Consider the following 144,179-nt stretch of genomic DNA (forward strand, 5'->3'; position numbering starts at 1 on the left):
CCTGTTTAACTCGACAAGGTTGCTTCTAATGCCCTACCATCTACGGAAATGATGTAATGTGCTCAGCGTCAAAAATCTAAGTTGAGAACAGCCTTTGTTACCAGAAAGCAAGAACTGCATTCGTGAAACGGTTGTGCAACATTCCTTAATCAAGTAATTAATCCCTTGGATAAAATAATTTCTTTCATTCTCAATTTTGAGGAGTCCACTGATCTCACAGATTGCCTCCTGTTGGGTTCCAGTTAAACTTGCGCACAGTGGAGGTGTAAGCCCAACGCCCGTTTGAGTGGCTGCTTTCCAATGGAGCCTTACAGCAGAATGGCTGAATGCTGGGGGTTCCAGAAGACCTGGATTCGAAACTTAGTTCTAGTCAGTTATTTGCTGGGTGAACCCAGGTGGGCTGCCTAACCTCCTAGATGCTGAATTCAACAAAAGGAATGCCCATCGTTTTATTATTATTACCCCCTTGCTTAGGGAACCGTGGCAAAATAAAACCTTGCTACAATTGCAGAATTTGCAAATATTTTTGCAAATATGCACTTGGCAATGAAATCAGATCAGGACCCCCAGAATGTGAGAAGTTCTACAGGACCGGGCAGTGTGTCACGTTTTGTGCTCTGGCAACATAAGTGCAAAAAGAACATAGCAAGCTTAGATGGGGTTGGGGCAAGGATCAATGTCAGGGGCCTCCGAGTTTGTATGTGAGGCACAGCAACATGTAAGATCCTGGCAATCTACAAAGACAAGTATTTAAGTGGCCTTAGAATCGTCCACTGGCTTCCAACCACCACTGTAACAATTCAGTTATATTGGAGATCCGAGCCCAAGAAGGAGGCGGGGTTACCGCTCACACAAGAATTCCACATACATCCAGCTTACAACTTTCCTATATATCATCTGATTACATATGTATATGAGAACGTTCCCCAATATGTGTTTTCCAAGCGCAGTGGGTTGAATAGTGGTCCCCAACATACGTATCCACCTAAACCTTGTGGATGTGACCTTATCTGAAATTAAGAGTCTTTGCAGATGTAGTTAAAGGTCTCAAGATGGAATCATGCTGATCAAACAGGTGGGCCCGAAATCCAGTGACAGTGTTGTTGTCACAGACGGAAAAGAAGACATAAACATGGTGCGGGAGGCCATGTAACAAGAGGCACAGTCACAGGGCCCCAGAAGATCAGTCGGGTTTGAAGCATGACTCAAGTCTTAGAAGGGAATCAAAGTGCTCCTTCATTCAGCAGCTATTTTATGGAGGGGCACATTTGATGGGCATGGTCCAATAATTTAAGATAAGCTGGGGAACAGAGAGGTGTTTCTGGGATTTGCCAACCACCTGAATACCTGGGACTTACCTTAATCTCTGGACAGCTCTCCTAACTCCAGGTCTTACCAAGCAATTGATCTGGAACTGTTAGCATCTCACCTTGTTCAGGACAGTGTCAGGAACCACAGAAGCACAGAGTCATTAGGAGAACAGCAGGGTCTTTGACTGGGAGAGTCCAGGCCCGGAGCAACCAGGCAATACTTCTTCCCTCTTGAGTTTCTTCCCCTGTAGACGGGTGCCTCTCATGCTTCCCTGGCACTTTTCCATGGCCTACGACACGCAATAAAAATAAAGTCAGATTCCAGCGTTTCTGACTTAAAGGGTCATCATGTCATTAACTCAGTAGCTCCCTTCTAGAAGGTGACAAGGACAGGGAGGGCCTGCCCTCTGTGACAGAGAAAGCTGGGAGCAGCCACAGGATTCTGCAGATCTCCGGCATTACAGAGAGGTCAACAGATGAGGAAGTGACATCAACAACTCCTTATTTGCAAAGGTGAGGTGTAGGGGTGTGACAGAACACGTGAGAATGCCTATAGCCCTCTGACAACCAACTGTGGTGAGGGAGATGGAGGTAAGTAAGGAAAACGTGACATACTGGAAGAAAAATCTACCTGATGGAGGACCGTCACCAGTTCCTGGTGAGACGAGACGTACCCACGAAATCAGGACACAAGAAATCCATGGCATGGGAATTTTCAGTATGACCCCTAGAGAAGGTCTACCAGATAATGGCAGAATCCAACCCACAAGGGGTGACGGTCTTTCATCTGTAAGATCTACAATGACAATTAGTTAAGCCAGCTTACTCCAGGGGCCCTTCCACTACACTTTATCTTCAAAGAAATAGATGGCCCACTAAAAAAATGGAGTTCCCAGCCTTTTCTATTCATCACTGACTGTATTTTGCGGCTGTCTGCTCTATTCTTTGCAGCGTCTAATGTTGTCTTGATTTCTCTTAGGGTTTTATTTTTCTCTCCCACTTCTTTTTGAGCTCTCCCAGCTCTTTCTGCCGTTTTATCATTTCGCCTTTAGGCTTTCTCATCACTTCTCAATGCTCCTTTTCAAAGGGCTCGAACTCTTTTATTTTGCCAAGCCACTCAGTTTTCCCCTCTCCTTTTTTTTTTTTTTCAAAAGCCTTAATTCTAAGATAATTACTACACAGAAGCCAACATGAACTATGTAAAGAGATATGCCAAGAAAAAATGCTAAAATATATTTGAAAACATTTCAAGAAGAAAATTTAAAAGACAGCCAGGGGCTATACCAGAAACACTATATCACAAAGCATATATATGCCATGGTACCAAATATCACACACACACACACACACACACACACACACACACACACACACAAAACAAACAGTTGAAGGTGGTAGGGAGCTTTTATATATAATGAATGAAATAGGGGCCCCTGGGTGGCTCAGTCAGTTGTGCACACAACTCTTGAGTTTGGCTCAGGTCGTGGGATCGAGCCCCACATTGGGCTCCATGTTGGGTGTGGAACATGCTTAAGATTCTCTCTCCCTCTCCCTCTCCCTCTGCCCCTTTCCCCACCTTGCATCTCTCTCTCTCTCTCTATTATAATGTAATATAATATATTAATATAATATAATATAATATAATACAAATTTTAAAAATTAATGCAATAAATAGGAAAATAAAATTGTAATTTAAATGTATGAAACACAAGAAGCATCAATAAAGAGCACTGACACTAATGAAAAGTCATGAACAAGACGAGTCATGCTGATAACACCGAACGAAATCAAACGAGGGGCACCAGGGTGGCTCAGTCGTGACCTCACGGTTTGTGGGTTTGAGCCCCACGTCGGCCTCTGTGCTGCCAGCTCAGAGCCTGGAGCCTGCTTTGGATTCTGTGTCTCCCTCTCTCTCTGCCCCTCCCCCGTTCACGTTGTGTGTGTGTGTGTGTGTGTGTGTGTGTGTGTGTGTGTGTGTCTCAAAAATAAACACTTAAAAAAAATCAAGTGAAAAAGAGAAAACACTGCACAAATAGTAAAGAGAAAGTGAAAAAATATAACAGACAAAAGAGTTCCAAAACAAGAATAAACAATGTTGCTGAAAAAGGAAACAAAACAAATAAGACAAGTTTGCTAAAAAATAACAATAGGGGAGGAGTGCCTGGGTGGCTCAGTTGGGTAAGTTCCAACTTTGGCTCAGGTCATGATCTCACCTTTGGTGGGTTTGGACCCAGTCTCTGGCTCGGTGCTGACAGCTCAGAGCCTGGAGCCTGCTTTGGACTCTGTGTCTCCCTCTCTCTCTGGCCCTCCCCTGCTTGCGCTCTGTCTCTCTCTGTCTCTTGAAAATAAATAGACATTAAAAAAATAAAAAAAGAAAAAGAAAGAAAAAGAAAAAGGAGAAGATAACAATAGGGGGTAAAAAACTTTCCTGAAATATAAAGTTTGAAAAGGTGTATTTTGTTCCTCCAAAGCTGATAAAAAACAATCAACCCCAAGGTTTTAATTTTTTTTTTTTTAATGTTTATTTTTAAGAGAGAGAAAGAGAGCATGAGTGGGGGAGGGGCAGGGAGAGAGGGAGACACAGAGTCCAAAGCAGGCTCCAGGCTCTGAGCTGGCAGCACAGAGCGCAACGGAGGGCTCGAACTCTTGAACTATGAGATCATGACCTGAGCAGAAGTCAGGCGCCCAACCAAATGAGCCTCCCAGGTGCCCCTCAACCCCAAGATTTTAAAGAGGAACTCAAAAGATACCATGAGCACCAGGTTAAAAAAAAATCCCCCAAGTTATCTCAGAGAGAAGTGAGTTCACTTTCCACGGAGCTCCCACTGACAGAAGACAGTGAGGCAGGGCCATAAGGCCCAAGGGCAAAAGGCTGATGGAGAAATTGTCCTCCCCACCAAGCTATTTTGCACAAATAAAGGCAAATAACATAAATTTGGGACTTGAGAATAATCGGGAAAATGACAGCTGGAGGACTGGCACAGTAAATTGATGCTACTCGAATTTAAAAAACTGTGGAAATGGTGGTGAACGAAGAGGGATATAAATGCTACACATGATGAACACGTTGAAAAAAATCTAACAAACACGGAGAGGAAGAAGCAAGGAAAGAATAAGGTATAAGGAATATAATAAACACACTGATTTTTCTAGTTTTCCGAAATGAGCATGAGAAATTGTTTGGAGCTGATTAAGTGAGCAATGGAGATAAGTATATTTTAGAATATAAAGGGAAACGCTTTAAAGACGATGCCAAAAGTGACACAACCAGGGAAACTGGGTGCCTGGGTGGTGCAGGTGGTTAAACATCTGATTCTCGGTTTTGGCTCAGGTCACGATCACACAGTTCCTGAGTTCAAGCCCCGCATCAGATCAGGCTCTGCACGGACAGTGTGGAGCCTGCTTGCGATTCTGTCTCCCTCTCTTTCTGCCCCTCCTGTGTGCTCGCTCTCTCCCTCACTCTCGCTCTCTGTCTCTCTCTCTCTCTCCCCCTCTCAGAAAACAATAAATAAAAAAATAATAATACAACCAAGTAAATTAATATAATATGCATACTCTGTTATTACATAAGACGACTCTTCATTGATTTTAAATCCCCATAAAGCAATCCATAGATTAAGTGTGAGTCCAAAAAAACACTTCATAAAGGAGTATTTTTTTTACCCTGAAAAAAAGAAAACGAATTTTAAGGTCAAAAGGTAAACACGTAAGGGTGAATAGCATGGCGATGAACGGTAATTAGACTTCTTGCATTAAACACATTGTAGTGTATACAAATATTGAATTATTTAAACATTTTTTAACACGTATTTATTTTTGAGAGAGAGAGAGAGACAGAGCGCAAGCAGGTAGGGGCAGAGAGAGAGGGAGACACAGAACCCAAAACTGAGAACCCAAAACTGAGCTGTCAGCACAGAGCCCGATGTGGCACCCAAACTCACCAACCGCGAGATCAGGACCTGGGCCAAATTGAGACCCTGAACCAACTGAGCCACCCAGGTGCCCCATACAAATATTGAATTATTATGTTGAATACCCAAAACTAGCACAATGTTATACACCTCAATAAATTTTACCTCAATAAAAACTACTCAGTCATTAAAAAAAATAAGCATGAAAATGTGGGTAACTTACCTAATTTGACATTAAAATATATTACAGGGGTGCCTGGGTAGCTCAGCTGGTTAAACGTTCCATTCTTGATTTCAGCTCAGGTCATGATCTCGCGGTTCGTAAGCTCAAGCCCCGTGTCGGGCTCTGTGCTGACAGCTCAGAGCCTGGAGCCTGCTTCGGATTCTGTGTCTCCCTCTCTCTCTGCCCCTCCCCAACTCATACGCTTGCTCTCTCGTTCACTCTCTCTCTCTCTCTCAAAAATAAGTACACATTAAAAAAATTTTTAATGAGATATTAATTTCCAAGGCACAAGTTAAGATGGCTTAGAGTGTTATCTCATGAGATGCTGGGAGGAGCATATTTGACTTGTGAAAGCAAGTTTTAAACTGAACGAGGATAAAGGCCAAAAGAGCAGCTGAAAACCACGCGAGGGGCTGTTATGTACATTACCAGGCTCGAGATGGCCCAGTAATTCACTCAAGCAGAGCATTCAGCAGCAACTCTGAAAACAGTAACGCACAGACAGGAGCTACGAACAGGAAGACTCAGGTAGAAGCGGAACGCGATGAGTATGACCGAGAGGTCACTGCCAGTGAGTGCAAGGCTTCCGATTGGAACACTCGCATAAGAAGGGAGATGCTGGGGAAGGTTCTCGGATGATAGACACCGGCACTGAAGTTGAGGACACCCAAGATGAAAGGCACTGTGGAAAATATCCAGGCCAAGAAGAGAGGGAAAACAGGGATACGGTTATGAACATTCATTGCAGAGTGCCAGGACAGAGAAAGGAAATCAGACAGGGTGCTAAGTGTGAAAAAAAAAAAAAAAAAAGATTGAATACATAAACTTTAATTAAAAGAACACGAAATAGGGAGGGGGGCCTGGGTGGCTCAGTCGGTTAAGCGTCTGACTCTCAGTCTCTGCTCAGATCACGATCTCGCAGTTGGTGAGTTCAAGTCCCGCATCTGGCTTCACAATGACAGCACACAGCCTGCTTGGGATTCTCTGTCTCTCCCTGTCTCTCTGGCCCCCTTTCCCACTCACGCTGTCTCTGCCTCTCTCAAAAGTAAATAAATAAACTTTAAACAAATAAAAGAACACAGAACAGGGACACGTAACCTTTAGCAGTGACAGAGAATACCAAAAGTCCAAACAATATCTTTTTTGTCCCCTAAAACCAGAGCATCTGACCACTTCCTTATATGCCAAAAACCTAATCTCCCAGCAAGGAGAGAGAGCAAAAATCGAAGCAACTACTCTAGGCCACAAAAATGACCAGCAAGAAGGAACTGAATGATAAAGGAGAAGTGTCGAGCACCTGGAGAGAATGTGAGCATCTCATGTTAAGACGTGTGTTAAGATGTGTGATACCTCGTGAAGGGAGCTCAAGGCTGTGATTCCAGTTCTGCTATTAAAAATGGTCCTGATAAGGAAAGAAAAGGAATAAGCTCGCCAAAAAAAAAAAAAAAAAAAAAAAAAAGTGTCTCTTCTGACAAGCTCAGCCTTTAGAAGAATCCGTACCAGTGATGAAATAGCGTGCATAGCAAATGAATATGAGAAAAGGTAACGTCTCAGTTGGGGTTTTCGAAATTAGTTGAGGATTTGTAAAGAAACAAAAAATAAAGACTAAAGCCAACAACAAAAAAGGGTTTTGGAAACTGTGTGTTGAGCTGGATGAAGAAAAAGGACCACAGGAGGACGACAAAGAGAATGTAAGCCTAGCTTATTACATTTTTTTCTACAACCCTTACTTTTGTTTTTTTTTTTAAGCATCAAGAATAACCTTCAGCCAGGAAAGTTAAGGGGGCAGATATGGCAAGAAGGAAATGAAGGCCATCACAGGTACAGATGCTTAAAAAGGAGAACTAAGTCTTCAGACCTGGAGAGGGTTCATACTGAGAGACCATGCAGGTGGTAAATAGAGCAAGACAGAATAGAGACGGGAAATGAAATTTTTATTAAAAAAAAAAAAAAAAAGAAAGAAAGAAAAAGGTGCATTATACAGCTACAGACTGATACTGTTGATCCTAAATAAGATTCAGAGTGTATTATTTAAAAAGACAATTTATAATATTAGAAATAGAGGGGAGCCTGGGTGGCTCAGTCGGTTAAGCATCTGACTTTGACTCAGGTCATGATCTCGCGGTTCGTGGGATGGAGCCCCACATCGGGCTCTGTGCTGACAGCTCAGAGCCTGGAGCCTGCTCCGGATTCTGGGTCTCCCTCCCTCTCTGCCCCTCTCCTGCTCACACTCTGTCTCTCTCTCTCTCAAAAATAAACATTAAAAGAAATTATAACAGTAGAAACAGAAATGGTGATTGGCAGTACACGTGGATTGACCAGGAAAAGTCCTAACAGAGTAAATGCAGTTCCTATTTTTTTTTTTTTTTGATGGGACAAAAGAAATAAACTAAACTCTTCCCGTGGATTCCTGCAAAGCATGGGTAAGAAGCTGGTGGAGGAGTATCATACATTGGCATGCTTAGAGATTGTGTTATTGGTTCAGTGAACGGATACTGACCTTAAGCGATGATGACAGTCACGTGACACGGCTTTGTGTCCTGGCTCTCTGCAGCCTGACATTTTTATCAACAAAGGCATAGCATAGACGGTTTTGAATTTACCAATGCCATTAAGTGAGGCAAGAGAGCTGTGTGATGTGACAGGATGAGGTGGCAAGTCTTTTTAAAGAGATAGGAATGAGGGCTTCCATCCAAGACAAAATTTGATAAACACCAGACCTTACTCCCGTCTTACAGACCAGACGCACATTCCCTGCATGAGAAATCAAGGTGTTGCTCAGTTTTAAACTGTTATAAGGGGGATGGTGAAAGGTACCTTGCGTTAAGAGCTATTATAAATATTACCGCTGAGCCTCAGAGCCGTGCTGGAAGAAGGCATTATCTCCAGTTGGAGGTGAGGACACCGAAGCAAAGAATTCAAATAACTTGCCACCGTTCTGAGAAGTTCAGTGAAGACGTGAGAATCCTATTAAATGTGTCTGATCTCAAAATTCATGCTCCTTCCTGCTTCAACATCTAACTTCATATGTGAGCCAGATATGTCACTGGCATTGTTTCCAACTCCCATATGCACTGTGGTGCCTCTTAGCATCATCATAATTCTTGACGCTATTTCCAAATGGCCCTTCCTTTTACAAAGGGAAGATAGGTTCTCTTTTGGTAAGTAGGGACATTCAATTAGATAACAAAATAAGGGGCCAAATCTGTCCAATGTGGACGAGAACAGAGGTTGGCAAACTATGGTCTGCAAGTCAAATCCAGCCCACCTCCTACTTTGATTTGGTCCACGAGCTAACAGTGGTATTTGGTTTTACAAGAGGTTGAAGAAAATCCAAAGAATATTTCGTGACACGTTAAGAATTATATGAAATTCAAATTTCAGTGTCCACAAATAAAGTTTTATTGGAACACAGCCATGCTCATTCATTTACATATTGTCTATGGCTGCTTTCATGTTACAAAGGCAGAGGTGAATAGTTGTGACAGAGACCATATGTGGTATTCTCATGGCTTCACACTGCTGTTCAACACACTACAAATCTCAAAGATGCAGTTATTAATTCAACAGCAGCTCAAGTGCCACACATATTGTCACATAGACATTGTCCTATTTTTTATTACTAATGCATATTAATCATGTAAAAAAAAAGTAGAGTGAACTTTAAGTGTAGCACTTGTAAGGCACAGTGAAATGTGGATTACCTGTTATACAATTATATGGCAACACATCGTGTTTATTATGCAATGACACTTTAGCTGTGCGAAAGGAATACAACTTAGTGTGACATTATCAGACTGAGCACTCATCGCAATATCCCCCGGCTCACAGGAGAGCCACGGTCAGAAAAGTTAGAAGACTTAAAACAGAATAGCTCATCACAGTAGAATTCCTTCACAGACACAAAAAATGAGGACAAGGGGTGCAACCAAGCAAAGTTACTTCCCAGGGGCTCACTGTTAGCCAAACAGAGCTGTTTATTGATGGTGGGCTAAGCTTTGTTTGCAGCAGCTGGAAAATATGTCCAGAGAAAATAAATGTGTTCAACGCTAGCTTTCCAGCAAGAACAGGTGCTCAGAAGCCTCGAAGTCACGGACAGTCAACCAGAAACCAAGGCCAATGATTTCAAGCAGTTGTCCTTAGCTTTGATGAGTCAACAGACATTCTCAACACTGCCCAGTTTTTGTTTACTAGAGAAGTCAATGCTAAGCGTGCAGTGACTCAAGAACTAGCCTTTATGAACAGCCTCTGTGAAGCAACTGTATCAACGAATATTTTTAAGGAACTTGAGAAAACACCCATTCGGTGCAAAATGAAACGGAATCTGCTAAGATGTGTGGCCGCAAACGTTTGGCGGTAAAAACGTGTGGAGTGGAAAAGGTATCCTGCACACATTTACAAAGCTTGTAAAACTGTAAAATGTTTAAGGTCCATGTATGTATTTTATATTACTCGTGAGCAGGTGGTCTGTGGAAAATATGTGCGTTTGTCGTGTTATTGAACTAGTATAGACAAGAGTGAATTCAGCCTTGTGGTCTCAACCATCATCACTTCCATTAAGTTCTGTCCGAAATACAAACGGAGTATCCTGACTTGCCCAGCGACGCAGCACTGTGATGGCCGTGGTCAAGTTTTACGGTGATGTTCTCCGCTCAGGACCAGGACAAAATTTTCTGAGTGAGCGCCACCTTTGCCTATTAGACACGAACCCTGAATTTTGCTTGTGCTGCAGATGTGATCATGTTTCTTAAGAAACTCAACTGAAAGTGACAAGGCAGAATAGCACTTCCATGACACGGACACCGCACGCAGCCAAGTCAATGTGGGGACGCCTAACGTGTAAATGACAAGTGGTGTCAACCTGCTTGACCCAACTTCCCACACGCTGTCACAAGTTCAAAGGGAGCCAAAGGTCCATTCCCACACAAATTTGCAGTGTATCTATTTTCCAAAATCAGCTACAGTTCCAGCCGGACTTTTGGGTCTCAATGTGAGTTCAAAGGGTATTCCCGTCTTCAAAAGCCATCTAATTGTAGCACTGAAGAACATTTACTTAGGCTTTAATAGGAGGTGATTATACGTGCAAAGGAATGATACACCAAAAGGCAAATGTCAAAAGTGGAATCTAATGGAATGCTATAGATACCTTCCAAATGATAAATCCGCTCAATTCAAATCATACATGTGAGGACTGATAACATTACTTGGTACTATCTACCTGCGTGAAGCCATTTTCAAAGAGGAAATAGGTAAAATCCCATTATGAATCGGTGTCACAGATGAACATTTGCCACGACTTCAAACCCCAATTAAGTGAAATATTATCCCCTCAAAATAACCCAGCTCTTATCATTAGTAAACTTGTATCACAAAGAAAAAAAGTGTTCTCAGGTATTAATATATAGTTTGGATTTCATCAATAGAAAAATTAGTGGAAATTTGTTTTCTTTCCAGTTACAGGAGTATAGGAGATCCTTTTTTGTCTCTTGGCCCACAAAGCCTGAACTTGACAAAAATGTGCCAACCCTCAGTCTAGAGCAGCGCGGGGGGTGTTTTTACATTTAAATACAATTGTGATATGGTGAACATCCCCGTGAACAACTGCTCTTTGTAGCAAAAGCAGTTTAATATCCCAGCAACACTACTGGATAATACTTCTACACGTAAGTAAGTATATATGTGGTTACGACCCATGTATTCTCACGAAGTAAATTTCCTAAGAAAGTAACAGGCGGCTCTGCCTGAGACGCAGGCAGAGAAGAAACTAGTTCTCCTGAATGTCCGCAGAACTTTATAATTCCACTTATTTGTACTCTTCGTAGAAAAATCAGCTTTTTACTCTATGAATCCAGCTCTAGCACAAACCCTCAAACACGAGGCAAGAACAGAAACATCCCATTTAAGGTACTTACGACCTCTGTTTTTACCTGAGTCTAGAACATTTTTCAAATGCACTCACTCACTACGTGTAACTTCTAGGAACACATTCAGAGTAATAAAAATGTTTTTCTAACTTAAAATCACGAGGGGTGCCTTCCGGCTGCAGTTTTCTTTTTCTCACCAAAACGGTGACGATCTGTGGGTTTTGCCTGAGCGGCTTCCGATCACCCTAAACTTCTGGCAACAATGCCCTCAATTCCCTTCGGGTAACACCTCCTTGGACCTCACTTCTCAGTCCAAAGTGTCCTCTGACGGTGGGAAAACAGCATTCCCTTGGCCATAGGACTTGGCTCAGGGGTGGGCCTGCGAACCAATCAAGCAATAAAGGTCAGTCTTAGGATCCTGTCGCAACCGCTCAGAGATGTTGCCCTTTGTGTTGGCTGAGGTTACCAAGAAAGCGCGAGTCCGAAGCTGCTGGGGGGTCGCTTCACTATCACTCACGGAGAGTCTCCCCGGCGATGAAAACAGCAGAGCAGAGAGCAAACCAAAGAGAGACGGAGAAGGACCGATTCCTGACTCTCTGCCGGGATCAAGTACGTCTGAGGCCAGGGCTCGCACTGGTCTTTTCAGTTACGTGTGAGAACGTCCACCCCCCTGCGTAAGCCACGGGCAATTCACAGGTGCCGGCAGATTCAGCTCACGGGATCATTCAGACTGAACCCCCATCTGAAATCGGGTTTTTCTACACACCGCCTTCTGACCACCGGCTCTCTTCTCCAGCTCCTTCTACTGCCTCCGAATGCTGGTGCTTCGTGTGTGCTGCTCTGCCTTATCTTACCTGCAGCATCTTTCGATCAGCCCGGCACCACGAATACCGTTTGGGGAGACTCCTTAAAGCACCAGGCACAAGACAAAACTGTGAGACACTGTCACAGGTCTGTGCTTTCCCTCTGCAGTGACAAAGTCATCCACTTAAAATTGGACGGATGAGGTTTCATTTCTGTGAACACCCGAGTATGACTTCATTTTTAAAAGGGAATAAAACGATTCTGTCTCTTTTCCTTGGTTTATTAGCGGCATTAGTTTTAATTAAGTGCTCTATCAAGTGGCTCAGGGAAGTGTAGAAGGATTTTTCTTGAACTCTCATTAAACAAAGCTCAGATGCTCCCTGGTATGTACTTCTTAGGATGGGGCTCCAACAAGGCAAAATCCTAACAGAGACGCAAACCCCTAGAGCCTATCCCTCCCTTCGGCTCTATATCTCACACAGGCGAAACTAAGTGGAAATCGGGAGATTTTCAATTCCTACCTTACATTCGTACGAGTAGCATCACTATGCCCACGATTAGAGGAAGGGGGGGAAAAAGCAAGTTTAAAAAAACTACCTTTATTTTTTATTTCTTTTTCAGTTACATACTTTTAAACAGGGATGTGTTTCATTATTCAGACATTCAGGCAATGTTGACTTCATTAGTGTTGACAGAAAAGAAGCATAAAAATGCAAAACATTGTTGGCTTAACCTGAACATACCTGCATCACCTATTACCGACCAGTTTGTGTCGCCAGAAGACTCTCTCCTTGGCGTTAAAATGGAGCACTTAAAAATATTGCTAGAAAGCAAATGTCTGCACACTGGTCTTTGCAGCAAATAAGGGTATTTATACTTTTAAAATATTTTAAGTCCATAATTGGATTAATATACACACCTTCTTATGTATAAGGAGTTCAGATCATATAAACACTGTACAGTCCAAAAACCCTACTGAGAATAAAACTAAATAGGCTTATGATAAGAAATACAGGTATCGCATGTATTTACAAATATCATAGACACACAAATTTGGTCAAATACTGTAAAGAAAGAAGTGGTTTCACATTATAACGGCCAAAACATCCATCTAGGTTGCTCAAGGCAAAACGAAAAGAAAACCTCAGTATGGAACTCCTGTCGTTTGAGACATCATGACAGTATACAGACAGACAGAATGGAAAACTGTTGACCAAACTATACAGCAAATGCCTTCTAGGCTGAGCGTGGGCCTTTCAAATCAAGAACTTGAAACGATCGCAGGATTCAGAGCAACGATGATAAACAATGTCCTGATTTGCGGTATCTGTGTGGGCACCTAATTCAGCAAAAACGATACACGGAACTTGTGGCTACTAAGAAAAATAAATTACGGATACAATCAAATCCCTGTAAATGCAATAAGGAAGTCAAAAAGGTAATTTATTTACTTTCATTACACATTTTAAATGTTACCTTGCGACGAGAAAAATAAATAAGCACGCCTGAAGGCATGCTGCCTGAAGACAAAGGAAGGGCTGCGTGGGAAGAGTAAGTAACAATTTCATAAATGAAAGGTGAGTGTGCGATCTGAAAAACATGATTCTTTTTCTGGCCAGTCGTTTTGTTTTAACTCTGCTTGAAACTTCTGGCTGGCAGAATGTGACCAAATACACCTGTATCTTTATGGCTTCAAACAAAGCACACTTAAAAGAGCAGACTGGGCTTCCTGTTTGTGCAGAACGATTAACTTTGTTCATATGCAGGCACTTCAACAGACTGTGGAGGCAAAGCACCTGACCCATCCTTTCCAAAATAGTTCTCACTCATCAAAATTATACTAAAAGGTAGGAAAATTCCAGAGAACCAGCAAAGTTGAATACAAGAGGCTAATGTGCACAGAGGGCAAGAGAGTGACCCAGTCTTTATTGCTGGGGGTCCTTTCTTTTTTTTTTTTTTTTTTTTTTAATCAAAGAGCAAATAATTAACAAACAGACACCACTGCATGGCACATCGAAGTTTTCTGCTTAAGGGAGAGTGTAATCATTCAGCAGGAGGCTTCCGTGGGATCTCCTCAGACTTCAACCTTACACATCGCGATGAGATTCACATTTATTTCTTCTCCTTAGTGTATTTTAAAAAAAACAAAAACAAAAACAAAACTCCAACATATTTCATTTCTCAAAGTATTCGCTTCTTGCTGTCTAACATACATTATTATCTGGAAGCATAAAGTTACATTATACAAATATTTTGCTTTTTTTTTTCTTCTTTTAAAAAAAGCGCTTTTGCCACTTCAGCAACACTGAACTTCACAAAGTGGTGCAACAAAAGCAGAGCTCGTATTTACCACGCGACTCGTGATTCCATTTTACCACCTACCATCGGCCGCACCCCGACAGCGTTTTTCCTCAGTACCTCTGGGCAGTGACTGTACCATGATTTCACAGAGAGAATGTTAATATGACTCACGCACAGCCGTACCGTCAGTAATACTGAAATCGATGCAGATGCCACACAAGAAAGGAACGTCCCGTAAAATAACTTCTTTTACATTTTGGGGCAACGGTGTCTTCTCTGTTGCACTATCCACCGGGCGGGGGGGGCGGGGGGGGGCGGTGGGGGAGGAGGGACATTCCTGTTTGATTATGCTCTTACAGAAGTTATCAAAAACCAGATCAGGTATATAACTGGCTGACACTGAAGATACTGTACTGCTTTTTCTACAACAGGAGGAGAGCTTCTGAAAAATGTCCTTAGAACGGTATTCATCGACACCACCTCATTGGTCCATTCCGTTCATCGACGGGCAAAGCACTCATGTTTCGACAAAACTTTAAAGCTTCCATAAAAGTTAAATTAGAAAAAAATATGAATGTAAGACAACCACAAAATGAAGTATGAAAGTATGTATGACATTTTTGTTTCTACGAGTGAGTCCTCGAAAATGTATGTGGTCACTACGGAGATGATTTTTAATCACAAGACAGCAGATGAACATGTAAGTAACTCCCCATGATCTGTCTGTGTCCAGAGTCATTTGTGGCGCTGTATGGTTTTCCTTTTCCTTCGTTTGAAAAAACAGCAGCACCTGCGGGCGGAGGGAAACACTTCTTTTATTATGAAAGCACTAAAAGGTCGCCAAGGAAAGGCAGAATTTAGCCTATTAATTTCAATGGTCATAGAAAGCAACACGCTAATGCAAGATACACAGTGAACATGCCAAGGAAGCAAACAGATTAGTGAGACTACGGCAGAGTTATCACTAGTTTGTCATCAACGTGCCTTTTAGGAACATAGCAAGACACTCTATGCAACATTAAAAGGAGCCACTAAATTGAAAAGGCTTTGCACCAAGCCTAACGGAGAAGCCACGGGACTGTGAATCCTCGCTGACCCCACTGTATTCTATTCTGAATACTCATTAACCTCTGGCAATGGCGTGCTTTTCTAAAATTCACCTTATGCACTCTCTCCCTTTCTTCCTGATATTTATATCTGATTGTTAAGACCAGGAAGAAAGAGACGGAATGCATAAGGGGAGTCAGAACTAGAGTTAGAATTAGAAAAGGAATAAAAAGGGTTGGCGGGCATTGAGGAGGGCACTTGTGGGGATGAGCACTGGGGGTCGTATGTGAGCGATGAATCACAGAAATCTACCCCCAAAACCAGGAGCACACGGTATGCACTGTAGCCAATCTGACAATAAATTATATTAAATAAATAAATAATGAATAAATAATGAATAAACAGAAAAGGAAAAAAAAAAAGAAAACCAATAATGATCCTAAGAGTGAGGATTTTATTTCCAGCAAGAATTAGTTTAGATTCCAAAAGGAAGAAGAGGAATCCCAAATACACTCTTCAACAAACATTTTCCACCACACTTACAAACTGGAAGTGAGAAAATAAAATATGTCAAGACTTGCCTCCTTTAATTCTGTAAGGGTTAAGGTCAAGCTCATCGTAGGCAAATTAAGGTAAAAATTACGCTGAACATTTAAAATAGCACAATTGAGGTGACTCAGTTTTGTAGACTATGAGGGAACAGCATGCTGATTTTTATTCCTAGGTAAAAAACAACTCTAGAGATGACCCCTCACAGGCCTAGTTTTTCCCACAGTAAGTTCTCCTCGTCATGAGAAGACAGCACATGTAACACGTGAAGAACAATGGCGAGGGTGGTACAAAGTCAAAGTTAAACGAGAAACACCGAGTAGCAACTAACAACAACAAAATACATGCATATGTGTACTCGAAAAGCCTGGCATTCCTTCAAATAAAGGTCTGGCTGTTTTCCTCTGCCACACGGAACACAAAGTCCACCTATCAGAATACCAAGGGGACAGGCAACGCATATAGAGGCTTCCATTTTTCCACTGAAGTCCAATGTGTGTGCGTAGACAAATATGTCAGTCCTATTTTGTAATTAAAGAAATATTTATATGCATGGTGATTCAATTAACACAATATTGCCAATTCAAAGCCGGAACACAATGTGACCTTATAAAGATGTTCCTGTAATCCTTAGCAGCCCGCCTGCATAAAAGGAATAGTCCATGAATGGCTTCAAGCTAAGCATAACGGAGACCATATAACTTCAAGTGTACTATCCAGCAAAATATGGTGGAAGATGAAATAATTCCCGGATATCTTTTCTATCTTTCTGCGAAAGAAATGTAAACAGGAACCCATACTGTCCGGCTAAATTACATAATTGCTCCACCCACATTATCGTTGGTCAAAAATAATTTCAGACCATTTATCGAGATTTACGGCGTGACTATGAAATCACTATGGGGCATTCAAAACCAAATTACACGATTGTGTTTTTTTAACCCCACTCAAACCGCACATAATGATTAGACCGTGGAGCGTGAATAATTCAAAACTGTATATATCAGTGGGTAAAGATTCAACTAGAAATATGTGCAGCTATCAATCTTTATGAATTTTACTCTGAGGTGACCACCAGAGGAACCAGAGAGAAATTACCCCATCAAGGGTCTTGAAAAGAGCTACCTCTAGAAAAGAAGGCTCTAGGTACAATGGATTTTTCCTGGATTTATAAAAATGTCTTGTAACTATCAGCTACCTAAATACTTTCTCAAATGGGTGTTATACATATACATTTTCTCAAATAAAAAAGTGAAAAAAAAGTTATTTAAGTCAAAGTGTTAGAGATGAAAACCATTAGTCAAAAAAAAAGATATTTTAATAAAGGACTTAGAAAAGAGTCATAAAATGTTCATCTTGTAAAAAAAAATTTTTTTAATTGATAGTGAGAAGAGACCAAAGACTTAGAATATTAAATTTAAGAACATGATCACATTTCAATAGATATTTATTATTTAGTATAAAGTTCTGATAATGTTCACTGTTCTTAAATACTGTCATTTGTCTTTTCAAATGCCAAACTACAATCTTTTAAAAGTTTTCTGCTGAAAAGGTGTTCTAAGAAGTGTTTACGAGCCTTTTGGTGCAGGGAATTTAAAGCAATACATATTTTGACCAACAAGTTCCATATTTCTCACACTTCTGTTATTAGCAATTCACCATGTCTGACTTGTTTTCCTAGTGACATTAATCTTCTTTCTAATTCACCAGACAGCTAAGTTCTTCCTATTTCTTAGGTAATCTTTCCTTCAATTATGTATTATTTAACACAGAAAACCAGAACAAGCATTCACTTGAGCCTAAATAAAATTTTCAAATGAATCATAACTGTAGAGACCTTTTAAATTAAAAAGCAATCTTAAAAAGACATCTATTTTTAAAAAATAAATCCCACCAGTAAAGAGCACACCGTTGAAACAAGACTTGCCAGGGAAGCTGGCATGCTATTTAACTCACTACCACCAGAGGGCAGCATTGCTGCATGCAATATGAATGCATCCACATAGACCAGATGCTCTAGAAGTAGAATTACAGTTGTAGAAGTTGAGAAGAAAAGTGATGCTTAACCTGTGGCTGGTTTCTTAAAGCTCATTACCAAAACGGATGATTTACAGTCTTAGTGATTAAGAAAGTGGGTCTCGTGTCAATTCCCTTCAATCTAAAACAGCGCTGCTCCCACGTGGCCACTCTGTCACGTGACCATTTTACGTTGCTCCCCCCCCCCCCCCGCCCCCTCCCCCGCCCTCAGGACTCATCTGAATTTATCTTATTTATTTTCTTATTATCTTACACTGAATGTAAGCTTCTTAAGGGGTTACTCACAGATACGCCCCACAAATGGGCACAAAAATCCCCCCAAAATCTTTATCGAATAAAAAGTGGAGGACTTGCCTCAGAGATGCAACTCCTAGCCTAAGAACCGAGTCAAAATTCCAAAGCATGTTCTAAAGCGAGAGTTCTTACCTGGGGCCCACAAGCCCTAGTGAAATCTCACTGAATGCAGACTCTGGTGCCTGTGGAAGCTTTTCTGGGGAAAAGCGGTTTGCGCCAGATTCTTCAAGGAGACTAATCCCAAGTGGCACCCCAAGTGGCACCACTCTGTCTACATGGCACCTGCCAGGTCCCCCCTCCAGCTTCTCCACCTCCAGTGAGTCCTTGGACCAGAATCTATGAGCTGAGGGCTGGAGACACTGAGTGGCCACCAAGGCATCAATTTATATGAGTGCAGGCAAATGTGTAAAAAGAGGCCATGTGATTTTAACCCTTGGTACAGCTGAAAGAGGAAAAAAGTTATTGCTAACAGTAACTGCAAATAACAGCCAATACTGCAGGAATGTGCACATACACAAGTTCTCACAGATGCGGGGAGTGAGCTCTTTTGGTCACTAAATTCAAGTAGCTGGCCTTAGAAAATTAGCCACACCCTTACATTTTTTAAGTCCATTTTTTGTCCAGGCTGCTCAGGGGCTCTATTTTCTTATGTTATTAGTCTACACCTCATTTGCAGTCTCTTCAGATCTCCACTCTTGACAACCCTGGGGAAATGGATTAAGCTTACCAGACATTTAAATCATGTTCTTGTCAATGCTTCTTTTTTTCTTGGCTCTTTCTTGGTTATGCCTATGTGGTTCCAGCAAGCTAATATGCTCTCCCAGGTCAGGCTCATGCTTCTCACATGATTCCATAGCTAGCCTAAAAGCGTTGAAGCCACACCTCTACTCTTAAATTCTTTGGAAATAAATGGTAAATGCTGCTTCCGATGAACTTGAGGGTTGTCGCTATAAATACTGTTTAGGTAGTAAACGGGAAATCATAATGGATCAAAGTCCTCAACTATGAGGAAAACACAAGGGACAAGGCATTGCTTGGGACATTATACCGCCAATTCCCCTTTATTCAATGCCTTTTTGCTTCCTCTAGGATGTGACTGTCTTCCGAGATTCACATCATATCCTTTCTTCTTACATCTACCCAGAAAATGACCCATGTTGCTCTGTCTGGATCTGAAGTTCCTACCTGTCCCTTCAGCAGTAACTCACTGTCTCCACCTTCGGTTGCGAGACTGTGTTGTACCTGCTGGACCCATCCCACTTAGGACTCTGGAGCCTAGGCTCTCCTTATCGGGGTCGATGAGTATACACGTATCTTTAATTCCTTGACAAAGGATTTTCTCCCTTCAGATCTATAAATGAAACGTACTTTCATATATCTGGATCCCTTATGGAAAACATGCGAACTGACCAGTTAAGCAAGAAGAGTTTAGACAGAAGCCCATGTCCATCCACAAAACCACACTAACTGGGAACCACGGATCTATCCTCAGTTTCAACTTCTTCCTCTCCATCCAGGGGCAATCGGTCCCTCAAGTCTGAAATGACTTTCAAAGTTGGGCCATCCTCTCGTGCCAGCTTACTCCAGAACCTGTGGCCTCCACCACTGCTAAGAGCTTCTTAACACACGTCCAGGCTAAGTCTCTTCTTCTCCCCAGTGTATCATCCAAACTTGTCTCCTAGAGATGACCTTGCCCTTTGCCTTTACTATCTCACCCATGGTTCTCCACGGTCTAGATGTTAAGCCCACACGGCTCTTACAATGGGGTTCCAATCTATTTCCACTCCCCTCTTGGTCTCACCTTGCATCAAGCTTCCTGTCCAGGCAGCCCATACGATACAAGGGAGGGAGGAGGGAGGGCGGATGGATTTTATAGAATGTAATGAGCCCCAGGAAATGACATAAGCCTCAAAAGTGCTGCCCAACTAAATGCCTCAAGGCTCGATCTGATGGTACCATTTCTTGGCTTAAAACCCACAGCTTGCTCGTCTGTCTTGAGAACCGATCACGTCTTTTTTTTTTTTTTTTTTTACTTGCCTACAAAAGTCCTTTGCGATGAGGCACTTAGACGACTTCCCACTGTGATGCGTTCACACACTCTGTACATGCCTGGGTTACTCCTCTCACCTGCCTCATTCTTTCCTCGCTCCCGTGCTGCTCGGCCACTTCTCCCTGTCTCCTGCATCCAACTCCTTTGCCAAACCTACTCATCTTCGAAAACCGGGACCCATGTGCCCTTACCCAGGAAGATGTCTCTGATCTCTCAGCTGGAAGTGCACACTCCAGTCTCTTCAATCCAGTAACACCATATCCTAGAGGCCAATCCTGGAATACCTTGTATTAGGCCAATGATTCTCAATCCTGGTTGCTCCTTAGAATCAGCTTCCAAGCATTGTAAAAGTACTGCCAACCGGACCCCCACCACAGACCAATGAAATCGGAAACTGATAGCACAGCCTGAGGGCTGGCCTATTCTGCAAACTCCCCAGATGCTTGTGATTCGAAGCCAGGACTGAGGACTACCACCTGACAGTTACTGGGTACTTGCTCTCTTTTCTAAGGGAACAGCAGGGCCTTGACTTCTCCTCCTCATCATGACATTACCAGATATGCAGTAACTGTTCGGCAAATGTTGCAAAAGGGAAAGACAGCAAAGGAGATGAAAAAATACATTGGCATAATACTTAAAAAGTCAGTAACTAAACCAGAAGAAGCCTTGTGTTCCTAAATTCCTGGAGGGAAAGATAAGGGTGCTACCATTTGTATCACCGAACTTGAAAAAGAAACAAAAAACTCTCTGATGCAGAGAAGAAAGTGAAATCTCATCACTAACGAAGGAGCCATTTAATGTGCTGGACAACAGTGTAATTTCCATCATTGGGAAATCACGTATCGAACCTCGAGACTCGAAAATGTCCAGAGGCACCGGGTGGCTCAGTCGGTTGAGCGTCTGACTCCTGATTTCGGCTCAGGTCATGATCTCACCGTTTGTGAGTTCGAGCCCCAAGTTGGCTTCCACACTAACGGTGCAGAACCCGCTTGAGATTCTCTCTCTGCCCCTCCCCTGTTCTCTCTCTCTCTCTCTCTCTCTCTCAAAATAAATACTCAAAAATAAATAAAATGCCCAATGTAAAATAAATTATAATCAATAGGGTGGGGTGAGGGCGATCTCTGTCAGTCACAGAGAAGAAGAAAGAGGGAAGCTGGAAACGCAGTGTGGAAGAGAATTCTCGACAGGTGATGCAATTTAGGAAAAAACACACTCACGTGTCTTCACTACAGACTAAGAAGGTATGAATGTAACAGTCACCCTGATTAAAGGGAAACCAATGCGAGGTGTTGAAAGAGTTTTTAGCCAGTGAAGAGGCAGGGAAGTTCAGAGGATTTCTGTGGCCCGTCTGCAGGAAGGCTTTACTGAAATCATGGGTTGCTATCCATTTTTTTTTTTTTAAATAACTGCTTTATTAAGATACAACTCAAATCTCATACAGCTCACCCTTTTAAAGCGTACAATTCAGTGGTTTCTAATATATTCAAAGAGCCCTGCGTCTGTCACCACAATCAAACCTGAAAACATTTTCACTGCCTTCAAAAGAAACCGCACAGCCTCACCTATCAGCAGTCACTCCCGCCCCCTCTCCCCTGCCCTGGGCAATGACTGGATTCCTCTCTTGATTGACCTATCTGGACATTTCACAAAAATGGAATCCTGGGGTATTTTTTGTGCCTGGCTTCTTTCACTTAGCATCACGTGCCTGATTTCGGTGTTGTACGTGGCCAGCAAACAATGGTCAGTCCATTGTATGGATACACCACATTATGTAATTGCAATTATCTAGTAACAACTCATCATCCTGTCTTAGGCACTGGGGATCTGAAGATGAAAAAGGTCTTGCTTTCAAGAAATTCAAGAAGTTTCAAGAAGCTGGAGAGAGGTCAAGAGAACAATATACCGACAGCAGACTGAAAGAACCCACAGAATAGTGTTCAAAATGGAGAATGGGGCTGGCCAGGATGAGCAGAGGCCAGACTAGGAGGGGGATGAAGGGCCTGGGGCCAACCATGCCAAGGAACCTGGACTCAAATCTCCAGGCAACGGAGGACCCTTCCTTCAGGAAGAACCTTCCCACAACACTTGCTTTTTTTCTCATCTTCTAACACCTACAGATAGAAACGCAAACCTACAACATATACACCCACACCCATCCCAGTGAAATAAATCACCATGCCATTCTTCCAAGCCACCTCCAGAAAGAGTGCTCTGATCACCCTGGCAGTAAGTAAGCCTTTTCTTTGTAAGCCCTTACAGGTTTTTTATACCTTTTCATGGTAGTTATCATGTACAAATTACATATGCATGCGGATACACTGCAATCCTCCCTGCTGGTGTGCAATCGACTTAAGGGCAAGGAGTTTCAGATATTCTAAAATCCAAGCAGTGTAACTGGTGATTAAATAAACCGGGAAAAGGTCATCGATTTGGCTAAAAGCAGGTGTCTGGCACGACGTGTGCACAGAACGGCCAGTCTCAGCGAAGAGGGTGGGTATGGAAGTGAAAATATGAGACACTGATGGAAGAAGCACACAGCTGAGAACACAGAGATGGGGAAGGTCACTGGCAGCCGGAAGCGGAGGAATAAATAGGGTGGGGATAGTTACGGAGCCCCCTCCACGCACCAGACAAACAAGCGGTGCTTTATCCCCATTCGTTTCCTCAACAGCCTACGAAGGAGGTATTCATAGGCTCGTTCTGCAGAACAAGAAGTACACTTCAAGAAGGTAACTGTGACACAAGCAGGGTTCTACAGCCTGTGCTTGCCTGCACAGGACACGTGCTCCCCACCGTGACACATTGCCACCCTACTTTTGTAAGTGAGCTTACGTCTGCACAAACATCAACTGCGGTTTTTATTCTTGAGGTAAAAGTGCCCAAGTATGTAGCTAATTATACCCTCAAATCCACTAAAATAAGTCAGACTGTCAATAAGGGCCATAGTCACAAGTGATAAAAATGGATACTTGATCACTACGGCTCTTGAAAAAGAAATATTCACAAAAGAAGTTTCCTGATCTTGCAGCCAGCAAATAAGCATTGTTCTGAAATTTATGTAAGGTTCCTCTCGGATATGAAAAGAATGTTCCAAAATTTACTAATCTAAGGAACTTTCTTTATTTACCCCCAGGTGGACTCAAAATTTGTCCTGAAAACTAAGAGGAACATATTTAAAAATTTCTTTTTAATGTTTAATATTTTTGTGTGAGAGAGAGACAGCGTGCACACACGTAAGCAACGGAGGGGCAGAGAGAGCGGGAGACACAGAACTTGAAGCAGGCTCCAGGCTCCGAGCTGTCAGCACAGAGCCCAAGGCGAGGTTCAAACTCACAAAACTTGAGATCATGATCTGAGCCAAAGTCGGACACTTAACCGACTGAGCCACTCAGGTGCCCCAAGATCTTTTTTTTTTTTTTTCAATTTATTTATCTATTTTGAGAGAGACAGACACGGCGTGAGTGGGGGGAGGGACAGAGACAGGGGGAGAGAGGGAGAATCCCAAGCAGTCTCCCCGCTGCCAGCGCAGAGTCCAACGTGGGGCTTGAACCCATAAAGCCGTGATATCTTGACCTGGGCAGAAACCAAGAGTCAAAGAGTTAACCGAATAAGCCACCCAGGTGCCCTAAGAGGAGCATTCTATTTACTTTAAAAAATTTTTTTTTTTAATGCTTTTATTTATTTTTGAGAGAGGGAGAGAGGGAGAGAGAGTGAGTATAAGCAGGGGAGGGGCAGAGAATCCGAAGCAGGCTCCAGGCTCTGAGCTGTCAGCACAGAGCCCGACATGGGGCTCGAACCCATGAACCATGAGACTATGACCTGAGCCAAAACCAAGAGTCGGATGCTTAATGGACTAAGCCACACAGGTGCCCTAAGAGGAACATTTTAAACATGGCATTAGGACTAGAAAAAAGAAAAAAGCAGAGGATAGTTTAAATTCAACATTAATTCAACTAACAGAATTTTTTTTTCATAATATCTGCATGTAGCAGGAAGTATTTAGATGAGGACTTCCCTAACACTCTCTCTCTAGAGTTAATCATGAAATGTATCAGTGTATTCCATGTATACTCAATGGCAACACAATTAGTAAATGACATATGGTTTTAGTGACACTACAGGGGTGAGGGTGGGTGATCTGCTACGGGAATTAAAAATTACAAACAGGAAAAGAGAGAGCTTAAAACTCAAACTTCCTTCTGTTTAAACAGCAAATAAAGCCTCTGTGTTACAAAACAAATGCACAAGCACAAGCAGAGTGGGTGTTATCAACTACTCAATTAAAAAGTGCCCCCAAGTCTATGTCACTTAAAGCAAAAAAAAAAAAAAAAAAAAAAGTTGCAGCAGGCAAAAGAGCTCCTCAAACAATTATTTCTTGCTTTTCAGACCTCAAATAAATGACACCAAATGTTTTTGAACAACTTTTACCAATTATAATTTCTATGTTGAAAGGTATGTTTTTTAAAAAAGCAAAAATCTTTGAAATGACAGTCAAGGGAGCTATTTCTGCCTGCCTACACTTGCAAACTCACCACATGTTCAACACTTTCTGGCAGCTATACACAAAAAAAAAAAAAAAAAGAAAAGAAAGAAAGAAAGAAAAAGAAAAAGAAAAAGAAAAAAAATACAAGGAAAAAAGAGAGAGAAAGGGAGGGAGAGGGAGTGGGGGGGGAGGGAGAGAGAGAGAGAGAGAAAGAGATCATCAGAAGTAGCCCACATTGAAAACATCACATTGTTTTTCATGCTTAATTTTTTTCCAAGCAGCTTTATCATTTACATTCATAGAAGAACTACTGTGAAACTAACATGAACACATGCAGCATACTATAAAATTAATATTCTTATGCTTACAGAAAAAAACAAGCATCTATCCTATGGAAATAATTTTCATGCATCAACGCTCCTAAAAATAAAATGCTAAAAACAGGCTGTTAATTCTAAGTAAGAAATTGAGCACAGTTCCTAAATAATTATTTTTGTATTGTAAAACTTATTTACTGAAATAGCACTAGTTTCAACTTAGTGGTTAAAATAACTACAAATATCACTTGTTTTGCATGCACCTATTCCCTTAAAAAAAGTCTCCAGGAATACTTGTATATGACTATAATTCTCAAACATGCATAGTTTAAGAACAAAGAAGGAAAACAAATCCGTACTTGGTTTCATCCATCACTTCTACTTCCGTAGGGGCTGTGATGGGTGCATTTGAACGTCCTGCGGTGGGGTCATCTGTGTTTAACTCTCCATTTGTCGAACTTACAACCTGCCGAAAAGAAAAAAAAAATTACATATACACAAAGTAACAGATTATACAATGATAAAAATTAAGATTAAAGTATGCAAATTAGAAAGTTAATACGAAGAACACAAAACAATTAGTATGTAGTTGAGTTGTTCATAACTGAATAAAGTAACAGGTCTAATACTGTATGAAAAATCAAGGCTATCCAATATTGGCTTTTCCAACTAACTCCCTTTTCATCTTGAAATTTCTGTCTTGTCTCTTTGCCTCTATTTTTAAGGCTAATTCCTGTGCTCCAGTCCCATCAGTTCCCCCAGGTGTGCCCATCTCCCTAGGCACCTGGCTACGGCATTAACTGGTCCCTTTGTGAACATCCATACAGCTCCTTCCGACAGACCTTGTGTTTCTGTCTGCACCCCCTGCATGGGTCTCCCTCGCCTCCTGCCGACTCCTTCACCTGGCTGGTCAGGCCCCTGATCCAGGAGTCACTGTGATTCCACTCTCAGACTGAAACCCTACATTTCATCCATCAGCGAGGCCTGTTAAATCCTCCCTCAAAACACAGCCCCAGACGAATCAGTTCTGGCCACCTCTATTACCACCAGGGCTGTGGTTCAGGCCACCTCAATGATCTCTTGTGGATATGAGAGCAACAACCTATTAACTAGTCCTGCTTTCACCTGTCCCTACCCTCCATTAATGGACGGGCCACATGACAACCGGAGCGCTCATTTTAAGATGGAAATCAGATCACATATAATTATCTGCTTGAATCTTTTCAAGGGTCAACCTCCCGTTTCACTTAAAATAAAGATCCATATTCTTTACCCCAATTTACAAAGCGCCAAGTCTGAACCCTGCCTACCCCTTGACCTCCTATTACCTTTTCCTTTGTTCACTAGCCTCCATCCAGTATGTCAAACTTATTCCTGCCTTAAGGCTTTGGTATCATCTCAATGCCTGAACTCTCTTCCTGCTCAATGGCCATTCTCCTATCTTTCAGATTCTCAGAGAACATTTCTAAAGCAGGCCTTTTCCGTCACACAATCTAAGATTTCCATTCAGACACACTATGTCACGTTATACTCTACTGCTAACTCTTTGTATAGCATTTACTCAGAGGTGATCCTCTGATTATGTGGACTGACACCCACTCCCACCTCCTCCTGCTCCATGACAGCAAGAATTTTGTACTGCTCCCTTCTATATCTACCCGCTACACCTGGCACAGAATAAGAAGTCAATACATATTTGTTGAAATAAATGAATGAATGCATGCAACGATGAGTGAAATCCTGAAACAAAATAAAAATCATGGCAAAACACCCACATTCTCCCCAATCCTCTTGGTCGTACAAAGTCATCTTACTATCCTATTTCTTGCTTTCCCCTAAACTTCTTCAAAACAACAGTCTTAACACTTTCATCTGCCATTCGCTCATTCCTTAACTTCCTACAATCTGTACTCTGTCCCTACATCAGATTTCTATTAAGATTGCTCTTAAAGGTTACCGATTCCTAGAAAATAGATTCAATTGCTCTTTGCTCGGTCCGCATTTTCCTGTACATTTCTGTATCACTTAGCACCAGTTGGTACTTTAGAGTAAGATGGGTCTAGAAACAAAAGTTAGCTCTAACAGCTGTGCAACCCAGGAAAGATATGTCATCGTGCTGAACTTCAGTGTGCTCAACTATGAAATGGGAAACAGGAATATCTATTTAACAAGACTGATATGGGGATGAAACGGAATCGCTATGTAAACCGCAGTGACAGGCATGTAATACGAGCTCCATGAATGGCGGCCACCACTACTCTGCCAGTGTTGCCTGCATTCGTGGCTTCAGCCACAACCCCTACGTAAAGCACCTGCTGAGCCAACCACTGACCCACACACTCACTCAGACCAAGTTCGGTACCTCAAACTCAGTACTTCCAGAATCGAACCTCTCATACTCCCTCTTAAATGTGCTTCTCTTCCTGTATCTATGGTTCCAATTTCCAGTAACCCCTACCATCTTCCCAGACTGGACTCCAGGCTCAAAACCGAAGAATCAGGCTGCTGCTTCCCCCACCTGACCTCGTCGTAAGAAAAATAATGTTAACGTATCATGGGCCTGGACACCACATTGACAGCTGGCTACTGGGTCCATTTACAGAGCCCCCATTTTACTGAAACTTCACTAGTTCACATGTTCTTAATAAGAGGTCACGACATGCCAGGAAAAGCAACTATGCGTCAACCTACAAATCTAGATTAACGCAGGAATCATGGAGGCTGAGGTTCCTATATCCTATGTGGACCTACTACCTACAAATGAACACTACATTTGTGGCCACGGTTGAAAAACACACAAAAACCACCCAGGTCATCTTCAGAGACAACCAACCCAAGGAGAGGAACACTCCTATTTGTTTCTAAGTCTGCCCCTCTGTTGAGACACCAGCTTCCTCCTTCCTGGCATTCTACTGAGTTCCAAGGCAATTTTTTCTCTTTATTTCTCCCTCTTTCTGAAAACACGTAACAGTCGCTATTTGCTCTAATTATCAAATGTAATTAAGCTCTTTATTCTTAATTTTTACAACGTCAGAGTTCCTACACTGAATTACAAAGGAGAGCAGGATTCTTATCTTACACTCTTGTACTCGCCACTATCTGTAATTTTCAGGATGCTTTGCATACAGAAGATAAACAGTTCACTGAACAATTTCCACTGCTCTTCTCTCCACGTAATAGTCACAGGTTTCTCTTCCTTGTCTGTGTTCCAGAGCCCTAGACACTTGGACGGGTCCCGTCTCAACCTACAGGCAGCTCCTCGAACATGTCTTCCCTTACTTTAAGTGGCATAATTGAAAATTTACACCTCACGTATTCTAAATTTCCAGCAAGAGCAACTGTAAGAGCATGCTGACTATACAATCCGACTTACTTCCGTTCACACAAAGTCATACCTGACTCTAATAAGCTTTATTCTACTGAAATGTTTCCAATCTCATTCCACGTGGTCAACCAGATCCAGACGAGAAGGAAATGACATCTTCCATTATGTCCTTCTTTAATGTAATTTTTCTTTGCTTTCCCAGATTCCCTAACTCTGTAAGTAGAGGCTAACATCCCAGGCTAAGAAGAGAAGCAACATGGTAACAGAGTTCTCCTATAAAAGCAGCCTACTTAATACCAGTGACATAAGAGTATGTCAGGGCAGTAAAATTTTCACTTAAGAAAACTAAGGTCTTTTGGCAAAGGGGGATTTTACAAAAAAACAAAACACCACAAAAAAATCCCCAAAGACATAGTATTATAAATGCTAGGTCATTATATTCCTGGAGACCTAAATCGATCACATATACACAAATGATTTTTATCAACCAAATTCTAAAGAATGATTTCATTTATGTGACATTTCTAGAATTATAACTTGAACTAGAACCTACCTACAAGTCCACAAAATATGAGCGTCCAATGGCTGATTTTTTGTAACAAAAGTGTATCTAAGATGACAGCTGCTTTCAAGTCTGACATTTGGAAAAATAACTCAGGTGTTTTACAGGGTGTTTTGTTCTTGCTGTTCTTAAAGGAATGTTCTCTGATAGTCTCACGGTGATAAGAAACTCACTCTAATTTTTATTTTAAGAGGTTACAGAAAAATAAAAGAAATAACAAGGCAACCAGATGAAGCAGAGTTTAAGGGGAGACAATGTGGAAACAGCCTGCAGCTAAGTGTGGGAGATAACTGATGGTTCACTTAAGGGCTGCCCACTATACCGGATTCCAAAAGAAGTCCTTCTCATAGACTTTTGAGTACAAAGACAACACACGCTACCTTTGTCATCAATGACTTTAGAAGGCCAATTTATTTACTTTCCAAATCCAGTGACTTCATACAAACGAGTTATACTACCACCTTCCTAATTTCTATCTGAGTTATGGTAAGCATGCTGCCAGGTGCATAGTACAGGCTCTCTGTCTTCATTAACCAGATCTCCATCCAGCCAGTAAATATACTAGAAATATTGAAATGTTATATATCTCACTTACGCCCTAAGCTTTTTCTAAAAGTCATCTGTAAGAAGGCACACTAAGAAATGAAGACATAGTTTAGAACAATTTCCAAAGAGATCACTGGACCCTGGTCAGGGTTCACACCTACCACATGAACCAACATTCTTACATATTCTAAAAAATCTAGAGCGACAGTTCTAACTGGTGTTCTTGATATTTCCAACTGACATCCTGAAGGCACAGGGACATCCTCACGGACTTTCAGCAAAGATGCACCAAAATGGATTTCAATCTCACTTCCGCTGATGCAAGTCCTAAGCAGAGCCCTCTACTCTTTGAGTACTCGAGGCTCTGGAGATGTTACTGGAAATGTTATGGTAGCAGAATCTGAAAGTAAACCTGTAATGCGGATTTACCCCAGTGGCACCGGGACAAAGAGTCTCCTGAGATAAACGGCAGGAGCTGAGCTGGAAATGATTTATCTCCTGAAGGCACACTACTCTCCCTGCACAACCTCCCCCTAGCAGATTTCAGTGCCCTGGAAAACAGGACAGAAAGATAGGACTGTACTGGTCACTCATTCCTCCCCCTTGTCAGTACCTCCGTATTTTGAAAGATTTGATGAAGAAAGCTGACACTGGTTATTTGCAGTGTTTTAGACAGATCAGTATTCACGACGGGCACAACGGAGGACTGACTGCGATGTGGTACTGACTCCTGAGACTTGTAACCATACGTGTTACCTTGTCAAAAGACACTTGTCTCTTTCCTGCTATCATCACCTGCATTTGTATTTTTCGAGTCACGCTGACTACAACATCACAGCGCCCGGTACGACAATTGTCACACTTTCGTGGCCATCCCCGGGACCTGGCTGCACCACACAGCAGCACTGTTTGCGGTTCTGGCCTTCCCCCCTGGTCGGGGGGTGGAGGGGGACGGAGCCATGGAGTTCCTTAACTGCAACGCAAGGCTGTACAACTAGAGGAGATTTCCAAACCATTAGGAGCTGCGCCATCTCACGTACTTTGCCAGGAGCCCCCTTACCGTTTGTCTTCCTCCCTCTGGCAGAAACCACCTGTCCACTCTCCAGACCAGGCTCTCAGGTGGCCTGGTGTCCAGGGAGTCATGCTACAGCCACTGGCATGGCTCCCATGGGATGCGATAGGAGCACTGCCTGCTGCCAGTGGTACATTTTAAAACCTCATTTTGGAGGCGCCTGGGTGGCTCAGTGGGGTAGGCATCCGACTCGATTTCTGCTCAGGTCACGATCTCACGGTTTGTGAGATCGAGTTCTGAATCGGGCTCTGTGTTGACAGTGAAGATTAGGATTTTTCTCTCTCTCTCTCCCTCTCTCTGCCTCTCCCCTGCTTGCGCATTCTCTCTGTAAATAAAATTTTTAAAAATAAATAAAAAATAAATAAAAGCTCATTTTGGAGATCCTGGTTCGCCAGGCAGAAAGGGATCAAAAAGGGCTAAATGACATTACCTCCTCCCTCAGCCCCCACCCCAAACTAGATTCTACCTGCTAAGTATCTCTCCAGACCTCTTCCGTCTTTTCATCTCCGCTGCCCATCACTTCCCTCGGCCAGACCTGCCTTAGACTTCTCCTCCCTCCAGTTTAGTCTCCAGCAAAAGTCTCCTTTAGAAAAAAACACTAATCGGGTTACCCTGCTTATCTCTTCACGGCCACCCAACATTCTCAAATAAAGTACAAATTTAATAACGGGACCTGTTAGGTCCTTTATGATTTTTCTCCTGCTGACCACCTCTCAGTCTCATTTCTCAACACACACACCAGCTTGAATGGACAGTAGTCATTGGCTTAGTGTAAAGCCTCTCTCTCCTGCACAACCTTACATGTGTTGTTTTCTTGCCTGGGACCGTCTTCCCTTGACCCTTCTCCCTTCTTCAACCGGTAACCCCTACTGATTCTGCACGTTAAAAACAGGTGAAAACACAGATTCAGGTAAAAAAGAGATTGCTTTTTCCAGGAAATCTAAACCTACAAAATCCAAATTAGGTCCTTCCCTATACGTTCTTAGAGCGCCCTGTACTTTCTCCACTTATCACATGGCCTGTTTAATTAACCCTCCCCATCGACTGAAAGGTCCATGGGAACAGGCACCTTGTATCTGTTACTCCTCCTTTTTATTCAAAGACTCCAGCAGGGTGCCTAGCACCTCCCAGTAGACATTTACATAAATTTGCAGAATGATGTCATGGCCAAGAAACTGGAAGTAATGGGTCTAAGTTTCTCAGCCATATTTATTACCAAGGATTCTAAAGGAAGCAGAAAGGGGCACAAGCTGACTGCCCTGGGAACTTTCCCAAAACACATATAAGCCAAGAACAGATGCAAAATAAAGTCCTCAGATACTTAAATATTATTTTTAATCTCTCAAGTGGGAAAAGTTTATCAAATGTATAGCTGGAGCCTTCTGGTCAGTGAATTAATATGATTACACTAAAGATATTGAATAAAATTAGATAAATCCCACTTTGACAATGCGTTCTTTGGGCTGTACCACTAGACTTCACTTCCCAGACACTAATCAAGTTTCTTAATCTGAAAAAGCAACAGATTATTCTAGTATATAGTATTTCATAAGCCCCACCTTCTATGCTAAATACTTTTTAAGTTCTCATGACAAAACAATGAGATAGAGGCGTTATTCATGTTTCCGTTTTACTGATGAATAATATAAGGCATAGAATGTAACTCGAATTTGACTCCAGGGCTTGCGCTCTTAAACACAGTGAAATCAACTTGGCAACCTATCTGTTTGATCTGTAATGCATATAGTAATTCTGGAAAAACCAGGTGTTCACATTTGGACTCCACTATTCAGCTCCTATTCAAAGCACATGCAAAATAATGAGTAAGTGAGGATCCTTCTGTAGGTCAAAATGGCAAGAGGTTTCATCTTGCATGTCAACTGGAAGCAGCCTGGAATGCTTTGAGGCGCCGTGGCGCCGTGCTGAGAGCAGTTCGGAGTTCCAAGAAAAGGGTGCAGTGATAGGTGCAGAATGAATGCCATGGGCCCCAAATCGCTCACTTGGGGTAACTCTTGATTCTGCTTCCAAATATCCTAAATGTGTACTGTATTTACTTATCACCAGAGAGCTCTTTACTTATTATGGTAACGTCTTTCCTAAGAAACTACTAGATAACATGTCCTTAATATTTGTTGAAGGCAATTTTTTACTTGCCATAAGAAGTCAACACTGGAAACTTTTGTCCAATGGGTCATGTAATGATCATCACACAAAAAATCTCAAGGCAAATTATCCTCACACTTGTGTATTAACAAAAAGATTTTTCTCTTTATCTCTTCCCTTTATCAGACAAGATTCCTTTGTTCAGAAACAAACGTAGTATTCATTTATTATAATTATCACGTTACCTCGGATTTTAGGCACCTTTCTTTCCTCTTATTACTAGTTTTAGATTACAATTTTATTAGTCCAATTACACAAGTGTCCTGCTGTAACTTTTTCAACTTTTTAAGTGGGGAGGACACAGAGCATAAATGAAGTCAATATTTTAGGATAGAACAAGATTCAGGCATGAGCCTACTTACTCTGCTAGTAAATTTTTCACAGGAGTCAAATTGGCTTAGTGTCCCATCATGTCAGCTTAAATAGTGTTGTAAAATAAATTCAGGAAGTCAATGAAAATAGTGAAATTTTTTTGTTTTACTTATGAATACAGAATTCTAGGAAGTAAAACTGATCACTTATTACATATTAGGATAAAGCCAGATGTAGTCTCTGTAGGAAGAGAAGCTTTAAGAAGAGGGGATGAGAAAGAACCAGAGTTGAAACGTCTCTTTGGGAACATATGAAAAAAGAGAACATAAAATACCAGAGTCATGAGCCCACAATCAAACTCATTCACCCTTTGATTGTCCAGAGATCCCATGAGCTACCTCTGGGAATCCCACAGAGTAAAAAGAAACTAAGAAAATACAAGAGTGGTAATGGTACAGAAGTGGTGGGAAGGCTTTCTAATAGTGTCTTAACTGTTGTGACATCCCTGAACACTGAGCAAGACACCTGCTATTGTAACAAAGAACATTTTAGAAACGTGTAAACATATACAGACACATACACAATCCAGTTTGTGTTATGAAACTAAATGTAATTTGCTCCATTAACTTTTCCAAGGATATGAATTGGAGTCATAATAAAGTTTTACAATTCAGGCACCCTTGTCTCTGAGTCCCTCAGTCTAAATTTTTATAAACTCTTCAAATATCTCTGTTACGCAGGACTGAAAGTTCCACATACTCCAAAGTTCTATAAAAATACTGGGTTACGTAATTTAAATTGCCTCTAAGATTTAATGTGAGAAAAACATGAGAACTTAGGAGATTTAATCAAGAATGGATTTTTAGAATTCAAAGCAAGAAAGACTAAAATCCAGAGCAGAGCTCCAATAAACTAAATATATATAGATACACACTAAGAAAAATGCAAATTTGGTAAAGCATAATGGAAAATTATTCAAGTGGAAATACGTGGAGGAAAAAAGTCAAAACTTTTAAAGAAAGTTCTAAATTGAAATGGACTGAGATAACATTTGTTATCTCAATTACTTTAAACCAGCATTTAAATTACCTTAAGCTGGCATTTTAAAAGAAATAAAAGACTTGGCAACCTTTCTCTTTCTACAATACACATAAAAGATGGAAATTTAGGGGGCATGAGAGGGCAAGATATAACTATCTCTAAGTGCACAGAAAACGGGTCCGGGAACGAACACATCAAAAATAAATAAATAAATGAAGGACTGTTTTAAATTTTTATAAAGAAAGTTGAAGGGAGCATTCAATAAGTACTTGCCCTTGAAATTATTTTCTCCATCTGCTATTTTCTACAAATACAAACAAAATAAACCTTTATAAAAATTAAGGGCATGTTTATTTGACCAGTTAATCAGAAAGTACATTCTGAGTATGAAGGACGGAAAAGTTTCATATCTATTTAGCTGACTTAAGTTTGAAGAAGGCAAAATCAACAAAAGGGAAAAAAGATACGAAAGTGTTCTATTACCTAACACATTAAAAAAGACTGAGCTTATTATTGGAAAATCAAGCTTAACACATATTTCACACAATACAGTTTGTCTTTCTAACCTGTTGTGAGTATGACTTACCTAACTATTGTTGATTATACTTGCAAAAATGAACAAAGGTAAAATCGTAGTATCTCTCGCTGGTGGTCTTTCTAGGCCATGTTAATTTCACTTTTTTGGTTAAATACAAAGGAATAGGATTATGGAGAGTTCAGCAACAAGTTTTTCATTAGGATATGAAGTCATGCCATGAGTTTCAAAAAAGGGTTAGTTGTATAAATTTGGGAAATAATCACTCATGCAAAAATCAGAAAATACCTGTACCGAGCCACCATGTCTGTCTGCTGCAAGGTGAGCTCTCAAATGGTGGGGATTTGCCTGCTGGGAGTCCCAAGCTGCCCTGTGGTCTGCCGACTGCCATTTATTTAATGCATGTGGCATGCATGGAAGAAGAAAAACCCAATATGTTAAACATCTCATCCTTATAATAGAGAAAACAAATGTATAAAAGGAAATTTAAAATACCCTCACTATTCTGAATCATAGCTGCAGTTACCTTTGCGTACTGGATGTGGAGAGGTTCTTAGTTAAATGGCTACTATTAGGTATTGATCAACCACAAGAAGTAAAACAGAACCATAGAATTTAGAAGTGAAAGGACTTGAGATACCATGGGCTCCACCCTTAAATTTTATAAGTGAAGTTAACGAAGAACCAGGGAGGTAAAAATTGATGTGCCCCAGAAAGCATTCCAAATAAATCACAGAAGTACTACGATGCCATCCAGTATTATTTTCTTACAGTAGAGGTCCCCCTTGGTTTTCTGATGAGGGACTACTTCTAGCAATGTTAAAAAAGATAGTCCTTAAATAGCTGTACTTAGATCCTAAAAAATCTTTCTCTCTTGCTTAGTACCATGTTTCTGATTGTGAGGTTAATATGAGAAAACAGAAAAGCTCTCTGAAAAGGGAACAGTGTTAGAGAAAACACTAAATGTATATGACGAGCAATTTTTTGTTGTTGTTCACTGACACTCCTACTTATTCAATGAATCCCTTTGCTTCCTTCACCTCTTTTTATCTGGTTCAAATTAAGGAACCCATTCCCAGGACAGGCTGATAATTCTTGATGCTTTTACATGACTCGGCAAACGTGCATGGCAATAACCACAAACTAATAATCTACCAGCAGAATCAGGAGTTGCTTAAGAGGGGTCAATGTGTACGTTTCAGGAAAATGTGGATGACACTAATAAAAAGAAGGGCAAGGGATAAAATATTTAAAATTCTTTTACAACTTGGTTCTGCATTAGCTTCTTTGTCGGTGTTATCTCATCTTGAGATACAGAGTATTATCCTCATTTTAATGATGAAGAGATTGAGACTTTAAATACTTGCCTAAGATCACAGAAATTGCAAAATACAGCAGGGATTCAAACTCAAGAGCCAACTGCTCTGCTCTGCCCATAGTACTACCTAGCTCCTTAATACAATTACACATGTTCTCAAGTCTTCAGTCCTCCTTTCTTCCTCTCTTTTTCAACCTAAGTCAAGAAAAACTTGCCACAAAAAAGAACAACGTGCCACAATCCACCGAGTATACTAGGCTGTCGGGAGCCTGAGCCTATCAGTAGCCAGAGCAACCCTGGGCAGGAAGAGATGTTAAGTGCAAGGAGCACAATGAATAAATGTTCCACCACTAAGCTTCCCAAACAAACTGTACAAGGCCAAGTTATGTACGAAGTGTGAGATGGCATGAAGTATGTCTATCAAAACAATTACAAGAGTTCTCGGCCTTTTCATTAAACCCTCCATGTTCATGACCCAAATCTAGCAGGTGTGTAGCTTAAATTGAGATAAATTAGATAAGAATGAATCTGAAGAAGAAAGAACGAAAATGCTGCTGAAATAGAGACAAATACCTCCATGCTGCCCAGAACAACAGGTGACATGAGAGGGTCATGGACTGCATTCAGAAGACAGTAAAAGCTCTATCGACAGCCTCGCCTCAGAATCCACTGTCACGCGCACCTGACACTGTGTCTAAAATTTCAGGAAACCTGCAACTTCAACCATCGACTTCAGGTTACAAATTGTGTATCTGGGGACATTACGCCATTTCAGCCGTTCAATTTCATGTTCTTTTGCGACTGTCAACTTTGGGTTCCTCACAGGACTGAAACATTTGTCTACTGCTTCACAGGTATTTAGGAAACATTTTTGAGTTTTCCATTATGATGACAGTCTGCATAGCCAGGTTTCAAGTTTAATATGTAAGCTACCCTAAAGGGTTTCCTGAAAAAACACAAAACAAAAAACAAAACTCGACTCCCTACATTTAGTGCAACAAGGACTCCACACACACAAATATGGTTCCTACCCCCAGTAAGCTCACAATCTAGCTAGGAAGACAAGTCTAAACCATATAGAACTTAAACTTGAAAATACTTACAATCTAACTGTACTCGACAATAAGAACTTCACTTACTGTGATACCTAATAGCTCAAGTAGTGATTTCCAGAGAACATGAATTACTGCTCTTCATCCCAATGAGAAATTAATTGTGATTTATAAAACACCAACCCTAAGTTTGGACTTTGGAGCCATTTCTTTCTATAGGCAGCACCTTACCAGAGTATTCAAGCTATTAACGAGTAGTAATTTATATATGAAGTAACTTCTATAGAAGACCATTTCCTGTCCCAATTTTTCTAAGGCAAAATTCTAAAACTACTCTTTTTAAAGTGGCTGTACGTTAAAGCATAATGGTTTTAAATATCCCCTAAATGGAGCACTTTATTTTGCTATGATTTTTAATAAGTTGTGTTCTTTCCTTTGATTTTCATCTCTTGTTTAACTCAATGGAACTCCAGTGGGATAAAAGACAGAAGAGGAAGAAAGGCTAAGGATCATGTGTTAACATGATCCTTCCCCAGAAAGGGTTATAACTGAAAATTCTAAAGACCCAAATCAGCAAAATGTTTCAGGTCAAAGATGGGTTAAATAAAGCTTCGTCTTACAAAAATTTCAACAGCTTTCAATTACCCTGCCCAGGAAACACACACTCTTCGCTGCCCGTTTATCTTCTACGCTTTGCCTCAAACCTACTCTCGGCTCCAAGCAAACTGCAAAGCTCACTATTCCTCAAACTCTCCATTTTTCAACTTCTGCTTCATATCTTACCCTGTTCACTCTCCCCCAAAATGGCCTTGTGCCTCATCTGCCTTTAAAAATTCCCTTCATTCTTCAGGCTCATCTCAAAAGCCATCTTCTCCAAAAAATTTCTATAGATGCCACATACTCAGTGATCCTTCATGGTACTATATTAGTATGTTTCATGTGATCGAGCTTACACTGCTTGGCAACATAGTTATTTACGAGTGTATTATAATAATCATAACAGCCTTGAGAGTGGAGGTTTACTGAATGCTTACTATTATGCTAGGAATTAACAATCACTATTTCTGTTTCACAGAAGAGAGAACTGAGGCTTTGAAAGATAGAGTAATTTCTCCAGGATCAAGTCATATCCAGATCTACCCAATTCCAGAGACTGAGTGAGCTCTTAACCGCTCATTACACAACAACTTCTTACAGGTCACACTGTTTTCCTTACTTTCCACTAAATCAGACTATAGTTAGAAATACCAACCGCTATTACAATGTATTCCAACAGCATATCCAAATACTTTCATTCTAACAGAATATCAAATATTCTCAAAGTTTATACCAACTTATACTGCTAATTAGAAATTTATGATGACACATTTTCATGTGACTTTTAAACTAGTAAACAGTGAACAGGGAAACTAGTAAACAGTAAAGAGTAGGTTTATTTGTTGCAAATCTATGTATCTTCAATCCTTAATATGGGTGTGTATATAATCTGTTTTTTGTCTATTGAAGAAAAACTAGGTATTTCAATCCTTCGGTATCTATCTACATGTGTGTATACGCTCACACACACACATATACACACACATATAAAGCTATCATCTGGGCATGGTAAACCACCAAATATGTTTAAGCTCTCAGAAGGTAGTACAGAAGGAAATCTAGACATTTCAAATCTGAAAGGGCAGCAAACCTGATTTTTGGATTGTTGCATCTTGTCTCTGTGTTGATGTGCTTCTCTGTTTGAGGACAGAGCAGGATCCTGCTGAACGGCGCCCACTGGAGTAGGCTACAATACAATAGTTAACATCAATACCCTCTATTTCAGAAGTCTCACTTAAAATCGTTTAGCTGCTTAAGGAAATCAAGGAAAAACTAAAGACACTTAAAGCCTGAAGAGAAGATACCATCCTTGAACTGTGTCATTAAAAATAACAAGCTAACACAAGGGAAACGCAGTTACTCTTTAGAGGGTTTTCCAAATATTTAGATATTTTATCAAGCATTCACTTTTTTACATCAATACAAGACTTTCTAATGCTGTCTTTACTTTTAGGTTACTTTATCGTATCAAAAAAAAAAAATGAAAGTGTATGTGTACATGTCTCTCAATTTCAAAGCTAATGTATAAACACAATAAATTATTTTAAGAAAATTGAGGAAATGATTTTTTTAAATAAGGTCATGAAATGGCTTACTGTCAATATTCTGGCACAGGAGAGACTTACAAAAATTTTTATTTTTCAAATATATTTCAAAACTTAACATAAAAACTTTAAGCACAGTTTATTCGGGCTGACATCATAGATACCACATACAGTCAAATCACTTTGGATTAAAGAAAAATATAGATTAGACACTTAAATAAGCCATTGTTCAAAAACATGTGAATCTGAGAGTTTGGTAGTTCCAAATACGGATAAAAATTCACTAACAGTGAGCCACAAGTAAAGAAAATCTTGTATGACACTCATACTTATTAAAAAAAAAAAAAAAAAACTGGTGAGAATAAGTATTTTAAAAGATGCCTCTTCAAAGAAAACATTTAGGGGCACCTGGGTGCCTCATTCGGTTGAGCGGCCAGTTCTGAATTTGGGCCCAGGTCATGATTCCAGGGTTGTGGGATTGAGCCCTGCCTCAGGCTCCACACTGTGCATGGAGCCTGCTTGAGACCCGCTCTCTCTCTCTCCCCTTCCATCTGCCCCTCTCCCCATTCGTGCACTCTCTCTTCAAAATAAAAAATAATAATAATAAAATAAAGACAAATAAGTAAAATAAAGAATTTAATGGCAAGTCCCTTTATAAGTGATCACCAATCCTAGTTATAACCAAGATAAATTTTCTTAAGTTATAAAAACTTAGAACAGATTTAAAAACACAAAACACACTCCAATTTTTAAGTATCTATTTCAAGACATAGCCTAAAACTGCTAATATAGCTAGAACTTACAAATTTAAATTACAAATGTTTTGAGAAATGGCTGAAATAAGCAAAATGTATAACAGATCTTTTAAAATAATGGGATATTATGCAAAAAAATATATATTTCATATTAAGAACTAAATCAGGAATGACAGGATGCCTGGGTGGCCCAGGGTTAAGCGTCCGACTCCTCTTCAGGTCATGAACTCGCAGTTTGCGAGTTCAAGCCCCGCGTCAGGCTCTGTGCTGACAGCTTGGAGCCTGGAGCCTGTTTCGGATTCTGTGTCTCCCTCCCCCCCCCCCTCTCTCTGCCCCTCCCCCACTCATGCTCTGTCTTTCTCTCAAAAATAAATAAACATTAAAAAAAAATTTAAAGAACTAAATCAGGAATGAAAAGTGCAAAGTAACTCATTACTTTAAAAAGCAAGGAGTCCAGGGGCTCATGGGTGGCTCAGTCGGTTATGCGTACAGCTCTTGGTTTGGCCTCAAATGGTCATTCTACAGTTTGTGGGTTCAAGCCCCTCATTGGGCTCTGCACTGACAGCCCAGATGCTGCTTGGGATTCTCTCTCTCTCCTCTCTCTGCCCCTCCCCGGCTTGTGCTCTCTCTCTCTCTCTTTCTCTCTCAGAAAATAAATACATAAACTTTGAAAAAAATAAGTAAATAAAAACAAAAAGTAAGGAGTCCTAATGTGGGCTTTTTGTAAAATTCAAGGAATAATTTTAGTATGGGGCTACTTAAAATGTCCATTAAAATAAATCTTTTTAAAAAAAGGTATTTGTACTCAACTCTTTTCACTGAAAAAACTGTACTGTGGAAAATGAAGTACTACAAATAATCCTTCACTATATAGGAATAAAGTACTCACCAACTGTTTACCAATCCAGTCATATTCATAATCAAACATATATCCTTTTCGATCAAATAAGTCAGTAAAAAGTTTTCTTAGGTAGTCATAATCTGGTTTTTCAAAAAAATCTAGCCTTCTTACATAACGAAGATACGTTGCCATTTCTTCTGGAAAGGAATAAAAATTATTCTGATCACACCTGTCTATGTACTTATTGATAATACAATATCATATCTAAAAGCACAGTGTTATAAAAACACGAAAACAGTAACAACATTCTAACGCAATTTCAAATTTTAGGAATTTAATCAAAATGAAGTTAAAAAGAAGAGAAGGCAAGAAAAACATACAGTCAAAAGAAAAACGAGAGGTTTCATTTAACAAATACATTTGCTTCATTTTATTAGGAAGGGCTAAATTTTTTATCTTACATTGTTAGTTTGAAGAGAAACCTTGTACTAAAGGTTGAATTAAAAATAACGTATCATTATTTTGGGGCGCCTGGGTGGCTCAGTCGGTTAAACAGCCGACTTCGGCTCAGGTCATGATCTCGCGGTCCGTGAGTTCGAGTCCCGCATCGGGCTCTGTGCTGACAGCTCAGAGCCTGGAGCCTGTTTCAGATTCTGTGTCTCCCTCTCTCTCTGACCCTCCCCCGTTCATGCTCTGTCTCTGTCTCAAAAAAAATAAATGAACGTTAAAAAAAAATTTTTTTTAATAAAATAACGTATCATTATCTAAACACAAGCACATTACTCAGCTAATTTATTTAAAATACTGGTAGGAAAAAATATTATGGAAAAATGTAAGTTCTGAGAAGCTGAACATTTAACTTGTCAACTGGATGAAGGGATTCAAAGCAAAGAAAGCCTTGGGCATTTCAGTCATTCAGTTCAAACAATTATATTAAGTAAGCTGAAGAGAAGAGAAGAGAAGAGAAGAGAAGAGAGAAGAGAAGAGAAGAGAAGAGAAGAGAAGAGAAGAGAAGAGAAAAAAGAAAGGAAAGGAAAGGAAAGGAAAGGAAAGGAAAGGAAAGGGAAAGAAAGCAAAAGAAAAGAAACAAAACAAAACGAAAAGAAAAAAGAAAATAGTGGTAGGAATTGGTTTATATATGAAAGTATCTGCACTACCTTGCTGGATTTCTTTTAGTCACATACACTAAACGACCCAGAGAGGATTCAAATTCTGAACATGGGCTATGTACAGAATTCTAACCAACTGACCTAGCCAAACAAAGCTAAGAGATCTCAGAAATAGAACACAGAAACATAGTTTAATTCTTCTTTGGATTTCTGGTCATCTAACAATTATTTTGGTAATACATAAATCTCTCCATGCCGTTGTAATTCCCAAATGTTTTAGAGACATGTATTTGTAAGCCATGAAAAGTGAAGAGGTAAAATGGTGAGCAATTAGTAAAACAGGGTTTCACCATCAGGATACAGAAATTCACTGTAGTAACAGATGGAAAGTTACTCCTGGGTGCTTTTCTGATCCAGTGCAGATCCGGTAAGAACAGGATGACGCCCAACCCAATGGGAGGTGAGAGCGGAACCCAGCAAGGACCGCCCTCACAGGGTGACTCTCAGCATTACCTTCCAGCTAATTACACCAGGTTAACTTACTTTGACACCCCATTTTTTCCTGCGGAAGCCTGTACAGAAATTCCCAATAACACACGGCCAATCTGCTTACGCCTATACTGCTAGGGTCAACCCGTATTTTGTTTTTAACCTACTAGTTCTAGATGTTACAGCAAAGGAGAAAAACACGAAATTAAAGTTAGCTGTCTGAGAACGATATAAGCAAACTTGAGGAAGGGCTACCTGAGATTACGTGGCTGTTACGACTACCACCAGAAGGCCAGCCCTGTGCAGGAGAGCCTGTGAATATGGAAGCGGGCTGTGAACTCAGTCTTTTATCTTCATGTTTGGGTCACATTTTGCTTAATTCATTAGTAACACATTATTCGTATTCCTTGATTGATTCAGGAATCTCAAGTGAATTTCGGTTGGCTTAATCGGAACTGTCAAGAATCTACACGAAAATAAAACTATTTTCACATCCCCATCCCCCCAGGTAACATTAGCCTAAGAGTAGAAAGGTTGGTAAGATTTTAATGTACTTCGAAAACTAAATCACACCCCCCTTTGAGCATGGCACGGAGACTCAAGTGACTAGCCAAGTACGCCAAAACTTTACAGTTGGCATTTCTCAGCAAATATTTTAACTTAGTAAAAGTATGTCAGTGATATTTTGGCTGATACCGGTCAACACTATTAAAAGATGGGACTTTCTTCTATTATTAATACCATCTTAATAAAGCAATTTAAAAACTGACCCTGTGGTCTATGCATCAAATGGTGACATCTTTTAAGTCCTACTGTGAACTCATCTGAGTATGAAGAAAAAGTATTTATAAACTTGAGCAATAAAATTAACCGCTCTGGTTTTCTGCATAGAAGCACATGTGTCAGTGTGGCGTCATTCATTACCTGGAAAATTTTCACACAGCACTTCTATTGGTGTGGCTCGTTTTGTATCTCCAATTTTCTGATACCTCTCTTTTAATGTGTCAGCCTGAAACACAAAGAAAAAAAAAAAATCTTGGCAAGGTGGTAATTTTAAAATTAACCACTTGCAGGACAGAAGCTTAACACAGCACCAATTTATTAAATTCAAAAGGAAACACAAAAACAATTACCTTTAAACCTTGCCAAGGAAGACTGCCCCTCAGAAAATACATGAACATATGACCTAAAGCTTCTAAGTCATCTCTTCTACTTTGTTCTGAAATGTAAGAGAAACATCAATTTCACTTTCTATTCCCAGTTAAGGATGCAAGAATGGAGAACTGATTCTTTTGTTACATACAAATTAATTCCCAGAGTTCAGTATATAAATATAAGAGATCTAGTGCTTTTAAGCAACCAATCACGTCCGGTTAAACAATGTTTTTAACATTACAATTCCTGTGCATCTTTAAAACATGGCCCTACAATTCTTGTTTTCTAAAGACTCTACTGGGCATTCATTTCTCTCCTTAGATATCTATCCCAAGAAGTATACAGCAAGGCAGAAAGGGTTCCATGGTCAAATACAGCGTCACTGTGTATTGTAGCTCTATCCTAAAGACCCAGGATGTAACATATTAAAAGGTCTGGAAAAACCTAAAGATAAAATGTAACCCTGCACTTCCTGAACTTATAGGAGCATAAAACACCCATCCTATACACTCTCCCATTAATATTAAGTGCAATTAGGATTTTGTGCAATATACTTTTTAAAGCACCCGTGTTTGACACATATCAACATTAATAACCCCTCTGCCACCACCAAAAATGTGCTGCTTTGAACAAACTGCCATTTTCAAATTGCTACTGTCGTTTTAGCAACAAAATGTGGTACAGCACATAACTGAGTGACAATTACAGATGAAGATTCAGAACGGTACTTATGATTATCTGCTGAGTGAAATTTTTTGTCACTGAAGTTACATAATGAAGATTTCTTGCTATTTTATTTATTTTTTAATTTTTTTTTAACGTTTATTTTATTTTTGAGACAGAGAGAGACAGAGCATGAACTGGGGAGGGGCAGAGAGAGAGGGAGACACAGAATCGGAAGCAGGCTCCAGGCTCTGAGCCATCAGCCCAGAGCCTGACGCGGGGCTCGAACTCACGGACCGCGAGATTGTGACCTGAGCTGAAGTCGGACGCTCAACCGACTGAGCCACCCAGGCGCCCCAATTTCTTGCTATTTTAAAAAAACACAGGAGCGCCTGGGTGGCTCAGTCGGTTAAGCATCCGACTGTGGATTTGGGCTCAGGTCATGGATGATCTCCGTTTGAGTTTGAGCCCTCAGTCTAGCTCTGTGCTCAAAGTTCGGTGCCTGCTTGAGATAATCTCTCCCCCTCTCTCTGCCCCTCCCCTGCTCGTGGTTGCTCTGTCTCTCTCCTTCAAAATAAATAAGCTTTAAAAAAATAATATAAAAACTCTAACAGTAAGAGGCAAAAACGGTAGTTTAATTCTAAAAGGATGTTCATAGGTAAGATGTTTTATCCAAATGAGTAATCATCATACTATCTAAGCAGTGGTTTTGAAAAAGAAAACTTTTCAAAGCATGACTCTGAACAGGTTATCATTTCTACTATGCAATCCCACTCTATAACTGTCTTCTGTAACACTTCCTACAGTTTGTGTATATATGTTGCGTCATTTTTTAGTCAATATCTATCCTCCCACCAAACAGGAGGTTATAGGATGGCAGATGTCTTTTGGCTCACTGTCCTCAGGACTCTGTATAATGGCTGCCACAGAGCATACTATTTAGATATAAACAAATGAAAAGGGGCGCCTGGATGGCTCAGTCGGTTAAGCATATGACTTCAGCTCAGGCCATGATCTCGCGGTTCGTGGATCTGAGCCCCGCGTGGGGCTCTGTGCTGTCAGCTCAGAGCCTGGAGCCTGCTTCGGATTCTGTGTCTCCCTCTCTCTCTCTACCCCTCCCCCCCGCCACCTCTCTCTCTCAAAAATAAACCTTAAAAATTTTTAAATATAAAAATGAATATTTGAAAAGACATAATACTAGTTATGTGTCCCTCTCCTAGAAGTAAAGGAAGATATCTAGAAGAATATGCATCAAATCGTTAGCAATCAGGGCTATAAGATTGGAGGATGACACAGGACATTTCACCTTCCATTTTGTATACTCAAATTTTGGTATAATGGCTAGTTTTTCTTTTTTGCTGGTATTTTCTATTGTAACAATGTAAGCATAAGCTATTAAAAATAGAAAACTTTCAAAATAAGTAAAAGAGACTTAAGGTCTCTTTGTAGCCTTTAATAAAAGTGGGGATGTGAATAACATGGAAAAAAAAACAAATATATTTTTTATATACAATTTCACCTTATTAGATCCTGGGAACCTTAATAATAAAGAGTCATGCAAAGGAAAAAGTTTACTTCTAAAGTCCCAATGAGAATCAGAATCACCTCTGAAACTTCTAAAAACCTCAGGTGAGCAAGGCCTCTCGATGGAGTCTGATTCCTGGGCTAAGACAGGAGCTAGAAGAATATGTGCATTTTGAAAGGACTTAGCAGGTGATTCTGAAATACAGCCAGATTTGATAAGCACTAAAAATGAAACTTCCTTGATTGAAGCATAATCTCCATATAATAAAATGCACCCATTATAAGGATCCATTTAAAAAATGTTAACGACACATACACACACTCACACACACACACACACACGAGCCACCACAATCAAGAAGTATTTCCAGCACTCTAAGAAGTTCCCTTATGCCCCCCTGCCTGTTACTCTCCCCTTCCCCTGTCTCCAAACCACCACTAACCTGCTTCTGGGAGCCTACACTAAATGTGATTTCTTTATAGAACTTCATATGAACAGCATCATATAGTATGGACCCTTGGGCCCGAATTCTTTCACTCAACATCATGTTTTTATGTTTTGCATGCACTGGTGGTTCATTACTTTTTACTGCTGAGTAATATATCACAATATATGTATATAGTCACCTACCGATGGACCATGAATAACTTCCAGGTGGGGGTTTTGTGAGTAAAGCTTTTATGAACATTCTTGTTTCCACTTCCCTTGTGTAAATTTTTAGGAGGAGGATTATTGCTTCATATGGAAAAGTGTAATTTTCACGTTATGAGACACGAATACACTGTTTCCAAAGGGGTTGTGCCATTTTCTGTTTCCACCAACAACCTAAGAGAATTCCAGTCGTGTAAGTGCCCATCCCACACTTAGCATGGCCACTCTTTTATATTTTAGCCATGCTAGTGGCTGTGAGGGGTTAGCACTCTGTGATTTAATTTGAATTTCACTGGTGACTAATGTTTTTGAACACTATTTCATGTGTTACTGCTTATTCATACATCTTTTTTTGTGAAGTGAATATTTAAATATTTTACTCACTTTTTTTAATTGTACTGTTTGTCTTGTCAGAAAGTTAAGAGTTGTTTGTGTATTCTGGATACAAGTTGTTCTCATACAACAAGTTTTGCAAACATTTTCTCCCAAATTATAGCTTGCTTTCAAGTTCACACTTTGACAAAGCCCAATTTATCAGGGCTTTTGTGGTTGTGTTTGTTTATGCTTTTAAAAAAAATTTTAGGGGCGCCTGGGTGGCTCAGCCGGTTGAGCGTCCGACTTCAGCTCAGGTCACGATCTCGAGGTCCGTGAGTTCGAGCCCCGCGTCAGGCTCTGGGCTGATGGCTCAGAGCCTGGAGCCTGCTTCCGATTCTGTGTCTCCCTCTCTCTCTGCCCCTCCCCCGTTCATGCTCTGTCTCTCTCTGTCTCAAAAATAAGTAAATGTTAAAAAAAAAAATTAAAAAAAAAATTTTAAATATTCCTTTATTTTTGAGAGAGACAGACAGTGGGGCTTGAATTCATGAACTGTGAGATTATGACCTGAGCCAAAGTCGGCTGCTTAACCGACTGAGCCACACAGGTGCCTCTTGTTGGAGCTTTTTGTATCCTATCTGAGAGTCTCTGACTAGTCTAAGGTCACAAAGACTTTCTCCTATTTTTTCTTAAAGAAATTTTACAGTTTTGGATCTAAATCTGTGATTCATTTGAAGTCATTTTTCTTCTTTCTGTTCACTGTGGGGTAAAAGGGGTTAAATTCATTTTTTTTTCAATACTGATATCTAGTTATTACCATGCAATTTCTTTACAATACTTTCCTTTCCCCTTGAATTACTTTTGCACCTTCTCAAATATCAACTGACCTCTATGTAGGGGTCCATTTCAGGACTCTGTATTCTGACTCATTTACCTATGTCTGGGCCAATAACACCAAAAAAAAAAAAAAAAAAAGGAAAAAATAATGATAAATGAGGAAACCGTGATGACAAAACAGACTATCAACTGAGAAAACCATCAAAATCAAAAGCTGATTATCTGAAACGTTCAATAAAACTGATCCTATCACTAACCTAAAAGAAAATACAAATTACTAGTATCAGGAGGAACAAAGGGTCATCAGGCCAGACCCTACACACACTAAACAAATGATGAAAGAATATTATGAGCTAACATTATGCCAATAAATTCAACAACTTAGAAGAAATGGACAAGTATCTTAAAAGCTACAAGTTACACAGAAGATGTGAACAGCTCCATACAACTTAGAAGAAATGGACAAGTATTGTAAAAGCTACAAGTTACAAAGAAGATGTGAACGGCTCTATGCCAATTAAAGAAATTTAATTTATAATTTCAAATCTTCCCAAAATATAACCAAAGGTCCAGATGGCATCACTGGTGAATTATATTAAGCAGTTAAGGAATAATACCAACTCTACACAAACTCTTATTTCCTTCATGATATTACCAGTCAAAGGTAATACAAGCAAAGGAAAATACAAGAAATGTTCCTCAACACAGACACAAAATCCTTAAGAAGATAATGCATCATGACTAAGTAGGGTTCATCTTATGAAGTTAAGGTTGGTTTAACATTCAAAACCCCACTGATATAATTCACCTTATTAATAAAAGATACAAACCATAAGATCACCTCAAAAGATAGAGAAAAACTACTTATTAAAACACAACATGTATTTATGATAAGAACACTTGTTAAACAAGAAATAGAAAAAAAACTTCATTCTGACAACGGACTTGCATGAAAAACCTACAACTAACATAATTCTTACATGGGGAAAGGCAACCTTATAATTAGGAACAAAACAAGGATGCTCACTCTCACATTATCTATTCGGTGTTGTACTGGAAGTTCTTGTTGGTACAGAAAAGCTAGAAAAAATATTAAAAGGTATTCAGACTGGATTGAATCTGGATTCAAATCAGATTGGAAATGAAGAAGTAAAACCAGTTTTCTCTGCAGACCATATAATTGTATATGTGGAAAATCCTAAATAATCTACCCCTAAAAAACTCTATCAGAACTAGTGCATGAGTTCTACCAAGGTTACAGGATACAAGGTCAATATATAAAAATCAAATGTATTTCTATGCATGCAATGAGCAACTGGAAAACAAATTTAAAAAGCAATACCATTTTCAGCAGCACCAACAAATGTGAAACATGTAGGGGAAAATTTATCAATACATAGGCAAGACCTGCATATTATATAGCATGCAGTTTAAAAGACCAAATGATCGTAAATACTGACCCCTAGAGTAGTGTGTTCTTTGTTAAGGAGAAGAACTCAATATAAAAAGCACTTCCCTCTAAATTCCATCCAAAGTTGGAAGTTTTAGTTACCGGTGTCAACAAGCCATGATGATTAGATCTTGCCTATATGACTGTCTCAAAGAACAGTATTAGTCTCAAAACCTACACAGTATTTAAAAACTCAAGCCATAAAAACAAGCTAGTAAAATTAACCACTACTGAAACTCAGTCTGAAATGCTCCTTCTCCTCCTAATTCTTTCCTTGTGTTCTTTCATCCACTGACTAGTCAGGAAGTAAATTTCACCACATAGTGAGTAATAAGTCATAGGGAAGGCTTCATCTTGGAAACACAGTAACTAAAGAATACCTTTTCAGACCTTCAACAGTTCTGTTTCATGGGGAAAAAAAAAAACTCCCAAGGTAATTTGGCCCTTATTATATACACCCTGTTCACATTTTTTAAAGCAAGTAAAAAAAAAAAAAGAAACAAGTAAAAGTTTCACTTTATATTTCCTCCTAAACAGTTAAAAATTACTTTTCCCCCAGTACCCCACCAAAAAATAAATAAATAAATAAATACTCTTCTTCCTCAAGATTCATGGAGCTCATTAACGTTTTTGCGAGATTACATAATTAAAATGGTTGTACTGTTAAATGAAAATACGAACCTATTCAGGAAAAGAAAAGACACAAATATATAAGACAATGTGCAGTAAAAACTCACCAGTCCAGATACCTAATCTAGCAAAAAACAAAGTTTCCTGAGCAACAGGACCCAGCACATGCATGCAATTCCTGAAGAAGTCTTCTTCAAATCCAGTTCTCGTAATTGGATAAAATCCAGTGAGTTTGGCTATCAAAAGAAGCAAATCAAAAGAAGGGAACAGCAAAGTACCACCAGCAATAGGTGCACTACCCATGATAAAAAATACTAGGCTAAAAGACATCTGAATACCAAAAAAAAAAACCCTATTAAAAAATACACTACCCTCAGACTAACTATAAAGCTACAGTCATCAACACAATGCAGTATTTGTGAACAAACAGATCAATGAAGAGAAAAGACAGTCCAAAGACAGACCCATGTAAATACTGTCAACTCATCTTTGACAGTTGAGCAAAGGCAACAGAAGGGAGGAAAGGTTTGTTTTGTTTTTTTTTTTTTTCCCAACAAACAGTACTAGAACAATTGGATATCGATATATAAAAAAAATAAATCTAGCCACAGATCTTACACCCTCCACAAAAGTAACACAACTGGATCAAAGACCTGTCAAATGAAAAGTTATAAAATTCCTAGAATATAATGTAGGAGAAAATCTAGATGACTGTGAGTTTGGAAATGACTCTTTAGATATGAAAGCACAGGCATGTTCATGAAAGAAATAACTGGTGAAGTGGACTTTATTAAAACTAAAACTTCTGCTCTGCTAAAGCCACTTTCAGGAGAATAAAAAGATAAGCTACAGACTGGGAGAAAACATTTGCAAAAGATACGTCTCATAAAGCACTGTTACCCAAAATATACAAAGAATTCTTAAAATCAAAAATAATAAAAACAAACAACCTGATTAAAAATGGATCAAAGACCTTCAAAAACACCTCACCAAGGAAGATATATCGATGACAAATAAGCACATGAAAAGATGGTACATACACATCATATGTCATCAGGAAACACAAATTAAAACGACAATGAGATAACACTACTTGAAATAATGATTTACAAGAAATATATATTTCGTCACTCAGATAACCAAAATATATTTCTCAGGTATATGTGGTCTTCATCCATAGCTCCTGAAAACACTTCAGAACCAGAAAGGTGAAATGGGTGTCTTATTATTAATGAAGGTAAATTTTGGACCCACCCAAGGTCAGGGGCTGATTGCCAGGAAGGCCATACATGATTATTGAGGTTTGGAACTTTTAGTTGTACCCCCCAACCACCAGGGAGTGAGGAGAGGCTGGAGACTGAATCAACCAATGGCCATGGACTTAGTGAATCCTGACTATGTAATGAAGCCCCCATAAAAACCCAGGAGGGCAGCTTTTTGGTCCTTTTGGGAGGGCTTCCACACTTGGGGAACCAGAACACTCCCATGTGCCACCAAGCCAGGCCCCAAGCCCCTTAGGGACAGAAGCTCCTTTGTTTGGGATTTCACTGTCCATAGCTCTTCATCTGACTGTTCATTTGTATCCTTTATCATATCCTACAATAAACTGATAAATGTGAATCTATGAAACCATTCTAGCAAATAAATTGAACTTAAGGAGGAGGTAGCTAGAACCTCTAATCTGTAGCTGATCAGTCAGAAGCACCACTAATAGCCCAGAGCTTGAAACTGGAGTCCCGAAGAGGGGGAGGGGAGCAGTCTTACAGGACAGAATCCTCAACCTTGGGATCTGATGCTTTCTCCACATAAATAGTGCCAGTATTAAGTTGAATTCTCAGACATGCTACTGGTGGCTGAGAATTCCTTGGTATTGTGGAGGGGAAAAGCCCTTTTCCACATAGGAGCTCATCCCAGGAACCCGTTAGGATGGTGGAAATGTCTAACACTAACAATACCAAGCGCTGGCAAGAATGTGGACCCACAGGAACTCCCATTCATCGGTGGTAGGAGCGCAGAACGGTATGGCCAGTTCGGAAGACAGTGTGGGGGTGCCTTACAACATATTCTCGACATATGATGCAGGACTGAGCTCCTTGGGGTTTATCCAGAGAGTTGAAAGCTTAGGTCCCACAAAAACCTGCACATGGATGTTTACAGCACCTTTACTCATAAATGCCAAACTTACAGGCAACCAAGATATCCTTCAGTATATGAGTGGATAAACTATGGAGGATCCAGACAATGGAATATTATTCAGCACTAAAAGGAAATGAGCTATCAAGCCAGGGAAAAACATGCAGAACCCTTAAAAGCATAGCATATTACTAAGTAAAAGAAGCCAGTCTGAAATGGCTACATATTGCTTAACTCTGACTATATGGTATCTGGAATAGGTAAAACCATGGAGACAATAAATAAAAAGACCAGTGGTTGCCAGGGGTTTGGAGGGAGGGAGGGGTTGGTGGGGAAGGAAAGATATTAGGTATAGAGGATGCCTAGGGAAGTGGAACTCTTCTGTATAATACTATAATGGTAGACACATGTCATTATAAATTTATCCAGGGGCACTTGGGTGGCTTAGTCAGTTGAGCATCCGACTTCAGCTCAGGTCATGATCTCGCGGTTCACGGGTTCAAGCCCTGGGTCGGGCTCTGTGCTGACAGCTCAGAGCCTGGAGCCTGCTTCGGATTCTGTGTCTCCCTCTCTCTCTGCCTCTCCCCTGCTCAGGCTCTGTCTCTGTCTCAAAAATAAATACAAACATTAAAAAAAAAAATTGTAATTTATCCAAACTCGTAGAACGTACAATACCAAGAGGAAATCCCAAAGTAAACTATGGACTCTCGATGATAAGGATGTGTCAATGCAGGTTCAACAATTATAACAAATGTACCACTCTAGTGGGGAATGTTGATAGTGGGGACAGCGCTGCATGTGTGTGGGCAGGAAATATAAGGAATACCTGTGTACCTTCTGCCTAATTTTGGTATGAATCAAAAACTGCTCTTAAAAAAAAAATAATAACTGTTCAAAAAAAGTAACATCTGTTTAAAAAAAAAAAAAACACTACTATTTAAACGCATTTTCTCTACACTTATTTAGTTCAAGGTATACGTCCTAACATTCCTCCACTAAACTTGAGGTCATCACTATATAATAGTAATCATGCAAAAATTATGATGCTGAATCACCCAGAGAATGTAAATTATGCTCATCGTGCTTCAGAAAGCAAGGGATTGTGCAATACATTTTTAAACTGTTAAAACATAATTATAAAACGTAAATACATGTTTCTAAACTGCGAAAAAGCTATTTGGGAGGCTAAAAGAGCTGTCTTCAGGAATTTGGGCAATTAACCTAGAAATTAAATGAATCACATCCTAAGATGACAACACAGAAAGAAGGCATTTTTGTAAAACCATAAATTCTTTGATCCCTTCGCTCTTATTCAGAGAGCTTACCACGTAGTGGCTTGAAATGTTAATTCTTCTACAGAGCACAGATTAACACTTGCAAAGCAACTGAAGTTTATTCCTCAAATCCTAGTCTCTTTATTAATGAATACTCCATAATAATTTTGAAAACAAGACAATTCTAATGCTACCTACTAAAGAGAAATGCAGGGTATTTACTTAATTTCAAATGACTTCCACAAAAGCTGCCTTTTCATGAAGGGAAAAGAGAGTGATCCAAAGGAAGATTATGAAATGAGGTTCAAAGCATTTGAAAAAAAAAAAAAAAAAAAAAAAGTCTTTGGAAAGATATTAAAAAGGAGACCGTGAGCAGACACAATTTAAAATAACAATTCGACATGAAAATGGTAAAGAAGGCTTCCACAAGAGGCGACCAAAGAAAGTCAGGTCACACACAGCTTTAGTGAGATTGCATCCAAAACAAGGACTTAAGAAGGTATGAGAAGGTACACAAGAGAATCACTACATCTGTGCCTTCCGAATATTAATCACCCAGTTAAGATCAAAAGATCTATACCACAGGAACAAAGAGGCTAAAATTCCACAATGTGATGTTACACTCTTCTTCCGCCTTTTTTCTTTTTAAACCTGGAACAGTGCACTGATCTCCACAAAGGAAAAATACTTATAAATCTGCGCAAATGTTCGTCTGACCAAATTCTCTATTTCGAAACGCTCCTGTGTGTACAAAGTCCTTAAATACACAAGAATAAAGCAATGAATAAGAAAGCTTTAAATGTAATCACCAAAGTCCAGGCAGAGTAGGAAAGACAGCAATTATATATACACAAATTAAAAATCGCCACTAAAAGGTCACATTTTCACCACTTTTTCTTTTTTATCTACTCATGACTCCTCACAAAGCCAAGTGCTCTAAACGCCACACACGACTAAATCTGTGTTCACTGCCATCTCACTTATAAAATGCTTTAACTCTTCAGCACTTAAACTCACATGACTTTAGCTTACTCTTAATTTCTTAAAAAACAGGAACTCACATAACCTGGCAAACAAATCTTCTCACTATTAACATTGCCCATCTACTTCCAAGTTCTACATCGAGACTGGAAGCAGGGCTTTTACAAATGGGATAAAGTAAGTTTAAGATTAAAGCTTTTGTTCTTTGCAGTACCTGCCCGAGAAATATTTTGTTTATGTTTTCTTCCTGAAAAAGGAGGAAAAAGAGATGACTACAATAGTTAAATGCCATTTCCCAAGCTCTGAAGGCTTCTCCTAACAAGGACAAACATATCAGATTCACTTGGCCATTTCTACAAATAGAAGGCTGTTACATTTACCATTGTTCAGATAAAAAAACATCGGGCCATAAGGAAGTTGTGACTTCATGTCTCACAATAAAATGGTGGTGAACCTTTGTTAGTTGTTATAAAATAGGCTGTTAGAAACTACCACAAAATGAAAATCTCTCACAGACACAGCTCATATACATACAGGTGTGCCTGACTGTAACATCAAACACAATCCTGAAAGTTGTGTATCTCCTCAATCTTATTTTAAATCTATCGTAAAAGTTTGCTATTGAAAGGCAACCCCTCCCCCAAATACCACCTGAATGCAACGTGTGCTTTATAATTTTAGATCCATGAAACTTTTCTTAAAGAAAGACAAATTTACATTTTTCAGGCATTTCAGACACCTGAAGACAAAAAAATACCATGGCTCTCCTATCAGGAGGCTGTCAGGGAAAATTCCAAGTGCTACTTGTTCTGACTGAGAGGAAGAAGCAGGGACATCCAGTAAACAGCAGATAAGTCTGGGAAGAATGGATAGAGAAGAAGCTACGACCATGAGTTGAAGGCTGGGTCAGATGACTCCTAAGGTCTTGTACAAAAAGTAGGTCTTTAGGGTACATGTGGGCAGTGATGCCGGGTAAGTACTGACTGGTTTACGTTTGTCTGTTCTTCCTTGTGAGTGAGATGTCAGCAATGCAATCTAAAAGCAGAGAATTGGGGCAGTTCAGTCGCTTGAGCGACTGACCGGCTCAGGTCATGATCTCGTGGTTTGTGAGTTCGAGCCCCTTGTCGGGCTCTGTGCTGACAGTTCGAGCCTGGAGCCTGCTTTGAATTCTGGGTCTCCCTCTCTCTCTGCCCCTCCCCCACTCATGCTCTGTCTCTCTCTGTCTCAGAAATAAATCAACATTTAAAAATAAATAAATAAGTAAAATAAAAGCAGAGAATTAAGTCTCCCTCTGATATGAAAACTGACCATGGTTTGTAAGACTTAAAAATAAACTACCAAAAACATAACCCAGAACTGATTTTTTTAGAAAGGCAAAGAAGTAACTCAATGGGAAAGAATATGACATCAGAAAAAGAACCTCAGCCTCTAACTCACATCATCCAAAAATATATTCTCAATGGTAGAAGAAAACATAAATGTCTGCATCTCACGGGGACAAAGATTTCTTAGGATTCAAACAGTAGCAATCCTAAAACAAAAAACTGGTAAATAACTGACCACACAAATATTCACAACTTGGGCACATCTACTGACACCATTAAGAAAACGAGCAGGCAAGCCACAGACCAGAAGAATCTATTCACAGTACATATATTTGGGAAAGAATGAATATCCAGAATATTACAGAATTCCTACAAATCAACAATAAAATGGCACACATCACAAAAGAAGATAAGCAAATGGCCAACAAGCAAGCACAAGAAACAGTGCTCAGAATCATAAGTCAAGCAAAACAAAATGCCACCACATATCTACTCCAATGGCTAGAAGGAAAAAGAAGGCTAACACCAAAAAGCTGTCAATACTATGAAACAAACAGAACTCTCATTTACTGCTGGTGGAAACAGAAAATGGCATGAATGCTTTGGAGTACTGACTGGCACTTTCCTATGAAGTTAAACAATACCCACCACATGACACAGTAATTCCAACCTTAGTATTTGCCCAAAAGAACTGAAAACATATGTCCACTGAAAGATTTAAAAATTCATAATAGTAAACACCTGCTAATAATCAAAATGTGTATCAACATTAGAATAATTTATGGTATATTAATGCAATGGAATACTACTTAGCCTTAAAAAGAAACAAATTACTGATACTTGAAAAACAAACCCTAACCTTATACTGAGCAAAAGAAGCCAGATAATTCCATATATATGAAGCAACAGAATCAGCAAAATTAATGGATGAAAGGGGCGCATAGTCAGTTGCTCAGTCAGTGACTCTTGATTTCGGCTCAGGTCATGATCTCACAGTTTTGTGAGTTTGAAACCTACATAAGGCGCTCCACTGTCAGTGGGAAGCCTAGTTGGGATTCTCTCCCTCTCACTCTGCCCTTCCCCCACTTGTGCTCTGTCTCTCTCAAAATAAATAAATAAACTAAAAAACTAAAAAAACCAAAACACTAAAACTTAAAAAAAAAAAAACAAAACTATGCTAGATTAATGATAGAAATCACAGCAATGGCTGCTTTGGGAGACGGTGGGGGAAGAGCAAGAATGAAGTCTATGAGATGATGATATGTTCTAAATCTTGACAGAGTTGGGGCTTATGTAGGTGTGTACGTATGTCAAAAACTACAAATCATACACTCAAATGTTATAAACTTAATTCAATGTAAATTTCAATTTAAGAAATGAACTTTTGGGGGCACTTGGGTGGCTCATAAGCGTCCAACTTCGGCTCAGGTCATGGTCTCACAGTGGGTTTGAGCCCCATGTCAGGCTCTGTGCTGACAGCTCAGCGCCTGGAGCCTGCTCCAGATTCTATGTCTCCCTCTCTCCCTCTTCTCCTCCCCAACTGGTGCTCTCTTGCTCTCTCTCTCTGTACCTCTCAAAAATAAATAAATGTTAAAAAAAAATTTTTTAACGAACTTTTCAGTAAATTAAGTACAAATACTGTTAATTTTGGTAAGCTTGCTTGACATACTGTTATCAGTTACCAATTCTGAAACTAGATTCTGAGGATCGTAGTAGGCTTCCAAAAATGAGTAAATAGAGAAGTGGTAGCCAGATTTCTCCCTGTCGGCCCAGAAGACAGAAAAATACAGACAAGAGAAGGCAATAACAAATGTGGAAAAGGGGGACACTACTTTGTGGTGTTGGAATGAAATTAAAACTATCAATATAAACTCAAGATTCTTATTAGATAGGCATTAATAGATGCATAGATGCACATACGTGTGCAGGCATATGTGCATGTGTGTATCTGTGCGTACATGTGATTCATGTACACACGTGCATTTCTCAGTTCCGCCACCAACGGGGCCAGCAATAACACAACAGTAGCAATGAGTATACCCAGTGCCCAAATCTTGGTTTCTACCTAACATTACCCAATAAAAGGAGCTCCAGAGCTACTCGGAGAAATGTCTGTTTCTGGGCTAGAGCACAGAAACTACAAGGTAAATCTACAATAACTCATTGAACCAGAAAGTAAAGAAGTTCTCAAAGAGTCGTGAGAACAAGCCACAAAGACAGAGCAGTCAGCCAGATGGAACAACCAGTGGCCAAATGTGGGACAGTATGAGTATCAAAATAAATACTGACAGTAAGGTACTATACTGCTGTCAGTACGCTAGGAGTCCATGAGTCCACACTGACATAAGTGAATAAACGGGAAAAGAAGTAAAAGCTTTTGCTTACATTAGATTATCAACCAATGAATGCACAAGGAATGATAAATTAGAAAATCATCAACGGATACTAAATCCAGTGGGTAGAATTTAATGGGAACAACATACTTATATTTACATCATCTCAAAAATCTGCTTACAAATTATTTTTAATTACAAAGGGAAAATAGGAAACTGGTAGGTAGAAGAACTTAGCAGACAGTACCCTAAGCAAGTGACCAAAACTACTTGCAACCAAGTGACATCACATGCCTCCTGACACGATGCACTGACAACCCAGCGCTTGTGTATTTGTGCGACAAATGCATATCCAAATATGGTCATGAAGAAATGATCAAACTCAAATTGAGGACAGCTTATAAAATACCCTGTATGTACTCCACAGAAATATGAAGGCCGTGAACCGCAAAGAAAAGCAAGGGAGTGTTCTAAATAAAAACAGACTAGAGAGATGTGACAAGTAGATGAAATGTGTGGTCCTGAACTGGATTCTGGACAGGGAAAAAAAAAAAAAAAGCCTTTAAGAACTCTGTGAGATTGATCTTAGTTTATCCTTTCTATTAATAAGGAACTCCCTTCAAAAAAGTTAAATAATTTGCCCGAAGTCATATAGTTTCTACACTGAAGAAAACCACTAAGGTATGTACTTCTAGCATTAAACGTACTGGGCAGGATGCCATGTCTCCCTGGCTAGCTGTTATCAGAGAGCCACAGTCTCAATCAAGAATCTTCACACACTAAATTCAGCCACAGTTAAGGATTCTCTCATATTCTTTAACAAAAATTATCAAATGCATCAACCTAAAATGTATCAAAGTTTAACATTTCGAGTTGTCATATAAAAAACAGACACAGTAGGGGCGCCTGGGTGGCGCAGTCGGTTGAGCGTCCGACTTCAGCCAGGTCACGATCTCGCGGTCCGTGAGTTCGAGCCCCGCGTCAGGCTCTGGGCTGATGGCTCGGAGCCTGGAGCCTGTTTCCGATTCTGTGTCTCCCTCTCTCTCTGCCCCTCCCCCGTTCATGCTCTGTCTCTCTCTGTCCCAAAAATAAATAAAAAACGTTGAAAAAAAAAATTAAAAAAAAAAAAAAAAAAAAAAAAAACAGACACAGTAAAATAAGAAATTTGCCGTTCATTTACTCTAGGGCACCTTACTTTAAAAGAGTTTTATTAAATATAAACTCTAGCTAGACGGGATAAATAAAAATTACAACAGAAGCAAGCGTAAGCCCCCCAAAACTGAACCATAATAACAAATAAAAACTCGCACTGTTTGCATAGGCACTGAATTCAAATTCCATACTTACAAAAGGTACACATACCTTTTCCTAAATGTGTGTTTATGCTCATATATCTAGCTGTTCCTGTAAGGCTCTTGTGTTCTCTGTATGGTATGTGTTTCTTTGTCTCTGGATCGATATATTCCTTTGCCAAACCAAAATCTATAATATGAATAACTTGCTGGGTTTTGTTTCCTGGTCGTCCTATTAAGAAGTTCTCAGGTTTTACATCTCTGTATATCAAGTTCTTTGAATGGACATATTCCATGCGAGAAATCTTGATTCACAAAAACAACAACAAAAAGAAAGAATGTTTTATTTTAGGCTTTGACTAGCATAAAAAAGCATGATAGACACAAGATGAAATTCTTATAATGAAAACAACATAAAAATCAGAAATTGTTTCAACCCATTACAAATAACATGGTATCAGTCTACAGTTTCTCAAATATATATCCAGTTATGCCTAAAAGTCTTTGCTTTCAGTATTACTATGATCACTTATAAATCAAGTATTTGAATTTCATGAATGCCTTTCATATTGGTAAGCCTGATTCAGTCAGCGCTTACAGATGATGCCACCTCAGACAATCAAAAAGCTTTACTAACTCTTGAACTGAGACGTATAAACAGACATATTCATAAAGTTGCAATTTGTTCTTACCAATTATTTCAATCACCAAGCAACTTTTACAGTTATATTAAAGAAACTTAGAGTCTAAACTGTTAAATGAAAACAACACAGTACCCTTTGGGATATCTTTCTTCTTTTTTTATAACTTACTCGTGTCTTTCCTTAGGTATTAAACATTTTAAAAGATCTTGAAACCAGAAAACTCTGGGATACCACTCTAATGATTATACAGTATACGTTCACATAATATAGTATATATTATATACGATATATAGTATATAGTGAATGTATACATACTATATGTGATATTCACATAATATAGTAATATACTACAAACTGTCACAAAATAGGACATCATAAATAAGAAAATAAAATTGCTTCATTTAGTGATAATAATGGTCGACAACACAATGTAAACATATAGCCACTTAGGCCATTTTAGATTGTTAACAAACTCTGGATCACGGTATACAATATTGTATGACCTACACTTTTCATTAATGATATATTACGAGCATTTTCCAGGTTATAAGACATTCTTTTAATACACACTTTTTAATGGCTGGGTACTATTTTATGGCTATGAATAATTTACTCAACTAACCCTATTATTTCTCTCCATTTGGGTTGTTTCCCATTTTATGACAAACATTGTTGCATAAATAGCTTTAAGTACATATGTGAACAGTACCATAGGATAAATTAATGAGTCAATGGAGGAAAACCATTTTGAGATTTCTGGAACATACTACTGGAGTTGATTTCAAAACTACCTTAAATCATCCTCTTAAGCTGTTTTCCCATAGGCTCCCTGAGATTTCAATAATTTATAAGACTTTCCATTGTTTCTTCTTTTCTAGGCCATTAGAATTTATGACTAACATTATAAACCCTGTTTCCGAGGGCTCTCTTTTCTAAGCACTCATCAGTGACATGAAAAGAGGGCTGGAAACCATTCTCAAGCTCAGCATTCTGATCTGAAAGCAGTTAACATATTAATTCTTCCACCCAAATAAAATACACTTGGCTCAGTTATTTTAAGTTATTTGCATCCTAAAAAGACAATGGGAGGAAAAGCAGAAACTTCATGAGGTCACGCGTTCTGTAAAGAGAACAGACTTTAAACTTTCAACATAAACGTGGGACCAAACGAACCGCACGGCAGTTCGATCAGCCTCAGAGCCTCCTGCTTGCCTTACCAGCTGGATAGCGATCATGAGAACCGTCTTCAGAGAAAACGTCCTGTCACACAGGTCAAACAAATCTTCCAAACTAGGTCCGAGCAGTTCGAGCACCATGGCGTTGTATTTACCACACGGGCCAAAATAGTAAACTTGAGGTATACCATCTGGGGGGAAAGAAGAAGGATTTTAATTGTTTCCTCATCCTGAATCCCAAACTGCCCTTCCTGGAAAATCAACAAGCAGTTTTAAGCATTCTCTGTGTCTTCAAGAACTGCAGCAACGTGTTCATTTTTTCCATTCGCACACTTAACTCTTCCCGAGCCAATGTTCTCCCTCACTGCACCTTCTCCTGGACGTTCACTGTGTAGCCTGGTTACACCTCTACTGCAGCTCATTACATTACACACAGTGCTCCACTGTGGGTCTCCAACACCGCACCAGACACGGGGGCGGGGCTGCGCGTCTTAGCCTCATGTTTCCAGGGCCTAGAGAAATGCCTGTCACATAGGAAAGATTCAATTTTTATTTTAACACAGAAGAGACTGCTCTCTTTAATAACCCTGAGGCAAGCATCACACTGGGCTCACCCGCCAGGATCCTCAACCTCGGGTGCACCCACCCCAGCTGATTCCCTCCTTGTGAGTGGGGGTGAGACCCCGGATTTCACTCTCATGATCAGGTTATGTTATGTGACAAAGGTGAGGTGATTAAGGTCCCACTAGGGGGACGCACACACACACCCACCCAACTTACAAATTTCCCTTTGCCACTGGGAATCACTATTTTGGTGTAAGCCACTCTTGCCAGAGCCAGTCCCGGATGCATGTGTCAGATCTACCCCTCACATGTTGTAAAAGCAGAAAGCAAGTTCAGAAATAGTCAATGAGAAGCTCACTGAAGTGTATTCCAACTCGAAAATGCTACTTTTATTATGCTCTACGCTGCTTTTATTATGCTGTTAAGAGCCTGGAACCGCAATTAAGACATGAAGAGTTCCCAGCTACTAAGCTTTTAAAATTATTCCTACAATGCCTTTTTTCCCCTCTCTGCCACTGACAGTTGTTAATCTTTATACTCTTAATTTAGCAATCTCTAGTATCTCCTACGCTCTGGCTTGTTGCTTCTGATCTGTAGGAGGCAAACGAACCAGATCATCAAGCTTGTTAGGACTATATACGGAATGTAAAAATAAACATGTTCTGAAGCTCTTCAATGAAAGGACTGTCAAAGAGCTTTTTGACTTCATTCTGAGTCATCACCTACACTCCTACTAATTGAAGTTGTTGTGAAATGATCGCTCAATAAGGTAGCAATATATTTTGGTTTATTAAATGACTGATTTATTCAAATGTGTTCAAAGGTTTCCAAGAATAGAAAATCATGTAAGAAATCTCACTGTCTTAATTCAACAAATGCTTACTGAACATCCAATACATCCCTGTGGGACTAGGAGAAACATTAGGGATTAAGAGTGGACAAGACACCATGATCAAGGATAATTTAGCCCAGGGACGCAAGTTGAGGTGAACATTCCAAAATCCACCAACGTAACTCATCAGAGTAACAGAATAAATACGAAAAACCAGTCATCATCTTAATAGAGATGGAGAAAGCATCTGCGAATCTGGAACAGAAGGTAACTTCCTCCACCTGGTAAAGGACATCTAAGAGAAACTCTCAGCTACCATCATATTTAATGGTGAAAGACTGAATGCTTTCCATTTGTGACTGAGAGTAAGACAAAGATGTTCACTTTTACCTCTTGCATTTAACAGTGCAATGAAGTTAAAAAAAAAAAAAAGAGGAAAGAAAGAAAGAACGAAAGGAAGGAAGGAAGGAAGGAAGGAAGGACGAACAAAAGGAAGGAAGGAAGGAAGGAAGGAAGACAGACAGACAGACATTCTAGGAAACAGAGTCTCCTATTTTAAGAAAAAGTGAAATAGGGGCGCCTGGGTGGCTCAGTCAGTTGAGCATGGGACTTCAGCTCAGGTCATGATCTCACAGTCGGTGGGTTTGAGCCCCGCATCGGGCTCTGTGCTGACAGCTCAGAGCCTGGAGACTGCTTCGGATTCCACGTCTCCCTCTCTCTCCCATGTCTCCCCTGCTTGTGTTCGTGCTCTGACTCTCTCTCTCAAAAATAAACATTAAAAAAAAAATTTTTTTTTAAAGAAAGAAAAAGTGAAATAACTACTCATTCCTATTTGTTACCAATAATAAAATTCAACCTTTCACGTAAAAACCGTATTTTGGCTAAATTCATTTCTGCCAGGATGATCTTTGAAAGCTTCCCAATACTAAAAAGAGAAAAACACATGGGGTGCCTGGGTGACTCAGGTAACTCAGTCAGTTAAGCAATGACTCCTGATTTCTGCTCAAGTCACGATCTCCAGGTTCATCACTCACAATGCTGTGGAGCCTGCTTGAGACCCTCTCTTTCCTTCGATAGATAGATAGATAAATAGATAGATAGATAGATAGATAGATATAGATAGATAGATAAAAATTTTATATTACTTAAAAAAATAAAAAGAGAAAAACACAGTACCTTTTTTCTGATGAAACTGTAGTGACAGTAATTATTATGCCCTAATTGTTAGGTAATGAATATGGCGATATTTGAAAATCTGTTTCAGTAAACCAGTATGTTCCCAGTCACCAATGCATGTATTTACAAAATCATGCACAGGCAAATGATCTTGTTATAAAGTACAAGGGATTTTAATGTAAGAAAGAGTAGGAAAAGTTGTTTTGTTTTGTTTTGATGTCTACTAACTCTACACTGCAACTTTAAGAAACTATCACTGGTCAAGTTTTAGTATAGTATCAGAAGGGTATTTATAATTTAAAAGCTAATTAACCGAGATTTACAAAGTTGTGAGTTAAAAACTTGATTGGGGAGAACATGAATTGGGATGTTTTTGGAGGAAAAGTACCCTAACGTTTTCAAAATAAGCAAATGTATGCATACAACTATGTTCAAGCTGCATGGTTGTTAACAGTGTAAAAAAAAAAGCAACTGGGAACCACCTACACATTCATCAACCCCCCGACGAATTAAACCAATTATGTCATACCCATACTGTGGAACATAACACAACCTTTAACTACCTTTAGAGAAAACTGTGAAGGGCAAACTTCTGCTACTGTTATGATTCTAAAGTGATCAATTAATTTTGTTGTTTACAACAGCCATACATTACTTTTAAAATAAAATGTCTTTAATGACTCATTAAACACACATATGCAAACATACTAGAAGGAAAAACCACAAAGCTAACAGCGATTACTGGAAGCACAGTTGATTTCTCCTTCCAGTTTTATATTTTTTTGAACTTTTCCAAACTGTTAAGAAGAACACATGCTATTTTTGCAACCAGGAATAAAATGCTCATGATTTGGATTCCTCTGGGACCGCGAAGAAAAACTTGAATTGTTAAAAGATTTAGGCTACATTTATTTAATCTGCGAACTGTCACTGAGCAGGAAGTAGTTCCCAAAACAGTCTCCCCAACGCTGAAAGTTACATAGGTTTACCCCTACTCTTATCAACCATTAGCTTCATTCTGGAGCTCCTAGAAACAAAGCAAGGGACACCCGTTGGGACTCTGTGGCCCTATAATCTAAGTTTGGCTTCCCCCTGCCTTCCCACCACACCTCACTAACAAAAAGAACCGTTTCGAAGGCTCAGATTTACTCTGCCTCATTTTGAACTCTTCTAAGGCTGCATCTCAAAAATTTCTACTCTAGTTCTGCCATCCAAGCTGCCAACTTCTCTTCTGACCCAACCTTCCAATCTCCTCTTACCAAACTATCTCTATTAAGCATGACACGAAATTTATAATTATTCACACACAATTTCTCCTAGATGAGGAAAAGCGTGCATAAGTAAATCTGCTCTGCTCTGCTTCAGATAAGCCAACTCGGCCGTGGGGAGGAGAATTACTGCATACCAACCATGTACATTCAATCAAGCTATTTACATAAAACACCTTCGTATTTCTATAATAACACCATGACAAAGATCAGTAAAAGGACAAAAATTGCTTCAGGTTTCTCCAAAATTTCCTTTCTTTAATAGTTTCAAAGCGTTTCAAAAGAATGTATCTCTAACTTACCCAAGATGGCTAAATTCCATACACAGTATTACATTTCACTGAGTAAATTAAACAGACACGGAGTCTTCAATTTGAATGAAAATACCTCAGCTTTATCACGTAATATAATTTTACCTTCAAATACGAGTCAGCATAGATGGCGAATAACAAAAGATAATCAACTCTAAATGACTCCTTAAGATACATAAGGTTCTATAAACCAATGAGTGTAGAAACTTCTCAGGTAAGTATTATTAATAACGTATTTCAACATGAATCTCATGTCACTAAAGGACAAAATCAAAAGTTGTAATTTTTTTTTGTAAATCAACAACATAAAGCAAACACTGTAAAGGTCAAACTAGAATTTCATTTCCCAGGACAAGTCTGGGCAGTTTTCTAACACTGAGCAAACAAATTAAATTGCTAGGAGTTAGGAAACATTGCAAATAACAAACAGGGGCTGGGGAGTACCCTAAGCAAAAATAAAACACCACCACCACAGCCAATATGAGTATGGAAAGCAAGACCACAGGAAAGAGGGTTTCTGGAAGAAAGACAGGTGAAGGAAAAGAGGGCGCAAAAGGAGAGCACACAGGGCAGAAAGAAGGCTTAGCAAGAATAGTAAGAAAGGGGTTAAGTTACTAACCCCTTTATCAAAGTATCAAAGTATCTTGATCAAAGTATCTGGGGACTGAATCGCATGAATGCAATCCAACCGAAGGGCAAGAGCAAGCTTGGTCTTACAACCAGTGAATTTTCAAGTATAAACGTATATGTCACACAATTCTAAAATTATTTCTGAGACTACCATAAAGAGCCAGCTATAAAGGGTCATCCACTGTGAATTTATGAATGTCAGTTCTGATAACTTCCAATATCACTGATGCTTACTGGCAGCCCTCATTTTTTTTTTTTTTTGAGAATTTTTATTATTTTTTTTCCAATATATGAAATTTATTGTCAAATTGGTTTCCATACAACACTCAGTGCTCATCCCAAAAGGTGCCCTCCTCAATACCCATCCCCCCCCTCCCCTCCCTCCCACCCCCCATCAACCCTCAGTTTGTTCTCAGTTTTTTAACAGTCTCTTATGCTTTGGCTCTCTTCCACTCTAACCTCTTTTTTTTTTCCTTCCCCTCCCCCATGGGTTTCTGTTAAGTTTCTCAGGATCCACATAAGAGTGAAACCATATGGTATCTGTCTTTCTCTGTATGGCTTATTTCACTTAGCATCACACTCTCCAGTTCCATCCACGTTGCTACAAAAGGCCATATTTCATTCTTTCTGATTGCCACGTAGTATTCCATTGTGTATACACAATGGAATACTACGCAGCCCTCATTTTCAAGACAAGTATACTTTTTTTTCTCCAAGAGAATTTGAAGAATGGGCAAGAATACAAAATTCACATATTATTTGAAAATACAATCTCACCCGTAGTTTCCCAAAATTAATTTCATTAAACACTTCATTATTTATAGTTCAGCTATTTCCATGACAAAACAATATTAATTAATTCAAGTCACAACATTAGGAGGTCTAACAAACACTCTTAAAGACTGCGTAGTACTTTGTGCCACGCGGTCAAGTACTTCAGTTCCCTCCAGTTGGGTGATAGTGTAGCCTGTCATTAAAAGAAGGAATATCATGATGTTTCTTTCCATTTTCCATTTTCATATTGTTCATCTAGGAAGGATCAGAACAAAAGCATTCAGGCTCTGACTGGGAAATTTCAACCCCACAGAGGTGACTAAGAAAACCTAAAATCTGATTAGAAATACTATAGAGAATTATCACATAGAAAACTTCCTTTTCCAAAGAAGTTTTACTTTAAGGCCTTCTCAACCTTTAAGATAAAGGCTTCTATCTCAAGTCAGTAGCTCTCGACATGTGGTTTGGAGATACGTGGGGGAATGGATGGGTGGTCCACGAAACCCTTTCAGGTCACTGACATCAAAATTATTTTTATAATAATACTAAGATGTCATTTACCTTTTTCACTCTTATTCTCTCACAAGCGAACAGGCTAATTTTGTAGAGACTATACGACATGCGATATGGCAACAGACTGAGTAATGAAGATGACAGGAGAATCTAGCTGTGTTCTCATAAGCCAGATATTAAAGAATTGTGCAAATTTGTAAAACAAGGGCACTTTTCTCACAGTTTTTTGATTTGGAAAATATGGTTAGTTGGGATTTTAAAACATTAGTGCCATTTTAAAATGAATTAACATACCAGTGTTTTTATATTTGTTTTAATTTCTCATGTGGTAAATAATAGCTCTAACTCACAACAACTAAAGTTCTCTGGGATCTTCAAGAAGTTTCAATTGTAAAAAAGGATCCTGAGACCCAGAAGTTTGAGAAGCGCTGACCCAACTGAACACCAAGCTCTGATCTGAACGGCAGGTGCGATGAGTTCCAGACTTGGCAAAGAGTGGTTCCATTAAATACCACAGCACCCAGCACCCACATTTAGTAATAAAATTCTAGTAATAAACCCCAAATAAAATAAAGCCACCGCACTGTAAAGAGAAAAAAAAAAATAGTCCTTTCTGTGACAATTCTATTTACAAATTCTGACATTATTCAAAATGTTAAAGAACATTAAAAAAAAAATAACACCTACAAACAAGTATTTTTCATTATATTGAATATTGAATGTTATATGAATAACGAATAAAATCACATTCATTATGTTATATTTTATTATTCATTATTCACTTATCCTCTGGGCCTAAATAATTAAGGAAAAAATAAGATTTCTGTATCATTTTCACCTCCAACCTTCCAGTTTACAAACTTTTTTCTCACCATGTGCTACTTTATATTTAAATCAAAAATAAAAATGAAGGGGCACCTGGGTGGCTCAGTCAGTTAAGCATCTGATGTTGGCTCAGGTCACAATCTCAAGGTTCATGGGTTTGAGCCCCGTGCAGGCTCTGTGCTGACAGCTCAGAGCCTGGAGCCTGCTTCGAATTCTGTGTCTCCCTCTCTCTGCCCCTCCCCCCTCACACTCTGTCTCTCTCTCAAACATAAGCAAACATTTAAAAAAAGGAAATAAAAAAATCATCCTATTGTTTTTAATGGCTTTGCATTTTCAATCTTTTACTCTTACGTACAGAAATTTAAAAATGAGGCTGTATCGTAGAAAATTAAACCCATCACCATTTAGTCCTACCCTATTCCAAGGTACGGATTTATTTAAAATTCTTATGTGATTAATTTATCACTAAAAATGCTCTAATTACCACACACCATACAACCATCCTAATACCTGCACCAGGTAAACCAAACTGAAACCACTATCAGTTAACCCTTCTTTCTTACACTGATAATGCATAGCATTCTTTACAAATAGACCTTCTCCATCAACTATAATGACTTTAACACAAAAACTGTGTACGCTTCTATGCAAAGTAGCAATGTACATATGCAGTCATGTACAAATCGGTAAAAGTTCAGCAATGCATAACTTACAGAAATTCCCATACAGAGAAGCCTCTACAGGGAACAGAAGTATTACGTACACTTAAGATGTCTTCTGAAATCAAGCAAGCAGAGACAGAGAAGGGAACTCTCAGAAGCTGCTACATCGACTGTCCCCTACGTGAGCTGAGATGACGTCTACTCTAACCACTGACCCACCGCTAGAGTGTTCTTCACGATTTTCATTAATACCAAAATACAACAGGCGATGTTCTCATTAGTTTATTCACTTAACTGCCATGGTTTTTTACAATGTTCTCTTTGTTTTCTCAGACACAAGATTACACAGAAAGAGGAACATTTCTTAAATTTCTTGAAAACAGACAAACTCTAAGAATCAGGCTTTTAAAGAATTAAAGGAATTTTAGATATTAACCAATGTATATAGCCAGGTTTCAAGGTGTGACCCTAATACAACCGTTCTTAAAAGTACTATGATCAAATGTCCATACATTATGGAATCACCAACAGTCTTTTAGCTAGCAGACAGACCCTATAAATAGTTTGGAAAAGGATGTGCAAATGGAGGCATCTATACACCAGAGCAAAACACAGAGGAAACATCTAAATCCTGACTTAACAAGGCACAAACAGAGAAGGCACAGGGGTCAGTATAAGGCAGAAAAACAAGCCTTTTAAAGTAACAGCTCTCAGAAGGCAGTATTATGAAGAGGTATAATTTTGAAACAGCCACCGATGCCATTATCAAATTACTGTTTAGAACTACACAGTTCAGGGCACATCAAAAGTCAAGACACTAACTTAGAAACGATGATTTAACATAAGCATAGTCTCAAATAGTATATTTAATATCATTTCTATACTTAGAGTTGCCAACAACAGTAATTGATAACAGAAAAAAAGATTATTCTACTTCTTTTGGGAAGTAACAGTTTATGACAAAATAAGGTTATTTTACCATTATAAAGGTATCAGTTAATAGAGAAATTCTGAGGAACACATAATTGCAACGTTTCCCCGAACATAGCCCATTAAAACCAACTGACGGGAAGGAAATAACATAAAGAAGCAATACTCAGAATCACTGTTCATCAAAGGAAATCTCTCCATCAATTTCAAAATATACTCCAGGCATTCTCATAAAGTATCAACAATTCAACTGAACTTTTTCTCAAATACATAAAAAAATAAATTATTCAAATGATTAAAAACCTATGCTTCTCTGGAAAGTGATTATTTTTAGATGGCTGAATGGTACAGTTCAGTTAATTAGATAACGATCTGCATATCTCCTTGGTTTACCATTTCCATTCATTTAAAAAATACTTATCATTGATTTTTTTCCTTCTGTTTCTAGATCCCTAAAATGAGGAATTAAAATTACCTAATTAGAGAAAAATTCAAATGAAATAAACTTAAAAAAATTTTTTTGAAACTGTATGGCTATGTTTCTATATCAGAAATGAAACTCAAAATTTAATAACATAACAATCTTTTATAATATTGGAATATCAAACTTTCAACATCAATCATACAAGTTTAAAAAAGCTACAGGAAATTTTGGACATTACATATCGTAACTTCACATCTTATGAGAAAAAACAGTCTTTCTCATTTAAGAATTTATCATTTCAACCATTTACCAAGGACCTACAATTGTCAAGCATTTTGCTCAGTTTCAAGGATAAAAAAGCAAATATAGCATTTCACTGCCCTCAAAGAGTTCATAGGTCAGTGGAAGAGACAGACACAAGCAAATAATCACATCACATAGTACGATACAAAAGTAAAGATATGTTCAAAATAATTTCAGGTCAAAACATAAGCATTTCTGGAGAGAAACCAATGTCAGAACATGCATTGCAAAAGAGGTGACATTTAGCGAGGGCCTGAAGAAAGAAGGAATTCATTGAGAAAGAAAGACATTCCACAAAGGAGAATACAGGCAGATGAAAATAATAAGATCTATTCAAGGAAGAGTACGTTCAGTGCAACCAAAAAGTGGATTAGTAGAAAAGAGAGAAAAGTTCGGACTTTACACTAAATGATACGACAGAATTCTGTGATCATCCCAAAAGGCTTAAATCAAAGACAACCAACTTTCTCAATTTGAATGGGTGTGCCACTAACGGAACAAGATAATCCAGAAGAGCAAACAGTTCTCTGGAAAGAGAGAAAAATCACTGGAAAAGGAGAAAAGAAGGGAGGGACTGAAAATCTACGTAGAAAAAATATCTGATTCCACTATGGATATACAGGTGTAAGTAGATTTTAAGAATGGAAGCAGGAGATAAAGAATTAGAAGTTATCCTTATTTAGAAAGGAATTTCATCCTTTTCTCCCTCCCTCCTGTTACAAAAACTTCCAGGATCGTAAGGATGAAAGCCACATTCGAAACACAGGAGCAGGAAGCTAACGAGAGTAGATTCCTCACTTTCGGGAAGCTGTATCAACCTCAGAACTGTCTACCTCCAACTCTTTGTTTATTTTCCCTCACAGAACATCCCCTGACTTGTTTAAACTACTGTCGTCATGATTTTTGTTATCGACTGTCAAATTCATTCGTGCCCAATGCAGGGGTCAGCATGGTTTCCTCCCCGTTCCTCTTCTCACGTGACACTCTACCCGAGCGGGAGACCTCATCCATTCCCTTAGCTTTAGAAGCCGCCTACGTGCTGATGACTGCTAAATCTCAACCCTCATTTTACCCAATAAATGCTGAGTGTCTGTGACAAAATAAGGCTATTCGATACATTACATTTTTGCTACCGCATAAAGTGATAATGGTATAAAACAATATTCTAATCCCACGGAAAGCTAAGTAGTAACCTGTCAGCCGTACACACTGCAGTCAAGTGGTACAGTCCCACTGTATGTACAGAACGGATTCAGTGAACAAATAATAGAGAAAAGAGGGATGTTTTCAGGGAAACTAGAGAAAGAGAAAGACTTACCGGAGGCTCAAAATCCAGACAGGCAGAACTAGATACGTTATAGATGTTTTCACATCTCACTAAGTGATTCTGAGTAAATCCACCTTTTGACTTCTGCTTTTACTGTGGTAAGGCATACATAATATAAAATTTGTTCTTTTTAGCCATTTTTAAGTATATGGTTCAGGGCCGTTAGGTAAATATTCACAAGCACTGTAGAACCACCATCACTGTCCATCTCCAGAACTTTCTCATCACCTCATACTGAAACTCCATACCCATTAAATACTATTTTCCCATTCCCCCATCCCTCAGCCCCTGGCAACCACCATTCTGCTTTCTGTCTCTATGAACCTGACTCTCTAGGTACTTCAAATACGCGAAATCATACGGTATTTGTCCTTTTGTGACGAGCTTACTTTGTTTAGCCTAATGTCCTCAAGGCTCATCTATCTCGTAGCATGTGTCCAAACACACCACATTTCATTCATCCAGTGATGGACACTTAGGCTGTTTCCGCCCTTTGGCTATCGCGAATAATGCTACGAACGTAGGGGTACAAATCTCTGTTAGCATGCAATCTTTTGCATACATAACAAGAAGGAGAATTGCTGCATCAGATGGGAATTCTATCCTTAATTTTTTTTTGAGGACCAGTCATACTATTTTCCATATCGTCTGCAGCTGTACCATTTTACATTCCCACTGGCAACACATGAAGATTTCATGTTTCCACATTCACACCAACACTTGTTTACCGGTCTTTGGTTTGTTTCTCATTTGTTTGGTAAGAGCCATTCTATGGGTGTGGAGTGGTCTATCTTTGTAGTTTTGATTTACGTTTCCCTAATGATTAGTGACACTGAGCATCTTTTCAGCTGTTTATTGGCCATCTGTGTATCTTTGGAGAAATGTCTACTCAAGCCCTTTGCCCACTTTTGAACTGGATTGTTTGTATTCTTGTGGTCAAGTTTTAGGAGTTCTTTAAACAGTCTGGATATTGAGTTAATAACCTATTTTTAAAGAGAACACTAACAAGCAAGCTACTACTCAAATAAAATACCATGAGGGAGTTAAATTACTTTGAATGGCTCATTTTTGATTAAGAAGAGTCTGAAAAGATAATCAAGTATCAATTCCAAAATCAAACTATTTTAAAATCATGGTTCTCTCCCCAAACAATTAAACTTTTTTTTTTCTACAGAGCTCACATGTGTACTCAAAGATGCTTTTAAAATTCATGGCTCATAAAATACTACCTAGGAACCAAAATTCACATGATTCACATAAATCGCTCAAGAATATTCCTATTTGTCAGCTTCATGCAATACCACTCAGATTTCAACCTATGTAAATGCTACGCCATGGAGCACAGGGGACACCCTGATATATACAGACTGTCTGGAACATGGTAGCCCCTGCTCACTGTGGAACACTGCAGTCCTTTGGCATTCAAGTGGTAGAGACATAGGTTTCATTTTTATTACTACTCTGACATAATTTCTAAAGGTAAAAAAGGCAAAGAATATAATAATAAAAGGGTGCCTTTGGTATTCAATTCAATGACTCCCTGCACTCTAAAGTGACTTATTCATTCTTACCTAATTAAAGTGTTCAATCCTATTTTTCCAAATGATAGTTTTACTACTTAAGTAATGATAGATCTGTTGTCTTTATTGGCCCAGCATCCAATCTTCCTTCTGATTAACACCTCAGCTTTGCATTCGGCAACCACCTCACCCCATTCTCAGTCCCTGAGTTTCAGGTAGCTCCTGAAATGAGCATAAGATCTAAGTCTGGGAAATCAAATTCATAGTGATTAGAATGAGGAAAGGCACAGGACACAAAATAAGACAGATTCAGTCCTAAATCTTCTGCTAGAATTCTTAGGAAAGGAATGCTATTATAATTGCTAAGTTAGGCTAATGGTAATCACCTCTGCTATCTCATAAAAAGAGCCAAGCAGAAAATGAAGCTTCCACACACACAAAAAGGCAGAGCACAGACACAAACTCACGAATGTCCCTGATCAAAGTATTTGAAGTCCTGGACACAATAATGTCTTAATGTATTGGTCCCTTCCCTGAATTTCCAACATATGAGCCAATAAAGCCTTTTTCCCCCCCAATTCGCTTCTTAGGGCTTTCTATCACACTTGCTAGTCCTAACTAATATGTACAGCTTCACTTAGAATTAGTTTTATCTTCCTATTCTTTAAATCCCTCAGTCATCAGTGAAAATTTTGATAACTCCTGGAGGACTATTTGTATCAGACTTAAAAATGCATTACAAGAAGCCAATAGTGATAAAAACATTAATACAAAATGTCAACTCATCGTCCCCATAATGACTACTCATTTGAAAAGTATGCTCTTAGAAAAAAAGAATGTGCAAAATGAATAATGTGTTAAGAACTGCTCAACTCTATCAACTAAAATGTAAACACGTGCGTACAAAAAGACACATGGGGAAAAAAAAACACATTCTACTAAATCCAGGGCAACAAAATATCCCTACCTGGTAAGAAACCACACGTACAAAAATCATTATAGTTAGCAGAATAGATGTGAACAGAGAAAGTATAGCTGTGAGAAGCTTCTCCATAAAGGAAATGCAACATACTATAGGAAAATTTCTCATTACTTTTTTCCAACAGCAAAAAATAATCCATTCTCACTAATTTTAGACTTTCTATAAAAATATACCTGTATTAATTTCCTACAGCTAATATAATTACTGCATGCTTGTGGCTTAAAAGAGCAATTTATTTGGTCACAGATCTGGAGGCCAGAAATCCGAAATCAGTCTCGCCAGGTTGAATCCAGGTGTTAGCAGGGGCGCATCCCCGTTGGAGGTTCAAGGGAGAATCCTAGAAGGCTGTTCCAGCTTTTCGTGGCTGCCAGCATTCCCTGCTTATGGCTCTATCACTCTAATCTCTGCCTCTGTAGCCACTTAGCCTTTTCCTCTTCTATGTATGTAAAATGTCCCTCTGCCTCTCATTCACAAGGACATTTATGACTGTGTTCAGGGCCATGGAGATAATCCAGAATAATCTACCCATCACAAGATCCTTAACTTCATCATTCCTGCAGAGGTGAATTTACAGGTTCCAAGGATTATGATATGGATCTCTTCTCTGGGACCATTTTTCAGCCTACCACTATGTGCTAAGCCATTTTAATAAGTGTAATGTCACCAAAAAGGCTAAGGATATTAGCTATACGCAGCTTGTATTCTCAAATTTTTTTCACAATGTTCTCTATTCATATTAGCACCAACACAGTCAGCTCCAAAAATGTCGTAAGTAAAATAAAAAGAGAACATTAACAGTCTAGTAAGGAAGTGTCTCGTAAGCATAGCCTTAAGAAGTGATTCACTTTCACCAAATTTAAAATACTATTCTTTGAAACCAAAGAGTTATTAATCATGACAACTCATTTTATTACAAATTTAAAAATTAATGTAAGACTTTACCTCCAGATCCTAGCTGCTTGTAGAATCTGTATTCCAAATGTAGCTGTGGTGCTCTGGATTTCATGGGCTCCTAATTAAAAAATCAACAAAAATAACAAAAAAATATTTAAGTTACTAAAAGATCACTAAGTCCCTATTCGAAATGTTCCAAATCTTGGTACCAACTCTTACATACTTGAACATTCTACTAGGCAGCTTTTTCTAAAGTTAGAACCAAATAAAAATGAACTTTGCATTCAATTAAAATCAATTGATGCCATACATGTACATAAGGTTAAGTGGCTATTAGATGAGGCAGTAAGGAAATCTATGTTTGACTCTTTGACCCTAAAGGAAAACAGACTCTGAACATTCACGACTAGGGAAATGGTAGCCCTTACTCTTTCTCCTGTTCCCAGGAATTCACCTCTGAACTGTGTATTTCTCACGTAATGCTTCTAGGGTTAAAGGGAACTATAGACAAGTAAGAAAGAACAAGGGTGAAAATATCAAACTTTCCACAGGAGCAATAATATATTTTTTAATTCTTTTAGCTACAGTATAGCTTATAATAAAACACACCATTTGTGAGCATTAGGTCCGAGAGCTTAGTTAACTATACATACTCCTGCAACCACCACCTCAAAAAACCTCTAGAACATTCCCATCATCCCTCCCTCAGACGTAATGACTTTTGGACTTCTGTCACCTTTGGATGAGTTTTGTCTGTTGTTGGATTTGATATAAATGACATTATGTTTTATATGTGTCTGGTTTTTTTCACTCAACATAATGTTTTTGAGACTTTACACACAGAGAAACAACGTAAGCAGAAGCAACAGAAATTTTAGACCTAAGAAATAAATAATAAAGGTATGAAAACATCTGCAGGACACTACAAAGCAGAGGAACAGGAAATCTATACCAGACCCAATAGAAAAGTATAACAAAGTAACAAGATTTGAACAAAATCAACAGAATCTCAAAAATATTTTAAAGCTTCCATAACCGAAATAACAAACTCAGTCTGCCAGCAGATTAATACAACAGAAGAGAGAAGTAGGAAACTCGAAGATACATGGAAAAACATCTACAGAACTAAAACATGATGTAGAATCCATCTATGTAAATCATATGGAATGCAATATGAAAGAAGAAAAATGGAAAATACACACACACACACACACACACACACAAACCATGAGAGATCTGGACAATACAATGAAAAGGTCTACAGACATTCGATAAGAGTCTCAGGAGGAAAGAAGAGAGACAAGGGAGCAGAGGCAGTTAAGTGAAAAAACAATTGCTGTGAATCTGCAAGAACTGATGAAACACAACAAACCACAAATTCAGGAGGAATATGGATCCCAAACAGAATAACTAAAAACAAGGCTATCTCAAAACAGAGCGTCATGAAAACTATGACCCATGACAAACACTTCAGACCAGGAATGATTAAAATCCCAGGGGAAAAATTATAGTCCTAAAAATCGTCGTAAGAGAAAACCAACAGCTTAGCTGTTGAGAGGCAGGACAGACACGAAAAAGCACAGACACTAAAACTAAAGCGTCCGGAGTCAGAATCCTGAATCCACTAGTTACTAGCTGAGTAGACTTTGGCCAATTACCAACCTTATTGTACTTTTCAGTTTCCTCCTCTATAAAAGAGGAATAAAACTTTATCTTTTTTCATTATACATATACGCATATATTTATTCCTATTTTATATATATATGTATACACATGTATATACATGACTGAAAACAGTGCCCTCCACAAAGTGAGTGCTATCATAACTATAAATTCTTCAGTTAACTGTACAGAAGTATGTAACTATAAAATGTAAAGAAAGATGCCCACGTATGCAATCACCAGTGAAATTAAACACATAACTTATTCAATCACTCAAACTCCCTTGGGAAAAACAGAAACTCAGATCTAATTTAGGTGAGTCAGTTCAGCTTGATTCCAGTACTTTACCAGCAGTAAAATTTTATTATACCACCATATAACAAAAGTCACCTCATCACACGTTGACATTTTCATGATTCATTAGCAACAGGTTATTATATAAGTGCAAATAACAACATATAAGGGTGCCAGGTGAGGTCAAATTAACAACTTACCCTGAAACTATCCATCTGAACTAGCATAACGTTAAATGAACTTTTGTAAAAACCTTTCTAAGAGATAGCAGAGCTGAAGTTATCAGTGACTATGCTCTCTCAACACCACTGTTATCAAAATGCCCCTATTTCTACCAAACTAGAGAAATCAGATAGCATTGAAAGCATCCAAACTTAACATTTTCAAGTGATTACTTTTAAAGCAGCTTCTGAAGAAAACTGGGATCTGTTTTAAAGATACAATATATACAAATAAAACACAGAAGGATATTTTATATACATAAATATTTAATGAAGTAAGTACCAAACTATGGTCCAGTCGTTCATGTGAAACGTTTTCTGCTCTACCAAATAGATTTTTGGATCAAGTGGAGGCGAAGACGATGCTGTGTAGCATACTTCAAAATATGAAAAAAAGAGCCCCCAAAATTGCCAGTTTTACAAAAAAACACTATTATTATATGTAGTGCTGACCACTGTGCTTTAAAAGGGGGCACATCACACCAGAGAATGACTGTCCACAAAAAAAGGAAGGAGGAAAGAAACGAGGGGAGAGTGACACAGCACGAAGATAAACTAAAGAGAGTTGTACACACGCGTGTATACATAAGAAGGCTGGAAGATGACAGACTGATTGTTTACTAAGGCCCCAATGGTGCCAACAGCGTCAACAAGCCCCAAATCTGAACAGAACAGGACCCACGGGTCACCAATTAGTGACCGAAACAGACCAGGAAAGGACAGTCTAGAGCAGTGGCTCCTGCTTTGACACAATGGTTTCCATGTCTCAGCGCGTCAGGGAGCATCGTTCACAGGCCCCAGGGAGCGGAGCGGCTCACCACAGGCTGCTGCAGCAGTTATCTGGGCGTTGCTACATTCCTATCCTTGCGGGCCACCCCCACTCTCAACACCACACATTGTCTAGATCCTAGACGGGTGGCCTAGAACATGGAAAAAGGAAGAATTCCAAAGAAATGAAAGTCAGCAATGCCCTTTCAAACACTGTCCAGTCCCTGCATCCTGGGCCTCCCTATTCTGATTCATACAGACTAACTCCCCTTGTTCTGATTTCATGCTCAGAAGGGAACCCTGTAATTTTAAGTTGCTTTCTCTGTAGATCAGCCTACAGAAAGCAAACATATCGTTTATACTGAGTTGGGCATTGTGGACATTAATGGCAAGATACCTCGTTTGAAATTAGAAGTTAACGCTTCCAAGTATTTACATCTCTGAAAGCCTGACTGATTGTGTGAACTGAATGATTACTGGGGAATTGAATGATTACTGTGCATCTACCTTTAATTAACAGGGACAGTCTGAAGAGAGACCCAACCAGCTTTGCCATCATAAAGCCAAGGGCCAGACCTTAAACCAAGGTGAACTCATCTAGGTCAAGGCCAGCCCCAAACTACATGTCAGCCAGCCAGCCAGTCTCTCCTGGGGCTCTAACAACCTACTGTGCATCTTTACTTCCCAGTGAAAATACACAGCATTCGTTACGGTGAAACTTGGTCTACACTCCCTGAGACACTTCACATTGAGTAGTACGGTTTTCTACCTCATCCCCAAAGTTTTTCTGTTTCTCTCTATAGCCTCTTCTTCTAATTCTCTCTCCTGATTTATTAATCTCACATTACCCCAGTAACAGTGGTTATTTTGGCAGAGGCAAGATTGACAATGGCAGGCAGACTGGAAAAACCAAGCCAGGCTTAGCCTCAGGGAAACCTGGCTGGCAAGACGGAGAGAAAAGTGGTGCCTGAACAAAGTTGTGTCTTCTAAAAGTTCCCAGATCTCCAATCTTCCACAACAGAGCTGCCTTACAGCTGTCAGAGATGGCACACTGAGGACTTGAGAGTGGTTCCATGGGAGTTTGCTTTCCCTGCTAGCTTCCTCACACATCAGTAATTTCTGAACCCCTGAAGGTCAACTAATAGCCACTTTTACCATGTTCAAAATATCAACGGAAAAAGAGATACTGGAAGCTACCTGGAAGGACATTGCCAAATTTTTTTTTATGTTTATTTTTGAGGGGGGGAAAGGCAGCAGGAGAGGGGGACAAGGGACCTGCTTCAGCAGAGAGGGACCTCTCTCTCAGCAGAGAGCCCAATGCAGGGCTCGAACTCACGACCTGAGCCCAAGTTGGATGCTTAACCGACTGAAGCACCCAGGCACCCCAGGAAAGAGGGTAATCCAGAATACTAAGGACACATTTGTCCAAATACTTGAATCATTAAGAGAAATTTTGCTTTCTAGTTTTTCTCTAATTAAAAACGCCAACGGGCCAGTTTCTTTAAATTACAAATTGTGCCAAAACTCAAATATTAAATTCTATGATATCAAAGTAAAGGGATTGAGTTTTCACGGCATGGAAAATACAGACATTTTACACATTGTCATATACTTGAGAGGCATGTGGATGCTAGGAGCTTAATCACACACACAAAAAACCAGTTATGCATATCATTTTCCCAATAAACACTCAAGTTATAAATGATATGAAACCAAAAAAGTAATTAAAATGTAAACTAATCATCAAAGAAAAACAGGAAAATAATTAAGGGAAAAAAAAGAAACACAAACTTACCAGTTTAATTGCCACATATTCATTTGTATATAAATTTTTCCCTTGAAAAAGAAAGAAGAAAGGTCAGATTGTATCAATAACTGATTTTAAAAGGTACATTATGTAAAACTCTACTCTGGGTGAAAAAAGAAAGCACTAATACATTTAAATGAAGCAAAGGTTTTTGCTCCAGAGATCGAAGCAATGACAAGGAAATCTTAAATTGATCCACCCAAGGACATATTTAGCATTTCACCTGGATTCAGAGTAGAAAGTGATAAATAAGGTAGCCCACTTACAAAAATAAGAAGATTCTTATTTTGATGCAATATTGCACACAACTCAGAAAGTAAATCAATAGTCAAACACATGCTGAAAATACATTTAAAAACCAGAACTCCTATATGAAAACAGGAATACAAAATTCCTTTCCCAATCACTGCCTCATTTTAAATCCTTATTAAAAATAAATAAATAAATAAATAAATAAATCCTTCATTATTATGGTATGTAATCTCATTAGAGCTCATATGTCATCTAGTAAATATATTATACACACAGGAAACTCTGAAATATATTAAAAAATGAAATAAAGTAAGAAACATATTATTTAATAATTGGCTCTGACAAACTAGTTAATGACTTTGAGGGGGAAATGGGTTTATTAGCACCCTACCTTATACCCATATTAAATGCTGAACATTTAAAAACTTAGATATAAACCATAAAACAAGAAAAAATGCTTACCACCCAATATATGAAAGTCTTTATGGGCATTTTAAAAGGTGGGAAAAGGTAAAAAGAAGATTTTATACAGACTGGAAACCATAAAATATATTAAATGTCTCTATCTGTATATTGAAAAACATTTACCATATACAAAGAACAGGTCACTGACAAACCAAAATAAAGACTCAGTATCTATAACATGTAAAGAATTCAAATGAACTACAGTAATCTTTGGCATTGCCAATGGAAAATAATCTAGAAAATTCCATTGGGTCAGTCAGCATCTGTAGCCCAAGTGAAGTAGTACAGAAAAATTTAGAAGCAATAAGTATACAAAGACAATCTAATACCTAAATTAAAGTGTTTCTTCACAAGCACGGGAAAAATAACAAAAATAGCATGGGATTTCTGAATTTCCAGTATTTTTTCAATAGGCATTCATTATTTTTATAATGAGAAAAACAGAAAAACGGTAAGTGTTTTTGTTTTGTTTTTTTAACTGTGACAGTAACTGGCCCTGGTCACACTGGCTGCTGAACACAGAATAAGCAACTTTGACACATGGAATTTTCTACCATAATATCCCTAACTTCCTTTTCTACAGCAGCTAATGAATGGCAGTAAAACCTCTAGGCAAAATTTCAGTCTCTGATAGGTCGCCGCCATTATACAGTAGTGTCTGTTCATCCAAATACCGTACTCCTTTTTTGAATCTCGTTCCTATTTTATAAGAATGAATGAGGAAAAAAGAGAGATTAAAAAAAAACAAGCATTCGTACTAACACTTAATAGATAGGTCTCATAACCCATCACAGTTGGCACAGAGATGGAACTCAACAGGAGTGCCAAATGTGGTGAACGTTTAGCAATATAAATATATTACAAATACAAATATATTTGTATATATTGTATATATAAAAATGTATTATAAGTTATAAATATATTTATTATATTATATATATTTGTATGTATTTAAATATAATCTATATATTAAATAGCTCATGAATATAAATTGCCGATCCCGTAAATATGAAACCAATCATACCAGAAACCTATCACATTTTTAGTCAATTAGTTCAACATTTAGATGTGCCTTCATGTCTACTTTCAAGAATTTCAGGCATCCACTAGTAGGCAAAGAGTGAATAATTTAATGATATGGTGAGGAACTTTATCTTGAGGAACTGTGTCTCACAAAGGAATAATTCCATTTTGAGTTCAAAGACAGAATTTGTATTTCCTCAAGACATTATTATCTTTTCCTAACTATATGGTGTTTAGTCACAGGTACACAGGGAAAATTATTCACAGGACAAGAAGTTATATATAGATTCCACAGAACCAAAATATACCAATTCATCTAAAAGTACTGCTTTTATTGGCATTTACATTCAAATGTCTTTTAGGTCATGGTACAAAGCACTTAATCCTTAAAGCATGATCCTTTTTTTGAACATTACAGATTTTGTTGAACTTCGAGGATTATATTTTTAGACATGAACAATGGTTAAACAATACATTTTTGTTACATCCCCATCACCTAACATAGGCATAGGCTCACACACTTGGCTTCTAATCAGTGTTTGTTGTTTCGGGCATGAACAAATGACCTGCTTGTAGGTATGTGTTTGTGTGTATTACATGTGTGACAGGGAGGGAATGTATGTATAAGGGGAATCCAGTTACGACAAGGCGCCAAGCAAAGTGGTTCCAATTAACTGATGTTTTAATCCAATTTCAAAGGTCACTTCCAGGAGAGCTTTCTGCTCTACTGAACTTGAAAAGATGGTTTTACCAATTTTGACTATTTGGGTGGTAATTATCATAGAAAACCCTGTTCTACAAAAACTACGTATCTGTTTATAGCAGGAACTATTAGTTACCCACCAGTATCCATGCCCTCCATTCTATAATAATAGAACCAGTCCATTTTAAAATGGCTGTCCAGCTAGAGATTACATTTCCAGCCTCTCTTTCAGCCTGGTGTGACCATGTGATTAAGTTCTGGGTATGAGGGGACATAGGTCTGTCACTCCTCACTTCCAAAAATGAGTGTTTTTGACATTCTGATCCTTCTTCTTCCTCTCGCTAGCTGGCTGGCTGGCAGATGACAAAGACAGGAGCAATCACCTTGCACACAGAGACTGAATCCATATACTGAGGGCGCAGAGGCGCCCTGACCGCCATGATGCTGTTTCGGCTTCCAAATCTCTGATCAAGCAGACCCCACAAAGCCTGGGCCCTGGCCTGAATAAGGCTGGCAAGTTTCCTTCCTTGCTGACCCACAGTGAGAACATGGTGGCTGAAGTGGATGAGGTGAAGTCCACGATCAAATTCCAGATGAAGTTGCTTTGCCTGGCAGTGGCCGTTGGCCACGTGAACATGACAGATGATGAGCTTGTACACAAAATCCACTTAACTGTCAATCTCCTGGTGTCATTGCTAAAGAAGAATTGGCAGATTGTCCAGCTTTATACGTCAAGAGCACCATGGGCAAGCCCCAATGCCTGTACTAAGGTGCAGCTTAATAAACCCTAGTGCTACCATTAAAAAAAAAAAAAAAAGCCCCAAGGGCTCTCCCTCTGGTGTTATGTGAAACAAAAACCAAAAACCAAAAGCAAAAAAACCTATTTTGCTTAACACTCTATATTCTAGGATCTCTTAGAGTATCACCGTCTGTTACTGATTAGTACATTTTTCAATTAAGTTTTATAATACACTACAGTTAGTAACAGTAAAAAATCAGTAAGCATAAAAAAATGATGAATGCACTCAAATCTGCATATTTGATATAGAATGTAGGGCCTGCAAAATTTTCAAAACAACTCTTAAATAAAAACCAACAAGAACTGTGAACTATACATAAAAAAGAAGACAAAAATAAGAAAAGTTATTGAAACTCCTGTCATATACCTAATGATGTCAAAAACTAGAGCCGCTTATTTCACATTCACATGGTATCCCATCCAGCAATTTATAGCACCCTTTTTTGTGTTCTTTTAGGTGACAGTCAGTCAGTTGCAACCTCAAGAGGGGACATAGCAGAGGCTCAGGAAAACAAAGTTTATTATGCTCAGAGGTCCTAGAGGAGAAGGATCCTATTTTGGTCAAGTGGTGGAAGACAGAAACAAGGGAGGAGAAGCTCAGGCCAAAGCCTTTATTGGAGTTTCTACAGAAAACCAAGGCAAGGCAGGGCAAACAGTTTAGGATTAAGTAGTCTGAGTAATTCTGGTGGTCTTTGGGCTATAGGAGGGGTCTCTTGTTGTCTTGTACCTCGTCATGGGATGATTAATGAAGTAGAAGCCAGCCTGCTGGAATATACAGGCCAGCCAAAGGAGGTATGGCTCCAGATTGGTTACTCTGCAGATCAGAGGCATGCTCCCAGCTGAATCCTTTGCTGTCTCTAAGAATTGGCTAGCCCCAGCGGGAGTAGTCTCTCTCCAGTCAGAAAGATTTTTTTTTAAGAGGTCAAAATATAATACACAAAAAAACAAATAAATACAATAAAACACTATATTTTAGCTAGCTATGTTTGTTCTCATTCAGTACCTATCAAAAACATTTCCAGGGGCGCCTGGGTGGCTCAGTCAGTTGAGCATCCAACTTCGGCTCAGGTCATGGTCTCGCGGTTCGTGGGTTTGAGCCCCGCGTCGGGCTCTTTGCTGACAGCTCAGAGCCTAGAGCCTGCTTCGGATTCTGTGTCTCCCTCTCTCTCTGCCCCTCCCCTGCTCGCTCTCTCTCTCTCTCTCTCTCTCAAAAAAAAAAAAAAAAACAAAAAAAACAAAAAACGCCTTAAAATTTTTAAAAAGAAACTTTCTAGGGGTTTTTGATGATTGTCTAAGCTAGAAACGGATCAGAAACGCACAGAATGCAAGCCTTACCACCATACATATAAAGATAAAACAAAAACACATTGAACATTTCACTTACAAATAAAAATGTACTCTCAATTACTTAAATTTGATTTTAGATTATTTGCAATGTTTACCTATTTTTTTTTTTAAATCTCAAGGCCAAAGTTTTATGCCACTTTTTTTTTTTTTTAAATCATTACTTGTATGAGTAGTTTCAACAGTGCTTAATACTGTCTCCTCCTGGGGCATTTAAAAATGGCTGGTGGGGGGGGGGGCGCCTGGGTGGCTCAGTCAGTTAAGCGGCCGACTTCGGCTCAGGTCATGACCTCACAGTCCGTGAGTTCAAGCCCCGTGTCGGGCTCTGTGCTGACAGCTCAGAGCCTGGAGCCTGTTTCAGATTCTGTGTCTCCCTCTCTCTGACCCTCCCCCGTTCATGCTCTGTCTCTCTCTGTCTCAAAAATAAGTAAACGTTTAAAAAAAAAAAAATTTTTTAAATGGCTGGGGGAAGGCATTTGGGGTTGTGCATGGAGTTACAACTTTTATTTAGTGCCCAAGAAGTCGGAAGTTGTAAACAACATGAATATCTGGGAAAGTCCTCTCTGAAAAAAGAACTGCCTAGCCTAAAGTGCCAACAGCATCTGTGTTGAAAATTCCTTACCTATAACACGTATACCTTATATTCTTTCTCACCCAACACTAATCACAAAAATTTTAGTGCCAGGAATCAAATACACAAGATGTGTCTTTAATGTAGTTTTAAAGCAAGCACTTTAAGAATCCAAACCAGGTTTCAACATCAGCATGTTTATCCAGGTATACAAACCATGTTTCAACAACTGTTTTTATAGAAAGAAATTATTTGGGGCCTTTAAAAAAGGAGTAAAATGCCACTTTATTTAGTGTCCTGTCAGTAAGAAGGAATAAAATTAATAAATTAGCTAAGTATAGGTGTTATCTATTTTATAAATATGCATAAAACACAAAAATAGAGTATAGAGAACACATTTAAATAAATCAATTTATACAAATATACAACAAATAACCCTAGACAGATACAGAGATTCAGATAGGTAAGTAGATGACAAATGGATGGATGGATGGACAGACTAATCATCTTATTCCTGTTTCCAATTATTCACACACCACAAAGGGGTATTTTACTGCTTTTTCACTGTATGCAGCATATATAGTTTCAATATAAGGTACACATAGTTTCTCATATTACCCCAGTTAAAAGGGCCAGCTAGAATTGTTCTGTGTGTTTATACACACACAGACGTGCATACATACACACAGATGTGTTCGTAAACATATACGTATTTATTTTGAAATAAATTATATGTAATCACTTTTAAATAAAAATGGCCAAAGCACTATAGTAATAACAGTCAGATCCCAAAGAGAGATAGGGTACACACATACATATAAAATAATGTGCACCTGTAAAACTACTTCATATATATATATATATATATATATATATATATAAATACACTACAATAGGCCATATTTTTTATTTTAAAACAGAACAAGTATTTTAATATCTTTTAAGCATGCAGGTCAATGCTTTCCTAAAATATGCAGGTATACTGATGGTCCTTTTACATGATCGTCTGAATTTTATCTTCACGACCAACTAAGAAGGAGCAATAATTCCATTTTTTTAAGTTTCTTTATTTATTTTTGAGAGAGAGAGAGTACATGTATGTGCATGCTCGAGCGGGGGAGGGGCACAGAGAGAGGGAGAGAGAGAGAATCCCAAGCAGGCTCCTTGCTGTCAGCATAAAGTCGGATGCAAGCTCAATCTTACAAACCATGAGATCATGACGTAAGCAGAAATCAAGAGTGGCATGCTTAAGTGATGAAGCCACACAGGTGCCCCTTTTTGTTTAAGTTTATTTATTTATGTTTGGGGGGGTGGGCAGAGAGAGGAGGAGAGAATCCCAAGCAGGAAGAATTCCATTTTCAAGTTGAGGAATTTGAGGCCTCAAGTGGTTAAATGACTTATGTTTTCCATAATAGCAAGAACAATTTTTTTATTTTTCCAGTATTATCAGTGCCTAGTCATGCTTCATACATGATGGACAGGCAACACGCTTTGAATAGATGGATAAATGGAGCTCAGAGTTAGTAAGTAAATAACCTAGATTTTCTAATTCCAAAATCAGAAACAGTCAAGAATTTTAAAATATCTAGCTCAATCTCCTAAAAAGTAAACTGTGAAACATTCACCCTTCCAAACATTTGAGTCCCTACTAAAATGCAAGAGTCTGCCAAACACGTCAATCACAGCTATTTACAAAGTATGTCATTGGCTTTTACTGGCTTGCTTCATTCAAAGATTTAATGTGCCTTAACAACACAAAGTAGTATTAAAATGAAGGGTGACCTACAAATTCAGGTGTTTTACAAGATGAAGAGAACTAATCGAATAGATAAACACACAATTGGATTTATTTCTTCTAAGTGGGATTGCATCTAAGGAAAATTGTGAAGCCAAGTTTTTCCTTTTTCCTTCTCAAGTTTGCATTCTCAGTGGTCCACTGACCACAGCCTCAGGGTACCTCAATATTGACGCCCATATAACCATGCTACCCTCTTCTTATTTCTCTTCACTCAAGAAAGCCACATCTCTACTGTTGTAGGAGTTAAAAACCTAGATTTTAGTCCCAACTATGTCATTAAATTGCTGTGTAACATCTGGCAGATAACTTTCCCTCACCGAGTTTCAATTGCCTTTAATGTAGAGTTAGGAGATTTAATTAGACCAATGTTTACCAAACCTGCCTGATTAGAAAAAATAAACTGAATCAGCACCTTGTGTGCCTTATTAAGAATATAGATTTCTTCATGCCACTCTGGATATATGTAAATTTCACTGTTTTGGGGTTTTTTTTGGCAGTTTCAGTATATTACCTTGACTTTAAGCCATACATATCCTCCTGAAGTGATCAGTTAACTAAATGTTTTCAAATCTGAAAAAGTAGCCTAAACATCATTCTTAAAAATACACAGCAAATGGCACCTTATGGGGTGTTTTTTATCAGCTTGTCGGGGCTTGAAATTTACTTTCTTTTTACTCATATTCCAGATGGGTGATCTCAAGTAAATACACATTCTTATAGTAGGGAATTCCTTACAAACAAAAATACAAGTACATAAGAAATTTCCAATATTTATGTTCTTTAAAATTACGACAGGTAAACAACTAAACAGTAACTAAACGATTTTCATTAGAAAGTACTTTTAGCTTTTAAAAAAACGCTTCAAACATAATGGAATAAACAAAATAGTCTTACCTAATCGTAATTCTCCAAAATTGCCACATCCAATTTTTTTTCCAACTCTAAAGTTAGGTCCAACCATTAAAACTCCAGAAGATGAAGACCCAGTTCCTCGAGTATTGTGTCCCGACCGACCACTAGGTCGTGCCATTCTATCATCTGATTTGTCCTTGTCTTTCTTTTTATTATCCATATCAAGTTTGCGGTACTCCACTTTGAATTCTTTAATCAAGACAAGCACACTGAAATAGGGTATTGTGAGAATAGGTACATCACTAGGTTAACTGTACCAGGTGGGTAATTGCTAACATTCAAATTGCAGTAGGTAGTCTGTTAACTGGCGCGTGTTCATCCCATTCGTAAAATTTTTCTCAGTTGTCCTTTCAGCAAAACATGTCTTCCAAATTATCCTTTCAACGATGTAAGCTGATATTGATAGAGAGCTAAAATATTAAGAAAGGAAAATTGGTCAACTTAGAGAATTAAAAGAATGTGTTCTGGGGAAATTAATAACATTAAGTTTAGGCAATGGATTATTGCAATTTATGGATTCCCACTTAAATCAAACCACAGGAGACTTAAAGTGGCCATTACTATCTGTCCTATACTTTAATACCAAAGAGATCACAAAACCAAAGAAAAAGTATTAAAAATTAAAAATGTAATAAAAATGTACTATTTCATAAGCTAATATAATACATTCACTAACTTAAGACCTCCCAACTTAAAATCATTTCAATTCTTACCAGCAAGGCAATATAAGATTTTCCATTTAAAAGCAGAAAAAGAGAATACATTTTGCAAATGAGTGAAAGACTTTACTTAAAATGTCCTTCCACATGTCCATACACAATAATTCTCAAGTTCTTTCTGAATACACATTCTCATTTGATCTTCATTATTTCAAATATTTATTACCCATTACCTATATACAGAAATGTACTTCAGAAGTGGTAGTACAAAGAATATTCTTGCCACCCATCACAGGAAACAATTTCATTTTAAGATTTTATTTTTAAGTAATCTATACACCCAAAGTGGTGCTCGAACTCACAACCCTGAGATCAAGAGTCACAAGTCCACTCACTGCAGGAGCAATTGCTCACCCTCAGGAAACAATTAATTCTTATGGAACATTTGAACTAGACTTTAAAATATAAATGTAATTTCACAAGATTAAGAAATACTGGCAGGAATCAACCTCATGAAGTAGAGAAGAGTGATATGTTTTCTAATTTTCTAATATATACATGAAAACAGTAAAGGTCAAAAAAAAAAAAAGTTTTTGGAGGAGGCTTCCCCATTCATCTCCCCTAGGAATTTCACCCATCTAACATGCCTCAATTCTGCAAGCGTAAGCAATCCTCCTACTTTTGTTTGACCAATTTGAGTGGATTCCTACTCTGCAACTAAAGAAGCTTTGACGTCAAAACATAAGGAAACCAGGAGGAATATCAATATCATGTCTTATTCCTATTTCTGAAACTGAGTACATAATGCAATCATAACAGAAATTGAAACAAACAGTATTTTCTGATCAATTTCCAACAATCCCTCAAATATGCAACTAGTTCTAACACCCAATGTGTTTATACATTTTCTTATTATATTTGCCATACTGACAGTTTGCAGATAAAACTATAAGCCTCTGTTTGGTATATGTAAAACCAAATAAGTTCTACACATACCGTTTACTCTGTTTCCAAATATAATAGAATAACTGATACTGAAACTATGTCCTACTGTAAATAACTGTAAAAGTGGATAAAACTTAGGAAACTTCTTTTTCAGACACTGGATAATAGGCACTGTGGTCTGTGATATCTGAGAAGAAGGAAATGCATAACGTCAGTCCCACCTTTACCCAAGCTCTCTAGCCAGAAATAATTTCGTGACTACAGCACGAACAGGTGAAACACAGATAGTACAAAGCGATCACAGATCAGAGTCACTGCTGAAGCAAGTGAAATTTGCAGGACATGGTAAACAAAGTGAGGCAGTGGTACAGTGCTGGGGGGTAGGTAGTGGTAGGGCAAAAAACTAGACTACACATATGGGTGGCGATATTCTGGAATATCTAGTAGATCATGGCTACTATGGGGTTAAATGAATAATGGACATACTAAAGGCTGCACAGTGCTGGGAGAGCTTTAAGTTCCTATGTAGTCATGATGGAGAAATCTCAGTAATGTCCCAGGAACTGAGCTGACCCACCACAAAGGCCAGGTCTTAAGAGTAAGGTCCATACCTTAGAATCAAAACTACCCTAGACTGGCCCAACTAAAGCCTAAAACCAAGCCTAGATAGGATTAAGAATAATCCAATTAAATTAACTCCATTCCAGAAACTCAACAAACTTAAAGAGACGAAAGACCCGGACTCTTAACAAAGTTGAAATCAAATGTCTAGCACACAGTTAAAAATTACCAGAGATGCAAATAAACAGATTTCCTGCACAGTCAGGAAACCAAGCTGTCAAAGGAATGAGACTCCAAGATGACTGATACTGAAATTAGAAAAGAGGTCTTCAAAACTACTAAATAGCCATTAAAGTTCTATTACATTAAAAAAAAAAAAAAAAAAAGAGAGAATGGGGCAGAAAAAAAAAAAAAATTTAATAAATAATGGTTGAAATTGTCCCAAGTTCCATGAAAAACATTAACCTACAAATTGAGGAAATGTGGAAATTTCAAAAGGTATCAAGAGCACTAGAAATCAGAAATGCATGGTATTCATTTCCTTAAAAAATACTGTTTGAAGCACAAATAATTTTTCAGGGTCATTTATAACAAAAATGGAAGTAAAATATATGGAAACACACATTGGGGGATGGTATATGAAATTACATTATTTTCAGATTGTTATATTGGTGAAGAATAATGTGGTTCAATATTAAGTAGCTACATATATATATGTATAAAGAACACATATACATATAACATATATATATGTATTTTAACACTTAGACCACATATAAAAATAAATTACAATATTGGTGAGGAATAATGTGGTTCAATATTAAGTAGATATGTATTCTAACACTTAGACCACATATAAAAATAAATTACAATAGGAATAGCCAAAAAGCTAAGACAAAATATAAAAATAGTAAACAACATTTCATTAAAACAAAAGAGAAACAAGATAGAGGACAAATTAACAGCAAGACGCTAGACTTATACATAAAATGAAAATGGACCATTTTCTCAAAAGTCAAAAATAGTCAGACAATATAAAAAAGCAACAGCCAACTCTATGCATCTCTAAAAACAACTTCAAATACAGAGACACAAAGAAACTGAAAGTAAAAGAAGAGAGAAAGATATACTATGCAAACAGCAAGTATAAGAAAGCTTGAGAGGCTATATAATATTATCATACAAAGTAAATATCAAAACAAAAGAATATCTCCAAAGACGTAGAAGTCCATTTCATAATACAAAAATATTAAACAGAATGACATAAAAGTCATAAATATGTATGAGCAAATTAAACTAAAAACTAAAATTAACAAAACTAAAACTAAAAAAACTAAAGGGAAAAGACAATGATAGTTGAAAATGTTAACAATGTAGTTTCAGTAAATGATGAAGCAGAAGACAAAAATATTAGGATGTATACTGATAGAGTAGATCAAAATATTACCATCAATGACCCTGTACTATTTACAAAATACAACATCCAAAAACTGCAGAATACTATTTCCTTTAAACATTCACCAAGAAAGATCATATGCAGTACCATAATTTAAGTGTCATATAACTAAAATATTATAGAGCATATTCTCTCATCAAAACAGAATTAGGGCACCTGGGTGGCTCAGGCAGTTGAACATCCAACTCTTGGTTTTGGCTCAGGTCGTGATCTCACAGTTCGTGGGATGAAGCCCCAGGTCAGGCTCTGCGCTGACAGTGCAGGCTCTGACAGAGCAGAGCCTGTTTGGATATTCATTTTCATTCTCTCTCTCTCTCTCTCTCTCTCTCTCTCTCTCTCTCTGTCTCCCTGCCCCTCTCCCACTTGTGTTCTCTCTCTCTCTCTCTCTCAAAATAAATAAATAAACATTTAAAAAAAAACAGAAGTAAATAAGGAGTCAAAAACTATATATCTAGAAAATCCACAAATACTTGAAAACTAAATACACTTAAATAATTCATAAGGTGAAAAACAAGTCACATGAGAAATCAGAAAAAAACTAAATGTAATAATGAAACATTAAATTTTATAAGCTGCAAATAGATCAATGCTTAGAACAAAATTAGAAGCTTTAAATGCCTACATTAGAAAAGAAGTTTTTAGGCAGTGATCTAGGTTTTCTTCTTAAAAAGCTAGAGAAGAGCAAAATAGAAATACTTGAACAAGTACTTTAATAGAGCTATTGTTAATATCTCATGGACGTGTACGTAAATATAGTTTCAATGAATGAACACAGGAATTCTCAGCAGATAAATGACAAAATATCAAACAAAAAAATGCAAACTCAAAGACTCATATCTGAAATGAAAAACTAACTTCAATGGATGCACTTAAGAGTAAATTGCATAAAGCAGAACCAAGTGTCAATGAACCTGAAAGGAGATCCAAAGAAATTATCCAGGGAGCAAAATCAATAAAATAGAAAATAAATAATAGAGAAAGTAAATAAAGCCAAAAAATTCATTCTCTGAAAATGGTCAATAAAAGTGACCTAGAAAATTTCCTCCTAGAAAAAAGGACCAAAAATAAAAAGAGAAAATCCACAAAAAAACAAAAAACAAGAATGAAAGAAGGAATATCACTGAAGAACTTATAGATTTTAAAAGGATAAAGGATAATTATGAGCGACTTTATGCCAATTAATTTGGTAAGTCAAATAAAATGGACAAATTTCTTGAAAAATCCAACATATGGTTACAAGACGAAACAGAAAATATCAACAGCTCTGTATATATATATATTTTTTTAATGTTTATTTATTTTTGACAGAGAGAGAGAGAGAGACACAGAGCATGAGTGGGGGAGGGGCAGAGAGAGAGGGAGACACAGACTCCTAAGCAGGCTCCAAGCTCTGAGCTGTCAGCACAGAGCCAGACCCGGGGCTCGAACTCACAGACCACGAGATCATGGCCTGAGCGGAAGTCGGATGCTCAACTGCCTGAGCCACCCAGGCGCCCCAAGCTCTGTATATATTTTAAATTTTTAATTTTTTTAGAAAAACCTCTCAGATATTCGAGTGATGATTCTAGTTATATGAAGTTCTAGAATCGGCAAAAATGAGTTGTGGTGACAGAAATCACATCAGTGTTGCCTAGGGTGTTAGGAAGTCTGGTTGAAAAGTAACATGAGGGAACCTTTTGGGGAAAGGAAATGTACACCGTAACTGAGAGGATTACAAAGGTGAATACATTTGTATTCAAAGGAGTATTCAAAGGAGTTTACATGTGTAAACTCATCAAACTATACTTAAAACCTCTGCATCATATTATATGTCAGGAACACTTCAAAGTATGACTTTTATTTATTTTTTAAATGTGACTTTGAGAAATAACCCATATCCAAAACAATTAATGCGTTAGCTGAAAGTATGTTTTCTCCCTACTATAACATTATCATAAAAGTTATCTTAAAATGTTTTTTTTAAAGCTAAGGAACATATCAGTATTTTATTTTAGAAGTTTTAAAGGGCCCTTCTATACTTCTATTACTTCTAGAAGTAATTTTCCTCTTATAATTTTTCATGTTATTTTCAATACATGTAGCTTTTTGTTTATATTTAATCAAACACCCAAAACACATTCAATGTATAACAGGAATTCAAATAATAAAGTAAAAATACCCCTTGGGATACCCATACCCCTTGTCCTTCGTCTCCTTTACCTACCCAGAAGTAATAACCATTAATTACCTTCAGTTTGGTATGTATGCTTTTTTTGTAATGCCTTTTTTATAATACATGCATAGCCTCACAAAATGCACTATTTCTCGGTCTGCTGTTTGTTTTACAGAAGTCCTTGTGAAACCTCTAAAGAACCAAACCTGCCTGCATTTGAAAGTGTTTCATACATTAAAGGGCTATTATTGCCCTTTCTCCTTCGTACCCCTCTACCAGACATCGACCAGGGAGGAGCAAACCAGCATAATGAATGGGGGGAACAAAGAGTCATGAGACAAACCCAAATCCCTTCCCCAAAGTTCTGGAGCCAAGGGCCAAACCTGAAAGAGGGACGTGGGGAGACAGTGGTAGAAATAAGCAACCTATCAGCTTAAAACTGAACTTCAAAATTGCAACAGGTACTTTTAATACCTGAAAATAAGTCCACTGCTAAACGTGAACTTATTCTTATAAACATGTGACAAGGAAGCAATAGAAACTCACTGAGACGCCATCTATGAGTGGCAAAGGGGGAATAATCGAAGTAGATATATGATAATACTGGTTAGTGAGAAATGAAGCTGTTTCCTGTTTTACTCCATCCAGGTCACCACATTCAGGAAACTTCATAAACCTGTAATAATAGATTTCTTAGTCTTTAAAATATTTTTAACAAATTAGATTTTTTGTTAGAATATTCTCTTACTAAGGATCTCAAACAGTGCTAGTACTCTCCCCTATTATAGCAACTGTCTAACAGTGTTAGAATTGCCTACAACTGTGGCTATTCGCTAGAGCCACAAATTCCTGCCTGCGGACTAAATGTAGCCTGCTGCTTGTTTTGAACAGCCTGCAGACTCAGAATGGTCTTTACATTTTTCCATGGCTGGGGGAAAAAATTAAAAGAGTGATCATATTTTGTGACACATGAAAATTATATGACATTCAAACTGTATTGTTCACAAATAAATTGTGTTACGGATGAATCCACGTTTCTTTGTTTACATATCTCCACGGCTGTTTCATGCTACAAGAGCTGAGTAGTTACGAGAGACCATATGTGGCACTCTTACCCTTTCCCACTGCTGCACAACGCAGCACAAACCACAAACTGCTGGGACTGTCACGCTTCTAAAGCACAGTGGAGTGAGGACTGTGTATTTCAAATGAGACGGCAAAGCAATGTGTTTATTTTAGCACTCTACTGGAGAATACGGTACACTTGGACGTGATCAAAACTACTAGCTTTCTACTGCACTATAACAAATTACCAAAAACTCAATGGCTTACAGCGATACACACTTATTAGTTCACAGTTTCTGTGGATCACAAGTCTGGGCACAGCTCAACCGAGTCATTTGCTCAGGGTTTCACAGGCTTCATTCAAGGTATCAGCTAGGCTGCATTTGTATCTGGAGGCTGACGTAGGAAAGATTTCTCTTCCAAACCCCTACAGATTACAGGCAGAATTCACATCCTTGCCATGGATAAGTAAGGGCCCGTGCTTTTTGCTGGCTCCCAGATGGAGGATACCCTCAGGTCCTACACAGTATACCTACAGTTGCCAAAAGCTATCTACAGTTCATTGCCACATGGGTTTCTCCAACATAGCCACTTACTTCTTTGAGTCCCCAAAAACAATCTCGAGCTCCAATTTTCTATGTAAGGTCAAATAACCTTCCCTCATACCTAAGTCCCAATCTTTGTACCCTGCTCCAATATGCCAGTTCTCCCAGGTCTTGGAAATCCTTGCTATATCCTTCTAGACCTCTTTGATGCTACCCGCCTACGGAGGATTAGAAAAAAGAAGTCTTGGAACACCGACTAGTTGTGAAGGCTTGGGCAAGGCTTCATCTATGCTTCTCTTATTAACTATAAAATTGAATTACACCAGGAGACTTCTAAGGATACTCTTACATTATGTGCAATATTTTAACTGCCTGTTGAATTTGATGACAAGTACTCTTATATGTAACTTTGTGATCTCTGAACCTAGCACACCACTGGGCATGTAGGACAGTCAAGAGATAGTGCATATTAATAAATGAATTCTTCCTGTCTCTAAACATTTCCAGGTTTCAGTTGCACGATTCCAACTTAGAGCCCTCCCAGTTACATATCAGCAGGCTCCCTAACATCAGGCTCTTCGTTCATCTGAAACACCTCAGTGAACCTCATTCTCGTATGCCAGTCAGTGTGCTACCAGAGCTCCCAAGGATCTCCTGGATGAGAGGGCACTCCCTCGCCTGAAGTACTCTGTTAACACTGTCTGCGTTTCTGCTTTCCATACTGACTCATCCTAGCACCAGAGACAAATCGGTTCTGAAAAGTGAAGATATTTTTTCAGCTATAACACCAGTAGACCATGAGTCACAAATCCAAATGTCCAAATGAGTAAGGCAGATAATATACATGGGTGAATCAAGCAGAGAATAAGACAAGAAGAAATACTGGGGACTAGAGCAAACTGGAAAGCATATCCCCATTCCAAAGGGGCAGCTATTACTCAGCTGTAAACAACTGCTGCCATTCAGGAAGCTAGATGTTCCAATTTTTCCAGAAAATCCAGAAGCCAATATTTTTATGTAAAATTTCTATCGTTTCTATTTGCTGAGCACTTACTATGCTAAGTACTTTAAATAGATGAGCCCATCAATTCTCAAAACTGTAAGTAGGATTACAATGAACCCCTACTTTTACCAAGAAGGAAACAAACATGTAAAGAAATCGCACCACCATGACCAGCATCAACAAGTCTGTATGTGCGTGGTATAGCTAGAACATGATGAACAAAAAGTAGAATTCCTGAGTTCATGTTATTATCCACTTTACCTCCTAGTGTATAGCCGGTACCTTTCTATCTGGATCTGCAGCATGGGACTGCTCCCTTTTGCCAGCCTATATTCTCAGTATCTACAGCACCTCAATGTTGCCAGATCATAACCTGAACCAACCTGGGGTAGAGGAGGGAACTCACCATTCAACAAGCCCCTCAAAACTCACCATTCAACAAGCCACAGAAGACAACAGGTGAGGGAGCCTGGGTGGCTCAGTCTATGACCCTGATTAAACAACCCTGTACAAAGGAATTTTCTTTTCCCCTTTTATAACTTACTGACAGGTTGTGTTTTTTTTTTAATGTTTATTCATTTATTTTGAGAGAGAGCACACGTGAGCAAGGGAAGGGCACAGGGAAGGGCAGAGAGAGAGAGAGAGAGAGAGAGAGAAAGAAAGAGAATCCCCAGCAGGCTCCGCACTCGCCAGTGCAAAGCCTAACTCAGGGCTCGATCCCATGAACCGTAAGATCATGACTTCAGCCAAAATCAAGAGTCAGACGCTTAACCGACTGAGCCACCGAGGCACCTCGATTGACAGGTTTTTAATTTTTCCTCAAGAAAAAAAAGTGGTATTGAAAAATTCAAATATTAGAATATGAGGCAAGAGACTAATACATCTTTGCTTTTAGCAAATATAGTCATTAACTTAATAAAAATGTTAATTCTACCGTGAATAAATACATAACTCATCCTAAAATAACTAAAAAATATTGTCAAAACTTGATAAGAATATTTCAAGTTATTGAAAAGTAAAGTATTAAGTGCTTCTACAAATCATAGTTTTTGTTCTGTTTTGGTTTGGTTTATTTTGAATGACAACAGAGTCCACCAACACTGGAAACAGTTGTAGAATTCCTAACCTGGACTCCAGGGACCTCCTGAGCATGAAGACAGAATCCACAGTTTGCAACAGATCGTCAGAACATTATATGATCCTAAAAAAGTTAAGAACCACTGAAAAGTGTATTGTTATTTTCTCACTAAATTACTTTATAGGTACATTTTCAGGAACAATCTATCCTAAAAACCAGATAACACCTGTACTTTATTAAAAAGCCAACCTTGTTATCGAACTGAGGGCAGTTTTCAATAAACACACCACAAAACAACTGAGAAAAATTTCAAGTGAGGAAATCAAGCGAAAAGTTAAGTCACGTTAGAAACAGAACTATGTGAGGTGCCTGGGTGGCTCAGTCAGTTGAGCGTCCAACTCTTGACTGCAGCTCAGGTCAAGATTCTGGGGTCGTGGGATAGAGCCCTGCGTCAGGTTCTGTACTGAATGTGGAAACTGCTTAAGATATTCTCTCTCTCTCTCTCTCTCTCTCTCTCTCTCTCTCTCTCTCTCTCTCTCTTTCTCTCTCTCTCTCTCTCCCCCCCAGCCCCTCTCCCCTGCTCATGCTCTCTCTAAAATTTAAAAAAATAATAAGAAAGAAAGAAATTTAAAGCAAAAGAAACAGAACTATGTAATACTAAATACAAAACGGATACCATGCAGTTCACTACCCATACTTAACAAATTTATTTTTTTGATTTCTGATGTCTAATTGTCACGCAAAAACAAATATAAGCAGATACAAGATTCAGAGCGTCCATTAAAGCTACCCCAGTTGCTAAAGCCCACACATAATCCTGGTAGAGTATTATACCTATAGATGCAGTTGATAGCAATAAGAGAACATTTCTCTCCGCAGTTTTAAGTTCAAAAACTACAAGAAAGAGAATGGAAAAATACAGCGTGAAAACTTCAAAATGAGGCATCCAGAGATAACAAAACTACTGAGAGAAGAAAGTTTCATACAAATATGGCTGGCATATGCTTCCTTTTAACACGAATTAAATAATGATCTATATGGCTTAAGGATGTTTTAACTTTTATAAGAGATACTACCCCTTTAACTGAAACCCTAAACCTTCTACAACCAAAATGAATAGACCCGGATCTAGTTAATGTGCTTAAAACTACATGAATGTGCACAAATACTAACAAAATATTTCCAAATTATGTTTGACTCTATCATTATTCTGGGCATACTGACTTCAATATCTATATTTAAAAGACAGAATTTATTAAAGTGATGTATCTTTAAATTATCCTCAAGAGGAGATAAATAAGCTTCATCAACTGCCTTGCTTTTCATAAGCAATTACAATTTTGATGTAGTAACATCCACTAATAAAGATAAAAAAGAGCTGCTAAATACAAAAAACATTAGACATAATCTGATTAGATGAACAGAAATGTAGGCCACTGGCATACTTCTCATTTGATGATCGCTGATGAATCTTCAAAACAGAAAACAGAAAATCAGATTCTCTCATCTTCATGGCCCAATAATTTAATGTTATGGAGCCAACTGACCTTCTCTTAGATTGCAACTAGATGAAACAGGGTAGTCTGAGAACTTATCAGTATAGTATCTTCTACCTCATAAAAAACCACCCAGAGCCAGCTAAGGCTTTCAAATATTAATGAGCAACTCTAAATCTTTTTAAATGCTGATTAATACTCCACCTACTTTCCCAAATATTGCTGCAGTACATACAGACTGTTTCGTGAATCTGTAATATCAAGCATGAACATTTCCTACGGTTATCTTTTCATGCTGAACACGTTAATCAAGGTCTTTTGCAAACACAAAATTAGACGTGACAGAAATTTTAAGATTAACTTTTTGGGGTGCCTGGGTGGCTCAGTCGGTTACGCATCTGACTTTGGCTCAGGTCATGATCTCAAGGTTTGTGGGTTCGAGCCCACGTCGGGCTCTGTGCTGACAGCACACAGCCTGGAACCTGCTTCGGATTCTGTGTCTCCCTACCTCTCTCTGCTTCTCCCCTGCCTGTACACTGTCTCCCTGTCTCTCAAAAATAAACAAACATTTTTAAAAACTGAATAAATAAATAAAAAACAAAAATAAAATTAACTTTTTTTCACATGTTGCTTGTCAGAGCATCGACTTCTCACTGCTTTGTTACCTTAAATGAAAAAGTCCACGTTTAGTATATGAAATAACCCATTCAGTGTTTCAAATGCTTTATTCAGTCTCTAAAAATTACATTACAATACATGTCTCCAGGCTTCTCCGAAATTTAAATGAAGAAAGATATCTGTGATATGACGGCTCGCTGTTATATCACATGCTTCTATTAGCAGCAAATGTCCCAGTTACTGGTTTCTGGCATGAGCTCAACGGTGGTTGTCTAAGAAAAGACTAAACACTTATTTTTAAAAGCTAAATCGTTAACTGTAATGTCAAAAATGGAGATTAATTTCTCTAATTGCATACTACAGAAACTTATTTTGTCTCACGGATATTTAGTAACTTTCATCTACAACACTTAACATTTTTTAAACCTGATTTCAGTGATGCCCCTTGTATATGCCTATCAAGATCCAGGATATTCTAGTCTTTAAAAACAGCCATCAGTTCCATTAGAGCAGTGTTCTCCAAACTGCAGATCATGACCCTAAATTAGCAGGTTGTTAAACTAATATAATAAGTCTCAAGCAGCACTTGTTGAAATGAAATAGTATTAATTAGAAAAGAAAATGGAGTACACATATGTCATGAAGAATAGTTTAGTTCAATGAGATTTTGTTTTCGTTCTTTATATCAATGCATATGTATCACTGGGTCACAATGTAAAATATATTTTTATAGGTTGTGACAAATATATTTCTATGAGTTGTGGTCAAAAAGTATTCCTAAGTTTGAAAGAGATAGCCTAGGAGTATCAAAACATACTATATTATAACCAGTTATAACTGAGTCAATTTTTTTTTAAATGTTTATTTATTTCTGAGACAGAGAAAGACAGAGCATGAATGGGGAGGGGCAGAGAGAGAGGGAGACACAGAATCCGAAGCAGGCTCCAGGCTCTGAGCCGTCAGCACAGAGCCCGACGCACAAACCGTGAGATCATGACCCGAGCCGAAGTCGGTCGCTTAACCGACTGAGCCACCCAGGGGCCCCTAACTGAGTCAATTTTTAAAGAGAAAAATTTATTGAAGTCTCAATTTTCTTAATGTACATAAATATTACTGAATATCTAATTAAGTTAATTTTTTTAATTTTTTTTTTAATGTTAATTCATTCTTTAGAGAGAGAGACACACACACAGACAGGGGTGAGTCAGAGGGACTGAGACCCAGGGAGACACAGAATGGGAAGCAGGCTCCAGGCTCTGAGCTGTCAGCACAGAGCCCCACGCGGGGCTGAAATTCACGAACTGTGCGATCACGACCTGAGCCGAAGTTGGACGTTTAACTGACTAAGCCACCTAGGCGCCCCTAATTAAGTTAATTTTCTAACTATCCAGGTCTGACCACTTTCTAGTAACTAGGATATGACTATTTCATAGGTCCTCAAAGTATCTTTTATTCCTCCTCTTTGCAGTTTCACAGGTGAATTTATACTCTCACTGGTAAATACCCCTTATCACAGCTAGATTCTCAATAGTTGGAACAGGAGGGAATGTTTCATTTGAGAACGTCCAGCACCCCAAACATTTATTATATACACAGCCAGAGAAGCATACATCACCCTCATCTCCTGATCCTTTAAAAGCATGATGGGAATGAAAAATCAAGTAGAGGTCTTATCAAATTTGTATTAATGGAATATTCACCATATCAATGTCGATGAGGAGGTCATCTCATCGTCTATAAACGTAAACATGGCTGAAAACCCCAAACACAGGAATGGTATTAAACTCCAAGCCATCGGGGCACCTGGGTGGCTCGGTCGGTTAAGCGTCCAACTTCAGCTCAGGTCACGATCTCGCGGTCCGTGGGTTCGAGCCCCGCGTCGGGCTCTGGGCTGATGGTTCAGAGCCTGGAGCCTGCTTCCCATTCTGTGTCTCCCTCTCTCTCTGCCCCTCCCCCGTTCATGCTCTGTCTCTCTCTGTCCCAAAAATAAATAAAAAACGTTGAAAAAAAAAAATTTAAAGATGCCTTATTTAATACATGTTATTAAGTCATTAACATTGAACTCAGAGCCAACAGCACTAAAACTCATACCTCCATGAAGCCCATGTAACATACTTTTCTCCATAAAGCATACGACAACCTTTTGGAGTTCAGGAACACCAGAGAGTACTTCGGTGCTACACTGGGGGCCATTTTAAGCAGCAAAATCCAAAGGCCTCAAAAATGCACCAAAAAGCAAAAGAAGGTAGAACATCACCTTGTTCAATTTTAGGTGGGAACATGCACATCAGGTACTTTGAATTTTTTGCCACTCCGCGCATGTGAATATCCGTGAATGCCTGGAAAAGCACCAAGAATGTGGATTTGAGGGTTACAAATAAATGTTAGCAAGGAGAGAAAACTGCAAATATAGAATCTGTTAATCATGAGGATCAGCCCTAACTGATGAGGAGAATATTCTCTTTAAATACATTCCCATCTAATGAGTAAGAAATGACAGAATTCCAATACCATCATTATGCAACTCCTAATGAACTAATGGAAGTAGGAAAGTACCAACTGCTGCTAACTTCACAAAAAGAAAGACAACCTTTGAGCTTCCTGATGGAAGAAGAGAACTGATGAAACCTCTCCACCTTACAACCAATTTAAAGGAAAGACAAGATGCAATGTTTTTACTATTCAACTTTGAGACAACCCGTTTTTTAATCTGATGTCCTCAACGGAAGGAGATTTTATGCAACTCAGTCTCCCCATTGTCTAATATAACACATAATACAGAGCAGACATTTGTTAAAGGCCTATTGCAGAAATGAGTGAATGAATGAATGAATGAACGAACGAACAGAGAAACTACCTCTTGCAAGGTCAAGAATGTTAATTTCTAAGATCATATCTTTTTCAAGGAGAGACGGAAAGAAAAAGGTATGGACAGGCAGGCAATTTATAGCTCTAAGAGGTACTACAAGGAGAGTAACACCTCACAAATCAAAGGTCATTTATACTGTGATTTCAACTCTCCAAAACAGAGCTATGAACCAGAGGAAAAAAATTTACTTAAAGGAGGTCACAAAATGTGTACTCTGCTCATTAAACAAAAAGAGCCCCTAAACTATATTTTACCTTAATTTTAAAATAATCCTGATCAGTTTATTATTAGAAATCAAACATAAAAGGAAAAATTGAAGTGACTAGTCAAAACATGACAGAGAACCAAGAAGACAACTTTATACACCTCAATAGATTCACAGTCTATGCATAACAGCACACTAAATGATGTGCAAAATGAGAACCCTGACTCAGCAAGATCTGAGTATGTTTAGAAAACACTGAGAAGTGTACTTGAAAAGGTTACCGCTTGAAAAAATACTAAAAGAAAACATTTTAGTATAAATTCAATCTTCTAATTGGTCTAACAGGCCAGTGACTAATAATGCCAGATAAATGAGAAAGTACTTCAGAAAAGTCAGTAGCTGTTTCATATGTAGTTCTCATAATGAAATTATATTTTTCTTCCTGACTATAGCGCCAATTTCCTAATTTAGAAAAATATAATTACAAGTAACAGCCTCATGTAGGCAAAGGTCACAAAATTAAAAGGTTCATTCAAGGGAATCAACGTTTGAGAATTTTATTTCGGAAGCTAATAGTGTCAATTTTCATCATAGCAAGAACTTGACGTTGTAACTGACAGTAAATCATGAACAACCAAGTCAACTTCTACACAATTTTAGAATGAAACATGCAACAAGTGATAGAAAATCTTAAACTACCACTTCTCCAGACTAAGGATTTGTTTCGGCCCGGACCAAACCAAGAGAATCCTTCTCAAAATTAAGGGCAAAAGCCTGAAGAGAGAGACACAGAATTTAAAGACACTTAGGCCCCAATAGGAACACTAGGGTTAAGGTCTAGTGTTTCTTACGGAGATCGGGGCTCTCTTACCTGAGCAAGAAAGAAAAGTTCCAAAACATAATGAAGACTGCATGCCCTAGAAACTGAACCCCCCCCACCCCAATCACTATCTATCTGATAGGTTTACAGCAATAAAAATATCACGTTCAAAACTATGTTACTGTCATGATGTTCTGGTATGCAACCAAGTTCACAAGCTAATTACTAAAAAATAATTCAATATGGCAATTTTAAATTTTAGGAATTGCTTATTACTAGAGCTCGTCTATATTCTGGTGGGAATGCAAAAGGGCATACAGCTGCTTAGGAAAATTGGGGCAGTTTCTAATACACTTACACACACACACACTTCACTTATGACCCAACAATTCCAACCCTAGAAATTTACCAAATGACATGAAAACTTAAATTCACCAAAACGAAAAAAAAAACAAAAACAAAAAACTGCACACGGGTGTTTGGGGCAGCTTTATTCCTAACTGCCAAAATCGGGAAACTTAACGCTTCGCACAGTGAATGGATAAACATGCTGAGGTACATCCACATGAGGGAATACTGACCAGCAGCAAAAAGAAATGACACAGGCTTCACCACGGATGAATCTCAAATACACCATACGAAGTGGAAGAAGCTAGCTTCAAAAGGCTACGTACCACAGGCCATTCTGACAAAGTCAAAATTAAAGACACCAAGAAGAGACCAGGGATTGCTAGTGGCTGGGAGTGGGGAAAGGAGTTGACTACAAGTGGGGCAGCAGGAGGGAATATTTTGGACTAATGGAATTGTTTTGTGCATCAATTATAGGGGCAGTGAATTTTAGCGTGCAAAAATTTAAGAACAGGAGAAACAGGAGTGCCTGGGTGGTTCAGTTGGTTAAATGGCCCACTCTAGATTTGGGCTCAGATAATGAGCTCAAGGTTTGTAAGGCCCACGTTAGGCTCTGCACTGACAGCGAGGAACCTGCTTGAAAGTCTGTTTCCTGGTCTTGCTACCCCTCCCCCCAACACGCACACTGGCTCTCTCTCTCGATAATAAATAAACATTTTATTTATCAATTTTTTTAATGTTTATTTATTTTTGAGAGAGACAGAGTGCAAGAGGGGGAGGGGCAGAGAGAGAGACGGAGGCACAGAACCCGAAGCAGGCTCCAGGCTCTGAGCTACCAGCACAGAGCCGGAGGCAGGGCTCGAACGCATGAACCATGAGACCATGACCTGAGCCGAAGTTGGACGCTCAATGGACTGAGCCACCCAGGGGCCCCAATAAATAAACATTTTTAAAAAGAGAAAGAAAAAACTGTATCTAATGTAAAAAATACCTTGGGAAAAAATCAGAATTAAGTGAAATGCTCAAAAAATTGAGTATTTCCTTTAAGTTTTCCAGGTAGCCCATAAATGCATTTAATGTCAACTTCCACCATTTAAAAAAAAAAAAAAAAAGAAAGAAAAACCTTTCTATAAAGTATTTCTCTACTTTTACGCCTGAGTAACAAAGTCAGATGCTTGTGTTTGTTGCTTTACTTAAAGGAGAACCAATGTATTTGTTAGAGATATCTCATACGACTCTGATGATTCAGACTAAAGTGGTTTGGAGTGAGCACGGTGCCTCTGGAGGCATTTAATCAAGGTTCTTCCATGTTAAATCTCCCTAATAAAAAAGATAAAATGATCAATCCATTCATTCAACAAAAGAGCAATCACAAGAGGCCTATCATGTGCCAAAACAGGAAGTCAAATGGCACCCAAGACCATCACAATCCCTGCCACATCACACAGCTTAAACAAATAATAATATAAAGATGATATGAACATGAGAATTATAGTGCTTTCAGAGCACACAGCAAGGGAACATAAGTTCTGTAAGTTCTGTATCTCCCATTAGGATCTACACCTTAAAACGCCTACTATCTTGGTGAACTCAGAAACACAGCTAAAAGCGCATGCACCAGAGTGGTCACTACCCAATCACCCCTCGATGTTTAGGGAGGGAAAGCAGGCAAAGACCATGTCCACAGAATACTATCTAGCAGTGCAGTCATCACTCCCCTACAGTAAGGTCCTCTCCAGGGAACTACCAGATATGCATAGTTGTCACCTTCCCACCAGCAGGGAACTTTCCCTAATTCACAATACCATAATCATGAACTTCTCTTGTTGAGAAGTATTATTTTCAAGGGTGCAGGGAGGGTGAAATAATAAAGAAAAGGAGAGAAAAGAAAAGAAAAAAACTAGTAAAGATGCTGGGGGGCAAAAAGCCTGAGTTAAGTATATAGATTTTTGCAGTGAGGTCTTAAAAACAAATTAAGGAAGTTTAAGGAAACTAAAACAGAGGCATTACAACCACACCCCTGCTTCTTTCTGTTATGAAAAAGGAAGCCAAGATATGTAAAAAGAGGGCTGCCTGCAGGTGTTTTGGCATGAAGTTACCAGGCACAGAGGTAAAATTACATAACCCCAAGGACTAAAAAGAGTGTGTGATGAATACTCAGCTATGCCAGTTACCAGAAACATTTTCCATCCCAAGCATCCTAATTACACAATGCTTCTGGGACCACACTGGGGCCCACAGGACCAGGGTTAATAACTCAGTGCCAAAAAAACAGAAAAGCTTCCAACAACTGTTAAACAAACATGAATTAAAATAAAGTGCCTCTTGGCATGTATAGATTTATAAGAGCAGAAGAGCGAGAGAAATTTACTAGCAACTTACTGAAAGTCCATTTCAGAGGAATGAGATACTGAGTAGGTTCTATCAAGAAGTGGAAACAAATTAATGCAGTTCCACAGGCCCTTTTCCAAAGTTCTTGCAGTCAAACGTGATTGGGAATTCTGAATTCTAGGGGCGTCTGAAGGGTGATACATGTGTATGCACCATATATTCTGTGCAAAGGCCGGGAAGATACAGGACAGAACATTATAATCAGACACTTAACTATTTCTGCACTGAAACCTACAAATTCATGAAAAAGAGACACAACAGTTCAAAACAAGTTTCATGGAAAAAAACACAATTTGTGCCAAACATACAAGAAAATATTTTTGGTTTTCAAAGCACTCTGGATGTTAGAATAGTTGATACGAAATTACGGTCCCCTAGAATGGTAGCCATTACTCAATTACTAATTGTATATACAAAATGTTACCGGTAACCTCACTGTCATGTGCTGGTTTTCTTGTGGAATTTTGGTGAACATAAAATAATTCTACAAGTCTTCTTCAGGTTCACACAGAACATGTCCTATATACTCTAGCCACTCCTAATTTTTTTTTTTTTTTGAAAGAGAAAAGGTGGGGAGGAGCAGAGAGAGATGATAACAGAGGATCTGAAGTGGGCTCCATGTTGACAACAGAAAGGCTGATGCAGGGCTCAAACTCACAAACTATGAGATTATGACCTGAGCTGAAGCCACATGCTTAAGCGACTGAGCCACCCAGGCACCCCCACTCTTAAATTTCTTTACCACAAATTCTCCTACTAGAGCAGTTTACAAAATATCTAACCCTTAAATTTACAGAGGAACTGCTAAATCCAATTTTGCCACCATGAAAGCCATGTTCTTTGAATGGAATTTAACATAATGAATTCATTATAAAACGGCTTGTTCTCATTTTGCCACAAAAGGCTATAACTGGTAAAGGGGTCTGTGACCTAGGAAGCTGCAGCAAATGAGTCACAAAAAAGGACCCTGATATGTCATAAACGACAAGATACAATAACCAGAAAACCCTATTATCATAGTGCATTTATATGTACACAGTTACAGACTATGTACAATACAGACAACATACTACATACACAAAATACTGTTACTGAAGTAAACTGTTTCCACTTGGGGGAACACACATATTCCTCATCAACAAGGGTATGAAAGAGAGTAAAGCAGAAGTGCAGCTACACTAAACTATTAAGACCTCTTCCATCCTGATGCCCCAGGAAAAATACAACTCAATGATATTATAAATATATGCTAAAACTAACACATCTTTGATGAGCAACAGTTCTTGCCTTCTTATACTTTACATAACTTTAAAAAGTAGACTGTTTTTACCACTTAGGTTTCTTAACATTTTCAGGGGCATCTGAGACGATGCCTTAAATTATTCTTGATAAATCTCCCTTTAACAAATTTTCCAAACTTTAAAAATCCTCTAATTTTGCTGCTGGACTTAGCAACAATTGCTAATAAGCAATGAATACAATGGCATCCCTAAGGATTCTGGGTATGAAACTATAAAGAGAAGTTGCTATTAACCTGGTCCTCTTGCAAATGTCCGTGCATTTCTTGTCTCACTTTCACACCCCATCCCAATTAAAAAGGGAACTTCAAATTTAAGAGCTAAGGGATATGTATAAAGACAAGGAGAAATCAGTCATTGTCAAACCCTGCAGCACATTGGAATCACCTGTAGTAACCTAAAATGTAACAATGTCCTGGCCCCACTCCCCAGATTCAGATACCAATTAGCAGGGATAAAAGCCCAGTATCTACCATTTTAAGGTCCCCAAAAAACGTTAATGTGAAGTCAGGGCTGAGAGCCACTGGTATACACTGCCTTTTCCACAAATGCTTTCTCTTATTTTTAAAAAAAAAAATTTTATAATGTTTATTTTTGAGAGAGAGAGAGAGAGAGAGAGAGAGAGAGAGAGAGAGACAGCATAGGTGGGGGAGGGGCAGAGAGCGAGGGAGACACAGAATCCGAAGCAGGGTCCAGGCTCTGAGCTGTCAGCCCAGAGCCCAAAACGGGGCTCAGGAGCTGTGAGATCATGACCTGAGCAGAAATCGGACGCTTAACCAACTTGAGCCACCCAGGCTCACCTCTCTTATTTTTAACTCAGTGGTAATACTCCCTACAGCAAAGGCTGCAAGCATTATCTTTAAAACTACCCATTTTTCTTCTCATTTCCTCGGTCACAGAAAAAAAAAAAATTACTGATTTTCAATTGGAAAATTTTAAACAAGTGCATATAGTAAAATTCACTTCGACTTATCTCATATTGTCATTCCCAACAATCAGGATTTTAGTTTTCAGTCAGTCCATGAGTAGCTGGTAACTGGAATGTGTATAAATAGCATAGCATACAATATACATACATACAGTACACATGTCAGTTACCAACCTTAACAGATTATCAGAAAATAAATCAAAATCAAAGGAATGATTTCGAAGAGCTGATTACATTTTGATATTTCATTAAGTACAAATATTTTCAGAACCCCAATGTATAATGGAATATGAGCCACAATATGCCCTGACACTCACATGAAAGAAGAAAGAACCCAGTAAATAATCTACCATTTTTAAATGAATATTGCTATTACAAGATTCCACATCTGTAAGATGTATATTTTCGATTCATATTGTTTTCATATCTCTAGAATAAAAGCACATAAAATAATATTAAAATTGTATTAAAAAATCTTATAAAAATCTGCATCTACAAACACCAGTATTTAAAAATGTCGCCAACAACTGACATGTACTGCTTCCACCTCCAAAACAATACTAATTAACGTCTGCTCTTCACATGAGGATTTTGCTAAAAGCTCTTGTAGGCATGTATTTGCACACCATAAAACTAGTGGAATACCAGGAATTTTCTCTATTCTCAGCCTATGACATTACCTGCTATGTTTGCCTACCATTTGAAAATATTCATTGCTAGACTATAATATAAGTATTTCACAAAAATAGAAAACAGACATGACATAGACTAGCTATATGGGGAAAAAAACATTTTCACTTCCCTTTTTACTAGAGGGAAACTGTGACTTCACCTCTGACTCTAATACAACATACTCTAAATCAATGCCAAGTACACCACCTGAAATTTAAACAAGTTAAAAAAATAGGTAACACAATTATTACAAAATATTCGTAAGTCTGCTTTTATACTATTCACTTGCATCACAAAAGGTATTACATGGCCAAATTCATCTTATAATTTTAAGGTAAATAATTTGAATAAGCACAATTCTAAAAGCAAAGCAAATTCTAAAAGCAAAGTATGAGTACATTCCAGGCACACTTCACTCAAGATAATATACAATAAAAGCAAAATCATATGTTAAAATCTAAGTTGGTGGAAAACATCCTACCCCAGGATTCTATTTTTTTCCTCCTCAAAAAAAAAAAAAAAAAAAAAAAAAAAAAATTACTATTTTTCCTGATGGCAAAAATAATGCATATTATAGCAGAAAATCCAAACGATACAGAGACACATAAAGAGTATAAAAATTAAAATCATTCTAAATGTCACTATTCATAAATAACTGCCATTAACATAAATATCCTTGCAGAGAATGGATGGATTTACTCTGTATATTCACAACTGCAACAATTACAATGACCAGAATTACAACGGTCAAAATCCTTCATATATACATACACATATCTCAATATACATGTACAATACACACACACACACACTCTATATATATTACAGAAACAGAAACCTTTAAGATAACAACTTTCTTGAACTTAAAAATATATGTTATTCTACTTCTGCATTTTTATTTAAGCAGGCCAGTTTGGAGGTTACGTGTGTGTGTGTCTGTGTGTGTGTGTGTGTGTGTGTGTGTGTGTGTGTGTCTGTGTTGCTGTGCTTCAGGGAAGATTTAAAAATCTGTTTGCTTTATTTAAAAAAAAATCCTCTAGCTAAAATTTTCCAAAGCCTGGAAACATATATCTGTACTAACAGCAGCTGGCTGACGGCTTTCCAGAACTAGCCCATGGTCCCAAGCAAAACTGCAAAGCAGACAAATGTTTTCATGGCATCCCACCTCTTGGGTCAGAAAGAACACCTCACCAGCAAGTAGCATAGAAGAGTCCACCCACCAGGCATGTGACTTGAGCATTTCACTCAAACCGTCCCAGGATTCATTTCATTACATTTCAATTCCAAAATTCTGTGATTTTCCCCTGCCTCCCCATGCCCCCACCAATTTTTTTTTTTTTTTTTTTTTTTTTTGCTTTTCTCAAGATGGGTAAAAACTATCCTTTCCTCCTATCTTACTATGATTCCATGATTCAAGTCGAACCCTTCCTCTGACTGATAAACTCCCATTTCCCCAAGGTACCTACTGTCCTCTAGGTGTGACTAAAGAAATGCGATGAGATCAAAAGCCTGGGCAATGTGCAATTTTTGGAGAGGAGAGAGGGCAGCGACTCAGAAAAATATTTCTAAATAAGTTCACAGGTACAAATTTTAATTTAAAGTTATAATAGTTTTATGAGTTTCAGGGAAAAAAGGTACAATGTTACAACTTAGATAACTGATTTTATTGACTCAAAGTTAGTCAATATGAAAACTAACAGTGTTTTAGCTCCTAAAATATTCATACCTGAGCATATTTAAGATAGCAACATAGAAGCAGCTCTCTAATCTTTCATCCGTTACATTTGTACAACCCTTTAAAGTTCAAAGTGCATTTATATGCATTATTTATTTTCATTCTCAAAACAAGTAGATGCAGTGGTCACTATTGATTGCCTCTTTAACAGATCCATTTGCTTCCATGTTCTTCTTTCCCACAACTTTTAAAAATATCCACCCTTTGGAGCACCTGGGTGGCTTAGGCGGTTAAGCGTCCAACTTCGGCTCAGATCATGATCTCACAGTTTGTTAGTTTGAGCCCCACGTCGAGCTCTGTGCTGACAGCTCAGAGCCTGGAGCCTGCTTCAGATTCTGCGTCTCTTTCTCTCTGCCCCTCCCCGGCCCGCTCGTGCTCTCTCTCTCTCTCTCAAAAATAAACATTAAAAGAAAATTAAAAAAATATATAAACATCCGCCCCTCACCATGTAACTCAGGAAAATGTGACCCCATTCCCTATGGCAGGGGATATATCCTGATTAACAGAAGCCAGCCATGATAACCCCATTCCCTTTGTCATGACTGGCGAGGAAGTACACATGACCTAATTCTGGTCAATAAAACATGAAAGGAAAAGTATGCTGGTGAGCTTGTGCAAAACATTTCCTGGCAATGCATGTCTAGATGTGATCTTGCTACCACCCTGAGGATGAATCCAACACAAAGAGAAGAGCAGAGCCAAAAAAATCACTGAGAGGCAGACCAAAGCTCTGAAAAACTAACCTAGCCTACCTCAGTATTTCAGTGTTCCATATCAGAAACTAACTACTGCCTTTCAGGCAGTATAATGAGGCAACACCAAGATAAACAGTCTACCCCATTTGTCTTTTCCTCCCCAACCTGGACCTCCTTTCTTATACCTAAAAGTTTTCCTTTTTACTTGAGCTGAGCTAGACAAGACAGGAGGACAGCTCTTCTAAGCTGCTAGGCCAGCCAGCATGCTTTGTACCAAGCTCAAGGGCTCCTGCTACACCTCAAGGGTATGGCATTTCCTCTTCCCAGGGACAACTTCCTCTACCAATTCACTCCAGCAGTCCCTACACAGGCTGAGCAGATGTTGGGATTCTAAGAAGGCTCCTCTCTACATAAAAACTGAAAGGAAGAATACGAAATCAGATCAGGGACCATATAGGGAAATATGGGAGAACTGCAGCTTGATCACCTGACTACATAATTAAACAATTTACCCTGAGGTCTGAATGAATACAGCCAGAAATACGAGAATTTCTTTCTTTTTTATAAGAGGATGCTATTAAATCAATCTCTAAGAGAGAGCATAAGCTAGATGATATAATAGAAGCAGATACCCTCTTTAATATATTAACCAAGAGCTCCTAAGCTAAAAAGGGGATCATTAAAAAATCTACATCTTAAACATTTTATGGCAAATAAAATATAAAAATGTATATTCCCAAGACAATCTTTGAATGTAAGGCCAAGGCCTTTCCTTCAAGTATGGATGGATGTACAGACTGCAGTTCTATTTTGTCTTTCTTGAGAAAACCACACCTACTATAAATCACCTGTGATTTCCAGTTTCTGTTTCATAAACATAGAAAGACATCTCACAGAGCTTAAAAGCAATCTTATTATAGAGTTTTTTTGAGATTTTTAGGGTGTTTTCCCCTAATTGTTTAAAAAGTTCTGGGGCGCCTGGGTGGCTTGGTCGGTTGGGCGTCCGACTTCGGCTCAGGTCATGATCTCACGGTCCGGTCCGTGAGTTCGAGCCCCGCGTCGGGCTCTGTGCTGACAGCTCAGAGCCTGGGGCCTGTTTCAGATTCTGTATCTCCCTCTCTCTCTGCCCCTCCCCTGTTCATGCTCTGTCTCTGTCTCAAAAATAAATAAACGTTAAAAAAAAATTTAAAAAGTTCTTACCCACACCTACATTCCCCTATAACTTTTGCCTCCAAAGTTCACTGAATAATGTTTCATTCAACTATGTAATTAAGACATCAAGTACAACTGCCATCAACAACTTGTTGGGTACAAACACAAATAATTCTTGGTAAGTATCAAATAACTAGTGGGATTAAAAGTGCAAAAACAAGGGTGCCTGGGTGGCTTAGTCAGTTAAGCATCCAACTTTGGCTCAGGTCATGATCTCATGGTTCGTGGGTTCAAGCCCTGTGTCGGACTCTGTGCTGACAGCAAGGAGCCTGGAGTCTGCTTTGAATTATGTGTCTCCTTCATTCTCTGCCCCTCCAATGCATGCACTCTGTCTGTCTGTCTCTCTCAAAAAATAAATATTTTTTTTTTTAAAAAAAGGAAAGAAAGTAAAGTTCATAAACAAACTATAGAGGGGCGCCTGGGTGGCTCAGTTGGTAGAGCATTCAGCTCTTGGTCTGGCTCAGGTCATGATCTCATGGTTCATGGGATCAAGCCCTGCATCAGGCCTCTGCACTGACAGCATGGAGCCTGCTTGGGATTCATTTTCTCCCTCTCTCTCCCTCTCTCTCTCTCTCTCTCTCTCTGATCCTCCCCTTCTCGCACTCACACCCTCTCTCTGTCAAAATAATAAAACACTAAAAACATATTAAAAAAGGGGCACCTGGGTGGCTCAGTTGGTTAAGCGGCTGACTTCAGCTCAGGTCAGGATCTCACAGTTCATGAGTTCGAGTCCCGCATGCAGCTCTGTGCTGACAGCTCAGAGCCTGGAACCTGTTTCAAATTCTGTCTCCCTCTCTCCACCCCTCCCCCACTCACACCCTGCCCCTCTCTCTCTCTTTCAAAAATAAACATTAAGAAAAATGTTTTTAATATTAACAAAAAACACTAGAGCCTAGTCTACTGCCATTCGATGTAGCATGGGCATCAAGCAGTAAATGAATGAATTCTTCTGAGTGGGTTTGAACAGGTAGGGTTAAGAGAGTCTCCTGCAACAGTAGGCTGTTCCCAAGAGTCTCTGCCTATTCTAGCCACCAATCAACCTTCTAACAACTCATCTGTATCTTAAGAAAAAGGCTATTCTGAGATTTTACTTAATTCCAGTGAAAGCTGTAAAAACAAATGTGGATGTGATTTAGGCATATGTGGACATGACTTAGCTATGGATTTCCACGAAAGTAAGTTATAACTGTATGATACATCTATCATTAGTAAAGGAAATGACCAAAGTGTGTGTCTTTTCTACCAAATACATACCCACTTCAAGATCATTGTCAAGAATTCTTTTCTCATTAAAAAAAAATGATGGGCAGGGACTGGCAGGAGAGAATATAACCAGTCACTTACTATAGTTTAAGGACAAATCACCACACACCTTCCTGAGCTCCCCTTACAGGAGGAAACCCAAACATTTATGGTTTCTAAATCCCAGCTTTGAGCGAGGAGCTAGAAAAAACATGCCTAATAGCAGGCTCCAAAGTGTCTGCAAAACTTATCTGTCCTCACATCTCTCTCTCATTCCTTATTTTCTGAGTAATACAGAGCCTTTCCAAACTCACTTCACATTAACAGATAATACACACTTGATTCTACACATTAATAATCCCAAATACAGTTCTGTCCTAGAGACTGTCACTAAAGTATACTCTGAAGTAGCTTTTGTCGGCAGAACCATTCTGTCTGTTCCTATAGAATCTCTATAATTAGAGAACTACAGACACCTCAAAAACTGCCATTTCCAAAAAAGAAGTTACATTTTGAAGAACTGACACCCAGAAATACACTAACAACACCAATCAATACCACTAAGCACCAACCACTCGAGAAAACACAAAGAGGATGGAAAATTATAAAAACAACAGATCGGTGAGTTTAAGACTCTGAAGTCAGAAAAAGAAAATGATTTAAATACGCACTCTGCTAGATCTTAAAAAGGTTGCCTAAACTCTGGATGACCATTTCCTAATGTCAAAAACAAGGGTTATACGCCATCTAACAAATAGAGTTGTCTTAACAGTATGATCTATATACTCCCTCTACAAAGTAGGCACTTAATAAATTTTAACAGGTATTAGTGTTGTCACTAGAACGTTCAAGACAATACAGATTCAGTTATAATGTTAATCCTTTTTGGAAACCTAGAGGGCAATAGTTAGTAAAACCCATCAAACAATTTTCCTCGTGAGTATACACAGACTTAAATACTGTTACCGTGAGGGTAGTATTTTTTGAAGCACTTCTTTGATAGGGATAAATTTAGGGGTTAAATTATTTTAGGACCATTTAATATTTAAGATAACTAAAAACCTTATACATATTACCCAGAACTGTGGACATTTCCCATTTTATCATTCCACTGTTATGGTCAATTCTCTTTGTACACAGATTCCTTACATTTCAGTTTACTCATGATGAATCTCACTACGAATGTATTAACAATAATCTAACTCTCCAATGACCTGTGTTTTGCTTTGTTGTTTGATATTTCAGCATTCCCAAGGGGTACCTGGGTGGCTCAATCAGTCAGGCGCCCGACTTCAGCTCAGGTCATGATCTCATGGTTCACGGGTTCGAGTCCAGCGTTGGGCTTTGGGCTGACAGCTCAGAGCCTGGAGCCTGCTTTGGATTCTGTCTCTCCCTCTCTCTCTGCCCTCTCACACTCACTCTTGCGCTCTCTCCCTCTTTCTCTCTCTCTCTCTCTCTCTCTCTCTCTCAAAAATAAACACTTAAAAAATTTAATACTTCAGCATTCCCTCTATAAGTTTGATACATCCTTTTGGGAAACCCTCTGAAATTTAAACAACCACTTGTTCCATTCTGAAAATCTCTGAATCTATAAACTCCACTAGAATAATAGTCTATTGCCAGTATGCAGGGGATTACAGAGGGGATAGAGAAATAAACAGAGAGCTGCCCATTTCTTCCAAAGGCACATTTTTCACAGCCTGGATTCATTTCATATAAAACCAATTACCAGATTACCAGACACACCCATATTCAAGTTCAAGTAAAGAAACAGGACAAAGCCAGGTATGAAGTGTTTCAGATTACATACTTTTTTGCTTTCCTCCCATCAGCAGGAATGGTAACAACTTGATTATTCTGTTATAGTTTGTTTCCTTCAACTTACCATCCTTATTTGCCGACCTACTTCCTCTAAGCATAAAATCTGTACATTTGGACCTTTATATCTCAAACTGACTCATTTTTAAATACAAGGCATTCTGGACTCCCATGGCCTGATATCCACCTATTTTCACAGCTTCCTCTCCCACACAGACCTCGTGGCACAGGAGCCTCATGTCCAGACCAACAGGCCCTATAATACCCAACCACACACACATACACGAAGCCCCCGTTTTTGTCCCTTAACACATTTTAATGCCCAAATGGAGTGTTAGCAGCTCTAAAGTCATTCATAATTCCTCACTCAAAAATTAGTATTTCTTTGTCTCTCATACACACACACACACACACATACACACACACACACACACACACACACACACACACACACACACACACCATGCTTCCATGCACCTCTAATAAATCCCACAGGTGTCCTGTGTTGCAATTATCTCTGCATGTCCGAGTCTCCCTTTAAGACAGCTACAGGGTCTGACTCATCTTCATAGTCGACCCACTCTTCCATTCTAACCACAGAGTAAAGGTCCTTTGTACATGGTTAAGGTCCAGGTTGAACTACACTATTCCTTGATTTTAATCCCAGGCATTTTAGTTGAAGGAATAAATGAACAGCCTGTGTTGAAGATTTTGTTAATGGTTACCGCTTGGAAATCTAACAATGAAAATGTCAATAATTACATAATACATTAATTTTTGCATTGATGAATAGCAGAGGAGGGCAAAGAGCACAATAAATCATCCCTGAAGATGATCATTTTCTAAGATCCCCTACCGTCAAATGTCTCACATATATCAACATTAAAATGAACCTTTCTGTCCCCATTCTAATAAAAACTACTACCTGATGCATTTCCAGAAATGCAAGCTCCCTGTAAGCAAATGAGTCTGTACACTTCAGAGAATCTATGCCAATGCAGTTTATTTGGTATCTTTCTTTCAATGCCCATAAATACAATTTTCACTTTATGTCCAACTATAAAAGCTAATATATACAAAATACAGAACACGGTTGGAACAAAGTTTGGGAATAGTTATGAAATACACTAAGCACATCTCTCCACCCCACCCCCCCAAAAAGTTATTAAGAATGTCACAAACTGTAACTGATTTTTGGTGGAAAACGTTTTCTTAAACGGGCCTCATAATCTTTCTAATCCTGCCTTATTCTTACAATGTGTGTTTTCTTCCACTCTCTATTTACAGGGAAAGCAAATATTCCTCACAAATACATACAAGGCTTTAAAAAGTAGGTATTTTCCATTTTAAAAAGTATCCTAAGTATTCCTTAGATGGAGCTCAACATCTTCTCCTCTCTGGGGGCAAATGTCATTCACAAGAAGCAACTGCACAGGAAATAAATACTGACTTATTTTCTTCACTTACTAAAAATCAGTAGGTTTCTAGTTTTCCAATTAAAGTCGACGTTCTAAAACAAAAGGTTAAAAAGGGGTCACTTACTGGCCAGCCTGGGTCCTCATTACAACAGTTACAACTAATTCGCACAGTGTAGCAACAGTAGCCATCTCCCACACAGACTCTCCCTGGCTCTCTCCCACCCATTAACTTTTCCTCCTTCCCTGGGGGAACTGGAAGGATCCTAACACAGGCCTAACTGCCCTCACCCCACGAGCACACACACATCTCCATCACCACCCCCCCCCCACCGCCCAGAAAAGAAATGTGGGAGCTGTGGACGCTTCCGTGTGTCACTTCCCCTGCATGTGGGATAAACAAACAAACCAGCACGGTAACAGCAGCCAGCAGAGAAATTTTGTTACCCCCCACATATGCCTCGGTTAAGTTTTCAGCTAAGTCGAAAGCTCTATGAAATAGGTAAACCCCGGACCCCCCCCCCCAGCCCCCAACAAACACGCCAGCGGGAAGTTTACCCCTGGAATGAATGCTGGCCCCTGACACCTCCTTCCAGCAGCCCGATGCCTCCCGCCCAGCCGCCCTCCCGAACCCCCCACTCCGAAGGTAATTGTCTTGGACACAATCGGGAGCGCTGGGGCTGCGCTCGCGACCTCAAAACCCCTCCCCGAGGAAGCCCCCGCCTCCTCCCGGCTCGCCCACCTCCCCCGCGTCCCCACTCGCGCCGCACCGCTCGGCAACTTCTGCACCCGCCCGGCCCGCCGCCCGCGGCCCCCTCCCCGCGCACCCAGCCCTCCGCGCCCTCACCCCCGGCCGCGGCCCCTCCCGCCCACCCTCCGCCCGCCGGGATCCTCGCCCACCCCCTCCTCCGCGGCCCCCGCCCGCGGCGCCGCCCCCGCCGCACCCCCAGCCCTCCCGGCCCGGGACCCCAGCCCACCCAGCCCCACCCGGGAAGGAGGGAGCCGCGGCCGCGCCGAGGCTGCCGCCGGGCCGGGGCCGGCCGGCCGCGCGCCACCGCGGAGGGGGCTTTACCTCAGAGGCGCGGCCGCGAGCTCGCGGGGTCGGTCCCGGGCGCGGGCGGCGCCCCCTGCTCCGTCAGTCAGCGGCGGCGGGGGCAGCGGCGGCGGCACATCACACCCGCCGGCGACCGGAGGAGGAAAGCGAGCCACGCAGGGAGGGAGCGAGCGAGGTAGGGGGGGAAGGAACGAGCGAGGGAGGGAACGCAGCTCGGCTCGGACTCGGTCCCCGCACTACTGCCGGTGCCTCCTACCGCCGCCTCTGGCCGGAGAGTCGCCGCCCGGGTCGCTGCTGTCGCCACCGATGCAGCCGGGAATGAATGCACAGCGGCGCCTCGCTTATCCGGAGGTCAAACATCCTTCTGCCTCGGGCATCCGGATCGGCGCCGGACCCGGAAGTGAACACATGGAAAAAAAATAAAAAAAGGAAAGCGTCTCTCTAGCGGCGGTGGCCCCCAAGCTCCCGCATCAGCGAAAAGAGCCGAGTAGAGCCGAAGATTACACCGGCCTGTTCGGATTGGCCGGCTCGCCGACCGGAAGAACGGCGGCACGTTCATTGGCTGGCAAGGCGTATAAAAGCCAAGCCACTCCTCCATTCCCCCACCTCCGCACGAGCGGTGCGTGAGGGGGAATGTGGAGTAATAGTGGATACGGGTACGTTTCCCTGGGCGAGGCCAGGGGAGGAGAGGCTTGACGAGGTCTCTGGGGAGAACTGGGAGAAAAAGGCTCCCGTGATTAACGAGAGCTGCTAAAAATTCCGCGGCTTGGGTGAGCCAAGAGCCTAAGGGCGCCATTGTGCCAAGTCGGGTTGGCGAGGCTTTGCGGGGCACAGCCCTCCAGGTGCAGAATTTGGGGGCCCCGGCCTAAAGGAGTGACCTCACTGGGTTGACATCCCCCCCCCCCCCACATACACTTTGTTATAACCCCAGTGCTATAGCAGGGATGCGGCTGCTTGGAGATGGGAATTGTGGCTCACGTTTGCATCCCAGCTGCTGCCTGTAGAGAACTCCGTTGGTGGGCTCAGGTCGTGTATAACGTGATCGTTACCATCTCAGTGTCTCAAGGGAACCTCCTGAAGTTTCGGGAGGCCAAACATCCGTCAGGTCGTCGAGTTGTCGAACACAGACTGGAACCGGTGTTTTCTAACTCCACTTCCCAGTCCAATCTGCCCACACGGAAAACGCAGAAGATGCCATTCTCTCTCTCTCTCTCTCTCTCTCTCTCTCTCTCTCTCTCTCTCTCTCTCTCTCTCGCTGTCTCTTAACAGCTGGTTAAGTGGGATGAAGATAATGCCACTTTGAAAGACCGCTACGGAAATGGATTCGCCGTGAAGGCATTTGCAGAGGACTCTGAAAATACAGCTTTTTAATTGTTAGCGATTACCTAACACTACTTACGTTTCGAGTTCTTTCAAAAGACAAGCATTAAGGTGTGCATGAAGAAAACTCATAGCCTGGCGCTGTTTAAAAATTCATGTATCGAACAGTTTTATGTTTTGATGCGCTCTGTGTCATGACGCTTGAGTCTCTGTCTCACACTCTCAGGAAAAACTTAAAAGTCTCCAGTGAAACCAATGCGCTTTAAAATAATGAAAATATTCTCCCTCCCTACCTTACCTGATGATACCCTCCCTACCTGATGATAAGGTTAATGTGTAAACTTCACAGGCGTAATTATACGGAAAGAGGCTGCTGTTGTTTTCTGTTACAATCGATTTTTATTGATTGATTACCACTCTCCTCACACTCTTTCCTAAACTGGAGGTGAAGAACTGGCTATCACTTGGTACTGATAAGAGCCCTGCTTCTCTGTTTACCAGACCACCATCATTTTATTAGAGACTCAGAAGCAACTAAGATTTTTGCATGATCAGACTTGAGAATAATTTGCCTAATCAGATTGAATATCCCAAGGTTTCTGATCTTTGCCAGGGTCCAATACCAGACAGGAAACAAAGTTAACCCTATCTCAAATAAAGGGGAAAAAAAAATGTCTGCAATACAGGGAACTCCAAACATTGTAATCAGCAACTAACAAACCATTTTCTACTCTGCCTCAAAAAGCTCAGTTTAGATCAAGAATACCTCCTACCCACCCCTCAAAGTTCTAAGAAATGCTTAAGAAACACATGTATATGGGGGCACCTGGGTGGCTCAGTCAGTTGGGTGTGGACTTCGGCTAGGGTCATGATCTCATAGTCCGTGGGTTTGAGCCCCATATCAGGCTCTGTGCTGACAGCTCAGAGCCTGGAGCCTGCTTCAGATTCTGTGTCTCCTACTATCTGTGCCCCTCCCATGCTCATGCTCTGTCTCTCAATAATAAACGCTAAAAAAAAAAAAAGGAAAAGAAACACATGTATATGGGGGCACCTGGGTGGATCAGTGGGTTGAGCATCTAACTTCAGCTCTGATTTCAGCTCAGTGTCATGATCTCGTGGTTTGTGAGTCCAAACCCCACATCTGGCTTGCTGGCCTCGGCTCAGAGCTGGCTTTGGATCCTCTGTCCCCCTCTCCCTACCCCTCCCCCACTTGCACTCTCCCAAAAATAAATATTTTTTTAAAAAGGAAATACAGGTATATAAGTATATGATCAAATCACATGTCTAGATGTGAATAGGAATAAAGATTTACATTTTTTAACCCTTAAGTAAAGACTTTTTTGTTGAAGTTAGGCTTAGAAGTTGCTATAGATTAAAATTGGCAAGTAACCTAGGTAGGAAGCCAATGAGATGGCCATATCATTCTATTGTAAGAAGATTTTGCTAGTGTGAAGATAGCTTATGTTAATGACAGAAAAAACCACAGGTATCTCTACCAAAACTTTGTTTTGCAGCATAATGTCTCAACATAAACAGACATCACAGTTTTTCATCTGCTGTATGATACATCAACGACAATTAATTTTTATGTTCCCTAGCATTGCCACTCTTCAGATACTTATGTTCTATTAATATTTTACGTGTTTGCAAAGCAGTGTCACATTTTTTCCCCAGAACTTTATTCTTTTGAATGTGTACCTCTGTTGACACAAGTAAATATTTGTTCCACTGTTTAGACATGTAACAACCATAAAGATTACTGTGAAAAACAGGATAAAAGAGCCAACAGAAGTTTTACCCATATATTTCTTAGGGGGGAAAAAAGGGGATTTATCAAGTGGATGTTTGAGGAAAGGAGAAAAAGAAAGTGAAATTTTCTGGGGGCCTTTAATTTCACGTCTGAGACAGTGTGAATATTCCAGTGTCTCCCTTCCATGTTCTGATTCTTCTCTTTCTCCCCTTCTCACACCTGTGCATGCCTAGTAGCCCCGCAGACACACACACACCCGTGGAGAGTGTCGAAATAAGGTCTTCAATGTGAGTTTTAAGCAGGAAAACAATTCCATTTCCTTCTTGCTTCCACTTGAAGTCTTACTGCTTACAAAAAGTGGAAGTGGCCAGCTTTACTCTCCGCAAAATATACCTACATTCTCTCAGGCAACGCGTTTGTAGGACCTGGAAAGAAAGCATTTTGTCAAAAGAGAAACTTGATAATTCCAAGTTCCTAGCACACCGTTGAGGATTATGAGAGCATCAGCGTAGAGATTTGTACTATAATCATTTCCATCCTACACACCTTGTTCATACCATTAAACTGCCCTCCTCGGCCAAACTTGTTTTGCAGAAATTCATCAAGAAATAACCCCCGAGGGGCGCCTGGGTGGCGCAGTCAGTTAAGCGTCCGACTTCAGGCAGGTCACGATCTCGCGGTCCGTGAGTTCGAGCCCCGCGTCAGGCTCTGGGCTGATGGCTCGGAGCCTGGAGCCTGTTTCCGATTCTGTGTCTCCCTCTCTCTCTGCCCCTCCCCAGTTCATGCTCTGTCTCTCTCTGTCCCAAAAATAAAATTAAAAACGTTAAAAAAAAATTTAAAAAAAAAAAAAGAAATAACCCCCGAATACAAAAGAGCACCAAAGATGAACCTAGCCCTCTAGTCTGGTGCAGTGTATCAACTATGTGGCCAATGTGGCTGAGTTAAATACAGGCAGATATTTCCCAGCTAACAATGTAACAGGAGACATTTGTACAAACTCCTTGTAATCATTCTGTCTGATTCTGACAACAACCTGTCAAGTAATATAGCAGCTGTTATTATTTTTTCCTGTTAGGAGTGAGGAATGATGGTCTCAGAGAGGTTAATTAGCTTGCCCAAGATGATGTAATAAGTAAATATGTTTAAATATAAAATCATGAGATTAAGATATTTACGAAAACTTTTCAAAATGAAAACGAGAAGCCTTCATTCTCTTCTTGCAAATATTTTATTTAACTGTAATGGTAAACCTAGAATGGTGATTTGCTGACTGACAAAGTCTAGGACTTGAGAAATTGCCAAACTATGTCTTTCCTTTTCATTTTTATCGTTAAGGTAAACTACCTGGAAGAAAGAGGTAATCAAGAAAAAGTAAATGCTCAAGTAGAAACAAGAGGGATGCAAAATGAGACGTTGTCATAACAGTCAGAGCCCGGGAGCACAGCAACGTATTCTACTAAGACCAGGAAAATAACCTTTTCCCAGTCAAGCTTGCAGTCAAGGGGAAGGCAAGGAAAGATGCTGGGAAAAAGCCAGTCACAGACAACAACCAGGTACAGAATCACAAAACTTCTCTGAAAGGTTTTGTTGTGTTTTATAATAATAATCTTAAGTAATGTGCAATAAAAATCACATTGTTAAGACTCCTTGTTTTAGCTCAGGCTCACAAAACAAAATATCATAGATTGGGGGGCTTCAACAACGGAAATTTATTTGCTCACAGTTCTGGGGGCCAGAAGACTGATATCAGGGTGCTAACATGGTCAGATTCTGCTGAAAGCTCTCTTCCTGGCTGTCAGATGGCTGGCCGCCTTCTCACTGTATGTTCTTACAGACTTTCTTCACTGCACGGGATCTCTCTCACGCTCTCTCTAGCTCTTCTTAAAAGGACACTAATCCCATCATGAGGCCCCCACCTTCATGACCTCAATTAAACCTAGGTATTTCCAAAAAACCTCTTCTCTAAATATCATCATATTAGAGGGTAGGGCAGTAACATGAATTTTGGGGAGGAGGACACAATTCAGGGCATACCAATCCTCAAAGGAATACTTTCTACGTAGAGTATGCCATCTATAAATAAAAGAGAAATTGAAGGTTAGGACATTTGTTAAGGAAGACAACTGGTAGACAAACAATTTTAAACCTTCAAAGAGGGAAAGAATACATTATTGAGAAAAAGAGCTTCAATAAAGAAAACTGCGTGTAGAGAAACGCTCTAAACACCATGAAAATTGTAAAAGAGTCTTGCCAAAAAGAATGGCTAAATCTCTAGCTAGGCAATTTAATTTTTGTGTTTTTCCATTAGTAGGCCTGAATTTTGGCAGCTTGTGAGCAACTGTGGCTATCTGAAGAATGTTTTGTGATAAATGGAAGAGTTAGCTAAAGCTGTGATTTTTTTTTTTTTTTGTATTGGTTTTAAGAACAACTTGAACTCCGGGTAATATGTGAATCTAAGGTTTAGAGATGGTTGTAATGATTGGCCCCTGCTCCATTTTCCATCCCTTGGTATTCTTTTTCTCCCCACAACTATATTTTCCAAGATCCCACTGCATGAGCCAAATCTGACCAAGACTGAGTGTCTCATCAGCCCTCACCCATGAGAATCATGCAGTCCTCTGGCTGAAGAAGCAGAGTGCTACTCTGGGTAACTATGCCCCTTCCCTATCTGTTTTCCCCTGTAATATTTTCCCAGTCCATAGCACTGATCGCCTCCTTTAGTGTCCCTTTCTAATTGAAACTATAGACTTTCCCAGAACTCCATCCAACATGGAAAATTGTTCTCTAATCCCAGCTCTGACTACACCCTACGTCTCTGGCCAGGGTCCTGCTAGGATGGATTACTCTCAGACCAATGAACTTCTCCAAATACCACACACTGACTAGGCTTACTGGTTTACTATAATCTTCTTCTGGACAAGACCACATTGGTACTAAAGCTTGTCTAAGTCATGTCTGACCTTCATGTGCCCTTTGGACAGGAAACAGAGGACTACCTCGTTTGGGTCAGCATCTGTGTCTAATTGTTTCTTTAGTCTCTGTCATGCTTGGTCTTAAATTCAACCCCCTCTTCACCAACCAGTATTGCTAAATTCCTGACATGTCTTCATCCTCCCACTGTTCCTATTATGCTATTGTTGCCGTGTCTGACTGAACATGGTCGCAGGGTCAACAGAAGTTAAAATCGATGTGGGAGGATACCCTGCTTAGAGCCTCACTTCCGTTTGGTTCTCATTCTCCTTCTCCTATAAGTAGGACTATACCGCTTTGCAGTTTCCTCCCATTTCCCTTCCTTGAACCACTTAAGGCTTCTGAACCTCAGTTGGCTCAACTGTAAAGTGAGTCGGTATTTCCTACATCACACTGATACCGGAAGATTAAATGCGACGACGTATCTGTAATGCGCTTACCACAGTGTCTGGCGTAGAGTAAGTAGTAAGTATATATGTATTGTTAGCTGTCACGTGACCCTTAGGAAACTGTATTTTCTAATCCAACATGAACGGTAATAAAAAATAGAATATGTCAGGTCTCCAAGCAGTTCCATAGCTTCAAAAGTCTAAGACATACAGAATGGGTTTTGTGTCTACAGGCAAAACATTATTTAAATTTGCCTCAGGCCCCGTTTCTCTTGATCTTACCATGTATCTTTGGACATTTATGGTATAGTGGCTGTCCAGCACCTGTTTACCCTCTCTTAAATAGCCCCCAAATTTACTTCTGGTGAATTTTCTCCCTGTCATTGTAGTCTCTGGCCAGGGGCTCTGTGGTATTAGGTGAGGGAGACTTAAGGGGGAACACGTTGTCTAAAGAATGCCAAATGGATGCTCTCTCCCTAGATTTGAATCTTGAGCGGAGGTACATGGAATCTAAAAATATTTGGAATGACAACTTCATTCCAAGAGCAGCACCTTGACCACGTAGCTCCTACATTCTGCATCTTAGCCTTCGGAGTATTTTGGATTCTGCCCAAAATAGGACTTCCAGCTTCCTGACAATTCTGTAAGACCCACCCCCCCCCCCCACCTCGGCCCCAATCATAGATACAACTTTCATACAACTCTGTTTTGTTTGCATTCCCCAGAGTCCATTTCTACTGTTTTCAACTGAAGAATCTTGATCACTAGGCTTTTGGTTCCGCTCAGTGCTGTCTCCTACTTGTATCCTTTCTCGTGAGGCCTGGTTCTGTGTCCACACGAACACTTGAATTCCGAGCTGTGGTTCAGTCCTGCTTCGCTCCCTTGGCTTCACCCTAATATAATCTCTGCCTTACTGTTGTCGTGAGGATCCGTGGCTTTAGGCTCATATTCTCCTAATTGACAAAGCCGGCCACACCCTGCTAAAGCTTTGTATTTCAGTGCAGCTGTCTGCTTCAGTCACCCGGAGCCCTACCTCAGCTTCTGGCTGGAACCCTGCCAAGCGCAGACCTAACCCTTTGGACTGTGACTTAATGCTTTGTGTTCTGCCAGCTTGGGTGACCTGATGTAACTGAGAAGAAACTTCAACCAAATGCCAATACTTGCTGCTTTCTAGAACTGTTACTCTCACTCCTACGAGTGTATTTTTGTCAATCACTGTCATGACCATCAAAGCCAATCTCACCCTCTGTCTCGTTTCCTTTCCATATATTACCTGTGTTCTTTAACTCTTGTTGACTCATATCAGCAAAGACAAATCAGCTGGGTCTCTTTACGATGGAGCAAATAACACATTGCGCATTCTAAAGTTACTACAGTTATGTCAGTACTTAGTGATGGGGTAGTCTTTGTTTTTGCAAGCTGCCTTATCAGCTTCGTTCTGGTCTTAAAATATTAAAGAGAGGGGCACCTGGGTGGCTCAGTCGGTTGAGCATCCGACTTCAGCTCAGGTCGTGATATTGCGGTCTGTGAGTTCGAGCCCCACGTCGGGCTCTGTGCTGACAGCGCAGAGCCTGGAGCCTGTTTCAGATTCTGTGTCTCCCTCTCTCTCTCTGACCCTCCCCCCATTCATGCTCTGTCTCTCTCTGTCTCAAAAATAAACATTAAAAAAAATTTAAAAAAATAAATATTAAAGAGAATCTATGTGTGCAGTGTTTGGGCTGTGGTCCTCATTTTCATCCTCTGCGCCTCTAAACAAGGCATTAATATCTTACTGGAAGTCTATCAGTAGTGTTGAACAGGCTACTGAGTCACGATTAAGTTTGCAAAAGAGAAAATAGAAGCTGGCTTCAGCATTCATTCATATCCAGGTAAAGAAAACCCAATTGTACGTGATTGCTACAGTAAATGTTCATCATCATCGTCATCGTTGTTGTTAGTATTAAACTCAGTAGACTACAACATTGTCCACAGCAATAGAAATAATTATCTGGCAGATATGGACATGATGATTGGTAAGTAGAGGGAAAAGAGGATGATTCTCTCCTGCACATGTTAAATGATGTTTTAAAAGATTGTATTTCCAAGTGATTTTAAAATATAGTAACTTGACTATATATCCCTCATGAGATATATCCTAAGGACAAAAAATTACCAAAAAAAAAAAAAAAAAAAGATGTGGTTTTTGTTTCATTTTGTTTTGATTTGGCTTTTCAGTAATGATATTGTTGGTAGTAGTATTGATGTAGTTCTTCTGAGACTGTGATATAGGACGAAGCAAAATGAGTAATTATGGCGTGTTTTAATTCTGCCATCCCTGATATTGATACAGATGGGAAAGAAAAAAAAAAAGGCCAACTACAGAGCACTTGTACAGGGCAATTCAGTCATTTGGGCATCTGACGTTGGCTCAGGTCATAATCTAATAGTGAGTTCAAGCCCCACGTTAGGCTCTGTGCTGACAGCATGGAGCCTGCTTGGGATTCTCTCTCTCTCCCTCTCTCTCTGTCCCTCCCCCACTCTATTTCTCTCTCTCTCTCTCTCTCTCTCTCTCTCTCAAAATAAATAAATAACCTTTTTTTTTTTTAAAAAAAGAAGACCAACTAAACGGCCTTGTATCCTGAATTTGAATTGGAAATTCAAATAAACACACACAAAGAAATCATCATGACCTGACAGGTATTTTCTTTTTTTTTTTTTTTTTAATTTTTCTTAACGTTGTATTTATTTTTGAGAGAAACAGAGACACAGACAGAGCACAAGCAGGGGAGGGGCAGAGAGAGAGAGAGAGAAAGAGACAGACAGACAGAATCCAAAGCAGGCTCCAGCTCCGAGCTGTCAGCACAGAGCCCAACGCAGGGCTCTAACTCCCAAACCACGAGAACGTGGCCTGAGCAGAAGTCACACACCCACGCAACTGAGCAACCCAGGCGCCCCAAGGCCCCTTTTCATTTTTCAGACCAGCATCACCTCACTGAATTCTGCTTCTCTCACCACACCTCCTCTGTCGCTCACTCTTCTGTCTTCCTCTTTCCTTCATAAGAGCTCCTGTCATTGCATTGAGTCCACCGGGGATAATCCAGGATCATCTCCCTGTCTCACAATTCTTAACTTAATCTCAACGCAAAGCCTCATTTGCTATGTCAGATAATATAGTCACAGGTTCTGGGGATTAAGGTGTGAGTATCTTCGGGGGCCATTATTCTGGGAGGCACCACGTCAAACAGAAGGGTTTGAGGACTTTATTTATTTTTCAAAAATGTTTGAGTATAGGTGGCACACAATGGCACATTCGTTCACTGTGTGGTAATTCAGCTTCTCTATACAGTAGCTGTGCTAGTCACAAGTGCAGCTACCATCTGGCACCAGACAATACTGTTACAATGCTATTGGCTATGTTCCCTATGCTGTGCCTTTTATTCCTGTGACCTGCTCATTCCCTTACTGGACACCTGTTCCTCCCACTCCCCCCTCACCCGTTTGCCCATCCCTCCACCCCCCCCTTTCCTCTGACAACCATCAGTTTGTTCTCTCTATATTTACAGGTCTGATTCTGCTTTTTGTTTGGTGATTCATTTGTTCTGTTGAGTTTGAGTATTTTTTTTTAAAAAAAAGGTAAATCCTAACCCCAGTTGTTAAGAACCCCATACTTACAAACATCACTCTTAGAATCATTTTTTCACTATTGCCTGTAAGCCTTATGTAATAGGAACCGGGATAGAGTGAAACTAACAACTACTGAGTGCCTAAATAAAGTGTTAGGCACTTTCTAGAAAACATCTCTTAATCGTCATAGAGAAGTATCGTTTTCTTCTTTTCTTTTTTTTTTAAATTTTATTTTAAAGAGACAGAGAGAGCAGGGGAGAGGGGCAGAGGGAGAGAAAGAGACAGGGAGAGAGAATCTTAAGCAGGCTCCACTCTCAGCACAGAGTCCGACTCGGGGTTCAATCCTAAAACCCTGGGATCATGACCTGAGCTGAAATCAAGAGTCAGGGGCTCAACCATCTGAGCCGCCCAGACACCCCATTTTCTTCTTTTCATAGATGAGAAAGGTAAGACTCGAAGAGAATTACAGCAAAGTGTTCGTATCACTCAGCTAGTAAATGGCAGAGCTAGGATTTGAATACGGGTGTGTCTGACTCCAAAGTCCGTGTATTTGTACTGCTGTTCAGGATGTAGCAGGAGAGGTAAATAAGGAGACCCTGGCACGTACTATCATACTGAGGAGTTTCTTAGTAAAACGACTCCCGTGCATCGCAGCTGGCAAAAGAGTGACGGAGGGAAGGAGGAACACAGGGAAGAGGGATTCTAAATTAGTAATTTATACCAAGCCGAATCAGAGCAACTGTAAGGACGTGTATGGGAGAGAGATGGAGAAGGGCAGGTCGAGGAAAAACTGAGACCTTTTTCTATGCACAGCTTCGAGCATTAGAGCACTCACCGGAAACAGCACCAGTCAGAGAATTACCTCGGTTTGTAGTCATGCTTCTTGATCAACTCTGCCTCTAAATGTCAAGTCCCAAAGAGCGAGAGGTTCTTTAAATCAAAGCATCAATATTTGCTTGTGTACAATTGGCTTCATTGTACGGTATATTGCTCTTTTCAGCCACATATGTACACAATCGTCATTAATAATTAATCTTAGTAAACATTCTCCAACTTTGAACTCCTTAAAATTCCATATACCAGATACTCTTTTCAGCTAGTTTATCCTTGAGGACTCGGTAGGAGGTTACATTGTTCGAAGTGAGTGTTTGTCCAAACACGCCCTGGTTACACTTGGCTTTGATAAGAGGATGTCACTGTAATTAAAGGGTCTGCCATTAACTAGCAAGAGAGGTGTTTGTTTGAGAGGGTAACTTTAAACCGCCTTCTCATGCAATACTTCTTGAAAATGAATCTGAAAAAATATTTTTGGGGGGTTTTTTAAAATATATACAGTCTAGTTTCTGGAGATGCTCCTAAATTTATCATTGTATTTAGTCAGATAGACCTGGCCCACGTTATTTTGTGTCTCTTCCGCTGCCCCCAATGCACACCTTTATAGATTTGCTTTTACCAAACCGTTCCCTTCTGTTATGACCTTGCTGACATCAAGGGACATTATAAGGAACAGGCCTGTGAAACTCATTATGGTAATTACTAGGAATATATTTAGGGATGATATTGGCTATATCACATCATGTCTTCTCCATGAGGACCCAAGGAACAAATTTCTCAGTTACAATACCAGGTGGAGCTGTGCTTTTTTTAAACAGCTAGTTTGCTCTCATCTTACCAGATGTGATAAATCATTTAACTCTTATATTTACTTCAGGGGCTGATTCCTAGGAAGTGTAGAGCTGGCTTCGTAGCCTATTTCTAAATAGTCCATGTACCTTATGACATGCATGTTGGTCAACCGACTCTGGAATAATCTTGTTTTACATATTCTTACTTCCCCCATTATTTTTATCTTGTTATACTATTATCTGTTGTGGTTCTTTTGATAATGACACAGAAGTATAGAAAATAGGTGACAAAAATTTTTCTGTTTGTTTATTTGGCACATTCCATGAAAATGACTAGTTTTGTTCTTTCAAATTTGGAGAGTGTATTTGGGCCGGTGTGACCTAAATATGATACTCCGCAATTTCGCACCAGGGGTTCCAAAGAGGTGCCTCAAAGAGAAAGGCCTTTCACTTCTGATGCAGCCAAAACTTAGGTACAAGGAAACCCGTATGACTGCCAATTAGGACAAATGTGCTATTAAATCAATACATTTTTCACAGAGAAAACAAACAGCATTTTCAAATATAGTCCCAAACAGAGAAGCGAGGGCAGGCAATCATTTGCGCAAGAAGATGCTTTTCACGTGGCATTCTTTATGTATTGCCTCAAAATGTATAATCACGGGAACTTGTTTATTTGGCAGTGGTTAATGACGCTCCCAAGCTACTATCAACTAAACCACCATGAGTGATGGAAAAAAACATTTTAACATTTATTTATTTTTGAGAGAAAGAGAACATGAGCAGGAAAGAGGCAGAAAGAGAGGGAGACACAGATTCTGAAACAGGCTCCAGGCTCTGAGCTGTCAGTAGAGAGCCTGATGTTGGGTTCGAACTCACGAGCCCTGAGATCGTGACCTGAGCTGAAGTCAGACGCTTAACCGACTGAGCCATCCAGGCACCTCCCCCCAAAAATCTTAAGTACAAAATAACTCTCAAATCATTACACATCAAATCAATATAATACCAACACTAATAATAACAAAGATACCACTGAACACTTATGGAGTGCCTACCATATACCAAGTACTCCTTTAATTTCAGAACCCCCGTGAGTGCGGACTTTTATTAAGTCCATTTTGCAAATGAGGTATGTAAAGGAAAGTGGCTGGTGAATTCTAGAAAAGAATTGGCCATAATTGGATTTCCATGGGAAGACCTCTCTCGTGGCTCTGAAGAGGTGAGACTGTGCAGGCAGTTATGTGTGGAGGTGCGGAGAGGTGTTCGATTTCGATTCAGAATATAACTAATGTGTGTGTGTGTGTGTGTTTGTGTGCGTGCGTGTTAGGGCACACCACTTTTCTTTCTCCAAGCCAAGAGGCTCTCATTAGGCTAAATGAAGGTTATCAAATGTCAAGTGTTCGGAATTTAAAGTGCCCCTGTCATTGCAGTCCATGCTGAGGGTGAAGCCAGGGCCTTCTTTGCTTCATGATTTGATGCTACCCATATGGGCTGCCTTCCAGTGAAGGGTTGTGATTTTGTTGTGGGGAGAATAAGAGAACACCGCCTCCTTCCTTACTCTGTTCCCGTTTGGTGAATGCCACGTCAGTTCTCCTTTGAACAGATCATTATAATCCACCGTATTGAGGAACACAGGGGAGCAGAAGTTATGGAGACAAAAACTTTGAAATAACTTTAGATCCCCAAACCTCTTACTTATTTCTTGACTTTTCCCTTCTACATGCCTTCCCCACCCGTCTCACCTTAACACAGAGTTTTCCCATGTAACGTAAACAATGCAGCAGGGACTCTAACAGCCTGGAAAGTCTGAGGTGAAAATGTGAGAATCAGCCCACATCTTTGTCAGGTCTCACCCTAAGGAACATGACTAAAATAAGTTTATCATGGGTTATCAAATCTATGCTTCTGAAAAACAAAACGTGTCACAAAATGATCTAGCATGATGTTGTAGACACTCCAGCCCATCAAAGCTCAAATTCTTTTTTTTTTTTTTTGTCAGTTTATTTATTTTGAGAGAGCGAGAGAGAGAGAGCATGAGTAGGGGAGGAGCAGAGAAAGAATCTCAAGCAGGTGCCATGCTGTCAGTGCAGAGTCTGATACGGTGCTCGAACTCAAGGACCCCTGAGGTCATGACCTGAGCTGAAACCAAGAGTTGGACGCTTAACCAGCTGAGCCACCCAGGTGCCCCCAAAGGTCTAATTCTTATCCCCTTCTTGCCTCAAATGTATTTTCTCCCTTTACGATCTCTCTCTTGTGGTCTCAGTAATAAAAGTTTCCCATGTATCTCTCTACTGTCTGCAAGTCGATTATATGTTTCAGGGATTCTTTAATGTGGCAGGAGACTGCCACCATACCATTGGGCAGGCCTGAACAAGATTCAGGATGGGGTGGGCAGACCCAAGGGGTGTCACGGTAAATTTGTAGCTGCCCAGATTCTAAATGTATGTGTGTATAATATGTTGCCTTTCTATAACACATACATAATATATGTTACAGAATGTATATATGTGTGTATAATATATAAGCATGTTTATGTATATAACATATAACAGAAAGACAGATAGGTGTTCTGTTGTGGAGTGTAGTTGTTTTTTATGTCACCCATCCCCCCCCCCCCCACCACCACCACCCAAGCACACACATACTTTTAAGGACCTTGACTCCATATGGCCTCATGTGAGCAAACAAATTGAACCACATGAACCTCCAAAAAACCTCCTGGACCCATGCCCCTTCCAGAGTAAAGTTTTGTTGATCTCTGGTATAAATGGGTTCCCCCCACCCATTTTTAATTCCATCTCTTTCTACAAACTGTAGACTCCCAGATCTCAGATTGGATTATGACGACTGGCTTCATAAAATTACTGGAAATAAAGCCCAGGAAGTAAAGGGTACCTCTGTTTTTGGAAGCTAAGTCAGATCCAAGTGTTATGAAATGAATTCCACTTTAATCCCACTTCTAGAACCTGAGCTAATCGCAACATCATTCTTTGGTTCAAATGGTCTACATCCTAGGCCTCTGTACATTAGAACAAAGTCCCTATGATCATTTCTCCCTGGCCTCTTTAGTTACCTTTCCTGTTCTCCACACCAACCTGCTTCTATATCCACACAAACCACCCCATTAACTAGAATGATGTAAATTGCTAAAGTGACCCTTAACCAAACTTACGTCTCTAAATATCTTCAAGGTTAGAAGTGGAGCCACTTCCTAAAACTGCTCATTTCCAGACATTAACTTCCCGATTTTAATCTCCAGATCTTATAATACTTTAGATTTTTTTTTGATGACTTCAGTTAATCACCTGTGTTTGAAGGCAGCCTTACCTTTGGCACAATCCCTAGCCTTCTTCTGATATTATAATTTCTCCCGAGCTATTCCCTGCTTAATTATCGAGTACTATTTTATTGTTCCCTGCTGCTTGGGAATACTCTACCCATTATTGGAGCCCCAGTTCATCGTCCACACCCTTCTCCAACCCAGATTTCCCAGTCCAAACAAATTAGCGTGTGTGCCCAACTTAGCATACTTTTCCTTCTAAGACCTGACATAGAAGTTTTCCGAAGTTAGCAATGGAAAGCCTAAGTCGATCCATTCCATCATTGGTGTGTAACCTTGGACAAGATACTAAATCCATTTGAGCTTCAATTACCACACCTGTAAAATGAGAATAACACTGAAACCTGCCTTCCAGGACTGTTTGTAAAGATCGAATGGCACCAACCACGTTGAGAGCTCTGTAAACTAGACAAGAGTATACACAGCAATTTGCTCTAATTTTCTAAGTTATCGCTCACCATCAGACCGACTTTCTGGGTACATTACTCTATCGAACGGTGGCCTCATGATTATTGTAGCAAACTAGTTATGAAGTGATTTCAAAATAGGTAGGACCTTCCTCAGATCCTCCTCTCAAAATTACAAACGTAAGAGACCACTTACACCACCAACGTAAGTTACATCCAGTGGTATGGTGGTCAGTGTTTAACTAATGGCTCTCTGAAGAGAAGGGAGATATGATTTGCAGAATTTGCTAATTTCTGCGATGTAAATATTCCCACCATGGCCAATTTTAAGCTGTCAACGTGGTACCAATCATCTTACAAAATTCCTTATTATTTAGCAACTGGCTGTCCAGCACCTGACCATTTCAATCTGCCTTATTACCATACTAGGAATACTTCTTGGTATCAGTATAGGTCCGAGAAAAATATTCTGGATGTTGATGCTTGCCAAGACACTCCAGCTTTTGTCCTTTATTCTCTATCAGTAAGAGATCACAAAACAGCCTTTTCTATTATAATATCCTTTTTAATAGCAGAACTCCTGAAAATAGGGACCTTCTTTTATTTTCCTCATTAGTGGGATTGTTCTTTGATGCTCAGGATAGCATTTCATTTTAACTTAATTAACTCTCAGGGGTTGAAACACCATGGAGTACATTTTGAAAGATTAACAGATAACCCAATGACTGTTAAGAGTTGAAATTATAATCAAATTTGCAGTGCCCATAAAACTAGTACCAGCTACACAAATATCTAATATTAATATGTGTTTTTAAAATATTAACTAAGGTTAAAATATTGCCTTTGCTTTGTCTTTCACGGGCTGATGGTTTTCTGATGGTTGATGTTATAACAAGACGATCACCATGGAGAGACTGCACTGGCAACATGCCCACCGCTCCAAACGCACACATGCTTCTGAGAACTGATGTGGTTTCCACTGACTCTTGGAGGTGTAAGTGCCAGGGGAATTCTGGCTGACTCAGACCATTTCCACACTGAAGGGCTTTTAGGCATGTAATTTCTGGTCTGCTTATAGCTTTGACTTAACTTCACTGCCTTCTCATACGTTAATTTATTACTGTCGTTATTGTTGTTTTGGGATCCTCACCGCCATCATAGGCTGACCCCTTGATTAAAGTTAAACCTTTCAATAGTTTTCTGTAGGCCAAGGGATGAACCGGGGAAAATCACAACCTCAGAACGAAGCTCAGATGGAAATCGTATTACCACATTGCGATGAAAACCATACTGACATATCAAGCCTTTTGGCATACTGTCATGCATAGGTTTATCCATTTGCATGGATAAGTCGTTCTCTATATTCAACTTTTTAAAAAAATTTTTAATGTTTACTTATTTTTTGAGAGCGAGAGAGTGCAAGTGAAGGAGGGGCAGAGAGACAGGAGGTCAGAGGATCCAAAGCAGGCTTGTGCACTGACAGCAGAGAGCCCTATGCAGGGCTCGAACTCAAGAACCATGAGATCATGACCTGAGCTGAAATTGGATGCGTAACTGACTGAGCCACCCAGGTACCCCTATATATTCATCTTATACAGGAAAAAAAAAGGTTAGCACCAACTGATGTTTTCACCAATTTCCTTTTTGCTCTCTTCCAATCTGTGCTAAGGGGGACAACAGATGATAAGGAACCATACCAAAATTTCTTGTTTGAAGGTTGCTTACACTAAAACTTTTGAAACGATGCTGAAAGGAGCATTGGACGAGTGATATGTTACATATCTTGGAATGATTTATATTTTAGCCTCCTTACAATGACCTTAATTATTATAAAAACGATAAAGTTGGTCATGTAGAAAACTTAACGTCCCAGTGGATGACCTCATGAATTGGTTCAGCACAAAAGTAGAAAATGGTCACAGTAGATGGCTAAGCTCTTCTTATAAGTTATACTTTTATTAAAAATTACCCTTTCTTGGGGCACCAGCGTGGCTCAGTCAGTTGAGCGTCGGACGCTTGAATTCGGCTCAGGTCATGGTCTCATGATTCGTGAGTTTGACCTGCATTGGACTCTGCCCTAACAGCTTGGAGCCTGCTTGGGATTCTCTACCCCCCACCCCCTCTGTCCCTCCCTTGCTCATGCCCTGTCTCTAAATAAATAAATAAATAAATAAACACTTTTTTAAAAATTACATTTTCTTGAGAACACAAAATTTGAGTATAAGGCAAGATTGTTCCTTGTACATTAAAAACATTTGGAGGAATTTGGGGAGCCTGGGTGACTCAGCTCAGTGTCCGATTTTGGCTCAGGTCATGACCTCATGGTCGGTGGGCTTGAGCCCTGCATCGGGCTCTGTGTTGACGGCTCAGAGCCCAGAGCCTGCTTCAGATTCTGTGTATCCCTTGCTCTCTGCCCTTCCCCCCCCCCCACCTCTCTGTCTCAAAAATAAATAAACATTACAAGATTTTTTAAATACTTGGAGGAATTTGAACTTATACAGGAATATTTCCTCAAAAACATGTCAAAATATTTCTAGTCACTGATGCTAGAATTGCTACCAGCCAATTTCCAAATACTGTGTTATTTCTGTCAGAAGCACCAAAGATCGTTTTTTTAACATTTTGTTATTTATTTTTGAAAGAGAGAGAGAGAGAGAGTGTGTGTGTGTGTGTGTCTGTGTGTGTGTGAGTGGAAGAAGGGCAGAGAGAGAAAGAGGGAAACAGAGGATCTGAAGCAGGCTTTGTGTGGTCAGCAGGGCTTGAACTCACCAACTGTGAGATCATGACCTGGGCAGAAGTTGGACACTTAGCCCATTGAGCCAACCAGGTGCCCCTACCAAAGAGCATTTTGGAAAGGGCATGAATTCTCCTAAAGCTTAAATATAATGACAAAGAACCTAATTACCTAGGAGAATCCTTTATGGATGCATCATTTGTATAAAGTTATCTCAGATTATTTCGTTCTGTCCTTGTTTTCCAGCTTCTGAAATTAGACCATGAAGGTGCATACATTTGCAACCACTTTCTTTTTAATTGTCCTAACTTTGCAAACTTTATGTTTCGATGTATATAGCTGACTTTCTTCACCTCTAACTGAAATTTTTATTGAAATCATTATAGATTCATATGCATTTATAAGAAATAATACAGGGGCGCCTGGGTGGCTCAGTCGGTTAAGCATCTGACTTCGGCTCAGGTCACGATCTCGCGGTGTGTGAGTTCGAGCCCCGCGTCGGGCTCTGTGCTGACTGCTCAGAGCCTGGAGCCTGTTTCAGATTCTGTGTCTCCCTCTCTCTCTGACCCTCCCTCGTTCGTGCTCGGTCTCTCTCTGTCTCAAAAATAAATAAACGTTAAAAAAAAAATTAAAAAAAAAATAATACAGAGATCCCTTGTACACTATTTCCAGTTTACCCCAAATGATAACATTTTGCTAAACTACAGTACAATATCACAACCAGGATATTGACATTAATAAAATCCATCAACTTTATTCTGATTTCCCCAGTTTTACTTATACCTAGTTGTGTGTACGTGAACTTGTATACACTATTATCCCTTGAGTGGGTTCATATATCCACCACAGTTGGGATACTAAACACTTCAAGGATCCCTCTGCATTCTCTTTGTAAAATAAAAGTTGTTCCTTTATAATAAGCACACTCACCTTCCTCCCACCTCCTCTGAAAGGACCGTCCTCACTGCAACTCCCGGCAGCCTGTTCTTCCCCTGAAAGTTTGTTATTTCGAAAGTGGGATGTAAATGGACCCATACAGTATGTAACCTTTTGGAACTGGCTTCCTTAGCAAAGTTTCCTGGTGCTTCACCCAAATTGTTGTACGTATCAGTATCCCATCCTTTTTTGTTGCTGAGTAGTTTTCCATGCAGCATATTTACCTCACTTTGTTGAACCTTTCACCTACAGAAAGACATCTTGGCTGACTCCAATTTTTAGTTGCTATGGATAAAGCTGCTATCAACACTTGAGTACAGTTTTTTGTGTGAATGTGAGTATTCATTTTTCCGGGATAAATGCCCAGAAACGCAATCGCCGAGTTGGGTAGTAGTTAGATGTTTAATTTTTGTTTTAACCGCCAAACTCTTTTCCAGAATGGCCCAACCATTTTAAACTTCCATCAGCAATGCATGAGTGCCCCAGTTCTCCACAGCCTTACCAGCACTGGCTGCTGTCGCTATTTTTTATTTTAGCCATTCTTGTGGGTGTGTAGTGATATCTCATTGTTATTTAATTTGCATTTCCCTAAATGCTAATGATTTTGAACATCTTTTCATGTGATTCCTTGCCATCTATATGGGTTTGAGGTTAAGTTTGAGGTTTTGTGTGTGTGGTCTTTTTTTTCATTTTGCTTATTTAATTGCTTTTTCAACTGCTCCAGCTCTGTTTCTAAAGAAAAAATCTACCATTCTCCTTTGAATTGGTTTTGCCCCTTTGTCAAGAAACAGTCAAGTATATTTGTGGGGGTCTATTTCTAAGTTTTCTATTCTGTTGCATTGACTTCTATGGGTATCCCTCTGCTAATACCATATTCTGGATTACTGTAGCTATATAATTATAAAGCCATACTATCAGGAGGAGTAATGCTTTTCACTTTATTCTTTTTTCATGATTGTTAAAGCTATTCTAGGGCCTGTAACTCTCCATATAAATTTTCAAATAAGCTTGTTTATGTCCTCAAAAACTCTTGCTGGAATTTTGATAGGAATTGCACTAAATCTATAGAAGAATTTGAGAATTGACATGTTTACTCAGTTGAGATTTCCACTCTGTGAATTTGATATGTCTCTCCATTTACTTATGTCTCCTTTGATTTCCTTTGTCAGCATTTAAAATTTTTTAGCCTTTTAGAATTTTCTGCATACAAATTCTGTACAAAGTTTCTTATAGGCATATCTAAGTATTACATTTTCTTTGGAGCAATGATAAATGGTAATTGCATTATTTAAAAAGTTTTTACAATGTTTTATTTATTTTTGAGAGAGAGACAGACAGACAGACAGACAGACACAGAGTGCAAGTGGAGGAGGGGCAGAGAGAAAGGGAGACACAGAATCGGAAGCAGGCTCCAGGCTCTGAGCTGTCAACACAGAGCTCAACGCAGGCTCAAACCCACGAACTGTGAGATTATGACCTGAGCCAAAGTCGAACACTTAACCGGCTGAGCCACCCAGGCATCGCAGTAACTGCATTATTAATTGTAGTTTCTGAATATCCATTCTTAGTATATAGAAATGTGTTTGGTTTTTGGGTATTGATCTTGTACTCTGTGATCTTGCTGAACTTCCTTACTAGTCCATGGGGCTTTATTTTGTAGATTTCTTGAGATTTTGTGGGTAGATAATCTTGTCGATTGCCAAGAGAGATTGTTTTATTTCTTCCTTTCTAAAATGTATGCCTTTTCTTTCCTTTTCTTGTCTTATCATAGTGGTTAGCACTCCCGTTGTTATGGTGATTAAGATGCTGAGAGTGGGTGTGCTTACCTTGACCTTAGTCTTCTACCATCAAGTATGATGGTAGTTGCAGGTTTTCTGTAGAGGGTTGTGCTAATGACCTGATGTTCCGAATTTTCTGGACGTGTTGATCATGAACAGGTGTTTGCAGCCAAATGCTTTTTAGGCATCGGCTGGCATGATGTTATGATTTTTCTTCTTTAGCCTATTACATGGTAGATTACACTGACTGATTTTTGAATATTTAACCAGCCTTGTAAAACTAGGAATAAATCCCTCCTCATGATGACGTACATTTTTTTTAACACAGTTACGATTGGTTTACTAATGTTTTGGTTAAAGATTTTTGCATCTATGTTCATGAGAAATATTAGTCTGTACTTTTGCTGTTCGTTTGGTTTTGGGTGCGGACTTTGTCTGGTTTTGGTATGAGGATAATACTAGCCTCAAAAAGTAAGTTGGGAAGCATTATCTCCTCTTCTTTTATCTGGAAGAGATTGTGTAAAATGGGTATCAATTCATCTTTAAAAGAGGTTCTGGTACTTGTGCTTCCTCACCCCACCTCCCCATGCTGCTCTGGCTGTTTATGAGTGAAGGAGGACAGTTTCAGACCTGTGGGGACAAAGAGATCTCCCAGATCAGGCTATGGACTCTCATCTGCTAGCCCTGCCTATCTCCCTCACTATCTCTCAGTGGGAAAGGATTGAAAAGGAGAGTCTCAGATCCAGCAGAAAAAAACAGTACCTCCTCTGGTCTCTTATTTCTGGCAATGTTCCTAATCCATCCCCCTTCTTGGCAATGTCAGGCTCACTTGATGTTGTTAGAGGGACTTCAGTGTAATCTGGGGGAAGGAGTGAGCCCACCTGAGCTGCCTTCTATTGCTAAGTTGAAAGTCAAGAAACTCTGGATCTGGGTGACCTTCTTTTGTTGGGTAGGAGTACAGGAGACACCCTAACTACCGTTCTTGTAAACACATTTTACATTTCTCCTTTGGTTGTCTCTTGCACCATTTCTAAGGCTTATAGTTATGCTTAGCAGGAAGGCACAGGGGAAAAAGAGGTCTACACCACCTTGTCTCATTTGAAAGTGACCTTCACTTTTCATCACAGATGCACAAGGACTGACTCAGTTCCAAAAGGTCTTGAATTACTTGAATTCTGCATAAGCAGACAAGGATTTACCACGACGATGAAGAAGACGAGGAGACAGAGCCATTCATCACTGGAATTGACCTCAAGCTGATACAGCACAAATGAACAAAGAAGAAAAAACAAACCAACAACATGAAACAGGGAACAAAGTTCTCTTCTTTGTAATCGCTGCTGGCCAGTCCATCTTTTCTGGGTATTTACCTCTCTGCTTCATGTTTTCAATGTAAAGCAAAGTTTTTTATATCTAACATTGTATTACTTGCACTGGGAAAGATTTCTGAAACGTGGAGGGCAGCTGTAGCTATCGATCAAACAGGAGATTCAAAAGTTTAGCTCAAAATCTTGGGCGAGCACAGAACGTCTTATCATCCAGCAGCCCTGAATTAAAACTTTTTTTTTAATGTTTATTTATTTTTGAGACAGAGAGAGACAGAGCATGAACAGGGGGAGGGTCAGAGAGAGAGAGAGACACAGAATCTGAACCAGGCTCCAGGATCTGAGCTGTCAGAACAGAGCCCGACACGGAGCTCGAACTCACGGACCGTGAGATCATGACCTGAGCCAAAGTCGGACGCTTAACCGACTGAGCCACCCAGGCGCCTCTGAGCAGCCCTGAATTAAATGAGACATCAGGATGGTGATTAGAAGTAACATGTATTTATTCCTTATGTTAGTACCTTATCTTCCTTCTTTTCTTGTTCAATCCTCGTTTTTCGAGAAACCGTATTGCTTCCTGAAGAAGCACTACATGGATATTATGTCCTACCTGGGAGAGAAGCTGCTTTAACTCCATACACTTGATTATCGATTAACTTTTGCCTGTGAAAGTGAAACTGGATATTATTTATTGAAACTCCTTACTGAAATTTCATTTAAATAGGCCAACATTTGAGATTCTAAAAAAAGAGTAGCACATCCTTTGGCTAAAGTGGATTGCATTGAAACAACAGAGGAAATTATCTTAGACACAGCTTGGGTCCTATGCTTGCTTTTTTGAAACCAGCCTAATTACCACATAAGTGACATTTTCTAAATTCTTTATTGATGTACTCTGACTTTTTTTTAAAGTATGTTTATTGGGGGGTGGGAGGATGGGCAGAGAGAGAGAGGGAGACACAGAATCTGAAGCAGGCTCCAGGCTCTGAGCTGTCAGCGCAGAGGCCGACATGGGACTCGAACCAACGGACCGCGAGATTATGACGTGAGCCGAAGTCAGACGCTTAACCGACTGAGCCACCCAGGTGCCCCAATTCTGACTTCAGGATGATCCACCCACTTTGGGGTTGGTGCTCCCATTTGCAAAGAACGACATAGCGGAAGGAAATTACTTTGCACAGTTATAATATGCAAATAATTGTTATGAAACCAAATTGCATGTGACACTAATGTAAGAAGTACATTAGGTACAGTCATAACAATATACCAGGTAGTGTTCCCCAAACTCTTAAGGAATAGATCTAACTCACTACAAAAGCCAACTGGCTTTAAGTAATATTTACCAGTGAGTATTACTCCTCTTAAGAAAATGCTCATAATAGCAACTGTATTTGGGCTCTAAAAATACTACTCTCCCACTGCACACACACTACTAGCAACAGAGGTTCAACTGGAAGTCTTGAAAGGAATGCTTCTGTGTTACGAAATATCTACAGATCCTTTAGAACTGTGTTAAATTTACTTAAATAGAACATGTTCACAATCGTGCTGTACTTAGACTTCAGGATTCTTCTGAATCACAGAAGAATGTTTGTATTTTTAAACGATACCAAGAGGGGCCCCCACAGTCACTGGAATTTGTGGAGACGTAGAAAGCACAACTAAAACCTACCTAACGTTGATTCTGTGCCATTTGTAAGTTTCTCAAGAAAGTATTAGACTGCCTTATTTATTACAGCCCATGTTAATATAGTCAGGTGACTTAGCGTTATAGTCTATTATTTCTGCATTCATGAATTAACTTTTTTTTTTTTAATTTTTTTTTAACGTTTATTTATTTTTGAGACAGAGAGAGGACAGAGTATGAACAGGGGAGGGTCAGAGAGAGGGAGACAGAGAATCGGAAGCAGGCTCCAGGCTCTGAGCTGTCAGCACAGAGCCCGACGCGGGGCTCGAACTCACGGACCGCGAGATCATGACCTGAGCCGAAGTGGCCGCTTAACCGACTGAGCCACCCAGGCGCCCCTAATGAATTAACTTTTTAAGTTCTGGGTACCCTAAGTTTCTATTCCACATGCAAGAATCCAGTCTCTGCTTGCTTATACTTTCTCAGTGATCGTCAAGGACTTTATGGAAAGACTAGTACACACCAGTTAGTAGTTTGTGAACTCCTTGAGAGCAGGGATCCAGTCTTATTTATCTGCATTAGACCTAGAACTTGGTGCCATGTCTTATATAGAATGGCCTAATGGGTGTTCTCTCATGTATTTGTTCAATTAATTTTTGTAAAGGAACTACAATTGCTTGAACTACTATTTATATACGAAGCATTGTGCTAGGCCATAATCTTCACAAAACTTGCAAGACACACACGTATGGGTTAAGCAATCTTTTGATGGCAAATAACAGCACATACACCAAAACCCAGCTTTGGTAACAGAAGGAATATATCAGCTAAAAAGTCCAGCAGTAGGTGGGGTTTCAGGTACAGTGTCAAGACTGCTGGGGCTGAATTTCTCTGCAGTTTCCTTAGCCCTGCCCTCTTTCATGTGTCAAATTCACTGTCAGCTGACCTCCTTCTGGTAGAATAATGGCTGCAACTGCTCTGAGACTCCCATCAACACTCGGCACCATATATAGGGATAGAGTGTTCCTTACAGTAGGAGAGTTAGTACATATCCCGAAAGTCCCCCTAAAATGTCTCTCCATACAGCTCTAGCCTAAATTGGGTGAAATGATTGGCTTACACCCATGAAAGTCAACTCTTAGAGGTAAGATTGGGTTCTCATCTTTGCCAGACTTCCACTGGCTGTGACATACGGGATTTTCCCAAGACAGCCAATGAGAGAACTGAAGCCTGGATAGGTAACTGACATAAGTCCACTAACCATATCGTTAACCCCGCTTAAGTCTCAGAGACTTCACGCGTTGCCTGAGGTGGAGAGTGGTTTCAAACTGGGTTCTGATTCTGAAGCGTGGCTTCTTTTCACTTCACATTGTATCACGTGATTGGAGAAACTACCGGAAAGCATAAAACATCATCCTTATCCTAACTTTAGAAAACTAAAACTGGGGGTGCCTGGGTGGCTCAATCGTTTAAGTGTCCAACCTCTGCTCAGATCATGATCTCCCAGTTGGTGAGTTTGCCCCAGATGAGGGGCTCTGTGCTGACTGCTCAAAGCCTGGAGCCTGCTTTGGATTCTGTGTCTCCTCCTCTCTCTGCCCCTCCCCCACTTGTGTGTGCACGCGAGCTCTCTCTCTCTCTCTCTCAAAAATAAATCAACATAAAGAAAAAGGAAGAAAACTAAAACTGAAGTAGTCCTAAAGTCCTAAGAAGAAATATAACTTAAATAGAATGCCTTCCCCACCCCATCCCCCAGCATGCCTCCTCCTTCCACATTTCCTAATGCACTAGAATCTTTCCCATCTTTCCAGTCCTAACCAAGTGCTCTCATACTTCCATGGCAGTGGTCCATGCTCCAAAATGATCTCCCTCTCTTAATTTTCATTGAACATCCAAGTCTTTAGATGTTAGATGAAACAATTCCCCATTAATAATAATAATGCAGAACAACCACTTCTGGGGACATTTGCAACACCCATCATGGTACTTGGTGGACACAACCCCTCACACTCCTTGCCCCCAAGAATCTCTCCAGGAGGAATTTCAAGGGAGAGAGATACCAAAAAGTAGGTGAGAATTTTGTTGCAGACAAACCCTCCCAGAATCCCTGGGCTCCAACTCTGAAAGTGATTGTTTTCCTTACCTCCGCGCATGAGCCTCCTGGAGTGCCCAACTGTCTTCCCTCGAAAAGCGTAGACTTCTTCCCAAGAGTCTTGTCTTCTTCCTAGAGTGCTCCCATTGGAGCCTCTTCTTGTCCTACTCCCATACATTTTCAAACATTTTTTTATATTTAAGAGTTGCCATTTGATTAGTGTTTTTGTGTGTTTGCGTGTGATGGCTGTTTCATTTTCTGCTGGTTCTTTTCTCTAGTGTGCTTAACCTAATAATAATTATCTTCACTTAAAAAAGACTTCCGGGAGCATCTGGGTGGCTCAGTCAGTTAAGCGTCCGTCTCTTGATTTCGGTTCAGATCATGATCTCACAGTTTGTGGGTTCAAGCCCCACATTGGGCTCTGTGCTGACAGCGTGGAGTGTGCTTGGTCCTTTGTCTCCATCTCTCTGCCCCTCCCCCCCCACTCTCTCTCTCTTTCTCAAATAAATAAATAAATAAAATTTTTAAAAAGGATTCGAGATTCAAATTGCCTTTGAATATGATTTTATCCTCCCCACCCCTCCAAAACAAACAGGTTTCACTTCCCTAACGTGGTTAAAC

At 39.4% G+C, this 144,179-nt stretch overlaps 1 protein-coding gene and 1 long non-coding RNA gene across 10 annotated transcripts; both read right to left on the reverse strand.

The window, feature by feature from the left end:
• Positions 1-12,695: 12,695 nt before the first annotated feature.
• CSNK1G3 (casein kinase 1 gamma 3) lies at positions 12,696-118,023 on the reverse strand. 9 transcript variants are annotated; one of them, XM_019469534.2, is made up of 14 exons: positions 117,922-118,023; positions 87,368-87,795; positions 79,507-79,547; positions 74,815-74,884; positions 60,874-61,022; positions 59,083-59,317; positions 43,585-43,670; positions 43,376-43,460; positions 40,902-41,050; positions 38,804-38,899; positions 35,035-35,130; positions 25,550-25,656; positions 24,923-24,946; positions 12,696-15,203 (listed from the first exon to the last, which is right to left on the reverse strand). In XM_019469534.2, the coding sequence occupies exons 2-14, from the start codon at positions 87,543-87,545 to the stop codon at positions 15,149-15,151; spliced, it is 1,371 nt and encodes a 456-aa protein (XP_019325079.1). In that variant the 5' UTR covers positions 87,546-87,795; positions 117,922-118,023; the 3' UTR covers positions 12,696-15,148. The 9 variants fall into 9 exon arrangements, with proteins under 9 accessions (XP_019325079.1, XP_019325082.1, XP_019325083.1 ...); XM_019469537.2 differs by lacking the exon at positions 117,922-118,023 and adding an exon at positions 117,684-117,782 and having other exon boundaries at positions 40,902-41,047; XM_019469538.2 differs by lacking the exon at positions 117,922-118,023 and adding an exon at positions 117,684-117,782 and having other exon boundaries at positions 35,041-35,130.
• LOC128778333 (uncharacterized) lies at positions 63,602-69,837 on the reverse strand. Its single transcript, XR_008423916.1, has 2 exons — positions 66,284-69,837; positions 63,602-65,845 (listed from the first exon to the last, which is right to left on the reverse strand). It is a non-coding gene; the product is annotated as an uncharacterized LOC128778333 (long non-coding RNA).
• Positions 118,024-144,179: the final 26,156 nt, after the last annotated feature.

The sequence above is a fragment of the Panthera pardus genome, unplaced genomic scaffold (assembly GCF_024362965.1).
Source record: "Panthera pardus isolate Hobbes unplaced genomic scaffold, ASM2436296v1 HiC_scaffold_2, whole genome shotgun sequence".
In the NCBI taxonomy this organism is placed as follows: Eukaryota; Metazoa; Chordata; class Mammalia; order Carnivora; family Felidae; genus Panthera; species Panthera pardus.

Excerpts from the sequence above, each read along its gene's own strand:
- CSNK1G3 (XM_019469534.2), bottom strand. The coding sequence starts at position 87,545 with ATGGATAATAAAAAGAAAGACAAGGACAAATCAGATGATAGAATGGCA. Across the intron at positions 61,023-74,814 it reads CAAGCAGCTAGGATCTGGAG|ATGGTATACCTCAAGTTTAC; the intron begins GTAAAGTCTTAC and ends CTTTCCCCCCAG. Across the intron at positions 15,204-24,922 it reads CAGAAAGTGTTGAACATGTG|GTGCTGCTGTTTTTTCAAAC; the intron begins GTGAGTTTGCAA and ends CTCCGCCCGCAG.